Below are 144,179 nucleotides of genomic sequence, written 5' to 3' on the forward strand. Positions count from 1 at the left end.
ACAGTCACAGATGTTTTATATGTGACCCCTTAGTCACATGACACACATCCAGCCAGTAATCTATTGCCACCTAAACTCGTGTTAAGATATCTGAATAAAGTCCATCAATAGTAATCATTCCTACTTAGTTTTCAACGACACAACATACTACATCAGTAGGAAGGTAAACAAGCAAAATGTTCGCTTTTGGGGAACAGAGAATTCCAAATTCACAGAGCAACATTTCCCTAAGGTAAATGCTGTCTATGTACTAACTGAATACACAAGTGGGCGACCTTTGTGCTAAAATACAAACTAAGGTAGACAACGTTAAAGAGCACAAAATATTATTAAAAGCAGACAGCTGTTTCGGATGCTCAAAGGGCAACCTTCATCAGTGCAACGGAAAACAATGAGAGAACAGAGTAAATATCATATTTACCAATATTTACTCTGTTCTCTCATTGTTTTCTGTTGCACTGATGAAGGTTGCCCTTTGAGCATCCGAAACAGCTGTCTGCTTTTAATAATATTTTTGTGCTCTTTAACGTTGTCTACCTTAGTTTGTATGTACTAACTGGTCAATGTGCTGTCAGTGTCCAGAAAGAAAGTTTTCAGTCCTTTTTTTTTTCCAAGAGCAAACAGTCACAAGAGCCACTTTTTTGGTAACATTAACTCTTGGTTGATGCTGTAGTTGCAGGATGACATTAACAACTTTATTCTACAATTGAATGATGCACCACCACATTGGTTAACCTATGTGCGAGATTATCTCCCTCACTGAGCTGCAGACTATATAATGCTTCTAACCCAGAAGTCCTGACCACCCCCGTGGGGTTATAAAAAGGACAAGATCTTCATTCCTCCCCTTTCCGTTTATTTAGTGGAGCTGAAACAGCGTATCATTGCCAATAAGAATGGATTTGATTAAAATAACTCAACATGTGTTTCAGCAGAAATGGATTACCAGCTAGATGTCTGACATGACACTAAGGGGTCACACATAGAACATCTGTGACAGTTCCAAACATAACTTAAAATAATTCCATACAATGCTCTTAGAGATAACATATATTTTACATTGTATATTTCTTAATGAATCACCTTGCATTTTTATTAATACCTTCAATGCTAGCTTCCTGCCAGCCCAGTTTGCTTCTCTCATGATTATCACACATTAGCATGAGACAGGCTGCGAATGTGTAAAATAGTCATATTAAAATCCTCTTTATACTGTTTTATTTTTTTTCTTTGACTTTCAATTATTATGATTTGTTTAAGTTTAAATGAATTCATTATTTCTAATTATATACTTATTAAGACATTACATTAATTTAGTAAAATAAGTTTAAAGAATTAAAGTTCTTAATTAGCAGAGCCTTCTCAGCAGGCATTTTTCTTTTCCCCATGGATGTCCGCTTTATCAAAATTGTTCAATTATATATATACATAATATGAGTATATAGTTTAGAAGCTCAAACGCAATTTAGCATTTTTTATTAGTAACAACAGAAAACTAAATACAATGTTGAGCTGATAATGACTGAATTTGAATTCATAAAATATTCTTAATTATGTCACTAAAAGTCATTACATAAATTATTAAACAAGAATAGTACATAAATCAAGGAAGCATAAAATCAAGAAAATAAATATAAAACCGAAGTTAAGAAATGCATTTTCTATCACAATTTGTTTTGTACAAAGTATGAAGATGAAAATCATCATCAGTATATAAGTATTTTAAATAACAGGTCAACTTTAAATGTTTGCATAGCATCCAATACAATTCAGTTGCACTTCTTTATCACAAAATTAGAAACATTACACAAAAAATCTAGTTAGCATGCTCCCATAGAGTTCAGTTACAAGGCAAGGGAAACAAAATATTTTTGCACATGGATTAATATTTCGAAAGTTTGTTTAAGCCATGTCATCAATTTACCTGTAGGTCTAAATTAGTATATATTCTAGTCTGATTTTATCAAACATTATAGGCAGGGCATTGAATAAAAGATGCCCTTAGTAAAAGTTACAGGTATTTATATTAAATTCATTGTAACAGGGCTGGTAAAAAAAGTGGGACCTGGTGCAGAGGTCTTGTGCAGGGCCTCATTAATATTATACTATATATACATTTGTAAGTTTCAAAGATACATTATATAGAAAATAAACAGTATAATAGAATAGAGACATAATACTTTAAGATAATAAATGTCAATCACAATAACCTGCCTTTGAACCAATTAAGAAGCTTACTAATATAAAATATTGCTAATTTTTCAGAAAGCAAATTTAAATAATTGTGACAACAATTATTTTTATAGTTTATTGCAACAGGCCAAATTTTACAAAAATAACTTCAAAAAATATTAACATAATACATACTGAAGGTTATTCTCTCACTTGGGAATTATTGCTTTGGACAGACATCTCAATGAATTATTGACCCAGTATTCCAGGAATGTCAGGAGGAGGAGGGAAAGACATTCTGACATCAATTCTGTGGGGAAATATTGAAGGCATTTCTTGTTTTTTTATAACTTGTGTAATGACTTTGAAAATTCAATCAAAATATTCTTATATTGTAATTAACCTATTCAAAAGAATTACGAATCTTATTTTTGTTCCATAAGTGTACTTCTTAAAAGGTTGGAACAATAACATAAACAGCAGTTAATTCACGATTCTGTTGATATTTATGTTATAAGCACAAAATATTCACTACTTATGCAAAATACTTTTCTATTCAAATAAAATTAACATTACAATAACTTTTTATTGACTTTTAGGATATCAGATTATCTTAAACAATAAATTTAAAGGAAAAACTATTGGTGTTGTGCACTTCAAAAATATAGTAAGGATGGATAAATAGTATGAAGTTATTAAATTAATCTAATTTTGGTTAAAATAATAGCATGGCTCCGTATGTTTTTTTGGGGACAAGCATCAAAATATTTAATTTTTTAAAAAACTTTTCACACAATTATAGAACTTATCTATTGCCACCATTAGTTAAAGAAAGATACTATTAAGTAGCCATCCTATATAAACTTAATTCTCTTTTCATTTGTAAACATCAAGACATTAAGTAAAAAAAAAAAAAAAATTGGGGTGACTATATTGGTTCAGTAACACCATTGAAGTCCAAATGTGGCCTTTTTGTAGGAAATTTTTATTTTAAAGGTATTTATAGAATTCTTTTGTGATAACTTATGTTAATTTCTGTCACTAAAACTAAACTGCAAATTTATTCTAAAATTTTTACTGTGAATTAAATTTAAACTTAATTTTTGCTAAAACTTAAAATTTAGATCTGCATTATGCTCCCACCTTATGAAAACTGCAAAATGACTTAATGAGAAATACCTTCTTAAAAATGTAATTTTTATTGATTACCTTGATTACAAATACCTCTCATTTTTATTTTTTTCTGATCCTTTAGAAATTCAGGATATTGAAGTTGTATTAATAGTTAAAAATATAGGGAGAAAAAAAACCCTTCAAACATGACAATTGACTTCAATTAATAAACTCTAAAAATCCATTAGAAGTTTTATTATTCTAGTTGTGTGATGTTTACAAATTTTAATAAAAGAGTTAATAGAAAAACACTGCCCATTTTATAAATTTTTTTAAAAAAAAAGTCCTAATTTAATCCAGCTGTAAAACATTTTTTGAATTAACCCACAGAGGAACAAACTTTACTTTGTTTATAAAATTTAAATGCATCTAATAGGTGCCTAGATGCAAGTCTAACTTACTTAACATAAAACCATAGTAATGCACTAAAATGAAATTTATTAATAATTTACACTCCCTACCTTTCATGTATGCTTCTAATTTATATTAGAAATTTGAAAATAGTAGTAAATTTTTTTTTGCATTTGGGTAGCTTACAAAATTTTAATCTTTGTGGTTTCTCATACTAATGTGCAATAAAAATTAAATAACTATAAGGTCAAGAATATTAACCATTATTAGGTATAATTATCAGCTAATTTAAGCAAATATTTCAATTATGTCTGCAGAGATTTAACAAAAATAAAAAATACAAATAAGTAAACCAGTAATAAATATCTATACACAAAACAATACCGGGAATACTTTTCCTACTTCAATTTTTATAATTAATTTAGTCTAACAATTTTAACATTAAAATTAAATAAACGTGATTGAATAGGAAACTTTGTATTATGCAAGTTTCCTTCAGAAAAAAAAAGAGAATGCATAAGTAGAACTTAAAAATTTAAAAGATTACAAAAAATAAATAAAATCATTACAACTCTCAAATATGAAAAAAGGCACAATAGCTATAATTTAAATTATTGCAAATAATTTTTTCATTTTTAATTTTTTAGTCCTATGTTAACTAGTTCTAAGCTCAAAACTGCATTAATATCTTCAAAAATAAACATGTTCTTGACATGCAATTTTTTTGTAATGGGAAATACAAACTAACTCATAAGTTGACACACACTTTTTAAAGAAATTTTCTTATTTAATATAAGAATATTTATAATTAGTTTAAGAAAATCAGTTAAACACATTTTTACATTAACTATAAAGTTGCATCAATTAATTAATCATACTCTGACTAGGGAGTTTATTTCATTACAAGGAGTAGTTAACTATTTAGAATGACGTCCAGTGATATTTTCTGGAAGGCTTCATATAATATGCAGCAATAAATAAATAAAAAAAAATTACTTCACATACACAGTTCAAATAAAATAAAAAACAAACAAATGTATGATGCAATAATTAGGCCCCATTCTCAAAAACTCAGAAGAGGAAAGAGTATGCTACACAATTCTTCAAAGGAAAAGGAATTATTTTTAAAATAAAAGCTTCATTAGCTGAAACTGTCTTTTGAACAACATAATATAGAAAACAGAATAAACATTTGACACATAGAACTTGTTAGTAGATAAACACGAGGTTATTTTGTTAATTAACAGTATACAAATACATTTTTTACTAAGTAAATTTGATATTTTAAAAGAGAACAAATATAAATAAACCATGAATAACTCTTCTACTCTACCACACTTGTGAAAAGAAAGTACATAAATTTTTTTTTGATTATATATATTTAAACAGATCTTCCAAATTCTCATAAAATGTTTGGAACAAATATTAGTACTTAAAGTAATTTTTAGCAGAAGAAAAATAAATATAAAACAAAATAGAAATACAGTAGGATAAAAGACAAATCAAATCTATAGTTACATATTCAACTGAAACTTTAATCAAATGTTTTAAGAAAAATTTAAGAGCTTTTAAAAAATATCAATATTTTGAATACTTTAGCTAAATACATAACAAGTTGTTTAGATTATCTTTCAAAACAATTAAACTCTTAAGTGACAATTCTGAACTCAGTTGGAAAGGAAATTAACTATTTGTTTTCTTAATTTATACGTTATATTTCCCTCATGATATACAAAGAAGAAATACTGCTCCATGGGGAAATTTGTACACATGATACATACAGAATTAAAAGAACATACATTTTCAATCTGTAGAAGATCATTACTCAAAACAAAAATTACATAAGACAATTTTATCGAAATTTTACTAATTACAGCAACAAAAGCTTTCAATGGAAATAAATTTTTTGAGATATTTTTACTGAAATGTAAGAAAACTGAATATTTTCAAGAAAAAGACTTTCTGATAAGACATTTTTAACAAACAATAACACCATAAAGTAATCACATAACATATTATAATAAGTCAAAACAAAAAAATTCATTCTAGTAAATATACAATATGAATTAAACAAAGTTGACACTAATTTTTTATAACTTAGCACATTTTCAACAGAATCAAAGCTTTATGATACTTTCAATTAATTAGAGTTTATAAATGAATTTCTTCCAGATTAAAATGATATATAGTTTGACTTTTACTAAACTCAAAAACTCTTAATAGATGTGTGTAAAACACTTTTTAGTTAGAAAACTACTTTCTTAAAGAAAAGGAAGTTTAATCTCTAGCTTTTCTTCCAGTGAGATGAATATACAATATGATTAAAATTATTTATTTAATGAAGAAAAATTGTATAGTTTAAAATTATTTTTCAAAAGAACAATGAAAGAAAATTCAAAATGCTAAAAGGTAAAAAATTTCTGAAAATATTTAAGGCAACCAGGAGCAATGCATGCTGTAAACTTAAAAGCCTCAATTGAATGTATTTATATAATTATATTATTGTAGCTATTTTTTAATGAAAGAAATTAAAAATGATGGATGAATACGTCAAGACAATTCCAAAGCATGATCTCCCAATAGCTAATGAAGGTTATTGCAATTCAACACATAAATCTTTAAATACAGTCTATGGTTAAGTTTAATAGTTTAAAATGGGAAAAATTTAAGAATGAAAATTACATTTGTTATTTACATTACAAGGCACATTCTAAGTAGTTATAAAAAAAAATATCACACTCCCTATAAAACATAAAATAGAAACACTTACCAATCAATACATAGAAAAAAAAAGGAAATCAACTAATCTCTATTCAAAAAAGCATATGGGGAAAACAATTTTATTTTTCCAAAATTCAAACAACATAATCATAATTGAATACGTAACAGTACTCAATGCATATATAAACTTGAAAAAAAATTACTGACAGTAAAAATGAGTATTTGAATTCATATTGGAAACTACCAAATAAAAATATAAATATATGGCAACAATATCCACTTCAATGCAGAAAATTAAAAAAAAAATCAAAACTTAATTAATCAAAAGAAAACAAATCTTAAGGGCACTACATGTTTATTTTTTCGGCACATTCAACAAACTTCTATAATAAATAAATATAAACTTTGGTACTAGTAATAAACTTTAATCAAAGTCTCAATTCCTGAAAAATATTAACTTTTTAAGTTTTACTTCAAACAAAAGTATTAACACTAAATTATGAAGTATTTTAAGTTGTACCATTGGAAACAGATGAAGTTTCTTTTGAAATAGATTCAGTTTTATTGGTTCCATTGCTTAACCTATTTGATTGCTTATCTCTTGGCTGCTTTGGTAATGGATGTGATCCGCCATTTTTTAGCACTTTTTTATCATCACCATTCACACATGGTTCAGTAGCACTTTGAAGAGAATTATTTTGTGACCTATCTGATGAAGCTTGTGTAGATAATTCTGAAAAGCCTGAGGCTCTGTAGTCCTCAGTGCCATTGTTGTTGTCCCCTACATAACGCTGCTTTTTCTTCTTCCTTCTTCTACGATTGCGCGAACTTTCAAGAGATGATATGCTTTCTAAAAATAAGAAATTGAGTTATAAAGAAATACAAAAATAAAATTATAAAGAAATACAAAAATAAAATAATTATAAAGTTATTATAATTTATATATGAATAATAATTTTATTCAAAGAATAAATATTATTAAGAAGCCCACTCATTAAGAATGGCTTACTATTTAATACAATTTATTGGTAATTTATTAAAACAATTTATATTATGTTAAAGAAACATAATTTATTGGCTCTATCTATTGTTGATAAGTAATACCCTGAAAACATATTTATTAAGCATGTTTACTCTTCCAATGTATTTGCAGTCAATTAATAAATTTGATTCAAGGTTGCTCATATAAGGTATAGTATGGAAATTTTAGAGTGCTCAAAAGTAGGGATGTGCTGCTTGATTATAATAATTTCTTTTATTTTAAAAATATTGATCTAGGATAAAAAATCAGTCTTGTAAGTGGTTAATAATTGTTACTCTAGTGATTCAGAAAATCTGAAAAACGAGGTACCAAGAATCCTATACAATTCCTAGATTCCAGATAGTCGGATCATTACTGTATAAAAAAATGAGCATAAGCAAGTGAAAAAGTAACATGTTAAATATTGCTTATAATTTCTTTATTATTTTGGAAATACACATTTAAAAATAACAGTTCAGAAAAAAGAAAATTTTATATCTATTGCATAATGTATATTTAAAATTTTTTTTTTATTAAAACTGATGCCGCTTTGAGCAGTCTAAACATAATTGCACAAAATTTTCAGGATAATTTTAGAATATCATTTGACAAAATATTAGCTGGTGTAGATATTAATTTCAGAAAATTATTTTATGAAAAGTGTAATTAGAATCATATGGACGAAACACCTTTTCTAACAAACAAAAGTATAATTTATAATCCAATCAAGTGGTTCCAGATAGTTTACGTATCAGCGGCACCCCATGTCTGTGTGTGATTTCTAATTCTATTTCCATGTTTGCTTTGCCCTTTCATTCTTACCACATTATTTTGAAGCATTCTGCATGTATACTAAAATATAATAATAATTTATATTTTAAACTAGAAAAAGTATAAACGTTGAAAATTATGCCCAAAATTATCCCAATATATTTGCTATCATAGTGTGGTTTAGAAATACTGACAATAATAATCTCAGGAATGCAAACAGTGATAAAATCACTCGTACAAGCTGTTTTTGACAGCTTACTGTAGGGGTGCTCAACCTGCGGCCCGCCAACCCTCGATGTGCGGCCTGCGGCCGCAATCTGAACAAAAAATTAAATATTTGTTTTTGAAAAATAATAAAAAAAATTCGGTAATTTAAATTTACACTTTTAAGTTTTTGACGCACCCAATCTCAATCAATGTAGTTTTTCGATGGTTAATGCTACGGATTTAAGCATAGTTTTAAAAATCCCAATATTTTGAATACATCATTATTACGATTTACAAATTTTAATTACCACTTTTGACGCTTTTCATATGTGCCGATTCCAATGACTTTTCGGTAGTTATTGCTACCCATTTTCAAGTAGTTCCTGAAATAGCGATTTTTGAAAGTTATGAAACGCTTTATTTGTGCAAACTTCATGGAAAATCTAAATGACTTTAGATCCTTTCTTCAACAGTTATTGCTGCACATTTCTGCCCGGTTTTTAAAACTTCGATATTTTAGCACGATATTATTACGAATCGCGAGTAAAGAATCGCTCATTTAGATAACCATTTTTTGACATGGCTTTTGTAACGATTTTATCGCAAATCAAATTATTTTTCAATCGTTATTTTAGAAATTATTGCTACACATTTCTAAAAGGTTTTGAAAGTACCGATATTTTTTATACGCTATTGCGACATTTTAATTTCAAATCCCGCATTTAAATGACATAAAATTTTGATGGACTTTATTTACTCCAATTTCATCTGAAATATAAAAGTATTTTGGTTAATGTTTTAGTAGTTATTACGTTTTCCCCGTGATTTAAAAAAATTATCAGGTTGGCCACTCAAAACAGATTTCAAATTTCCCTGATTTTTCCAGGTCTTTCAGGTAAAAATCTTAAAATTTCCTGGCTTGTGTGTTTTTCCTTTTTTCTTATAAAGTGTAGGATGTGTACAAGAAAAGTGTCTGTATTATAAAATATCTTATTCAAAATATCATTTTTTTAAACATATCTTGAAAAAAAAATTATTTTCTTACAAGATATTTTTTCATGTTCTGGTACAACATTAATTTTTAAAAAATTAAGACATGGAGAAAATAATATATTTAGCTTGCAGAATATATTGTTTTTATTGAATAATTTTAATTGTTTTTAATTGAATTTAATGTGTTACTTTCAGTAGTATTTGCTCAAAGTGTACCGACAAAATCTGAATAGCCAATAAAACCTTGGATAAGTATTGTTTAATATATTTTCATTAAGGAAAAGAAAACCGTTTCAGGTGATTATATATCAATAATTTTTAATAATTACAGTGGCTCCCAAAAGTGCTCACTCACTTATAACTTAGATTGAAATAGGTAATAAAAATTCAATAATTAATATGAATATTTCACAATGGGTATTTGATAATAAGATGTATAATCTATTCTTAGCAAAACTGCACGGAATATTTTAAAAACAAAGCAAAAGTTAATTTTTTAATCAAATAGTAACAAAAATGTTACCCCTCGAAAGTCAATGGACATTTAAATGTTTTGGATTTCAGAATTAAAGTTATCGTCAATTGCTTTTTTTATTTAATTATTTTTCATTAAATTTTTCATTTCTTTATTAGCAATTTAGTATCAAACCTATAATAGCATAATTATATTTTAATTTTTGCTTATTAACTCCGTAATATTTTATTTTATCATTTAAAAATGACTTGTAGTCGTAATAAAATAGACCAAATTTGATTATTTGTCTTCATAAGAGGTAAATCAGTAATGAATATGTTAAATTAGTTTACTGTATTTAATTGAACTGTGCAATATGTGATAAAATGCTTAAAAGAAGGACTTCAAATCAGAGATTAAAATTATAAATTTTGTGGAAAAATTCATAAATTTGCAATTGAGTGTTGTAAAAGTTTCTGTAAAAATTTAAAAAAAATGTTCTGCACGAATTTCACCTGACAAAAAAAAAAACTAGTTACACGTATTTTCAACCTTTAAAAGTTATTGTAGATGCTAAAGGAAACTCCACTAAATGTTAATTTAACGAAAAATTAGATTACTAATAGACTGAGTTTTTTCTTTAAAAGTGTATGATGACTTCTGTGGGATAAAGTTTTTGCCCCTTTTTGATGATTGATTCCTTAAAAATAAACTTTTCCTTTGTTTTTAAAATATTTCATATTGTCATTTAAAATATTTCAGATTTGTTAAGATCAGAACATATTTTTTATCATTAAATATACATTCTGAAACATTCATTTTAATTAATGGATAGTCTTATTTCATTGAAAGTCATAAGTGTATCAACACTTTTGTGAATCACTGTAATTACAATTCAATATAAAGCTGTACTGTATACTGCATTATACTGTATTTCATCTTACCAGTGCTTTTTATAAAATTCACTGATCATATTTTCCTTAAACCAATATCTCAAGTCAAATTTTTAAATAATGGTATTTTGAAATAGCATTTTTATTTTAAGAGATTCAGTATAAAAAAATAAATGTGAGAAATGTAAAATCGTCTAATTTTTAGTTTGATACTCTATAGAAGAAAAAAAATAGATAAAATTCCTTAAAATTTATACTTTTTTGATTTTTTTTCTTATTTGAAATTAAAACATTTAAAGAATTCCAATCTAAACACACAGTTTCTTAGTTTAGCATAGTTAATTGTTTTTGTTTGAACAACTGGAATCTTGTACAGTGCAGAACTAAAACACTAAGTTTCGTTTTCCTTCTCCTGACTAAACACATATGAATAAAAAAAAAATATTTTATGTATATTTATATATCATTTAATATGTTTCCTATATATTCCTTAGTCATTGTCAGCTTTTTTAGGTAAAAAGAGGAATAGTTTTGAAATATCATCTCTGGAATGCAAGCAACACTTACTAACTTTCGATATTGTGATAACTATACAATTCGAATTTTGAATAAAAAAACTAATATTTACCAACAAAACCATAAAATTTGATATTAATATATAGATAGTTCTAAAAAAAACTTTTTTCAAAATAAAAATATACTATAAAAGGTTAAAATGAAATAGAAAAAATTAGCATTAATGCAAGAATTGTAACAATTTGTCGACAAAGATTGCTGTTAGTGACGGGGGGAAATGCGTGATTGGTTGGTTTGCTGAGAAAAAATTATTTACAGATTTCTTTGAATAAGAGTTGAAAAGCTTTCAGAAAAAGAGTGCAATATAAAATCTATTATTATTAAATTATAACCAACTAATTTTTAGAGAATTTAATAAAGTTAAAAATACAAAAACATTTTGTCAAAATAGAAAAAAATTACCACTCTCAATTGCGAACAAACTTGAATCATTGTGTGAACACGGACAGAATTTAAAAACCGAATCCTAACCTCATCTTCCACATCCACCATAATCTTTGCCTTTCCTAAATTGCACAGTCTGCATAGAGATCAAAGGTTTCTACATTTGCATGGGAGAATTTTATGTTGTATTCTAGTTTAACAGGGTTATAATGGAGCAAATTTTGACGAAAGCAAAGTAAGTTGATGATATTTTAACTGTTTGGAGATACATTTCCATCTAAAAAATGTGGGTATAATGGATGAAACAATTTAAATTAAGAAAATTATTAGCAAATAATTTAAATTAGTGAATAAAAAATACATAAGAAAAAATTTCCAGCTTTTCTTTAAAATTTCCAGGTTTTTATCCATATTTCCCTGATTTTTCCAGTATAAAAAAAATTCCCTGATAATTCCAGGTTTTCAAGGTGGGTGGCCACCCTGATTATGATATTTTTAATACTATGGTTTGACAGCAAGCGAGTTTTGAATCGCGCATTAAAATAATTATTTTTTACGTGCTCTGTTTGTGCCGATTTTAACATTTGTGTTGTACTGATTTTAACACGCATTTTTCAAGAGGTTTTTCGAACGTGTTTTTTCTTCTTTCTCGTTATTGCTGCATTTTTATTTGTGATTTAGAATATATCTGATATTTTCACACAATATTACAACTCGTGAAATTTGATTCAGTTTTAATTTTTTTCGTAACTTAAAAAGTAATTACGTATCTTAGCCAAATCAACACCTTCCCAGGAAAAAAAAAAACGAGATGTGTTTATATTAAGCGCGGTCCGTTTTGCAAAAAAAAAATTTCAAAACACGGCATAATTCTTTAGTCTCATGAAACACGTGCAAGTTTAACAACACACATCGAACCCATTCTTTTTGTTGTCACATGTAATTTAAAAGTCATACATCGTAATTAGTATTAACGCTATCTGAAAATTGCGCATCGCATTTCGTATTAACATTAACGAGATTTAAAAATAATCCATCGCGTTTCGTATTTACGGGATTTAAAATCACATATCGCGATTCATGTTCTGGCGTTTAAAATATCACCCATTGCTACTTTTCTCGCAATTCATATGCACGCGTTTCAAAAACCATATATCGCGATTCATATTCATGCATTTTAAAAATCAAGTGTTGTAAGTAGTCCTTTCGCAATTTAAAAGCCACACGATTCGTATTCACGCGATTTGAAAAACAAGCATCGAGTTTTTTATTTACACAATTTAAAAATCACACATGGCAATTCGTATTTAAGCAATTAAAAAATAACACATAGCAATTCCTATTCAAGCAATTAAAAAATAACACATCGCTATTTGTATTTCCGCGATTTAAAAACCCAGAAAGGAAGAACACCATTTAGGACAAATTCCAAAACTGATTATGTTATTTGCTCGAAGTTTAATACTACCCACAACAACAGCTTCTGTCGAAAGACTGTTTTCCAGAATGAATTTGGCCTGTTTAAAATTACAGAGTAGTCTTTAAATACAATCTTTACATTTTCATTTAATGGCTCAAAAAATATCACATGATCAAGTAGATAAAATTATCACAATATTCAAAAATTTTGCAAATTACAGGTTTATACTGTAATTTGCAAAATTAAAAATTTTTTTAAACCATTTTCTACCTTCTTGGAGCATTTTATATCATTTATGATTATATGCTGGGAAATGAATTGTATATCATTAAATTTTAACTGTATAAAAAATTTAATCAAGATAAGTTTCAAAAAGTAATGTAAATTTTATTGATTGCGTATTAATTGTAAATAGTAAGTGTCATGTTAAAAATATATTTGTCATAAAAAGTTTTAAACAAGTATCTTAATAGTTTTTTATTATTAAGGAATATAGTTCCTTAAAATTTAATGTCTTCTCTTTCTTTCTTTTTCTTTCCTCTCTCAGCCTCTTATTATTAATTTAAAATAAAAATGTCTGAAAGTTAAAGTACATTCCCTAATAAATGCTAAATCTTATTTTCCACTTAAGGGATTTTGTTTTAGTTTTAATCATTTTTAACCCTATATACTTTCATTAAATCGAAGTATTTAACTTGAATTTATATTAATAACTAGAATATTTATTTATTCGAAATTTAATTCTATGAAAAAAAAATTTACGTTAAAATTTATGTGTAAATGGACTTTTGTATTTTGTAATATGATAAAAAAAATTTCAATTTTTCCAGTGTTTTAATTATTTCAATTTATCTAAATTTTTTCTGATAAATTTATTTTGATTTTCGAATTCTGTTTTCCTTCTTAAGTAATCAGTTTTGCATTTTCTAATTTTAAACGTTTTAAAGTATTGTATTTTCTGCAAAGAGATTACAAGGTTAACCGACAAAAAGAATTTAGTGTTATATAAACAATGATGCTTAGATAACAATCACCACCAACAATTGCTTTCAATATGTCGGTCTAAACACTTTGGCATGCAGCCCTTCATTGGTCAATCTGCTGTGCAGGTGGCCCTTCAATGAAAAAGGTTGTGCACCCCTAGCTTACTGGAATATTAAGCTTATTCTATCAAGAAATAGCCCAATTGCTATTAGTTATAAAATGTTACTTTGTCAATATCTGCATACTTATTAAGAAAAGGTACAGGTACAGGACAAAATAATAGGAACACCTGTGAAAAAATGAAAATATTTTATTAATAGGGAGTTGGGCCACCTTTGGCCTGAATGACAGCTTGCATTCGATGTGGGATTGACAAATAAAGGTCTTGAACAAAATTCATTGGAATTTGCAGCCATTCCTCTTGCATGGCTGTCTCAAGTTCAGAGAGTGTGGGTGGAGGAGGAAACCGAGCACATACTTTTTTCTCCAAAAAACCCCACAAAGGCTCAATGATATTGAGATCAGGGGACTGAGGACACCACGTTAGATGGTCCACTTTAGCATTATACTAATTTAACCATGTTTGAACACAGTAAGACGTGTGAACAGGGACGCTGTCATCTTGGAACACAGGACGTTCTCCCGGAAAGAGAGTATGAAGCATAGGGTGAAGATGATCTGCAAGAATGCTTTGGTAATGGTCCCCTTTGACCACCCCCCTCAAGACAACGAGAGGCCTCAATCTACGGGCAGATATAGCACCCAACACCATCACAGAACCACCTCCATGTTTCACGGTTGGAACCAGGCAGTCAACATGAAATGCTTCTGCCGGCGTTCGCCACACGAACACACGTTCGGTGGTCTGGAATAGTGTAAAAGAGGATTCATCAGACCAGATAACTTGTTCCCATTGCAGTTGTGTCCATTTTAGGTGGTCTCGGCACCACTGTAGTCTCGTCAAAGCATTCTGCACTGAAACTAACGGTTTTGGAATAGTTACTCTGCCATGAATGTTAGCAGCATGCAACTCCCGTTGAATAGTTTCCATGGATACAGGGTTCTGAAGGTGGGTATTCATCTCGGATATTATCACCGGCAGTGTAGTCTTGCGTTTTCGAGCGACTATCCTCTTCAACACCCGTCTATCACGGTCTGACAACTTCGACTTCCTGCCGCTGTTGTGCCTCGCCGAAGACACCTTACCCAACTTTGTGTATGCCGACAGAGTCCTTGATACAGTGGTCCTTGAAACACCTACAAGGTTCGCTGTTCTGGACACGGACGCTCCAATTATCATGCCTCTTTTAAGGTCAGAGAGGTCGGACATAATCTCGTTTTGCTAGAAACAGATTTTTCCCATACAAATCTCACACTGCCAAATGCTAGACAGATACCTTGCCTTTCATCACCACTAGGTGGCACATTCTTGCGACACGTGCCCGTCGCTTATTGGACGGTCGAGAACGACTCCATTCTTTCACAGGTGTTCCTATTATTTTGTCCTATACCTGTACATGTATATTTATCAAGGCATGAAAATGCAGTAATATACAAAATAGTAATTTCTGGCACTTCAGTATTTAGAATTTCCAATGCATTCCAGATAGTTGAGCTTTTATTATATTTTTGGTTATGGAGTATAAAACTATTTGAAAACAATTATAGGGTTCCCACTCTTTTAGCAAAGCAAAAACTAAGGACTTTTAAGCACCTTTTTTTGAAAAAATTAAGGACCTTAAAAATAGTAAGATTGCTTATCATCGAATATACATATGCAGTCAGTGACAATGTCAATTATTTACCTTTTTTAAAAAAGATATTTAAAAAGTTATAAAAAATTATATATTTATATTCAATAAAAAATTATAAAAAACAATTTTATTACAATGCAAGTACCAATATAATTGTATTAATTAACAGGGTTCGCCAAAGTAGGAACAGGCAACTTTTGCCTACCCAGGTAGGGTCTTTTGTAAAAATATTTTCAGATTGTTAAGAGTTAACGACATGTCTGAAACTAATCGCATTCCATTTTCAATGATTTCATTAAAATTAAATTGTAAAATTAAAGTGCAGAAATTAAGATTCACTTTTTTTTTCATATTTGGAAAAAACATTGAAAAAATTATTAGAACAAGTTTTTATATTTTACTGTATCACAATTTCAATCGTGAGTAATTTTGCTTAATATTCAGTTATGCCAAAAAAATTCTTTCTTTTCTATTAATAGAATGTTACATGGGTAAATATTAAAAGATTTAATACTAAAAAGTTCAATTAGAGTTACGCATGAAAGTAGTTTTCATTAAGTCCTATTTCAAATAAATACAGGCCCTACTAATATCTAAGCACCTTAAATCATTCCATTAGGCTTTTAATTTCATTGCAATCAATATTTTATAAACAAATTTTATAAAATAAAAATACTATTATGCTTGAGAAGATTTGTAATTTTTAAACCAATATGCTTTTTATATTAGTTTTCGGTGGAATCTATAAATAAAAGGGTCAAAATGTTTTTCAAAGTTATCAACACATTCCTATGGCCAGAAAATTGGTAAGGTTTCTTAATTAATAAATACTGATAAACTATTTATTTTTTCATTATTTACAGACATTTATTTGTAATATTTCTTTAGCATCCTCTATCATTCTTAATATTATTCTCTACTATTATTATGATTTGATATTTTATTTTTATTCTAAATTGACAGTTTAAAACTGAAAGTGGTATTCCTTTATTATTAAGTAATCCGGTAATATCACCTTATCAGGTAATGTTTGTAAAAACAAGATTGAAAAGTTTGTAAAAACAAGATTGAAAAGTTTGGAAAAACATATTGAAAACAGTATGTAACTTAACAATTTTAAAATTATTACTAAACAGCAAATTACTTTTATTATGAGCTTTACATAAAATTATTTTCAGCCAAAACTGTTAATAAGAAATTAAGAATTAACTTTACATAATATTACAAAACAATCTAGCAAGAAACATGGACTAATTTTAAAGCAACCAAAAATTGGAAGAATTTTTTAAAAAAGGATATTAAGTTGCAATGTTAATTGAACAATATGATTAAAAAAAACTAAATTTAAATCTAATAGACATAAATAACTAAAAGTTTGGGATCCTTTAATTGAGCAGATTTAAATTTTTGTGTAAAAATCTGCTTAGTTTTCATTGTGGATTCTAGTTCAAACATTTTTTCTGATACTTCTTATCTTAGGGCTTTATGCTGTTCTTATAAGCACATGCGCTACCAGTAAAACCGAATTTCTTGAATTCTGTTGATTTTAAAGGTTAATGTGGGTCTTCTACTTAGAACTAACTGTCCCCCCCCACAAAAAATGGCAAGATTCCATGTGCAGTATCCCCCTTGTCTACACACTATTATTTTATTTTGGAATGCTTCACTCTCCTCATAGAGTATCATTCTAAGCAAAAGGAATAAGATATTAATGAAAAGACATGTTTTCATGCCTCTAGCTCCCTCACACACATTCTTTCTAGTCTCTCTAAAATATTCTACTCTTGAAGCATGGTCAAATTCTAGATGACAAAAGAACGACTTTATGTTATAAATATTTGTAAGACCAAAAAATTGTTCCTGTCAACTATAATGATGTTGAAAAATCAAGTACTTTTAAAAACCTTGTACCAAAATTAAGTACAATAGAGAAGCATTTATCCGGTATCCAGATAACCGGGGGAAATATTGTTCGGTTTACCCGCCATTTTAAACTAAAACGATTATGAAAAAAAAGCTGAAATTGGACTCATCCTTCGAAGTTGAGTAGTGGAAAATGCGAGGAAGGGGAGAATTCTTTTCCCCGTTTACCCAGAGAAATGTCATTTCTTCCGTGACCTTGAAGATCTTTAGATTGAGAGGAGGCAGGGAAGGGACAAATGCTTTATTTTCTCCTTTAGGCCGTCAATTGAACTCAAAGGAGTGGCATGCTGATTTCGTTTTCTCTTTTATTTAGGAGGGGGTGGGGAAAATGCATTGCACATGCATTTCAGAGAACAGATGATGAAAGAGAAAAATATATTTATCCATTTGACATCGCTTAATAAAAATAAAATATTTTCCTTTTGAATAAATTCTGATTCTTTGGAAGTGCGGTATCATTTGCAAATTTTTCTTGATGTGGAATCACACCTGCTTTAATTAAAAATCAGGCTTTTATAAAAAATAAAATAAAAGGAGAATTGTTTATTAATTTAAACATTCGATTATTTTATGAAGTAGATTGCAGTTTTGTTTTTCTGATTCCACTATGTTTGATTTTTTCTTTTTCTTTTCACGATAAATTTCGCACTCAATAAATTTTTTTTATTCATAAATTTAATCATTAGTTTTTTTTTTTTTTAAGTAGGTTGATCTTGCCTTGTTCTGGGTTTTAATATTTATGCTAGTGCCTTTTAAAACTATTGTTTCGGTTTGATAATTTTCAAGCGTTGTTTTTATTTAGATTAATAGCTCTTATTAATCGTTCCCCCCCTACAATTACGTATGAAATATATTGCGTTATTTAACCATTGGTTTTATTTATATTAGTTAATTTATGAATTGTAATTATTTTCAAAAAATAAGTGAGAATTTATTATTTTTTAAACTTGTTTTTCTTGTCTAAACTTGCAATTTTTTTTATTCTTTTAAAGGTTATTTTTTTAAGATATTTTATTTTTTTTTAAATTTAGGAGTGCTTTTCTTTTTCTTCATACTTTAAAAATTGATAAACTTTTTCCTTATAATTCGGTTTTGATAAAACATCGATTAATGACACTTTTTCGTCAATCCAGAAAACCGGGAAATTCAGACATCCGGGATAGCGATGATCCCGGATAATTGGTTCTCTACTGTACTTTTAATGGCCCTTATTTTCCAAAATAAAAATTAAGCACTTTTTAAGAACTTTTAAGGACTTTGATACAATGAATCACGGTAAATTAAGATTTGAAAATTGTAGGGTAGGGAAATAATTAAGTTCATCTTTTTTTAAATCCATCATTTATCTTAATCTAACTACTTACTCTTTATGTTCGTATTTTTTTACTTGGAATATTAGGAAAAATATTTTAGAAGAAAAAGTGAATCTGTTTCTTACTAAATCTACATTGCTTATTACAAAAAGCAACTGAAGTAACAAAAATGATACCTTGATCCAAACTAGCAATGCTTGAAACTTCATGGCTATCAAGAACAGATTCGTCTTCATCAGTCACGCGTCGTCTGTCATTTCGAATTCTCTGACGAGGAGGCAAATCTGAATTTCGATCAATGCGTTCTTGGAATTGTCGATGACCTATAATTGTAAGGAATATGTATCAAAATTGTGCTTATTGTATATTCTGATTGGAATGACAGTTACTTCTGACATTATACTTAAAAAAAAAGGATTGATTAAAAATGAGGACAATAAGATTGAAAAAAAAAAACCTTTCATAAGAAAACCATGATTCTTATAAAAATTCTGAAAAAACACTGTTGAACTCTTTTAATGATGTCTACATAAGATATTGATAAGTAAAAGCTTTTTTTTTTGCAGAGCTAAATTAATAACAAAAAATCATTAAAGTGAATGGAACAATAACTGATAAATTTTTTACAAAAACACCCATTAAAATACCTTAAAAGAAATTTGGTAAAAATTTATTGCTAACAAAAGCTAATTAATTAAAATACTTGTTTACACTAATCTATTCCGACATTTACAATTAAGGGAAAAAAGTACCACAAAATGGCATTTTATTAGATAAAATTTAGAACACTGACAATCTGAATTTTAAAAACATATCTAACAAGTTGTGATGGCTGATTGAATAGAGATGACAAGCTGACTTCTGAAATAATCTGTCATCATTTAATGGATAAATTTCAGAATAATTGATTTGAGTAGTTTCAAACAATCAAAAATTTAAAGTTAATGGAATAGGAAATTGAACATAAAGGTAAACGGCTTACAAAAAAAATTCACTTTAAGGTTTATTTGCTAAAATTGTTTGTTATGCGGTCTGGAAAATATGTTTTTGAAGTCCACACAAAATAAATTGCAGAACTAAGTGCACTTTAAAAAGGAGTAATGAATGGAACAGTTCTCCCCATTACAATTAAGTTTAAACACATCAATGTGTCAAAAATTTCTACCTTCACATTACAGAACATATTCTTACTTTTTAAAAACACTTATTCAAATTTTAATATATATATCTTTACTGAGAACAATGAAAAAATATTAGTTTGAATAAAAAAAGAAAAGAATAGGAATGAAACATTGATGATTTAATTATTTGGATTTAATGAAAAACATTGAAATTTTATCACTCTGAAAGGTAACTGAATCAAAAAACCGCCAAATTCTACACGCTTTTACAAAATTTTGAATTTTATATGTAATTCTAGCCATAAACTAGACAAATGAAAAGCCATTTTTGAATTATCCTACTGAACAAGGTTTTACAGAGAATATTTAAGAATGTAATTGAATGATACATTAAATACACAGGCGATAAGCCAGATAAACTAATGTAGTGCTTTGAACCTTGATTATTGGGATATCTGTTATCTGCACCACTCCATCGACGATTAGGACCCCCTCCACGACCCCTACCTCGTGGAAGGTTATTTTTATTTGGACCACCATCTCTATCAACATAAGATCGGTCATAAGCACCTCTCCTAGGAATTGGGTAATTAGGAACAGAACCAACTTGACTTCTTAATTGTTGATCAATTTCCAGTTTATCCTGACGCAATTTTTCCACTTCCTGAAAAAAAAATTACTATTGGAACATTTAAACTAGCATCAAGTAATAAAAAATTACTGCTATGTAATTAAAAGACAGACTCTGCACTGAAATATGAAAAAAAAAATTATCAGCCAATATACTTAATACAGGTTTCATAATTTTTTTTTTTTGCTTACTTTAACACTACAATTTGCTATATCTTTTTAAGTTTTACACATTATAATTTCAGTAAATCACAAATCGTGTATAAATTTCTATCATAAACAAATCTTTTTCATTTAAAAAAAGGTATGTTTTGGTCTGAAATTTACCAGGAAAAAAAAAACTTTTAGTCAAGTCTCACTTTTACAGCATTTTAAAATTTATTCTTAAGAGTTACTTGAAATGTCTTTTTATTTGTTTTTGAGGTTATAAAAATATGGTCCAGCGTCTAACCCACATAACTCAGATTTTGTTTCAGGACAATATTTTACAGAAAATAATGACATTTTAAATACATACCTATTAGACAATTTTTAACCCCCTGCGCATTAAGTCTGACTTGTACCGAGTATAGTTGTAAGCTTTCCTGTATCAAAAAAAACAGTTTTCCCATGTCATTCAATGGCAGAGTAGTGTGTAACAGAAAAATTTCTGTAAAATTTTATCCAGGGGTTCACGGCTTGGAGATCTTAGAAGGGGAAATGAACATTTAAAAAAATAGCGTAATCCATAACTTTGTAACTTTCATTTTCTGCGGCATATTTCTTTAGCTTTAAAAGAAAAAGCAAACTTATTCCAATAAGACTAAGATTTGTAGTGTATCAAAACTACGCACTACAGGAGTAGAAGAGACCAATGAAAAAATATAGGATTTTTCAGGACAGAATATGAGACCAAAAATCGAAGCTAAACAGAAATCACAGAACACATATGAATAACTTAATAAATTAATACTTTTTTATGGCTGAAAGTCAGTTTAGGTGACTAAAAGTAGCTAAACATTCCTTTTTGATAGAAAGAATAAAAAAAAAGTGTCAAGGATCTCATTTCAATGCATACCATAAAGGAAATGATTGTTAAATTTTATTTAAAACTAAAAATAAATTTTATTTACCACAATGCTTAGTTTGATCGTTAAAATTTATTATGCAAGTTCCTTTAATAAAAGTTTTGTTTCATGATTGCCAGCATTCATAAGACTTAACCATGGCCCAAAATTTAAACCTCTGGTTAACTTAACTTCAAGAACAACCTGAGCTGAAGAGAAGGTTTCTTTAAAATCTTTCAATTTCTCTTCAGATCTCTGATTTTCCCCCGCATTAAATTGCTGTGAGGTTTATAGGCATTTTTCAGTTAGCTGGACATAAGTAAATTCAACTACATTTTATTTATTTTTTTGTGAATGTCTAATTTAAATATTAAAAAAAAATTGCTGAATTTACTAGTGCTGTCTAACCGACCGAAAGTATACACTGAGTGGACAAATTATTATGACCACCTCAGAGTTTTACGCAAATAAGCTATTGCGTCACAGCGCTGCCGCTAGGATAACTTTAACACGGGAATGCTGGACAAGCGAGTCATCAGTTATACTGTGTTGCTTGCTCAGAAATGGGAAAGAAAAGTGATTTAACTGAATTTCAACGTGGAACGATTGTGGGTGCGAGATGTGTCGGAACGAGTATCAGCAAAACGGCTGCACTTGTGAAGTGTTCTAGAGCAGCAGTTGTTAACGTGTACAAAAAATGGACAATCAAGCAAAAAACCGGGTCTCAACGTCAGACTTCTGGTCGTCATAGGGTACTGAATGCTTGATCAGAGAGAAGACTGGCCAGAGTTGTGCAGTGCAACAGGAGAGCAACAGTGTGACAAATTGCAAGTGATCTTAATCAAGGAGCAACTGTGAACGTCTCTGAACAAACTGTTTGACGCACATTGCGGCGTATAGGGTATGAAAGCAGACGACCTGTTCGTAAGCCTCTACTGCCTGCTTTAAATACGCGCAGACGTCTCCAATGTGCAAAGAGGGTCATGTGGTCCGATGAATCACGATTTCAAATGCATCATGCAGATGGCAGGATGAGAATATGGAGAAAACAGCACGAAAGCACGGACCCCAACTGCATTGCCACGACACTTCAAGCTGGTGGTGGCAACGCTATGGTATGGGTCCTTTAATTCCTGTACCACAACGCCTTAATGCCCAAGGGTATTTAAGTATCATAGCAGATCAAGTACATCTGTTTGTGTCAATGGTGCACTCTGGCGGGGATGGATACTTCCAGCAGGGCAACGCTCCCTGTCATAAAGCTGGCATTGCCCTCAGATGGTTCGAAGAGCATGATGGAGAATTTAACTTGCTTCGTTGACCAGCACAATCCCCAGATCTCAATCCAAGTGAGAATTTGTGGGATGAAATTGAATGGGTGCTCAGACAGATGGATCCAGTACCATCAAATTTGCAGCAATTTGCAAGTGCAGTTCAGCGAGCATGGTCTGGCATACCTTCTACCACTAACCAACATCTCATATAATCCATGCCCAGACGAATTAAGACAGTAATACGCGCAAAAGGTGGCCCAACAGCGTACTGAAAGGGTGGTCTAAATAATTTGGCCACTCAGTGTATACATATATATTTTATAATATTGGATTTTTTTTTTATATCATCCCTTCTTTATATCTTCTGTGTTAAAACTAGATTTAAATCAGCTGATTTTTAAAAAAATTAATTTTTTTATATTCTATAATTAGATTTTAATTTCTTTTTTTACTGATTTTCAGTTCTAAAATACATTGTAAATATTTTGCGATCAATAAGCTTCATGTAGTAAAATTACTCTTGTAAATACTTGAAGTGTAATTAATCTCAGTACTATTGAAATGACATTTTAAATTTTTTTTGGATCTTTCATAATAATGCAAATAAATGGAAAAATAATAAATTTTTATACTTATGAAGTTAGCATTGAATATAGGTTTATCAAAATAAATAAAAAACATGATAGCAATGAAAATTCTATCACTTTAACTTTAACATTGCAATTTTAGTTCTGAACGTTAACGAATTTATGATAATATGGCACAGAAAAAAGAACTATAAAAATTCTGATTTTTTCTTTTAATGCATATTTATTTTTTTAAATAAATAAAGAGATTTTGTAAAGTTATTGCTCAAATGGCAGTTGTGATTAACAATTATTATAGAATAACTTAATTGACAATTTTTTTCATTATTTCAAAATTTAACGAAAAAAGGATTTATAAAATTTTCCTTTTAACCTGCTTTTTTGGTATAATTTATAATAACCTGTTTTTTGTTAATAAATAATATATATTTCTATTACAGTTACATTAAATATAATACAAGCAAATGCATGACACCCCTGTAATTTTCATCAATTGCATTTTTTTTTTTCTAAATCAAATCTTTCATAATTCTTACACTCACTAATGTGCTAAAACTTATTCTTGATCTTTCTTCTTCTCCCCAATTCTACAGCCCTTGGCTTTCTCTTCTCTTGTATACTGAGAAGTCTTGTTCTACAGAAACTTGACCATGAAAACATGTGAGGGCTGCCATTACAAGTTAAAAAAGAACATATGTCTAACAATTTCACTTCCTTTAAAATCAAAACTACTGTTCCAATATTTTTTCAATAGCAACATTTTCAGTTTCTCCAAGGACATCAACATTTGCACATGTATATTACTTTCAAATATGATCTGGATTAGCATATTGCTTTATTTTTTGACTGTTGACATTATAGCTTTATTTATTTATTTTTTTTTACTTATTGGTCAATCACAAAATTGCTCTGGATTATGTGTAGTAAATGGAAAGCATTAATTTTAAAAAAAAAGTAAATATATAGGAAATATAGGACATCAATCCCTGTGTACTATCAAAAAATTAGTGATTCATATTTTTAGAAAATTGCATATTTTTAGAATGTTAGTAAAATTTAGGAGTTTTTATTTTAAAAGAAAGTTATGCAAAATCAAAAGCGTCGAAGGAATTTTTTTTTTTTTTAACAAGACAGAAATTAGTGACTCAGACAGAAGAATAGCACCCATGCCTCCATATTAGATCAGCAACAAACTTTCAGTTTGTTACAGTTACAATAGCATAACACACAAAGTTGAATCTCAAACAACTTCAACAGCCACATATCATTAAAAAAAAGTTTATAACATACAATAAAATTACAATACATTATTTTATTTACAATAGAATATGAGCTATTATAAAATTCTCACAGCAGTGTTTAAATTTTATATCAGGCATATTTAGAATTCAGCAAGTGATTCATTATTTAAAAGTAGTGAAATAGTAATTTCGAAGAAAGGTCAATTTCTTCAAAATTGTTTGCAAGTTTTTATTAATAGTTTCTTCATAATGATATTTTTTATTACTCTTTTATTCAACTTCTATTCTTTGACATAATAAAAATTGCATTAATATCACTGCTTTTAAGAAAACACTAAACTTCTCCTGATATTTAATTAAAATCATGAAATCTATTTCATTACAGATAGAACTCCAAAAAAGGAAAGAAAATATCTACTTTTCTTCAGTATCCTATGCATGAAAAACACCTCTTGTGCTTGACCTTGGGAACAAATGCCTGCCACTGATAATGATGAAAAGGTGAAAAATGAAAAAAAAATAGAAAATGATTTTGATTGAAAGGAAGTGTTTTAATAAGCAAATTTGATTCAGCAACAATTTGTCTTTCTGAGAAAAAGGGAAAATAAAGGGAATTATACTTTTCACACGAACTCCTTTTCATTTGAAACTTGTTTAAAAAATGAAAAAATCATACTACTTTTTGACATCAAATATGTAACATGAAAATATGACATAGACATGCGAAAACATACTAGCTTTTCCTACTTCTTTCCTACCGAAAGAGATTTTAAAAAATTTCCTAATGATTATTTTAAACTCTCACATTCGTTAAAATGGTACATTTTAAATGTGGAGAAAAAAAAGAAAAGACGAAAAAAAAAGGAAAAAAAACAGGAATATCAGAAAAAGAAGACAAAAGATCAAGACAAAAAGCTAAATAACAGGTCAAAAGGCTAAATAACAGGACAAAATATTTTTAACCAGGGATATAAGGACTACTACGAACTCGGCCTAACTCTGCATTTTCAAACAGACTTTATTAGGAGAGAAATAACATAATGATTAAAGAGCAATACAGATATCCTTAATGATGCAAGGTAACATCATTATTAAGGGTAAATTAATTAAATATTCTTTAAGAATAATTTTCCTTTCTAAATGATTATCTCAAAATAACCATTGTTGGTACAACTGCAAATATATTAAAAAGTAATATACAAAAAGAATAATATACAAATTTATTTACCTGTTTAGCATATGTTAAACAGGTATATAAGGCTTTACTTTTCAACTTATGATTTTATATGAAGGTTACTAATCAGGGTACCTGTTAAAAAAATTCAGATGTTTTTTAAAGTTATACGCACACAATAATCTTTTAATAACAGTGGACTTCCTCGGCAACACAACAGCCCAGAGTGGGCCCTGGCCTTCTCCAAAAGTCCTTTCTAGGCGTTAATTTGTTCAGCAACGGTCTTCAAATTGTTGGTTTTCAGAATATCTGTCTCTTACAAGATAGTCAATCCATCTAAGGCGAGGTCTGCTTATTTTTCCAGTTGCTATAGGTTTAGCTGGAAATAGTTTTTAGCAGTTTCGATCTTCCTGCATTTTAACCAGATGTTCAATCCATTTTATACTTCAGTATTACAAGTATTTCATAAAATCAGGCTCTTTAAAGACTTTACATAATTCTGAATTTGTTAACCCTTACCATAGGCTGTCAATCTGAGTTCTACCACAAATACCCCTTCGGATTTTTCTGTTCGGTGCTAGTTTCTCCTCATCTCTCAAAGTTAGTGCCCATGTCTCACATACATACAATAAAATAGATCCTACAAGTGAATAACAAGGGTCTGTCCTAGTTTTTTATTATCATGTCCTATATTTGTTGATTGTTTTCGATTTTTGTAAAATGCTATTTCCTTTGAGGAAAATGCAAAAATAACATTATTGGCAGAACAATTTACAGGTTTTTATTTTAATTTTAATTCAACTCCTTATTTGGGCAGGAACAATTTTTTCTCTACAGTTTTTATCTTGAATACACACTTCATTTAAATTGTCATTTTGATGAAGAGGAACAAAATTATTAACTAGCTGAATTTGATTATCTTCGGGGCAATTCACTATCATATCAGATGCAAAAACTTGAATTGAATTATTTACAGATAAATTATTGTCAAATTAAAAATTTTACCCCAGCCCTTGGCATTGATGGGTTTTATTATTTTCTGAAAGTTTAATTTCTTTTTTTTCTTTTTTTTATAATACTCAACATTTTGATAATTTCCTCCAGTAGAAGGTTATTCATGTCTTATTTTATCTATAACATAAAGTTTAAAAATCCACTTTTTAAATACATGCAAGATCGAAAATTATTTTCGCGACTGATATTTATCAGACAAACCATCGTATGAAAATATCAAGATCCTAAAGAGAACTGCTCCAGCACTTTCCAGGGACCTTCAAAAAGAAGAAAGGAAGAGAGAATTCATTCAACAATCATATTCAGACGTCAGCGAGTTTTTGACGTCTCAATATGTAACTGTTTTTTAATTGCACTGCCTTCCTTCTTCATACCACTGATCACGTAAGCGGTTTTTTCTGCTTGCCGAAAAGAGGAACTCATGGACTTTCAAAGCAATTTTGTAAAAAAGACTTTCGCGAAATGCTCAAAAATGGTATATATTTACCCCTTAAACAGACTCCTGAATAATCAACAGTTAACTTTGAAATAAAAGAAAAATGATTAGAACATTTAAAGAAATTAGTTTTTTTTTCTCAATTAAAATGAAAAAAAAAAGGTTAAATTTGCATTACAACCATCACAATGTTGGTTGAGAAGAAACCTATCATCCTGTTCAGAGTTGCTAAACAACTTACTTTTAAATGGGCTAAATGATATTCCAAAAGAACTTTAGCATTGCTGATAGCTTCAACAGTTCCAACAAAAACAAAGGGAACCTGTAATATTAATTTATGCAGAGTTAAAAAAAAGGATGATGATATCAAATTTCTTAAATGAAAAAAAAAAAAAATAAATAAAGCATTGAAGAAAATTAAAATATTTATAAAATAAAATTTTTTTTGCATTATCTGGAAAAATAAACTAAATAATAAAAATAAAAGTATGTGTAAATAATGAACAAATAGAATGCAATACAACTAAAATGACCTATAAAATAAGTAACAATGTTATTAATACAATGAACAAATAAATTAAAAGAGTTCTGGAGATATTATGAGCTACAGTAATAAAATCCATATAGCTACTGGAAATTCTATTTTAAAAAGAAAAAGGCAGTTATGAAGAAAATTTGGAAGAGCATTAATTCACTGTAATATCTTTAAGCAATGTGATGAAAGAAAAAAAAAAAAAAAAAAAACTAGAACGTACAATAGATGATGAAATTTAAAAATAAATCAGAATATCTTCATCAGAATCAAATTTTTACAGTAAAATATTTTATGCAATTAATGTACCCAGATTGCAGATTGTCATTATAAACTTAAAAACAGTCATAGCAGTCACAGGTGTGACCGTTTTGAATTGTCTCAAGCAGGTCATAATGTTACTGTGGTGTAACTCTGTCTTGTGATATAATGTAAAAGTTTCCACGACTATTTGTGACTTTGGCCAACTGGTAGTCACAAATATACTTCACTGGGACTCGAAATTCCGCACTTAATTCGATCTAATTTTTTTAAAGAAAGTTTTATAGATAAGACAAAAAAAAAATTTAGCTGAATTCTCTTTTAATTTGGAATTTTATTCTATAGAAGTAACTTTTATTTTATCTTTTAAAAATAGAAAAAGCTTGAAAAAAATAATGAATCTGTGTCAAACAAAACATCTGTTTCTAAAGCAGTTAAAAATAAAGTGAAAAGTAAAAACACCTGCATTTCCAAAGAACAAAATAAAGCAATGCAAGTTGGAAGAAACTGATCAATCAATCTTGACAGCTGTGTTTGTGCTCTACTGATTTGTTCCCACATTTTCCTCTCCTGTTTGACCATAAATTGGCCACACCACGGGATACAAAGTGAATTCTATCCCCTTTGCATTTTTTTTAATTCGATTTATTTATATTTTATTTTGCGGCTTTTTTATTAGTTTTTAACTGTTAATTTGTTTTTATTTTTTTGGTTAATACAGTGGAAAGTCGGCGTATCCGGAATCGGCGGGACTTCCCAAAGTCCGGATATTAGATTTTTCCGTATAATAGACCCCCAAGGTAAACAAAGCTTAAAATGATCTGAATCTAAGAAGCAAAAAAAATAAATAAATAAATAAACATTATTTTTCGGGCAATAAATAATGTTTTAGTATTAGAATGATATATAATCAATCAAAAACAAAATATTAGATGAAAAAAAATTATTGCTATTATAAAAATAAAGATAGAAAACGAAAAAAATTGACAGTTATGAAAATATTAATTGCTATCTCCACCATTTCGAACTAGAATGATTCCAGCAAATAAGGAGAAATTCCCGTCATTTATTAAGGTGGGTAGGTGGAGAAGAAAATTCATTTCCTCCTTATTTGACATTCAAGTTGAGGGCGGGGCAGTGACAAATTCTTATTTTTTCTTCCATCATTGGCTATCAATCAAGCATAAAGGTGCTGCATGCTGATAGGGTTCTCCTTATTTTTTTCTAATGTGACTAAAGGGGATCCCCCCACTTTAACGCTTGCTGTGTTTACCCCTTTTTCACAGTATTTCCCTAACACTCTAATAAAAAAGGTCCAGGAAATGCCTCTTTTACTAGCCAGCTGCATAGGAAAGAAGGGGGGAGAGAACTCTGTTGTGCTCCTTTGAAAATAAATCTCCCACACTTTCCTGCATTCCACAGGAGGAGCATCACTAACTTGGTAGATCTTCTGTTCCCCTTTCTGTTGATTTATGGGTTCAATGCATAAATCACTAGAAGCTAAGAAAGGAAAAAACCTGTCAAAAGACATCTTTTTTTTTTTTAAAGAGAGGGGAAGGCGAAGAAATGTTTGTTTATTTTTATTGTTAAAAAGTGTCCGGGAAATCGACTCTTCCGGAAAAGGGACGTTACACTGTAGTTAGCTTGTTTTTTGTAGTTATTCATTGTCAGTTTCCTAGTAATAATTGTTACTTTTTTTGTAGTTCCTTGGTAGCTTTTTTTTATGTGAGGTGAGCGTATATTGTTAAAACAAAATGTTATCTAAACGAGAACTATGATCTTTCTCCGAAAAAGAAACGATTATTTCTTCTTGAATTATTTCTCCTCTGGATTATTTTTTTCTCAATTATATTATATAGCTTATTAATTTAATTAATAAAATTTCCCAAGATGGTCCAGTTTTAAATTCACTCCATCATAATCTACGATCGTAACTTAACTAAATTTATTGGATTTTCTGAAATTAACAATTAAGTTATAGTAATATATGGGTGCCATATTGGAATTTCGTCGGTCCCGTGAGTGCAGGATTTGGGGTTCTATTACTTCCTTATCTGCTCGCTCCAATTACAATTGCTAAGTGGATTTCTAGCTTGCGATTTTTCTTTAAGCTGGGGGTGGATACAAGATGCATACCTTTTAAATTGGTCTCCTTATGCAATGTTTTTTCAAAAATTATTATTTAGTTTATTTTTTAGCAGGCTGCTGCCGAAAGTTTGCTAAGAATTGGCGATTGTTCTGCAGCAGATCGAGATACGGGCGAATATTTCGTCGACTTTATTATTATTTTTTTAATAGTCTTTCTCTCAGAAAATTTTTTCATCTTAAATAATTTTCCTTGATAAATTTTTTTGCTACTAAAAATTATTTCGTCATAAGTGCCGCATGCAAGTAAAAAACAACTGTTTTCGATAGTGCCTAGGCGCTTTCGCAAAAAAATACGGCATATATTGTATTCAGATACTTTTAGATTTGATAAATTATACGGTTTTCAAATGCAAATAATTTGAGTAAAATTATAAATTTAATTTTTACAATTTAGAAAAATGAGAATAGAGATAGTCAATAAGATAAAATTAATAAAGAAACATCTAGTGGATATTTCCTAGAAAAAAGCAAACGATTCTAAAACAAGACAAAGGCCAGTTCTTTCAGCAGTAGCATTTTTTCGTTGGTCAGTTTGGTGATGATAGGCTGAGTGCAGTTGTTAATTCTATCTCATAATTGAACATAGCCATTAGAAAAATAAATTTTACGATATAAAAATTCTTTAACTTTTGTTGAGTGCTTTTTATATGTTGAACGCTTCGGCTCTATGCTTTCTACCAGCCTTTAAATATTTTTAGTTACAGTTTAGTTTATTGCATAAAGTTTGAATATTTGGCGACGCCAAAGCTATAAAAATGGTGGAGAGGTTTTGTGCTGATTTTGATAATTAAAAATGATTATTCAACTTAATCAATTTCATTTTATTCTGAATTAATAGTTAATGTTTGACGACACAAGAAAGTTGTTAAGATGTACAAAAGAATTGAGTCCTTATTTAGTTTTCCTGAAGAGATTGAGATTGACGATTCGATTTTTAATTAACTTTTGATTTTTATTAAGTTGAAATTATTTATGTTTTTCTCTTTTAAATACTTTTTGAGGGTTTATTTTTGATTGTTATATCAATGCTATTTTATTGTGATCACATTTTTTTAGTTTTTCCTTCATTTGTATAATAATGCGTCCTTATGTACAATTTTAGCAAGCACTGTTATACATACATATGGTTTTTATTTTCTAATTTATATTGTTTGAGATTGTAAAATAATTCATTTATTTGCACATTTATTCAATATGCAAATAAATGAATTATTTTACTAACTTTTATAATAAATTTATTAATTTTTAAAAAGTTAATAAATTAAAATATTTAAAGTTTTTATGACTCAAAATCTTGATTTTTAAAAAGCAGTTACTATTTATGTCTTTCCAAAATTATTATAATGGTTCAATTTACGATATCAATAACATTTATATTAATTTTAAAATATTTAATTTTTATCATAAATATTAGGTGTTATAAATTCTTTCTTCTGAGATTGACTTATTCAATAAAGTCTACCATTTGAACAAACATGTAGTTCACTAAAACATGCAAATGATGGCATGAAAGTTAATAACAAAATTAAAAACAGTGCTGCTTATATCAATGTTTGATATTTACTGCGTTAAATGGCTTTCATTATCTTGATAAGTAAACTCTGGTGACGAAGCTTATTAGTTGGGAATGAAATTTAAATTATAGGGGAAACCGAGGTTAGTTGATCTAAAACCATTATACACACGGTTTGATTTTGTTTTTTCAAGACAAATATTGGACATGAAATATTATTTAAATCTTCAGCAAATGCATTATTTTCTTTAACATTTTAAGTTAAAAATAGATTTTTTTTTTTAAAAATAATAAATTAAAATAAGTCTTGTATTATAAAAAAATGAAAAATAATCATTCTTACAACACAAAATTATTTATTGAATGTTATTTTAAATAAATGAACTTATTATATATATATATATATATATATATATATATATATACACACACACACAGTGAAACCTCACATTACGGACACCTCTTACTAAGGACATTTTTTTAAACATTCTATGAATAAATCAATGTGTACCTTCTCCTGGAACCGGACAGTCATTTATGCCCTGAAACATTAGTTTTTATCTCATCAAACCATCTTTATCAATTTTCTAAATTATTATTATTTTTTTTACAAAACTATTTCTGCTTTAAATTCCTACAAAAGAAATTGTACAACTTTCCACTACTTTTGAAGTATCGAATTTCTTTGCTAGGTGCATCCTCTGTCACATTCCTTTATAATTGCAAAGAAAGGTGAGAAAATGATACCGTTCATGTGAATTGAAATTTTAAATAGAATTGAGTGGCTATTTAAAATTTCAATTAAACTGATTCAATTAAAAATGAAAACTTTTGACACTAGGAGAAATATGGAAATATTTTCAATAAATATAATTTTTTCCTGATAGAATTTGAAAATAGTGGGGAAAAAAACATTGCGTAGTTAGCCAAAGACAATGTAAACATAATGATGTATATGGTCTTTAATTCCAATAATAAATTTAAAAAATCAATTATACTTTTCTATAAAAATTACATACAAAATATTTTAATTCACAAATAAAATAAAGCTGCTCAAATTATTATTTTTAAAATTATTACAGATAACCATCCACCAACTAAAACTCATACGTTAGTGAATGTCACTAACAGTGCGAATAGTTTTTATGAAATCATTCAAAGCTTTTTTTGATAAAATACTTTAATACTTAAAGCCTGGATATTCTTGCAATTATAAAATATAAATATTTCATTAAAAAAACATTTTTATTTTAAAATGTAAACACATTCATCGAATTTAAGACAAAATTATTATTTTTTTGATGTAGTCTCTTTACAGAAAATATTGAAGTTATAGAAAATTCTATTTGCATGAATTGCAAAGGAAAAATTTATATTTTTCAGGAGTTTAGGAGAAAGAATAAAAATTAGGAATCTAAAATTTAAAAAGTTCATGCTGCAGTTCATATTTTTCTTTGGCTATGGAACCCTAAATGACAGAGCTCCTCCTTTTAGTGGAATAATGGCATTATATATAAAAAAGACTAATTATTTTGAAAATATTTTATGTGAAGAACAAAATATTATATATTCTAATTATGTTCTTGTGCATGCATGTTTTGAAAATGAGTTGAAATGTTTTGATAAAATAAGTTGATTTTAGGTTTTTAAAATAGAGCTTGATGAGAAAAAACTTATAAACCATCATAAGGGCATATCTTTTTAATAATTTATTCAAAGAAAAATTAGTTATTTAAAAGCTATTTTCAAAATTGCTTTTTTCATTCGCATTTTACACAGTTTCATATTAACAACCGAAAAATATTAAACAAATTATAGATAATTAATTGGATATAAATATAATTATTAATGGTTAAAAAATCCAAACTCTAGGCACCCCTGTAATCTTTTCACTGAACACTTTTTGGGAACCACCGTGCTAAAATACAGCTGATATCCAATAGTTTTTATTACTTTTATGAAATAGTTCAAATAAATTTACTATAATTGAAATCAGACGACACATTTAAGTAATTGCTATGCATACATTAATTTAGGTACTACTATACATTCTTGTTTGAGTAAAATAGCAACTATTTTAGTATGATTCAGAAATAAGATTGCTAAAATTTTAATTAAAAAAAAAACATTTATTTTTCAAAACTCACTTCTTCTCTAGGAGTTTGATTATCATTGTCTCCTTCTATTTTTACACGAACAACACCAGATTTATCCACCATTTCTTGTATGATTCTACCATTTTTCCCAATGACTTTACCTTAAAAAAATAATAAAAAGCTTTATGCTAATACACACTAAATATAATTTTTTCCAAGCATACACAGGGTTCATGCTCTACTTTTAAAAAAAAATTCAAGTACTTTTCAAGGACTTTTTAAGACTAATCATAAAATTTTCAAGGACTTTAATTCAAGTAAAAGATAGACTAAAATTTAACATTTTAAACTAAAATGATATGAAAAAAATAATTAGTACTGAAAAATAAAACTTCCATCCCTCTCTCTTTACTTAGAAAAGTAACCATAGTATAAAAAAAAAAGCAAAGGTGCTCTTAATTTTACATAGGGCCTAGATATAAAGAAGTTAGATATACAACCTCTGAATAAGTAGATTCGAACAAGTCATGAAGAAAAAGAAACATTTTAAATGATCTGCACAATAAAAAACAAAGTACACTTAAACTTATTTATAATAACAATTCTACAGTAAAGAAAAATAGAAAACACACTATTTAAAGTTATTAAAAGATATTTATTTGTAAAAAACTCATGTCTCATATGATATGTAAAGAACATTAACAAATACACCAAATAATTGTTGAATATCTGTGATAAAATATGAAAAAAAGAATCAAATAAAGTCCCTGAAAATCAAATTTTAATCAAACAAAATGTTAAAGTCGTAATATTAATATAAACACATATCATAAAGAAAGAAAAGGTTATTTCCAAGATCATCTATATCATGCCAACAAGAACAAGTCAAGGATTCAGAATAAAACATTTTAAAAAAAAAATTGTTTAGCAGAATTAAATTACCCTAAGAAAAGATAAATTAGTAATAATTTTCAGCTGAATTATCACAAATGTGAAATAAATAAGTACTAGATTTAAATATATACAAGACTCCCAAGCTATATGCAAATCATTAATGAAACTTGAAAAAAATAATAAAATACATAAAAACTGGATAAAAGAAATGATGAAAATTAAAGGCTTTGCTAACTTCTATTAGAAGCAAAAAAATAAAAATAAACGATAATCATTGCATCAACATTGCATGAATGACATTGCATCAACATTTGAAATACATATTTTACCAAATAAAGCCTTTGAAAATCAAATTTTAATAAAAACAAAATGTTAAAGTTGTAATGATATTAACATAAAGATGTAACCAACTTTAAAAACACATATCATATAGAAAGAAAAGATTATTTTGAAGATCATCTATATCAGGTTAACAAGAACAAGTCAAGGATATTAGTAAATTTTAAGCTGAATTAACACAAATGTGAAGTAAATATATACAAGACTCCTAAGCTATATGTACTAAATACACAGTAAAAGTTTCCAAATCATAAATGAAACTTGAAAAAAATAATAAAATACATAAAAACTGGATAAAAGAGGTGATGAAAATTAAAGGCTTTGTTAACTTCTAATAGAAGCAAAAAATAAATAAATAAACGATAATTAAAATTCAGTTTTAAGAACATTGCATCGACCTTTGAAATACATATTTTACCAAATAAAGCCTTTGAAAATCAAATTTTAATAAAACAAAATGTTTCAGTTGTAATGATATTTACATAAAGATGTAACCAGCTTTAAAAACACATAAAGAAAGAAAAGGCTATTTTCAAGATCATCTATATCATGTTAACAAGAACAAGTCAAGGATATTAGTAAATTTTAAGCTGAATTAACACAAATGTGAAGTAAATATATACAAGACTCCTAAGCTATATGTACCAAATCCACAGTAAAAGTTTCCAAATCATAAATGAAACTTGAAAAAAATAATAAAATACATAAAAACTGGATAAAAGAGGTGATGAAAATTAAAGGCTTCGTCAACTTCTATTTGAAGCAAAAAATAAAGGATAATTGAAATTCCATTATAAAAAAATTTCATCAATTTTTGAAATACATAATTTGAGTGACATAGAAATAATAATAAATTCATTAACAAGTGTTTATGAAAATATTTTAAAATTACACTTAAATTATTGAAGATATGACAATATACTAATTATTTATGAAAACTTTTTTAAAAAAAATTTCCTCTTGGTTTCGGTCAATTCACTGATTCTTTCATCGATGGTTTCAATTTCGGATTGCTTTTCTTTTACTGTCCTTCGGAAGCTATTCGCCTTTTCTTACCAACAATATGTTTTCAGTTGTCTCAGCTTTTTCTAGCAAGCTGTCAGCTGATTTGCTGAGTTCAGTCACAGTCTTGTCCAGACAAATTTTTTTTGACTGCAGTTCTTGGAGCTCTTGATCGTTGTTGGGTCTTTTTTTCCTTTCAAGCTCTCTCTCTCTCTCTCTTTTGCTTTAAGGTCAAGGTGATGACGGTATTTCTGTCTAGCACCTCTAACATCAATCTTCATATCCTTAGTGATATCAATCCCCTTTGCCCCCCCCTACAGGATAATAATGCATCTTTCACAAGCCTCTTAGCTAAGTATGTCTCTTCTTTCAAATTATCAACTTCAACCTGCCGGTTGGTTGAAAATCCTCTCTCTACAGTAGAAGTAAAAGTTTCTTCATAACACTTTGGAATACTCATGGACACACATGTGTTTCTTCAGAAACTCATCCAGTCGTTGAGTTGTTTGACAGAATTTAAAAAATTCAAAAATTCCAAAAGAATAGAATCACATTCTGCATTATTGACTTTTCTACACCTAGTCAATTCTTTCAGAATGATAGCCATTTTCTCAAATATGATTTATCACTGCTGTGATACATCCTCCTGGGGTCTAGGGATGCAAGGCATCGAACTAACTGATTAGATAGGGGTGACTTTTCTGCTATTTTTTTCACAATGGCAATAATGCACTTTTGGCAGTCATGCTGAAGGTCCAGCCCAGCTTTATCAGTTATCTGCTTCTGTGCGAGCAGTTTCTTCAGTATATTTCCTGCAACAAATCCAATTGAAACTTTGCTGATGCTACCTTTATGATTATTAAAATCAAAATTAGCAAAGTCGCAGTACTCTTTCATTTCACTGACAGATTCATTCTTTAAGACTTTGAAAGTATCCAATAGCATCGGCCAATCCTTCTGATATAATGTTAAAAAGGGCTGAAGAATTCTAATAACCGACAGAAAAAAATGAAGTTTTACAGGAAGAAGTATGTCCTTGCATGAAGCAATTACAAGCAAATAAGATTTGCTGCTGGGTTTGTTAAACTTCCCCTTTTCAACAGAAGAAATGCATAGTTTTAAATCATCCAAAATGTCTAAAGCTCTTTGTGCAGCTGGGCCATTCTCTAGCCATCTATGGCCACAAAATTTAAGAGGCATCAATTTACTTTGTGAGGCTTCTAAAAAGTCTTCTTTCCTTGCTGGAGCATCTTTAAATAGCCAATGAAGGCTTCTCAAAAAATCGTCCAAATGCCATTGCGTCTCAATAAATCCTCTTTCAAAGACGTTATTCACAACATGAAGACTACAACTACCTACATTTGGTATTTGGCACCCGAATTGATTTTTTAAGATCGTTTGAAGTAAATCAAAGATCTTCCAATTTACATAAGGCCCATCCATAGAAACCCCCATTAAATTGGAAAAATCCAATTTGCTGATGGTGGTGAGAAGATGAGACACCGTGACATTAGCTGTAGAATGGCCTAAAAAACTTGAATCAACGTACTTAGTGACAAAATTTTCATCATCCCAAAATCTGACCAAAACAACCAACTGCTTGGATTGCAGAGACTTATTTAAGCTCTCATCGAACATTACACAATAGTCACCTGAGAGTTTACAGCTCTCAAAAACTTGTGACTTAAAATATGGTGCTAAGCCAAAACACAAATAATACGCAGCTTTATTGGCCCCACAAGAAAAAGATCTGGCTATCACACTGTCGCTAAACATGTCTTTAAATATATTGGCAATTGTTTGACACGAATTAAAAGAATAATTATTTTCAACGCACTTTAGCACCCATCTTATCTCAGCATGTGTACTATCAGTAGAGCCAAAATTCAAAAACAGCACTAGAAGAAGGCACTGCTTCTTGAGATATGCTACTTGTAGAGGAACTGGGCACTGGTTGCTCAATATTCAGTACCTGCTTGTGCTCAACAAAATTTTTAAGGCTTGATGCCTTGAAATTCTTCAAAAGATCTTTGTGCCTTTTACCTGTAAATAATAATAAAAAAAAAATTTACTAAGCAAGAAAAGGAAGTTTTATTTACCATAATATAAATACTTATATTTAAACTTGAAGGCTAAGCAAAAAAATTTTTTGAAGCTAAAAGTGGCAGGTCACTAACAGAAAGTAATATTAACCTGTCGATCACCAACAATGGTTTATAAATTAAGTTATTTATTATAAGTGCTATAATATAAAAACTAAAATAATCCAAAAATAGCATGCACATTGTAGAAATTTACGAAAACTATATAACCAATGGCATGATTTTGGCAATATTAATGAAGTTACATTGTGCACAGGCCACCTTTACTTCTGAGACAATTTGGCATCCATCGTTCTAAAGCCGTGACCACAATTTTCCATCAACCAGTGAGTTATCACTCTTATACAACAAACATAATTTAAATTTAATTATAAAATTTTAAAATTAACAATTTAATTAAACTAGAAACATTTTCTTTTAACAAAATTCTTCATAATATCCAAGATGACGATTCAGTACATGTATGTAAGAAAAATTCAACATTTCGTTTCAATTATGTATCTTGTTTGAATGTTTAGTTTATATAAGTATATAAACACATTTTAAATAAATGTTGGTAAATTAAAAAAAAAAATACATAGTTAAATTTTGTTTTAATCTTTATTTTGACAAAAGTAGGTAACATTTAAAAAAAAAAAAAACTAGTAATTAAATTTTTTTTTTTTAAAACTTTTCATTTAAGTTAGCAAAAAAAAAAAAATTATGTTGATAATAAAAAGGGCTACTTCCATTTTTATAATAGTTAAATAATCAAATGATTATGAAATTTTTTGGACCTATTTTTGTTTTATTTACAATTATTGTAAGGTAAAAAGTTTCCCGAAACACACACTTAATTTTAATAATAAAAAAACTCAAATCAATCAAAACACTCAAATAAAAAAACTCAACATAATATTCATTTCTAAACAAAACTTTTACGACAATAAAATCAAAATTAAACAAAATTTTAAGTCAAAATTTTTATTGATTTTGTTTATGCACAAGTTTTTGATACTTAATATGTGCATAAATTAACAACAATCAAATATTAACACACATTGAAAAGCGCTTAAAACAATCACTTTTCATTTATTTTATTTTATTATTTATATTATATTCATTTATATTATTTATTTTATCATTATATTTTAGAAGGAATAATGCAGTAAATTTAAAGTAATGCAATAATAATTTTGATTCAAATTACTCCAAAAATTAGTTTTGACAACAAAAAAAGCTTTTAACAATGAGTTTAATTTACTAATGTAACAAAATATAATAAAACGAAAAATAATTACCTTCATTGTGGGATCGCAGGGCTGATTCTCCCATTTTTGAGATATCAAATTCCTTTGAGCATAATCGGCAAGATGCTTCATACTTTCCATCGCCTTGCTTCAGCCAGTCACTATATTCTGGCTTATTTAACCATAAAATGTTAAAAACACATTTACCCATTACTTTATTTTAACTAATAAACAATAGCCTGAATGTACTACCGAGGAAAAATACGAACAAACCAACGTGTTAACACAGCGATATCAATTAACACAGTAAAAATATATCGATATATAACTTATCCTCCTTGAGTTACCAGTCAAACCAGTCTTTATTAACGATCGCGTTGGCAAGAGGGAAATCGGGACGTCAACAACTGATAAGAGCGGAGAGCATTACGTCATCATCGTCTGAAAGGCGGGAGAGTCATTCTTTTGTCCTTACGCATATGTGTGAGAAGTTTAACACAGAAATGCTGGAAATAGGGCGATTTTTGTGAGTTTCTGATAATTTTCAAGGCCATTTCTAATATTTCAAGGACTTAGCATTATTTTCAAGTGCTCTGTGGGGGCCCTTGAAAATCAAAATTAAATTCAAGTACTTTTTAAGGCTTTTTCAAGGCCGCCGAAACCTTGCATACACTAAATAAGCAATAAGTGATAAAATAATTAAATTATGTATACTAATAAACAACTACATTTCAATACTATTTCAAAAATTATTATTTTCAGGATACCCCTTCCCAGTTCCAGGGATGAGAGTAGTCAGAAAGTATAAAAGAGGAAATCCAAAAAACAAAAAAAAGAAGAAAAAAAAAAGGGGGGAATATATATATATATATATAAACAAAAATTTGACAAAAAAGTGCGATTTTTAAATTTGTAAACCATGTGAATATAAATCCCGATATGAGACTTTTAAATCACGTAAATATGAAACTCTACATCGAATTTAAAAAATGCGAAAATACAAATCATGATTTTTTAATTTTTTGATCACGATGCATAATTTTTAAATCGCGCGATATTACAACAACAAAAACGAATCATGATATTGGATTTTAAGCTCACGTGAATACAAATTGCTTTAATAGGGCTTTAAAAGCTCGTAAATACAAATCGCGATATTGATTTTTTAAATCTCGTAAGTAAGAATCGCACTGTACAATATTTAAATCGCCTGAATAAGAATCGCAACGTTCAACTTTTAAATCAGGTAAATACGAAAATCAAGATTTGATAATAAAATCGAGATTTTAAAAATGCATAAATACGAAACACGATATTGGATTTTTAAATGTTGTAAATAAGAATTATAATATACTATATTTAAATAGCGTAAATAAGAATCGCAATGTGCAACTTTTAAATCAGGTAAATACGAAAATCGATGATTGATATTAAAATCGCGTGAATAAAAATCGAGATCTGAATTACGAAAATACGAGCTATCCAGCCGACGGATAAAAAATACGTAAAATCTTATTTTCTGTGCGTGAAATCGGAGAAAATAGCTAAAATAAGTAAAAATGCGGAAGGGTTAGCAGCTAGGGCGTAGATTGAATTTTTTGTTTATCTTTGAAAATCGTAAATAAATATAATTATTTTACTTTAATGACTGAATTTTAAAAAAAAAAACGGGATATTTATTTAAAAAAAACGAAACTTTTAGAGAATCGGAGTTTTTGATAAAAAGGCTGAAATTCAAGAGACAAAAAAATCTCATCCCTGTATAAAGGTCAACCAGTTTTATCCCAAGGAATTGATTTTTAGAGAAACTTCAGAGGGAGGAAAAGGGACTTCAACAATTTCCTTTTGCGGAAAATTAAATTCCTCATAAAACATTTTAACTTGGGCAAAAAAAAATTTCAGCGGAAATTAGCGGGAAAAATGGAAAAATCTGAAAAAAAGCGGAAATCCGCGGAAGAATCTCATCCCTGCAGTTCTACACAAAACTTTGAAGTAATGACATGATAATCATAACAGTAAATTTACATACATGCATTAAAATCTAACCCATTGCTAGGGCTCACACCAGCAATATACATACAATGGTCTGATAGGAACAATTAGGGATTCATTTAGTTTCCAAAAACTTGATATGGTAGCCAAACATGAGAAAAATAATCGAATTTTACAATTACATTATTAAATGGTTGAATTACTTAGTTACACGGGAGTTCACAGTTAAATTTTAATACCATTAAAACAACCATTTTGAAGCATTTCTTCTTGAAACTTAAGAAACTTGGTACCTGGCATCATAGGAAGACTTTTGAATGCATGGAATTTAATGCAAAAAACTTTTTTTTTGTTTAACGATTTTGTAAATTCCAAAAATATTTCAAGACTATAAATTTGTTGCCCAAGCGTATGATTTCGTCCTGTTTAGAACATTTGGCAACAACTATCGTCATACTGGTGTTAACCTTACCCATTGCAAAAAATTCAAAAATAATTTTGTTTCTTGTATTCATAAGATTGTTAAACACCAGTTTGTTCTTCCTAAAAACAACAGCTTTTCAAAAGACAATGAACTAGAGTTTAAATTCATGCGAACATGAGAGACTTTAAATATGAATATTTTTACAGAACACATAAAATAGAGAGAATAATTGCAAAATAAAATACAGAGAGTAAGATAACATACCAACAAGACCTCTAGGCACTTCAACTAACTCTTCAGAGTACTCTAATATACTTCTAGCTTTACATACAGCTTCTTCCGTCTAAAAAACAAATTTATAATAAGTTTGACTTTGTAATATACATTCAACCAAAAAATATTCACAGTAAAATATGTGAGTGTCTTAGGAAAATCATTTAAGAACTAGACAGATTTAGTTTTAATTTGATTGTTAAGATTGCTCTAAAGCCTAGGTTTCCAATGTAAGCATTGAAAACTCCTAAAGGGGCATTAGGAGAATTTGTACACCCGGCAGGAGAACATAATTTAAAATAGAGTGCACTTAAAAACAATTTTTTCGTTTGTTTTAAGACTAATACATATTTAACTCTGTATACATTAAAATTTCATAAAGAAATTAATTTAATAATTTATCGAGAAAAGAACCATGGTTTTATGGAATTATAGTAAAAGCAATACTTTGCTTGAATCTCACTAAAAAGTTCATTAATTTTTTTTGTATGCTTTTCAAAATTCAATATATTTACATCATGAATTTTTAACCAATAACTTTTGTATTTTTCCTTTCATCCTGAACATAAAGTTACAATAGTTTGGAATTTTAAAAATTAAATAGTAGAAAGTTATTCTACATTCTACTTAGAAGTTCACTGCAGATAATTATTTGTCTTTGTTAAGTGTAGAACACTTTTTTTAAATTTATAAAGCAATGAGTCTTGTCCTGAGATAAGCACTACATAAAAGGTTTTTAAAATATTTTTTTAAAGATGTCTTTCAACCCCTTCCTTCTCACTCCCGTGAAAATGACAGGGTGAGATCTCCTCTCCTGTGATATTTCCGGGCTGGAGTGTTCAGTAGTAACGAGCCAATAAGAATAAAACTAATTCATTTCTTTTGCCTGGAAAACATTTTATTTCTCATTTTACACACCAGATGGCAGTACCAGGATATTTTTAAGGTTATTGTAGATAGTTAGTTTATTTTAAACTAGATGTCAGCACTAATCAAATATATGTATTTGTGATATGTTATTTGTAATCTTAGCAAAGTTACTTAGTTAGGCTCTTTGTGAATACACGCTTGAGGATAATCTCAATCGTTTGATTGAAAGGCATTTTATTAGACAGATACCCCCAACTGATAAGAAACGGCAACCATCAAGAGAATGCAAAGTGTGTTGCTCCAGAAGAGATGAAAACAAAAAGAGATGTAGGAAGGAAACTCGGTACTACTGTCCAGATAGTGACGTTGGCCTCTGTATCTCATGCTTTGAAATTTATTACACAAGAAAAATTTACTAATCTTTAATAATATTATATGTAAGTTCGATAAAATTCTTTTTTAATGTTTAAAACACATATTTCTTGAATATTCCCTGCTTGCTGGAAAACCAACAAAAAGTCATAGCAACCCTGAATGTTGGCCTTTCCTAAAAATTTAATTTTTTTAAAACTTCAGGTTAAAACCAAATAAAAAATGAATATATATATATATTGCTCATACACTTATTTTAAATAATTTTCAGGGATAAAAAAATACACTTTTATGACCATTTTCTTGAAAATTAACCGATCATTAAGGGGCCAAAGAAGCTATGATTGATCAAAAGATTTAAATGCAAAAGCCCACTGCCTATATCTCCATGTCTTATGGACATCGGAATTCAGTGCATTTCTTTGAAAAATGTTATTTGTAGATAAACTACCTAACAATAATGGAAAACACTTTTAGTTTGTAATACTTTTTTGAATTCCTCAAGAAATATTAAGAGAACCAGTTTGTAATTTTAGAAGTGGCTAGTTCATGAAATTTTTCATACTTTGCAATAAAGTTTAAAGTTTTTAGGGGTTTCAAAGACTGACAATAAATTACAAAAGAAAACAAGTCTTTTTGAACACCCTATGCCAGAAAATTAAGCAATAAGCTTTTAACTTGTATCAATTATTTTTGTGTTACTGCATAAAATTTCGTAAACCTGGAGGAAATATTTATGGAGAATTGAACATTTTTATAACACAAATTTTTTTGCCATAACTTTAAAAATATTCAGTAAAATGAAACAAATTTTTTGAAGCAATTTAAAATTAATTACAGAACTATTGTTGTAAAATTTGAAAAAAAAAAAGTGCAAGATATGAGTATTTAAAATAGTTCTTATATACTAGGCATAATTTTGTTGTAACTTTCTCATAATTTTGTAGTAAATCGTATTATAAAAAAGTCTGAATTGAATATCTCAAAATTCTTAAAAGTTTCAAGCAATTTTCTAAGTAGTTTCAGTACTTTTTAAAAGAAAGTTCAAAATGATAAGGGGTTTTCTGCAGATATAATTTTGTTCTTGCTGCCTGACATAAGGTAGTGTAATTTGCAATACTACATAACAGAATTTGTGGAAAACCCATGATTATTTTGAGCTTTCATTTAAAAAGTAGAAAAACTATTTACAAAATTGCTTGAAACTTTATACGTTCTACAGATATTTCAACCAGATTTTTCCCATTAATTGCCAAATACGATTCACAACAAAATTATGAAAAGATTTTAAAATTTTTCCGTGCACGCACAGTACAAAAGAACGTTAAATAATCATATCTTGCAAATTTTATAAAAAATAGAATAATAATTTTGTAATTACATTTTAAATGTTAGAGTAAAAAAACAAATTTTTTTAACAGAAAGAAAAATGAGTTAACTCATTACGATTACTTATAACAGCAATAATAGTTTTTTAACTATGAACTGATCTGTTATAAAAGGTAATTGACAAATGAAATGAAAAATGCTAATATCTTTTAAGCAGATAGGTATGCTTACAGAAATATCTGAGGCACACTGGGTACTGGTTATCGAATGAATTTAATCTTATCATTTTTGAAATTATAAAAAAATTACTTCTCTAATAAAATAAATTTCTGTGGAAGTATTGTTAAAAAATTTTTGTGTGCATAAAATCTGAGAGGTCTGTGCATTAACAAGTTAATTTTTTTTTCTGACTGAAGACAATATATTTGCTTTGATTAATGCAAAAACCAGACAAGAATGTAAAATTCCTCTCCTGCCTAGTAAAAGGTGGGAGAGGAGAATATAATCTATTAATAAAAATCTATTTGGTTTTAAAATTTCAATTGACTCTTGCTGAGAATTTTTAAATTTGATAAAAATACCTAGATTGAATGATACCTGTATCAAAAACAAACTCAAAACGTATCGATCAAAAAATTATATAATGATCAGCTGTCAAGGGAAATTGAAAACTTTACTATATTTATTAATGTGTTACCACAATTTATTCTTTAGCTTTACACATAAAGATGCTAATGATTTTACCAAAAAGGAAATCCTGTACTTTCTATTTCTACCCTATATTTTCTATTTCTCTCAAATAACTGGTAATAAAACAAAATTTTTTTTTTCCATAACTTAAAATTTAACACATTTGTTATTTTAATTCTTTCTCTTTATTATGACATATATGTTAGAAGAAGAAAAAAAAGCATCTACACTATGGAGAAAAAAAAATACTTACATCTCCATAAATTTTGAATGTACAAGTAGATTCTTCTAAATCAATTCCAGTTATACCTTCCAATTTTCTAGCATGTTGAATATTTGATCCGTGCGCTCCAATGGCGAGACCCATTAAATCTTCACGTACTTGAAATTCTTGAACATGCCCAGAAGTAGAATTAAGCTTTGTACTCTTAAAAAAAAAAAAAAAAAACTGGAATTATTAACTTTCAAAAAAATTTTATTTCACGTTACGCAAAAATAATTTTTATGTATGCACATTACTTTTCTGCCACATAATTACACTTATGCTTAAAGTTTTATATACTTTGCTATTATAAATACAGCAGCTACCATTAATAGAATCTCTGGGTTATGAAAGCCTTTTTTTAATACAAAATTCACCTCAAAACTGCTTATCTTTCATTAATACTTAATTTTGCAATTTTCTTAATTCTTGAATATTGTGACAATCAATTTTAATTATATTAATCTCATAATTGCAAAAAATATAAACACCATATGCATATCCTGAATTTGCTTCAAATGAGAAGAATGCCGAAAAAATAATTAAAATCTGATGCTTCCAACAAGTTGAAACTATGCAACTTCTTAAGGAAAAAAGAACTTACAATAAAGAAAATCTAATATTAATTAAAAAATAAATAATGTCAGTCCACATAAAAATAAAATAAAATGAAGGCAGAAAAGAGGAATAAGAAGGAAGTCTTTATCTCATCAAACTGTGACAAAGTGAATGCACAATTGATATTGTCAATTTTTCAAAACATGTTACTTTAAAAGAAACAAGTAAAAGAGTAGTAAATTTTTAAGCAAAGCCAAACTATGCTTTATAGCAGTGTTTCCTAAACTTATGACTCTTGCGCACCCTTTCTAAATTTTTCGTAAGGCTGTGTACCAATAATAAAAATATTAATGAATTTTTTACTGTAAAAAAATTGCACAAAAGTTAAAAATCAGAATTGGCTGTTGACACCACTAATTATTAACTGTTAACTCTGCAAAAAATAGCCAATAGAAAAGTACGTAATCGTAAATTTTCATGGCTAGCTTTGTTTTCAAATAAAATGTTTTGATATTTTCGTTTGTTGCAAGGTATCTCGCATAAGAACGCGTACTCGTGGGGGTACGTGTACCACACTTTGGGAAACATTGCTTTATAGGAACAGAAATTTATTAGCAAATTCAGATTTTCCATTCTTCTTCTTAGGCACTATAGCCGGTTACTGGCAAAGGTCGTCTCAGTCAGTTAACCACTATTTGATGCTATATTTCTCCACCTGTTAGTCCATTAACCACTACTTTACTCTATCTTACCATCTTGTTCTAGGTCTTCTTTCTTTTCCCCTCTGGTGCTTGGAAGGTTACTTTTTTAACAGGATTTTCATTGATATATCAGAATACATGTCCCAGCCACCTTATTTGAATAATCTTGATCATTTTTACTATGTTAGGTTCTTTGTATTTTGAATGTAATTCAGGGCTGTAACAAATTTTCCACATCCTGTTTTCTCTTACAACACCAAACATTTTTCTCAAGATTTTTTTCTTGAAAGCATTCGCTACTATATAAAAGTATTGGTCTCACTAGAGTCTTACACAACTGTGTTATTGTTTCACAACTTGTGCATTTAGATTTAAACTGGTTTCTCAATCCATGATAACATCTGTAAGCCAAGTTGATTCTATTTATGATTTCAATTTTCATGTCATTATTATTTACTATTGAGCCTAAATATTCAAATTGAGCTACTGGTTGAAACTCATATTCATTAATTTTCAGTGGTTTTTGTGACTCTGTTTGTCACTGCCATAATTAAGTTTTTTTTTATAGTTGACTGACAACTCCATGTTTTTTGCAGCTGCCTCGAGTGCACAGAAAGTCTTTGTGTTCTGCGTTTGTATACCAGAGTCTCTAATTGCCTTCTCTAGTGCTACTTCTAATTCTTTCTATTACCATAAATTATTTAACTGCTTCCAATGCTATCGAAAACATTTCTAGTGAAATCATCAAATAAAGTAAAGTAGTATTTAGCAGAAAAATAATTTGAGAAAGCATAACGAGAAATGGTCTCACTTATCTACTGTAAACATAAAATAATTTTAGTGTTTATCATAATGAAAAATTTAAGTTGTTAAATAAAGAGGTCTTTAAGAAAAAGGAAAACTCTATTACTCAACCTGAATAATTACGTTCTAGACCAGGCAAAACCATTAAATTTACCTCCAACTGCCGTGCTGCTTCTTCTGTTCGACTTAATAGTAACACTTTTTGTCGTAAATTACGAAAATGCATTTCACTTAGCATATTGGCTCTTGTTTTAGCAGTTTCCGATTTAGCCTAGGAAAAAAAATCTGAATAAGAAAAAGTAATATGCCTCTATTATTTAAGTGTAATAAGTAGATACTCATATACAATTGTGTAAAAATGCAGCAAAAATGTTTGCAGATATTTATAATTAAAGAAAACATTTGTATCAGTAAATAGGATCCCACTCACTCCATTAAAACTTAGAATGATTTATAAAGAAGTACAATTAAAAATGTGATGAAAATTAAATAAACAATGTATTTTAAACATGAAGTTTTACTTTGAAATTAAAGGGGGAATCAGCTGCCAGATTTATAGAATTATCAATCATGAAATCATATACGTTTAATTTTAGTAATTAAACTTTCAAACAGAAAGTTTCATTAAGCCATGCCTTCATGTAAGGGATCGATGGCAACAATAATTATTGGAAAGTAATGTTCTTATCTTTGAGATTTTTTTTAAATTACAACTTAACAATAGAACTTCCCCCAAATATTTTGTCAGCACTAAGTAGTCTATACAACAAAAATATTAATGTAATACAGGCAATATGCATATAAGATGTAAATAATATATATACCAATCAATAAATAAATTTTTTTTTTGGTTCTTGACACACAGGGTCTCTGATATAATGGTTTTATCCATAGTTAAAACCATCAAAAATTGACAGATGTCAAAAAGTAGTTTACCCTGCAACAAACCATTAAATATTTTTCAATTAATATGAGTGGTGGTAATTCAAGTTAAACAAATGAACTACACAATATTTGTATCATTCCAATTCAAATGGTTTCTTACAAACAAGTTTTAAATTATTTTTTTTATTTTGAACAATAGAAAAACCTATTGGTAAATAGTGTATTTTACAGTTTTTCACACTATATCTCAATAACATAAATAACATTAACTGACTTACTAACTGAAATATTTGAAGATTCAATGCAACTATGCAAAAGCTTTTTTCTTTTTTAAAGGTTACAACTCTAATTTCATTATTTAAAACTAATTCAATACTAAAAATCTATGAGAGTAACAGAAATGAGTAAAGAAAAAAAAGATAAACATTTACAATTATCTGTAAGCAATTTTTTGTAGAGTCCCAGCGACATATAGCAGCACCAATAGCCTTTTTAAATTCCTTGTGAGCAGATTCCATTTTTGAACTAGATAAATAGATGTAAATTAATATAAAACTAAAATATCTATTAATGTGTAATAAAAAATAGTTATAAAACTTACTATTCTCTAAGATCTTCAGGAACCTCAAGTTCAAAAATCTTAAAAGTGCTTTTAGTAATTGGTGGACTGAAAAACAATAAGAATTTGAAGTCTAGAGTGCACAGTGTACACAAATTAAATAGCACTCACTTAAAATACTAAAAATAATAATTTATCAATTTCTTTCCTTTTTTTTTAAAATCTGAATTTACATTAAAAAAATATAGGTGTAGTGAATAGTCAATATTTCTTTTTCACTCAGAATTTGAATGGTGTTGCTAATGAAAATAAAGTTTTGCTGTCTCTAATGTGTGCTGCAACAAAAGGATTCAAGACTACTATATGTAGAGTGGTTAAAAAACTGAATAAAGAAAGGAAATTTTTAGTTTTATTTTATCAAAGTTTTTAAATTTTTGTAAAAATGTATTTAAAAAAAAAAAAAAAAAAAAAAGAATAAAAAGAGAGAAACATGATTTGCCTGGTTTGCACAGATCTGCTCATGGTAAAAATATAAACTAACAAGGAAGTGTTAGTAAATTCACTAATATACAAATAACTCAATGATTTTATATAGAATTTAATTACTTTAGTTGGGTATCCATTTCTTTTAAATCTAATTTTGAAAGAGTTTATTTGTTTTTTGGATAAATAAACAGTACTACAAATTCCTTTAATTCTATTCATTTCATTAAAAATGGTATTTAAATAGAAGTTTTTAGAAATTTTAGAATTCCAAGTAATTAGTTTATGTATATTAAACTTGAAGTCATTACTTTTATTGTATAAATCAACAAAGCATATATTTTCTTTTTTTAATACCCAAATCCAAAAAATTAAAATTAATATTATCATCATGATTACGAAACAAAATTAATTCCTCGGGGTAAATAATATTTAACAAAATTGTAGAATCTTGCTTCGCAATAATGATGATAATATTAACTTTAATCTTTTGGCTATAGATATATAATTTTATTACGGCAAATAATATATTTTAGTTCACCTTCCTGCGCTTATTAAAAATCAATTCTCTGCAAAGTTATGCATATTTCAAATGATTCTGCTTTAAATATTATTTCAAACTGAAAAGCAAAGAATGACCCAATAAGAGGTTAGAAGGCAGAGTTTGTCTTGCACGCACATGCAATAGTAGCTCAGATATTTTACAGTTTTTAGATATACTTATTAACTTTTATCTGGTGTCATAATATGTTAATCTTAAAAAACCCTTTTCTTATAGTTGAATACCCTTGGTAATTTCAAACAAAAAGTAAAATTTTGAATTTTCTTTTTTAAAACCTTTCTGTAATTGGATAAGTTTAAAAATAATTTATACAGGTCAAAATCTATATTAATTGAAAAAAAATAATAATAATAAAATTGATAAATTAAACTGTAATAGGCTTGATGTATATGAACTTCTCCAACCAGTTTTCTGCAATTTCCAACATTTCTTTGGCACATGCTCTAGCATTGATTATATATATTTGTTGCTTTGTTTCAAATATAAAAATTATATTTCTCTTTTGGGTCATTCCCTGGCAAATCATATAGGATTTTACAAAAATGGCACCCAGCATCTCAGATTTTGGTGAAAATTTGTACACTTATAGATTTTTTTGTGCTGATTTCAAAAATATTAACTATATTTAAATCGGTTAAGGGGTTTAAAAGTTATAAGTATTTATATTTTTGCCAAAATGGCACATTTGCCGCCATTTTGATTCATACATCAAAGGCTATTAATGATTGTAACTCACTTTATATTTGTCATAGAGCAATAATTTTTTATTTTATTTTGTTCAGAATAAAGAAATCTGCCATTTAAACACTTTTTTTGCAAATAAGTATCGTACTTATTTAGTAAGTAGGTCTGTTTTGCAGTTTTTTGATCAACGGAGTTGAGAAACTTCAGGAGATGATTTCTGGCAACTCGCCCCCTTCAATTTCAAAAAAATTTTATTCAAAGATAGTTAGTTGAAAGTGCAAATTAACATCTGATTTAAAAATTTTGATGGGCGGTTCACTCACTTTTTTTAAAAAAAAAAATTTCTTATGAATTATTATGCATTAAAAGTACTAGTAGTTTGACACTTTATAGTCCTTAATTGTAACTAGAGTATAATAAAATGATCCAAAAAAAATGTGAATGGTAGAAAAATATGTAAAATAAAGTAATCTTTTATTAAATTATTTCTTACTTCTTTCTTACCTTCCTTCTTACTTCTTTAAAAAAAAGTGTTTAAAAGACAGATTACTTTATTCTAAACAAAATAAAAAAAAATTATTGCTCTATGACTAATATAAGGTGAGTTACAATCATTAATAGCCTTTGATGTATGAATCAAAATGGCGGCAAATGCGCCATTTTGGCAAAAATATAAATGCTTATAACCTTTGAACCCTTAAACCGATGAAAATATAATTGATATTTTTGAAATCCGCACAAAAAATTCTATAAGTGTACAAATTTTCATCAAAATCTGAGATGGTGGGTGCCATGGCTGGATGAACTGACATGGAATGACCCTTTTCGTAATTTCTTTTTTTATTTAAGGATTTTGTATGAGAACACTAGATTTATTGATTTCAGTTCATTGCTAATTTGTTCTTTCTACTTCCAACAATTAATTTAAATTTTGTTTGCTTTATACTGTAAACTTTCACTATCAAATGATTCTTTTATTTTAAATTTCCATTTAGTTAGTAACCAAAATCATATGTATTAGTGAGTTAAAATCCATATTGGGAAAAGCAAAATTAAATTTAAATCGAAGATGAATGCTTCATGTTGATAAGCAGTAAATAGTTATTTAATGCTTAAGTATCAGATTGTTCAATTACAAACACATTCTGATGCGTGAATGAGTTCGGCAAAACACAGTTGATGGTAGTTAATTTACGTCGCACTAGAGCTGCACAATGCTATTGGCGATGGTCTGGGAAACATCCCTGAGGATGATCCGAAGACAAGCCATCACAATTTTGAGCTCTGCAGAGGGAATGACACCCCCGCTTCGGTTAATTAGGGTAGACAATATTTTAAGTAACAAAAACATATGTTGTCTCATTAAACATAACTTTCGTTGATGGATTCGAATATCCAACCCAATGAGGGTTGCGGATCCCAAGTTTTGACATCTTTCAGTTAATTTTACTCTATGCACATTTCACATTTGTGTTGGTTTGCCTTTAATAATCCCATACTTATCTAATCTATGTGACAATATTAATATTCTTTCAACATTTTTTTCATGAAAAATTTCTTATTTTCAAAGATTAATAAAAATTAAAGACAGAAAGCTATATTTAGTATAATTTATATTAATGTTAAAGTATTTAAACCTTTCAACTCCAAAGATCTTATTCAAGCATTCTTGGCAAATTTTGCCTTTTTTTCCACGCTAGTGTGTTTTATTAAAAAGCTGAAATAATTTACAAAAAAAAGAAAAAATCTGTCAAGTGAAACTTGTCAGAGGACCACAAAGGTTTAACTTATATTCTAGAATTTGATGATAAAAATATGAACACTTCTCATATATTTTTCAAAAATACAATAAGATATAAAAACAATTTACTTGGTATTTTTTGTCCTAAGCCGGTCACTAGGAACGATTTCTGTACAACTTGTTTCCCAACCAACATATTCAACAACATGAAAGCCCCCTTTACTCATTTTAACAATAGCTTTCCACCAGCCACAAGCCTGCTCATTTGAGCGAGACAGTACCTGTAAATATGAAAAATTATGTGTAATGAACTATTCACAAAATTTATAGTCTAAGGTTAAATCATGTAGCTATTATACATGAAAAAATTTTGTTCACTAATGCAACAAGCTCTTAATTTTTGTTTTTTATGTAGCATTTAAAACCAGGCAATTTAGAAGTCTTGGTAAGTTTCAGAACAAAAATCCTCTGGCAAGGCAGCAGGCACTGCATAATTATTACACCATCTGCAGATCCCAGAATTAAAAAAAAAAAAAAAAAAAAGTGATTTAAATAAACTGCTACCAAGAGATCTTTTTTTATTTATAATTGCTGAAAAAAACAGAGATCAAGTGAAAAAGATCTCTGTTCTATCATCATTAATGAACAAAAAGAGAACATATTACCTTGTTTAAATTTGACAAATTAAATTGTGTGCAGTACTTCGACCATGCAGTTGTAGAAACTTAAATTTATTGTAAAAGTTTTGATTATTGGTTCTGGCCCAATTTTATTCATAAAAATAAATTTATAAGGGATGAAATTATATTTTAGGAGCGATTGTGAGCCCAACTCAAAAATCCTGAAAATGTATTTAGTAAAATCATTAATGATGCATTTCAAAAAATTTATGTTATAAATTTAAATCATTGATATTTTCACAACATGAAATTCTAAATAAATTATATACAGCATAATTTAAATTAATAATTATGCATAAGATTACTGTTATCTCTAATCACATTTACCATTTTTCAAAAAAATTATTTATAAATGAAAGAGAAGAGAAGTATAAATTCTAGTTCAAATATTTTTAAATATAATATACAAGAATTTTTATACACAAATGCAATTGATAATTTTTTGAAACATCTGAACCATGAATTTCTCTAAATTTCCAGATTGCGGTTTGCAAAAAATCCAGAAATCTGGATTTTTTTCTGGAGCACAATCTCTGATATTTGAAAAAGGGGAAAATTTATTTTTTCTTTAAAAATTGTTAAATTTTTTTACCTTAATTTTAAAATACTCTTCTTACAGTTTTGAATCTGAGGTAAACTGATAATCTAATTTCATATTTAGCAGCTTTAACAATGAATTTATATCATTCTCCTTTATAAGTAAGTATTATTGTGTAAGTTTCAAAGTAAATTTAAAAAAAGTATACATTTCTTATTCATCTTACATTTAGTGAATGAAGTTTAATGTTATTAGTAAGGACGAAACGAAAAAACCAGTATCTCAGCGTTTACTAGAGCAGACTGAATCATCTACTGCTTCAAAGAAGTTACCATTTTAAAAAGAATTATGTGATGTTTTTTATCAGCAAATATTCCTTTAGACAAACTAAACAATGCTAAATTTCGCCAGTTTTTAGAAAAACACACAGGACATGTTGTGCCTGATGAATCCACATTGTGTAAAAACTACATTGAAACTTTGGACAAAATTAGAGCCCTTGTGAAAGATAAAAAAATATTTGTGTCAATTGATGAAACAAATGACGTTGAGGCTTGTTTCATTGCAAATGTTATAATTGGGACATTTGAATCCAATTGTCCCTGCCAAATATTTTTATTTAATGTAGATGAACTAGAAAAAGTGAATCACTTCTATTTGTCAATAATTTGACAAATCCCTAAATCTATTATGGCCCAATGGTCTACAACACAATGATGTTCTTCTGTTTTTATCTGATGCTGCACCATATACGGTCAAAGCTGGAAAGTCAATTAAGGGATTTTGATATGATTGTCAATTAAGATTTTATCCAAAACTAGTTCATGTTACTTGTCTTGCACAAGCACTTCATCGTGTTGCCGAAGAGATCCGTGTAAATTACACTGATGTAGACAGTCTGGTGTCAAATGTGAAAAAGATTTTTCTGAAAGCCCCATATCGTCAAGAATGTTTCAAAACATTTGCTCCTAGTCTAGCTTTGCCCCCTAAACCAGCAATCACACGATAGAGTACCTGGTTGGATGCATACTTATACTACAGTGAAAATTTTAAGATAGTGAAGTCCATTGTCAGTAGTTTTGATTCAGAAGATGCTGCATCAATTAAGATAGCACAAAACATGTTGGCCTCTGATAAAATCGAAGGAAACTTAGCATTTATCAAGTCTAACTTTGCTATTGTGTCCTCGACAATTACAAGCTTGGAGAAACAAGAATTGGAAATTTGCGATGCAATAAAATATATTGAGGTAGTGAGTCAAGTGTTGCAAAAAGAAAGGGAAAAGATAGGACAAAGTGTAGCAGCTAAATTGAACGAAGTTTTGAAGAACACTGGCTTCCAAACAATGAAGAAAATCTATAGGATATTAACAGGTGAAGCAACATCTTTTCAAATTGAAGAATTGTCAGTGAGACCATCTTTTTCAAGTATGCACCAATAACATCAGTAGACGTTGAAAGAAGCTTCTCCAGATATAAAAATTTACTTTCAGACAAGAGACGCTCGTTTATATTTCAAAATATCCAAAAAACATTTAATAATCCAATGTAATTCTGATATTTAGTAATATTATGAGATGGAAGTTGTTATATTCATTAAAGTTTCAATACAAAATGAAAATGTTTTGGAGTCAATATATTTTCCTGTTTTTTGTTGTTATTTTAGGATATAAAACATATTTTTTAAACTTTAATGAACGTAGAACAAGTATTGCATTGCTTTATATTTTTTTAAATGACTCATAGTAATTTTAAACAGTAAAACATTGTTTAATATTTTTACTTAATTTAAGTCATGTCATAAAGCATTTTTAGCACTTTTTAAGGGCATTAGTTGAGATTTTTTAAGTCATCAAAATCCGGGCTCTAGTTATTAGTTTAACATATTTTAATTCCAACCTTTACTTTAAGATTTTTAAGAATATTTTGATTGGTTAAATTATCAGATTTAAAGTTATTAGTAATAATAAAAAAAATTCTCTTTCAGCTATCAGGAATTTCAGGATTACATTAGAATAATAATTTTCCTTTTAATTACTGTAATTATGATATTTTGATTTAAAATATTTTAAAGACATTCGGATGATATTGAAGCCCGCATAAATAGGCCTATGAGGTGAAATTTAGGATTTTATGTTCCTGAAGTATATGGATGGCAGCACCTTTTTAAAATTTTTACTCATTGAATGTTTTTCTGTTTTATTTTATCAAGATTTACAAAAAAGGTTTCAGCACAGGAATTATTTCAAAAGTTTTTATAATGATTTGGCAATTTATATTTTATTTTGATGCGGCTATTCTAACTGTAACTTTATTTGTTTTTCTAATTTGTGGGCGTCTCTTTATTATGTCTTAGTTTGTGTACTTTTAGTCATTATTTAGACTTACTTCGTGATTATTTGTCATTTATTTTTCTTTGCATTTACATTTAAATTTTTCTAATTGCTTTTTCTTAATTGATTTTACATTATGGGGCTTCGGGGCACTGTCAGTCTTTGGTTTCACTACTGATAACAGAAAGGCTCCTGTGTGTTAGCAGGCAGTGTGTCCCCTGATGAAGTGCTGTCCTGCTAATACAGATCTTAGAATCTTTATAATTTTTGTTGTTTTCTGCTAAAATTGTTTTTCTGACTTCATAAATTAAAATAAAACAACTTTGGATTTAGCTGCTTTAAGTGTTTTCTATTTTGATTTATTATTTTAAATGTTACTTTTTTTGTCTTTTTCTGAATTTGTAAATTAATTTCATTCTTTGATTAGATCTTTCTGAAATATGTAAGTAATAGAACAGCTCAAATATGAATAATTGGGATTTCCTACCTCAACTTCTTGCCCTTCAGCATATTCCTTCTTTTCATCATCTTTTACAGAAGGAGGGAGTCTCACACGTCTGAATGGAAACTTTGTTTGAGGTTGCCAACTGAAAACATTTAATTTTTATTACTTGCACGAAGCATATACAAATTTTTAAAACTATACAGAATAAAATTTTTACCTTACCTCACTAGATAGGAAGTTAATATCATAAATACTTAAAACCATGATATAAATAATAATCCACAAGTCATTTATTACTCTTAAGTATAAAATAGATATAATTTTCTATTCACAAGCTTAGTTTATATATATATAAAAATTATACTGCACACTATTCTTATTTTGAAGATTTATAAAGGTACATGGGCCAGTAATAGTATTGAATAAAACAAAATCTTAACATTCTGGCATGGATAAAATATATTAAAATATTAATGCCCAAAATATCTTTATTTTAAAATGTTATTAAATGTTTCTAGATTTTGGTAAGTTTGTGCTTCAGGATATAGCATGAAGGAAAATTTAGCAATGTAGTACTACTGGATCAAATATATTAATTATTATTAGTATTTTGAATTTTAATCTATTATTACAGCATGCAGTATGAATTCAGAAATTCAGAGTGCATGGGGGTAAGAGTGGAAGAGAGCCTCTGAAAATGCTGGATTTTGGATGTTACTTTTGAACCAATAGAGATGAAGTGACAGGCTCAAAAAGAACTGAGTGTCATGGAAAATTTATTTTCTTTCAAATCAATTAAATTGTATTTCCATTCATTCAGAACAGAAACAAGCAAGTTTTCAAAAATTTTAAATGTATCAATTTGGCATTTAAAAAAAAGTTTTATTATGGAAACCCAAGTATCACGTAGTATTGGATTAACTTTGAAAGATTTAAAAAAAGTTTAAACTCACAGAAGATTTTAGAACTTTCTTCTGAGAATATAGAACTTATTTCATTAAGGAGCAAGTTAGATTTTAAGGAAAGTTCAACTATATGCCTCATACGTAAGGAGTATCTCTTGCATCTGTATGAAATATATATATATATATAAAAACTGTGAATTTAATTCTCCTTCCAATAAGACCAAGAAAGTCTCCCTTCATGTCATAAGTGTATACCAGGCTAAAACATATAGAGCTAAATTGCAAATTTCAGCAATCCCTGGCCAGAAATTGTGTTCGTAAAGCAGAAATTGTGTTTGTATTGTTCATTCTCAAATTTTTTCCTTTCCTTTTTCTCACATTTTTTATATCACTTTATTATACTCTAGTTACAATTACAATTAAGGACTATAAATCATTGAACTACCAGTACTTTTAATTCATAAGAAAAATATTTTTTTTTTAAAAAGTGAGTGAACTGCCCATCAAAATTCTTATATCAGATGTTAGTTTGCACTTTCAACTATCTTTGAATAAAATATTTTTGAAATTGAAGGGGGCGAGTTGCCAGAAATCAGCCCCTGAAGTTACTCAACTCCGTTGATCAAAAAACTGCAAAACAGACCCATTTAATAAAGTAATATACTTATTTGCAAAAAAATGTGTTTAAATGACAGATTATTTTATTCAGAACAAAATAAAAAAAAAATTATTGCTCTATAACCAATATAAGGTGAGTTACAATCATTAATAGTCTTTGATGTATGAAACAAAATGGCGGCAAAAGTGCCGTTTTAGCAAAAATATAAGTGATTATAACTTTTAAACCCCTAAACCGATTTAAATATAATGGATATTTTTGAAATCAGCACAAAAAATTCTATAAGTGTTCAAATTTTAATCAAAATCTGAGATGGTGGGTGCCATGGCTGGATGAACTGACATCGAATGACCCATAGGGGAGAAACATTCTTCCCATTTCCTTAACCGCCAGTGGGTTAAATAATGAATGATGTTAAAAAGTTTCCACAATGGTGACAAATCTTTCATGTTCATGTATGTTATGATCTTAACAATTGTTTTTCAGGCGGTATTTGGTAAGAATCTTCGATAATAGTCGGTATACTAGTATTACGACATGTACATTTGACATGCTTGATTCCCACTCAGTTATCGTTACAGATTTCCATACGATTTTTAAAATAAATTTCTTCTCAAATACGATATTACAATACAGGAGTTTTTGCACATGTCCAATAATAAATTAGAATGGTTATTCAAAATTATTTATCGTAACATTTCATTTTGATTCATTAATCTTAGTTAATAATTGTGACTTAAAACTAAAAAGCTCATTTCACAGTATAAATGATTTTGGGGACTAATTCTTCTTTCTTGTAAAAAAAAAAAAAAACACAGCTAAATTGCCAAAAACGGTAGGCACAGTTAATTTTTTCATCCATTATTAATCACTAAAAAATTATCATAGATAAGTACTATCTTTGTTGAAATCAAAAGATTTTATTTTAAATAAACAATTATAAACCTCAGGTTTTCTTTTTTTTGAAAAAACCTTTAATGATAATAATATTAAATTGATTTTTAATCATGAACAAAAATGATTCTATATCCAAATACTTTGCTAGGTAATTAGGGGTCTGTCTAGGTTTTTCTGAAAGGTACCTATTTTGTGAAAATTTAGACATAAATTGAGAAAAATTAAAAATTATATTAAAAACTCAACACCAAAACATGGTAAAAATATAGATTTATCATTTTTTAAGGGATACAAAAATAAAATTTTGAGAAAAAATATTTTGTGAAACTACCGTTTTTCTTACAGTTGAATTTGTGAAACTACAGTTTTACCTAAAATTAAATTTGCGACGGTACCGCTAAACGGTAGCAAATTCGGCCTGGACAGACCCCTGGTAATCAAGCCAAAAAAAAAATCACTTATTCTAGTTTAGAATATACTAGGTAGAGTCAAAAGTTTCTCTCCATATTTCTTGAACCTTATAAATTTAAAGAGAGCTACATAAATTATATAAGTTGCAGCTCAAAAAAGCAGCTATATTAATCAAAACTATAAAACAGAATAACAATATAAAACAGAAAAAACTCAAAATTTAATTAAAAAAATACAAACCAATTTGTCTGAAAGATATAAAATCGCACAATTTTTCTACACTTCCTTGTTTTATATTTGCAATTAACTATTTAAATTAAATCAGACACAGATAAATTTTATTATAATTATTTTTTTCTTTCACAAATTCCTTTCGTGTATCCACCCACAATTAAATTAAAAATCACTCTTCAAAATATAATGAGTAAAATCTAAAAATCCTTCTTAAGATCATCATTTAAAGAAGTTGTAATTTATTTACTTACTCATTTTCAAATGCTACAGAGACACCATCTTCATGAAGATCAACCATGAAAGCCTAGACAAATTTAAAAAGATTAAATAGTAATATCGTGAAACATAAAAAAATACTTTCAAATTTTAAATTGAAGAAATCCTAATAAATTAAGACCTTCAGACATTTGGTCAAGCCTTGCACACTTATCGCTTTCAGAATATAGTTCAGAATGCAATTATTTCATTAAAAAAAAAAATTCTTCTATTTTTCATATTTTACAGAATATTCAACTAGTACAGAATAATTCAACAGCCAAATAGCAACAATTTTTGGTATAAAAATCATTAATAAATACTATTAATGATATTATCTATAGATAAATAAGTATAAATAGTTTTATTGAAAGTTTAGTCATTGAAGTTATTGAAAAATAATCACAACTTAGCTATGTAATTGATATGAGGTAAAGGAAAACAATACTAAAATAAAAATACATAAGATAATAAAGATAATTAGATATTAAGATAATTTGAAATATTTAAGATAAATAAAAAACTGAAAAATCGCTATTTAAAAAGTTATGGTGAAATTAAAAAAAAGAAAAAGGGAAATAGAACAAAATATCACCTTAATTCTTAAAACAAAACTTCAATGCTAAAAACAATATTTTATGGAATAAAATTATCCATAAAACAATGAGAGATATTATCTATAAAAAAAAAGCAGTCCTATCATAAATATGCCCATAAAAAAGATTATATACAAAAGCACAACACACACAAAAAAAACTATTTTATTTTGAAAGAAAATGTTTAAAGTTAAATATCTCAGTTTTCGTAATACCATATTTTTAAAAAAAAGTTTACATTAGTAATTAAGTACAATATAAATCCTCCCAAATACATTGTCATAATAAAAAGGTTTATAGAAATAAGTGTTTTTTAAAAAAGAAAAAACTACATAGAAACCAAAACAAAAATTGTTCTTAATTTTTAAACAAAAAAAAAAAATATTAAAATCATTATATGTCCCAATTTCACTTTATCGTATCTTTTGAAAAAAGTGACCATAAAAGAATAACATTTTCAGGGTTCATACGAAAAAATAAGGAATTTTTTTCCTGACTTTTCCAGGTAGAATGCATAAAATTACAGGTGCTTAAAAAAAAAAATTCACAAAATTTATATTTAATTAGAATGTAAATTAGAACTTTAACAGAACTATAAACGTGACTGAAATGGATAATAAGTCAAAGGGAATTTACTAGGCATTGCCCAGTAGGCATAAAAAAAAATATCTGGGTCGAATACTGAATAACGACCAAATATTTGTTACATCCCTAATAATAACTTATAAAAATTTAGAGATTTTTAAAATAATATGAAAGTAGAGAAAATGCATAAAAATTTCCTCTTCCTAAAATAAACAAAAAAATGTTCTATAAAACTAATTTTTAAATAAATATTGAATCAGAAAGAATAGGGAAGAATAGGGAACCGATTATCCGGAACAATCGGGACCATCGCTATTCCGGATAACTGATTTTTCCGGTTTTCTGAATGGCTACAAAAAGCCGTTTTCTTATTGTTAAACTAAACTGAAAAAAAAAAAAAAAATATTTGGAAATAATTTTAAAAAGAAAAAACGATGAAGTAATACACTAATGATTATTTTCAAAATGATGGTAAGGTAAACATCTTTCAAAAAAGAAAGAAAAATCTTATGAGGAAAAAAAAAAAAAATTTTAAAAATGGCGGGAAAATTTATTGAATTTTGTTCCGGTTTTTTGGTTTTCCGATTTCCGGGTAACGGGTTCTGTACTGTATATTTAAATTTAAGAAATTTAGATAATAGAATAACAAATTTCATTAAATTTTAAGTATTTTTTACTATTTGTTTATTATCATAACGATTCTTGTATTTCCTCATTAATTTGCAATTTTAAGCGGCAAATTACTATATACCTAGTCAAAAGCTAAAAAAAAATATTTTTAATTAATTATTGTATACTACAGTATTTCCATAGCTTGACAAAATGCTTTTCCTAGTGGTAGCAATAACAGCAATATTTTAATAAGTTAAAAGTAAAAGAAATTTGTCCTCCACTAGCACTGAGACATTATTGCGTACACATTAAATACTTTAAATTTATTTATGATATTTAAATATTATCTTAGTATAAATCTACAAAATAGATTTAAACACCTTATAAACATGTATTACGATGGTAATTAATGTAATGTCGTATTTTATACAAATATTATGTGAAGTCAATTCTTGGTAGATCCAAGGCGCGACTAGGTTTTATTTTTTGGGACCCATTTTCGTAAAAACTGGAAATTATTTTGGCGAAAATTTCTTAATGAAAAACATTTAGTTTTCACTATCACTATGTTTTATGATTTATATCAAAACTATTTCAAAATAAGTAGACACACTAACTTGTTAAATAGTTTCTTTCCACCAAGTATTTCATTATGTACCCTTGATCCCCACGGACATTCATCAAAATGTTCACCTAATTCCTTAATGACCTTAGCCACTGATGCTTGACTTCAACTATCTACTGGGAATGGTGTCTTTACGCAGACAGTCCAATGTGAGACAAATTTTAGTTAATAACTAGCATTACTTATAATTTTTCAATTAAATTCACCTTATTAACTTAAAAACTAGTAGAAGCATGCAAATGGACTAGTGATATGTGTTTGAATCAATAATATTTTGTAACCAGCCCTTTGGACTAGTGACTTATTTTTTAAAACTTTTACAACTGAATAAATAATCAGCAATTTACGTTTACCGACCCTATGCTAGTTTTAATCAGTTTTTGCCATTGTCCAGCCAAAAAACCTTTATGCCCTACCCTGCTTCTGTGTAAAAACAATTAATCTTTTCCTCCTTCACAGTAAACATTTATAATAGAGTAATAATTAAAAGCATGACATGTTAGGTTTACCTTCTTCGTAATAAATTAATTTGCATGAAAAATCAAAGCTTCCACAACATATCTTAAGATCAAATACAAATCCAATGTATCTAAATACAAGTCCATGATTCAACTTTTAATAATTTATATTGTTTGCAAGATACTTATTTAAAAAATTCGAATTGTTACGTCTAACATAGTTAAACTTTGATAAGTATTCTAAGAAACATTTTATCATAAAAAGCCATATAAGCGCACTTCTCCTTTACAATACATATATTTATGAAAGTATCAGAAAAAAGATGGCACAATCTTACCTCACCTTCATAATAACTTTAGGGCTTAAAATAGGAAAGGACACTAAACTAATAAGGGGTTAAAGGTCCCAAAATAAATTTTTAGAAGTAATAAATGGCCAATTTAGTTTGCTTAAATAAAACTCCATGATTATAGTTTCTAAAGAGCTCTATCTTTTCTCTCTACCAATTACTTTAATAAAATTCTATATCTTTGTAAAATAATGAAAAATTCTATATGAGAATTTAAAGTAGCAATTGAGTGTAAAAAGAATTACTTAAACGGCGTAAAAGAAATCTAACAAGTTGTTAGTGCCCTCTCCGAAATAATTAAATCTGCAGCTGATAAAACAATTCTTTTTTGCTGAAAACCGGCAGAATATTATATGATTTAGAATAACTTATCACCAGACGCTAAATAATTATACTTACCTTTAAAAACTGCCAGTCAAAATTATTATATTGATTAAAATTTTAATGAAATATGAGGTAAATTAAATTTATAAACAAAATACTAAATAAATACATGAAGCTATTTAAAAATGAATGGAATTTAAATCAATCAGAACATGCGGAGTTTCGGTTCTTGTTTACATATAAATGTCATAAAATAGGGAAGCTGCTGGCTAAAAAAGAACTATAAACATACTAAGTCAGCAAACAATACAATTATGATGTTCTGATTTCTTATACATCATATTTACCTTATAATAAGCACCATTCTCACCACAAACTTCAATAGCCAGATCCTCCATTTTGTCTATTCCAATGCTTGTTTGCTTCTTTGAGGTATCAAAAATCAGGACTGAACTTTTTGAGTAACATACGGTTAAAGTTAAAAATCAATATGGAATATGAAGCTTATTTAGAAGGCATTATCTTCAAAAACCTGCATTCTCGCTGCCTGGGACTCGCGCACGCGTATCCGCTAACTGTTGGGTGAGAGCAGAGTGGGGGACTACTTTGATCAGATGCGGTCTTCGTTAAACTGTTTTAGCAAAAAATGCTCGACTTCGCGTGCATATTGTCAGGTTACCAAAGCTAGAGAGTCATCAGCTGTGCAGACGATCAAAATTAGGAGGAAGAATTCACATTAAATATGATTGCCCTAGACGGTCGTGCGGATGCTCAGAAACGACATCTAGAACTGCTCACGCATTCACGAATTGCATTAATTTGCAATCGCTTACGTATATGCAGTGAGAATGTTCCATGACATATATCTTCGGTTCATACTCGGGGATATTTTCCAGACCTTAGCCAATAGTCCATTGTGAAACTTCAGTGAGACGGTAGGTAGGTACGTCGCACTAAAACGACGGCTATTTGCGACGGTCTCGGAAACATTTGAAACATGGTCTGAAGACATGTCATCTCCATTTTCGTGATAGTGCGCTCTAAGGGAGGTCCTATAGGGTCTGACATGGATGCAAAAAAAAAAAGAAAAAAAAAAAAAGAAAAAGAAACAGCTCTTGTAAATTCAAAAATGCAAACGAAAGCTTCATTGGACAGTTCGCGGATTCGCTAAATATATTTCGAGGATATTTCACTAAATTGGTTCCCATTTGCATCTCTGAATTCACATACGCGAATTTTTGGCGTCCATTGTGAAAGATCCCAAAATAAAATACTGCAGTCGTTCAATCAATCATTCGTGCTCGTGCCTAGGGCAATCGAATGCAATGTAAATAACCTGTCATACTAACCCTATAATTCGGCAATCGTCTGAAAATGATTGGCAAGATAATTTTATCGCCAAGAATTTGGTTGTTTACTCTTCTGGAATTTTAGCAGGCAAGTGAGAAATAGAAAGGGGCCCATTCATACCTTCGGTCCCTACGCAGACTGATCCAAATGGCCACCCACCCGCACACTGACCGCAACCAGTGATGCTTGCCTACGGCCTTCGGTGATCTGCTGTGAACCGTGTCTTAACAATCAATCCACTGCGGGACGAAGCGACTCTTAAGACACTTACGATTCGCATTTACGAGTCGCATTTACGATTGATCGCATATATTAAAATCATATACAGTAAGAATGATCCATAAGATGAAGAAAGGAAATCGCTTGTCTACGTTGTTACCAAAGCATGTATAATACGTGGATCTGCCAACCTGAGGATAGTCGTAAGCCATCCCCTCTGAAATTTTAGTCAGAAGCGAATAATGTCTTTCACCCTTTCTGAAAGTTAGACACCTTTTAAAGTAAATGCAAACAAAGCTTGCAAGTATTGAAAGTATATTGTTTATTTTCCCCCTTGCAAAGAGGAAAGTAAAGAATAAATGTTTTATTCTGACTAATATGCAATGCAAAACGAATTAGGGCGATTCCATGAAAAGGGGAAAAGCATCGTATAATTCAAATAAGAATAATATTATTATTTTGGATTTTTTCTGAATTAGAAAGGCTTGAAGTTTGATAATTTATAAATTTTTTTTTTTGAGAATCCAGTTTTTTAGTGTTGGTAGCCCATTGAACATTGGCATGTGCTTGTTCTGATTTGGGTGAAGAACATGGTCACATTCTGAAAATCAGTAAGTTAACATTATCTTCCTTTCAAAATGTTCCAAAGAATAAATATTGTTTATTACACTTAGTAGAAATATTGTGCAGTGTTAAAATAACTTTTTGTTGTTAAATTCACTTAATTATATAAATTTCAACTAAACATTAATGCATGTAACGTAAGTTACCAAAAACTAGGAAAAGTTTTTATGTGTAAAAAAAACATGTGATACAAAAGTAAGAATATTATTTTTTCTTTCTTACAGGCTAGCACTAAATAAATAGCAATAGTTTTATTTTTAAATATTATTTATTTATTGTTTTGTGCACTATTCAATATATGTAACGTAAGTTACTGACTTGCATGTAATGTAAGTTGCCAATGTGAAATGAGTTCATTTCTTTTGAAAATTGGCATATAAACTAAACAAGATGTATCCAGTTACAATAACAAAGTTTAAATAAATAAACACTGCCTTAGGATATTAATTTTATTGAAAATCTTTGCATTAAGTCATTTTATTGGGTGTCGGCATTCATATGTTTTCAAAGTTGGACGAAATCTCTCTACAAGCTAATGGTGACAAGAAGAAAATACAAGCACGTTATCTTCTTCATTCAGTTCGAGAAATGTACCAAATGTTTATGGAAAAAAAATCCAGAATGCAAAATTGGAAAACTAAGTCCTTTGAGCTCCGTCCAAAGCATATCTTGCTTAGTAACAAACCTCCTAGAAATTTTTGTCTTTGTAAATATCACGAAAACTTCGGATAAGCTACTGAAGCCTTCAGAAAATTCCATAATGTTCCGTCTTACGCAATTCTTCAGAAAATTATTTTTATGTTCAGAAAAAAACAGATGAGTGCTGGTCTGGAGAATGTGTGCCGGTGGATATCAAAAATGTTCACATCTGGTCAGATAGGCCAAGGAGTCAGTTCAAGAATCGATATATAACTCCGGTCTTACCTGTTTTTGAGATTCATCATGGAAAAATATTGATGTGGAATTATTTTGCCACGTCACACGGCAAGAGTCCTGTTGATGGGACAGGTGGATCTATTAAAGGAAGTGTAAGAAATGTCGTATTGAAAAGAAAACATATTGTCATCAATGCCTCTGAGTTTGGGGCAGCAACACAAGAGCATTGAACAAAAATAAATATGGTAGAAATCACACCAGAAGATATTAAGAAGCGTCAGAAAAAGTTAACCTGTCTAGTCTATTCTCAAAAGCTCCACAGATTAAAAACATTAAGCAGATCCACCATTTAAAAGTTCAAGAAGGTATACCATCAGAAGGGTTTCTTAAGTGAAAGATGTTGAAAAACAAAATGATGAATCCAAAATAAAAGCTGGAGATTAGTATATGGTTAGATACGAGGAAATGTTATATTCTGGTGTGGTAATGTCTGTTGAAGAGCAAGAATTTAAAGTCAATGTAATGGCTGCAGTGGGATGACCAAGAAGAAGAGATGAAATATTCTACCAGAAAGAAAGCATGGTGAAAAGAATTGAACCCCTATACTAGTTAATAACATAGGACATTATAAGTGTGCATAGTAATGTCTGAATCAAGTGTGTAAATCAAAAGTTTTTTGAGTTTACTTCATGTACACTTTTTCTCCCTTGCACTATACTGTTTAAATATGTTAATTTGCATTTGTACATTATTGGAGTAAAAGTTTGATGCAAAGGGAATTTCGTAACGTAAGTTACTGTAACGTAAGTTACCCATTTAAAAAATTATATTTAATTTAACTTTTGAAATAAAATCTTAAATCTAGGCAAAATAAATATTTAAGCATGTCAGTAAAATGATACATATAATCTTAATCAATTAACATTTGTATAAGAACAGAATTTTGCCTTCAAGCATATTGCAAATTTATGCCATTCCTTTTTCAGTAACGTAAGTTACCACACTAGCTTTAGGGTTTTACACTGCTTAAATTGAAAAATATTAATTATTCTAATTAGGTTCCTTTTGGTTTTGATTGTAATTTTAAGAAATCACTTTATTTTAGATTGTGCATTAGTATTATTTGTTTGCTTCTAAGTTCTCAGTGCAATAAAGTTAATAAGTGCAATAAGTGCTCCGTGAATGTAACGTATGTTACCATGGAATAGCCCATTATATTACATTTTATTATTATAAGATTTTTTCTTGATGTAATTCATATTTTAAAAAATATACTTAAGTAACTAAAAGAATCAAAGAGATAAATTTTTTTACTCTATCATTTTTTCACTGCAGTTTAACTCTATTAAAAGTATATTCCCTGGGAATTTATTAAGAGAAAAAGAAGAGAGATCATTCATCCTCCACACTTAGCATATTTTTGCTTGTAAGACAAAATTAGTTCTGCATAATCGTTACTAGGACTGGGCTATAAATCGATATATCGCGACATATCGATTTAACGCCTATATCGGCAAATCAATACAGCAACTTTCATTCCAAGCGATGCATCAGAAATCTGATTTATGCCGTCGAGTGAAGAAGACGATATAACGATATAGCGATACACGCAAGGACTTTCTCTTACGTTCCGATGCCAACTCGCGCTGTGGAAGACGATATTGTTTCGTTATGTTGAGACGGCCTTGACTGATGAGCGGTAGAATCAGAATCACTTTTGAGACCTTATATCGTTATATCACATGTTCGTTTTCGCAACTTCGCGATTTGAAATCGTTTCTTGTAGATTATTTTCAATGGGATTAACTTCGTGATCGCCGTCGTAACCTTGTTCTGAACGCAATCTATTATTGAAAAGAATTTATAAAGAAAAGTTTCTTCATTAATTAGGTAAGTTTTTTATTTATTTTCTGACAAAACTTTTCTTATATTTTTAAATGTGAAAATTATCGGAAATCTAATTTAAGGCACCCATAAGGAATTAAATTACAAGGTAAATAAATTTGTTAGGTTATTTTTTTACTTTCTTTTAATTTATTAAAAACCTTTCGGATAAAACTTCTAATAATTTAATGGGCTTCTATTACTGATTTTAAATTTATAAATCTTGAGTTGTTTTTATTTTTAGAAATAAAGTTAAAACAAAACTTATTTTTTGGACATAAGTCAATAAACTTTATTTGTTCAAAAGAATTTGAAAAGCTTGCGAATGTTATTCATTTCTTTTTTTTTTTATCAATTACTACTTCGTTTTATTAGAGAGTAAAATCATTATTTTTCTTTAATTTTCGTTTTATATTATTAGTTAATTAGCTAAATATATTACCGAATATCACAATTCTTTTGTTTTTATTTTTAAGAATTTAATTAAGAAACTTTGCCTTACTTTGTTTTTCGTTCGCTCATTATTTAATTTAATTTAATTATTTATATGAAATAATAATAAAAATAGTGTTTAAGAAGCATTTTTTTTCTAAAATTTATTTAGCTCTTTGTTTTAAGCATACAAATAATTTTTTAACGAACTTATTTTTTAAATTTTGTTCCTATGCTGTTAGGTAAATATATTGATAAATTTCACTTTTATTTATTTTTTTATTTTTAAACTAAGAAATCTTTTGTTATTTGCGTGATCATTTTTAGAAAATATAACAAAACTTGTGTTTACTTCTTCATTAAGAATTTGAACATTACGATCGAACTTAATAATTCTGTAATTATTTACGCATAATAGTACAAGCAAATATTGATTTGTTAAAAAAAGTTTCTTTTTTTAAAAAAAAATTTTTTTTTTAACACTTTGTTTTAAGTGTATAATGAATTTCGTAACAAACGTTTTTTTTAATTTTTTAAATTTTCTTTCAATAATTTCAGCTAGATATCTTTATAAAATTCCCTTTTTATGTTTAAACTGAGAAATCTTTCAGAGAACGAAAATTTTAAGAAATTATTACAATTCTTATGTTTACTTTTTAGTTTAAAATTCGAACATTTTTAATTTTAAACTTCGGCTTTTAGTCAATCTAACTTTTATTTTAATTAAAATATATTTTGAAATTTTAAAATCAGCTTTTGTTTAATAACAATATTTTTTTTCATTAAGGATGTTTTAGGGGTTAACTTAAATTAAGACTGCTTATACCTTATAAACGATAAAGAAGTGCAAATATTTCATTCTGTATCTACACACATTTTTTCAATAAATATTTTAAGTAAGATTTGTACATCTTAGTCAATTTATTTAATATCTTTCTTTAGCAAAACATATATATTTTCAAATTTATAAATTGATTTAAATCAATATGCGTATGAAGTCTTGATAGAAATCTGACTTTCTGTGCCTTAAAGTAAATGAAATTCAAAAATACTATATCGCGATATATCGCTATATCGCGATGCATAACTGACGATATATCACGATATATAATTTCTAATATCGCCCAGTCCTAATCGTTACCCGTTAATCTTCATTGCTTTAGGGAAACTGCTTTTGTCATTTTACTCCACTTTTTACAACACACATTCGTTTATCATGATCTCTATATCAAAAGTTATTCAGGGTGTTAACTTATTTATTTTGTGTAGTGTACACCATGAGTTAATTCAGAAAATATTTTTTATAAATTATTGTTTTAAAATTTAAAAATATGATTTTCTTTTAAATTTCATTGCTCAGAAACTGTTTGAAGGATTTCATTTAAATTTCGTATTTCAGTAATTGAAACTACACTATTTAAGACGATACAAAATTTTTGCACCATACAATTCAATTTTTTTCGACTTTTAATAAGTAATAAGCAGTTACATAAGGTTCTATCTTAGGTTAACAATATCTTCTTAGGTTAAGCAATTTTCGTTAATTATTTGCAAAATTTTTCTATTCCTTTAAAATTTTTCCGAGAATGGTGGTATACGCAGAAAGGGAAATTATACTTAAGATACTTACTTAAATTTTCTACAGCTCCCCTGACTAAAGTATAGGGACCAGTTATCCCCCCCTCCTCATATTTTGATAGTCAAAATCCAAATCCATAGAAAGAAAGTATGTTTATTCAGTGAACTCAACAATATCTGCATAACAATTACTTTTTTTTCTTATTCGTTTTTTTCTAAAAGTCAGCATGATTTTTTACCCGATTCAGAAATTGAAAAAACGTTTTTTCAATTTAATAATTTTTTTACGCCAGTTGAGATAAAAATAAAAGAACTGTAGCTTTCTTTTTAGATGTACCGTCATTCGGGGCTACTTTGTGCAGTATTTCGCAGCTTTTGAACTTTGACATGTAAAAAAACTATGTTAATTCATACTTTAGTAAGATTTATCGATATTATATTCATAACTGGACTCAGACGAGTGAATTTGATCAATATTGGCATTATTTGTATGTAATATTTACGAATAATAAGTCAAAACATACCTTGCACAAAGTAGCCCCCAAATGGGGCTACTTTGTGCAGCGATAGGAATTCAGTTTAATAATCATGTTTTTAGTAAAATATTGATATAAAATTATTAAAAAAGATAATTGTTGACATTTTTAAAGACAAAAACATCAAGATATGTAAAGATATTAGTTTGAAAATAATTTTCAGCGTTAAAAAACCATTTTTTTTTGAAGAATTTTTTCTTAAAAAGAATGTTTATTTCAAAACATTTGAGTTTAAACAAAAGGAAACCATATACATTTTTAAACATTGAAATGGTTGAAATTTTAAAAATAATAATTATTACATTTTCATTAGCATTTATAATATTGTTAAATTTGAACATAACATCCTTGAATGAACATGACAGAACTTGTTCTTCAGTTTTTGTCGAAATCACCTGGTGTCCTATAAAATATATTTTTATGTGTTAAATCGTTTGATTAATTCATTAGAAAAATCTTTGTAGAAGAAAAATAATAGTTTACCAGGAAGTTTCACGTGTTTCTTGTGAATTTTATTAGAGATAGTATTTCTGTGGATTTTGTACTTCCGAGAAGCTTCTGCAATCGACATACCACCAGCAACTGCTTGCAAACATTGTTGCAGCTTTTCTAAAGTGTAATCACGGTAGTTTCTCGTTCCAGGTATTTTTTTATAACATCTGACCATTTTTCTGTCGAAAAGAAAAACGAATGAAACTTTGCACAAAGTAGCCCCAAAGTGCATTTTTTTTCATTTTGCGTTTATTTGTTATTAATTTTCAAATTTTTTTAACGCTAACATGATATAATTGTTTATTAATGTATAAATAAAAAATTTTGCACTTACGACAATTGTTTTATCAACGTCTTTGCATTTCACAGCTAAAGTTTCCACGCACACTTTTCGACATCCGACGTCTTCGGAAAGTTGTTGACATTTTATAAACAAAACACACTCTGAGATTGTTTTAAAATTCAAAAAAATGTTTGTAGTAATAGAAGAGACTTCTATCTTCAAATTCCACACATTTTTAGCGTGAAATAAACATAATACTGAATAGCAGCACTTGAAAAATCCAAAATTCGAATTTGCACAAAGTAGCCCCGAATGACGGTATACAATAGGGATATTGCAATACATCTTAAAACTTATCTAATCGATCTCAGTGTTAGAAAATTAATGAAATACTTTGTAAAAAGCTTCCAATAAAATGAGATGTCTTCCAAAATTCAGCTATAGGTCCATTTATATTTTTAATTTTTATTAATGATTTATGTGAGTTAAAAATTATATAGTAAAATTGTTAGTTCTGATGATAACACAACGCTTTTATGTTCTTGTGATTCAGTAGACAAGTTTATTTAATTATAAATTCAGATCTAAAAAACAATTCTCGATTGGTTTTCTGACAATATATAATTAAAACTTCAACATCGATAAAACTAAATGTATGATATTTGATCTAAAACAACATTTTATTGAGAATTTGATCATAATATATCAAGAGAAATTAAATTAAAGCTTTTGCAAACTCATTGAAAAAGTCAATATGATGAAGTATCATGGACTTTATTTTGAACCAAACTTTAAATGGAAATCTTACGTTAACCATGTGTCAATTAAGTTAATAATTAAGTTCAAATTTTTAATTTCATATTTTTAATTTATAATTTTTAACTTTTAAAATATTAAGTTAGTAAATTTTTTTTTACAGTCCTCTTTATTACTCGTGAGTTAATTCCCAAATAAATTGTGGTCTGACGATTTTGGGAGGCAACTATTACACAAAAATTAAAAATATAGATGCACTTGAAAAATTAAGAAGGAAAGTGTACTAAGCTTCAAAAATTAAAAGTAATGAAATATATAAAAATTTTATTGGGTATCTATAATATAATAAATATTAATAATTATTTAAACATTCTACCAATTCGTTCCCTATTTTCCATAAAATCTGTCTATATTTAGAAATGAACCCAAACGAGAGTAAAAAACGTGAAAATATTCCCCCCCCCATGCAGATGTAACGAAATATACCAAATAAAATTTAAGAACTGCAGTTATTTAGCTCCAATTCATCAAAAATATTCCCACCAATTTGCAAAATGCTTCAAACAAAACCTCATTCAAATGGAAATTAAAAGGATTTTAATTTACTGTTAACGATATTGAGAACTTCTTTTAAATTTATTTTTCACACTGTATGTTTCAAAAAATATATTGACTATAAATTTTTACTTATATTAAATTACACTCTGATTGCCATTTGTACGTTCTACTTACTTTGCTTTCGTTGTGCATTCGGTTTTTCAGTTTTTCTGCGTTTGTCTTTTTATTTCTTCATGTGAATTTATTATTAATAACTTTTATGGATATCATTATGGACCATGTGAACCCAGGTAACCGAAATATTTTTTGTATGTTTATTTCTTTGCTTGTATGTAATAAATAAAATAAAATAAAAAATTGCTTTTCCGTATCTAACTTTTTAACTGAATTACTGGTTAGCTCTAGTTAATTAGCAATTTGAGATCAAATTAACCCATAAGATTAATTTTTAGTACCTGAAAATCTGATCAATAGAACAAAAGTTACTTGTATTTCTACACTGCTTAAAAAAATTAGGGGAGCAGGCAAAAAATTTCTGAAAACGTTGCGCTATAGCCATGCATGGGCATAAAATGAAGAATACAGGTTTAACAAAACGCAATACATGAAAAAAAAAAACAAAAGACAATTGCAGGAGAACTTTAATTATTTGGAATAGTATAAAGAACATGAAATGATGTTTCAAGGCAACAAATTGATAACATGTAAATGACAAAAAAACTGATTGTACAGGAATGACACAAATTGTTTAATATGGTGCGTCCTTCCCCTTAACTGCTAAGATAGCTGCTGCAGTTTTGCATGGATACGATGAGGTTATCGATGAGACTTTGGGGAATACTACTCCACTCCCGACAAAGTGTGATTTCAAAATCTTGGACAATAACAATGGGCCTTGTTACTGCAGCAACGCATCGTCCGAGTGCGTGCTAAGCAGGCAGGATTGCATTAAGATCAGGCGAGTATGCTGGCCACTCGATACACTGTGCTGTTTCAGCTTCAAGAAAGTTTTCCAGGAGATGAGCTGTACGAGATCTGACATTATCCTGCATTAAAAAAAAAAATGAAATCACCGATGGTTTGCAGAGTAAGATATGACATGGGGTCTCAGGATCTCGTCTGCATATCTTTGAGACCTCAAATTGCCCGAAACTATTATATATATATATATATATATATATATATATATATATATATATATATATATATATATATATATATATATATATATATATATATATATATATATATATATATATATATATATATATAGCTTTTTTAAAAATTATAATTACATATTCTAAATTATAATTTTTTAAAAAATACTTAAAAAAAGAATTTATTTAAATAAAATTATTAAAAAGCCGGAAAACAAAAAAGTGAAAAGATACAATCTCGCCATCAGCTCACACTATTATATCCGTAAAAAAGAGTGCTTTCTAATATTGTATTACTATAGCCAAAGCAAAATATATCAATACAGTAGAGTGAGGGACACTCAAAAAATTAATACGAAAATTTACACATTTATACATTAAGTAAAAAAATAAAAAATAAAACAAATCAAGGAAAAAGCAGAAAATAGGATGTAAGAAAAGTACGGAGCAAAAAACAAAACGTAATTTTTAAAGCGTATAGCGATTATGTCGCATTCTTACTGCAGTATTGAAGCACGGTCGATTTGTTCGTTGCCTTGGATTGGCCCGAAAATCGATGTGCGCATGGTAACAATATTTTAGTGGATAACTTAAAGTTTATAATTTATAATGTTGATATTTAATTATACAATTTTAATGATTTTTTAAATGAAGAAGAAACATGATTTGCCCGGTTTTCACAGATTTTTAGCCATGGATTTACCCAAATTGGATTTACGCATGGTAAAAATATAAAATTAGTTACCAAAGAAGTTTTTTGTAAATTTATTAATAACAATAAAAATTAATTCATTAATTTTATATAGAACTTAATTACATTAGTTTGGGCTTCATTGTTTTTTTTAATCAAATTTTGAAAGAGTTTGTCTATTTGTTTTTTAGATAAATAAACATTACTACGTATTCTTTTAATTCTATTCATTTGTTTAGAAATGGCTTTTAAATAAGTGTTTTTTTGAACCATTAAAACTTATGAATTTTCTTAATTTGTTCGGTCTTCTCTCTTTTCTTTTTTCCTTTTTGTCTTTATTGTGCTTTATGTATATATATATATATATATATATATATATATATATATATATATATATATATATATATATATATATATATATATATATATATATATTATAACAATTTTCGGATATAATCGTGTGGGCTGATGAAAAGATTATATCTTTTTTTTTCTTTTTTTTTCCCGCTTTTTTAAAAAAAATTTCATCCTTTTTTTTTTTTTTAAACTGTTGTTTGTTATTTTCTTACTTATTATTTCCCCCCCCCCCTTTTTCATATGTCTATAATTTTTCTTTGTTTTATATTCATTTTGAACTTATATATATAACAAATATTTAAATATATATATATATATATATATATATATATATATATATATATATATATATATATATATATATATATATATATATATATATATATATATATATATATATATATATATAGATAAAGAAAAAAATTTTTTTTTACTGTTGAACTTTTTAATTTTTGTTGTTTTTTAAATTTAATCTCCATTATTTTTTTCGAAACAGTTTTCTGATTTCAACTTCTTTTTTGTTGAGTGTAGATCTTGGCCAGGGCTCTTCAATTATTTTAGTTTCGCAAACAAGTAAAAAAACATTTTCAAGAGGAACAAATAGGAAATCGTGACAAGTAAATACAATTAGTAATGATTAAGTAACGATAAAAAGACCATGAAATTAAGTAAAAATTGAGGTAATTAAAGGAATGCTTGATTGAAATATCAGTTCATAGATGGCGCCTACATATCTTTTTATTAAAGAGTTTGCTGAAGTAATAAAGGGAGTTTTTAAATGAAATATAAGTACATAGATGGGACAAAAGTAACTTTTTCAGAAATATATAGTTTTTTTTATTTATTTTTATATATATTTTTTATAAAATCTTACAATAAAAAAGGTAACTAATAGTATCAATTAAAAAACTCAAATATTTTCGGAACTGCGTAATTTTCTGATTTACGATACCTTATGTTTAACAAATATTTAATACAATAAATATTTAAGCCGTAATTTATGTATATTGACTTAAATATTCATTGAAATAATTAATTTTTGACACTGTTTCCTCAATGCCTGAACTAAATTGTCGTAATCTAATCATTCTCATATAGTGTTTATGTGTTATAAATTTTTGATGCATTTCGAAATTTTTTTTTTGTCAAGCTGTTTATGTTTTTAAGTAATAATTACCTAAATGTTGAAGTTTATTGAGAAACAAAGAAATATTTTTTAAACGTGTTAGCAAAATGCATTCAACTGCCATAACTCACTTTTTTAGAAGTATTACGAAAATAAAATAATTTTTTTACTACCAAGTCAACTTTTTACTACCAAACAGGTTTATCTTAGATATAAAAAAAACTATTTACAGTATACTTTTCTAAAGTACGTCAGATTAATAGATCGGATTTGTTTAGAGAATCGTTTGCTCCAAATATATTTTGTTCTTTTTATTTTTAAAAATGGGTGTCGACAGGCGTCCAATTTTTGAGGGAGATGAAATTAAAATACACAGTTACTCTAGTGTTAAATTTCACCCATAACAGAAAACAATTCCTCAATTTGCCAAATATCTGCCAAAATATCTCTTTCGGGATTTTACCTTTCATGATAATTCAGGAAAATTTTCTTTATGTGTCTGAAATATTGAGGCAGATTCGAATATTGAGGAGCCTGAAATATTGATTTCTAATTATTGAGAGGCACTTATGCTCCCTCCAACGACACCCATGTTTCTAAGTATTATTTTTGAACACCTTAGATATTAGGATACTTTTTAAGATTTATAAAGTATCCTATGACTTATAAAGAAAGAAATGATTTTTTTCAATTTTGATACATTATTCGATCGTTGAAAATATTGTTGAGATTAAAATCATGTTCAAAGAAATGCCTCATCAGGTGTATAAATATTATTTTAATTGAAAAAAAGGTAAAACATTATTTTCTATTTTTAAATTGCTGATTTTTTTTTAAATGCAAATTATATCTATATGTAGCCACAAAAAAAGCATTATGCATCTCTATTTAAGCTAGAAACTGTTTAACTAAAGTAAATGTTTAACTAAAGTAAATGTTTAATAAAAGCTTAATAATACATATTTCAAGAGAAAAAAATCAAATTCTTAAAAAAACTACTTTTAATTTAGATTAAAATTTTTTATGGAACTAAATTTTACCCTAGATTATTTGAGATTATTGACTAGAAAATATATATGTATAAACTAAAAAATGTTTCTGAAACACGGTGAGGAATTAGAAAAACGAAGCAACTTTTTTTCTAATTACTATTTTTCAAGATTGGAATTTTCATGGAAAAGAGAAAAGAAAATTGAAATAAATTCATTTCATTTCTATCCCCAAATAGGGAGGAGTAAAATATCCGTGTCTACCAAATAGTTCTAACAGTTACATATAACATATATATTGCTGTAAGAAAGTATGAATGTTATAATGAAGAAGTGTAGAAGAAAATAAATGTCTGTGTCTACCAAATTTTTCTAAGAGTTATATACACTGCTTAACAATTGCTGAGGTAAAACTGATTTATGCAAAGTAACGTTCCCAATAGCACACCAATAACCATTAAATCAACCTTTTAGGGCGTGGTAGAGCTGGGCCCGTTACCTGTATAAAGGGCAGTGCATATAAGCTCTTCATTCATTCGAAAATTCACGCTGTTTGGTGTTTAACCAATATAGCGTTGTAGGTTGTTGAACTTATTTCTTGAACTTCATTCGAGGTGGTGTTACAATAATTAAGTGCAAAACATCTGCAAGACACAATTTGAGTGCTCACGATAGTGGACGAGCAGTTGGACAATTGGAAGCAGGTTAAAGTGTCCCCTCTGTGGCCACAGCAGTGGGAGTGTTGAAAAGCGTCATCTCAAAAAAAGGCCGCAGATGCTAGAAATGCTGTGCGAAGGCATGCCAGTGGTCGTGGTGGGAAAACCACACCTCAAAGGGATCGATATGTATCCCTAGTGGACCAAAGCATAGGGAGTAGACACAAACAGGGAAATATTGTCCCAATAGTTTGGCCAGGAGAGCAAAGTTTTGTCCTCTTAATGTTGATTTTAATTTTTCCGTATTTCAACATATCTCGAGAACTTTTAAAGCGAGTGCCTTAAAGAAAATTTCATGCAAAAGGCAACTTTTAGCAAATATTTATTATTTTTAATTACTTTATTCAATAATTGTGGAAAAGATTTCGCTTTCTAAGGTAAAAATTTTTTACCATTATTTTAAAGAGTGTGCGGTTAAATGGAAAAAAAATTTTTTTTGCTAAAAAGAATTTTGAAAACCCGCTTTTTTAAAATTCTATTTCTCATTCGACTAATTTTGCACAAATTTTCTATTTTGCCATTTAAAATTGCATTCCTTAAAATGATGATAAAAATTGTAGACTTCTTTAATCAATAAAATAGTAAAAAATAATAAATATTTATTAAAAGTTATATTTTGCATGGAAATATCTTTGGATAAACGAATTTTTTTAAAAAGCTCTCGAGATATGGTGAAATATGTAAAAAGCGAAATTAATATTAAGGGTTCAAAACTTTGGACTTTCCTCTTGACTAAACTATAGGGACAATATTTCCCAGATTGCTAATACCCTCATATTTTGAGAGTCAGAAATCCAAATCCATTGAAGAAAGGGTACGTTTATTCAGAGAAAGTATGTTTTTTTATCTGACTTCGTAACTTAAAATGTCGTCTGCACTAATAAATTAGCATATTTGAGGTCATCCCCTCGAACCATTAAAATTGAGTCATATAAAGTCAAAATTCGATCATTAGATCAAAAGTTATTCATTGTGGTCCGCTTATTTTTTTTGTTGCACACTGTATATTCTACATTTTTAGCTTTAATATCCACTGATTGAGCGATTAAACAACCTACAAGAGATTTCATCTTATTATTACTTATTTAAAATTGTCTAAGAAAAAAAAAATTCTGCACTTAGTCTTCACCCATTATTAACTTGCTGATTGGGAGAAAAAATGATCACATTTTAATTGTTGATCACGCCCCCTTTTCTAAGGATTCTACACTAACATGAGGAGTTATGACCGTCGCGTTACTTTCTCACTAGTAGATACATTTGATGGATGGTTTCTTGCATGCGAATGCAAAGTACTGTCTTTGCAGTATTGATGCCTTTTTCTGTTTTGCTCTGAGAATAGCTACAAAGCTGCCCATTATTGGTCAGCTCATTCACCTTTGGTTATGCTGCTCATTGATGAAGTATCAAAAGGTGCTTTTAAAGTCAAACAAGTTGGTGTAACAAATTAAAAATTTAAAACGTGTAGTTTGCGCGTACTTTTATGGTCAACTGTCTCCGACTCTCAGCTCTTACCTTTATCGATGATTTCTGCTATTTAACTCAAAATATTTTGTATGCAGCTTACAACGTTTGTATTCGTTTCCTTACGTGAAGCATAAACATTTACAATTTTTAGAGTAATAACAAATAAACATTTAATTTTGCGTTTATTTCTTAAAACAGTATTGATATAAAATGCGAAAATGATAGATTTATATGAAACCATTTTTATTGATTGAAACTTTTGAATGGTAAAAAGGATAATTAGCTTAGGTTTCATTGAGTGTTTATAATCTTTTTGATATAAAGCTCAGTAGTTATAAATTTTTGCACTTATTTTCAGCTGCAAAAGTTAATTCTACTTGTTCAGTCAATATTTTTATCTTTTATTGTTATGAAATTTTGCTTGACATATGACAATAAACCAAAGTGAGCTTTTGTTTTATTCGTTCACTTTTAATTACGAAAGACAGGCAATATATTTTTGCGGATAATAAATATTTATGAAGACAATGGCAAGCTCACATATTTGGACAAGATAAAAGAAAGGAATTCAATCTTCCTCAATAAATAAATTATTCTTTCATTTAACTGAACTTAATTAATTCTTAATTGCAGAGCTATCTTCTAGAGTGGTTCTCGATAGTCTCGAAGTGGGGAAAAACTTTTTTAAGAAGATACTCGACGTTCTTCGATAAAAAAATTACAAAACAGAGCTTGAGATTATTTGCGTCTTCAATATTTATTTATGAAATTCTCTACTAGATACGTTGTATACAATAAACAAGAAAAATGACAATAAAAAAAAATTCTTGGAAAAGTAGTATCGGCATGCTGTTAAGAGCTTTTAACTTAGAAACACTGAAGTTCCCCGTAGAGATTCACAATAATTGAGCCTTCCGGCAATCTCTGTCATCCAGTCTTAACTATTACTTCTTTTTTAGAAAAAGGCACTACAAGGCTGATCATTTTTTACTAATTCCCCATCTAGGGAAAAGTAAAGGTAATGATTGTAGGGATATTTGTTGGAAGGTAGATTGTTCAAGCTGGATTCAATTGAATGTCATAAGTAGCTTTTAGCAAAGGAACGGTTAGAAGCATTATGCGAGAGAGAAAAAAATCAATGCACTTACATAGAAACTAATTATTCGAATTGTTTTATTTGCAAAAGGTGGTACTGAACATTTTTTATTTATCATATAACAAATTACGTTGAAAAAAAATTAATTTTCAAATAATTTGCTGAAATACTTATTTTTGAAATGTAAAATTTCATACGTTTCTTCGTAGTCTATTGCGATTTGGCAACTTGCTGGTTGCATTTCTATTTTATTTAGAAATGGTGTTAAAGTTAGATTTTGAATTTTGGTCATAATAAAATTTTTTACTAATGTTTCAGTACCCTAGAAAAGGTCTTGATATGCTTTACTTGTTAATTAATGTTTTAAAGTTTTGAGGCGAGCACACTCTTTAAAGCAGTGTTTCCTAACCTTTCTGGTATAATGGACCCCTTTTAAAATTTTTTAAGAAGTCACGGACCACCCCTTTGGAAAAAAATAATTTCAAAAACCATCCGTTATTAGAAAACATTTAATTTTATTATTTTAATAGTATACAAAATTTTTATAGTTAAAATTTTTAATGTGAAGGTTTCTGCTGCTTTTCTTCAATTAACAAATTGAATTGGGGGATAGTTTTCGACAAAGCAAAGCGCATATCATGTTCAACATTCAATCGATTTCGATGTTTTGTTTTTATTGTCACGAGTGTGGAAAATCCCGCTTCGCAAAGATACACCGCAGCAAACGGAATTATAGCTGCCATAGATCGCTTTACAAGCGATCTATGGCAGCTTCCGGTAGCAATCCATCGGTAGGCTTCCAAACGTTTTAAAAATAAAGAGTAGTTAGCGGACCCTGCTTTAAAGGAAACGATTCTTCAAACGGAGTCTTTTCGAAACAGTTTTCTTTCTAATTTCAATTTTTTTTTGTTGAGTTAAGCAAGCATAGTGCTTGGAGATATAGAGCCTTTGTGTTTCAGAAACAATGGATTTCGACTTCAAGGATTTAAATCGGTTTGTAAGTTGTGTGTTCATAAAGTCTAATGACGTAGAAGTATCTCTCAGAGGGAAGGAGATCTAGAAGGATTTTTTCCACATTTGCAAATTTCCGAATGTAATATTTGTCTTCTATTTCAAACTATAACTTTTGAAAGTTTATTAAAGGATAATGGTATTTCTCTATTTTTCATTTTTCTGAATTGTTTTTTTTAAACCAAGGACAATTCAGGCTTCTAATTTTTGAGGAGGAGGATATTACTTAAAACAGCTACAATAACTTCAAAAATCATACATGTAAAAAAAAAAGTTTTTCTCTCAGACAAACACCAGCAAAATGATTTATTTTTAAATTTTTTTTTTAGCTTGTCTTCAATTTAGATGAATTTGTATCAATGATGATTAATGAATATTTCAATTTCCCTGAAACATTAGGGAACGTCTTTGAGGTTCCTAGCTTTTGAGGAAGACGTAAATCCAATGTCTCCTACAAAACGACACCCATGTACCTTTCTCCTGGCCGTAGGCAGATTCCTTTTATTTATACATTTACAAATCCAATGATCCTGAGGTATAAAATATACCAAGAGGTGGTAAGTTTCATTTTCAGCACCTCTAAAAGTTCCTATCTAATTTGAACTCTAAAATTTAAAAAAAAATGACATAAAGTTGAGAGATATGGAAATTTTGATTGAGTTTTAAAGTTCTTTTTTTATTTTCAATCAATTTGCATAGCGATTTAGGGATTTTACTAACTTATTTATTTATTTCTATCTTTTTTTGCGTTAGACATATTTTGTTTTATAGACTGTTAAGCCGATCTATATTACGTTGCACTATTCACTTACGTACTTTTTACTGTAAAATCCATTTTCATTGTAAAAGTTTTCTTAAGAAGTCTGATATACCATAATTTTTACAGTAATATTTACTAGAAAATCACTGAATCAATGTGATTAAAAATAAATATTACTGTAAAAAGTTCGGTATAAAATTTTACGGTAAAAATGGACTTAACGGTAAAATGGATTTTACTGCACTCAGAGTGCCGTCCGTGATCTTATTACTGTTATTTTATTAGGAATTTTTTACCGTGTTGGTATATTTTTTAACTTTTACATATTACAGGAAAAATTGTCTCGAATTCTCTTCTCCTGCCAGTATATATTCTTCAATTTGGTACGAGTTCCTCGATGATTAGCAACTTGGTGATATTTCAGACTTTATTTAAAAGTTTACTTAATTTGCAAACAACATATGTAAAAAAAAAAAAAAACTGAAATCGCGAATGAGATAAGTGGTATCTGAAATTTAAGTTTTATCATGTTATATTTTTGTATACTAATTTTTGAATTTTTCAAAAATTATTTCTTTTAAAAAAATGAAATTTAAATAAAATTTTAAATTTTAAAAATTAAAAAATTTTTTATAAAATTTTTTCAAAAGAAATTTAATTTTTCAAAATTTGTTAAAGAATTAAATTTGAAAAAAAAATAAGTATAAAAATTTAAATGCTTTTTTTTTAAAAATTGACTTTGAAATAATAATTCATTTTAAAAATTTAACTCGAAAAAATTCTGATTTTCATGAGAAACGAGGAAAAAAATTTTTTTCTTTTCCAAGAAGTATCAATTTTTGAAAAATTTCTTTTAAAAAGTTATTATTTTGAAATTGCTTTTGAAGTGGCTTCAAATTTTTCCAGAAATATTTCCCCATGAAATTAAAAAATAAAGAAAATGTCAAGCCAGTCCCCAACACGAACTTACTTTTTCCAGCACATTTAAATATTTTACTATCTCGCAAGCACTATATGATTTTTGGAGAGAATCCACCTATATTGAATTATACTTTAACTAGAGATCTTAGCGTCACCTATGAATTAGATTTTGTATTTTTGGGAAAAATTAAATTTAAAAATATTCATAAGGATTTCTAGTCATATATAGTGATTTCAGACAAGTATGGCACTCATTCTTTTATATGAAACCTGAACCCAACGGTGAAAAATATACAAAAATCATTAATATCCCATCCTATCATATCTCTTTACCGACGCTCTACTTTGTTTGATGTGGACAGCATTAAATTTTTTCAAATATTTTCTGTAACTTTTTTTAGGTATATATGGGTATTTTCAAAAGATTTCGAACACGTTGTTTCGTATGAGGTCAGTTTAAAACGATTCCCTCGATGCGAAAAATGTTGAAAAATTCCCAGAGGTTCTAGATCGACAAACAAACAAACTCCATTAGAAAACTTAATTTAGTTCACACGGTATTCCACTAGATCAAATACGACTTGCAACCTAGAAATAGAAGTCGAGATAGATTTTTCAAAACACAAATTTTAATGAAAGTGTTGAGCTTGAATAGCATATTATGTTTCTGCACCGTGTGAAATTTTCATTAATCTGAACAGCAAAAATGGTGGCGACTACAATGTTCACCAAAGTGTGTTTCACAACACTAAAACCAAGGATAGTTCCTGGTGTAGTGAATCATCTAGAATGTTCTTTTACACTACTTAGTGTAAAGTAGCAGCCATCATGTTTGTTATTCAGTAACATTAAAATTTATAATAACAGCAAGATATGATAAACATAAGATCATTAAAGTTAGTTTTACGATACAATCTAAAGCAAGAATCCTAAATGTAGGATAAATATATTTATTACTTCTTAGAATAAAATTAGTTTGTTAATCAAAAATACACGCACAGTAGGCTATTAATAATAAATTTGAGCAAAACCGAAGTTAAATGTTATTAAATTATCTTACATAATTGATTGATTTATGTAATTCATAAGAGCATAAATATCTTTATTATACAATTAAAAACATGCATGCATTTTTTAATAGTTTATATGAGTAATTTGACAAATCAATCAAACGAGAAAATTGAAATTTCTTGGTAAATAATCAACCCTAATCAATATTTTTTATCAACCAGTAAAGAAGATTGAAACGTCAATAGGCTATGCTAGTTTGTCAATTAAATCTGACAAGAAGTACACAAAAAGAGGCCAATTTGGCCACTATATTGCCCCTATCTTGAAATTCCACAGTTATTACCCTTTAAACTTTTAATAATGGTCCCAAATTATTTGTTATATGCTTTAATTTCAAGCAAAATTCAGTTAAGTAGCACTAGTTTATTCGCCAAATTTATTCGCAAAATATGCACTAATTTATTCGCCAAATTTACGGATGTCCGAAAATCACTATCTCCTTCCCCAACGAGCCATCTAGTTATTGGAGTTAAGATTTAACTACACTTTTTAAAGTGTGTAAGAATGCTGGATTCGGTATTAACTTGAAATAAAGTAATAATTCACACAATTTTTAGAGTTTTTCAGTAACCAATTCGGGTAGGTATTACAAAACAGTTTTTGAAGTGTAGGTACAGATATTATTGATCAAAGTTGAAGCGACTGAAGCTTTTTAAGACTGTTTCCCTTAAAAAACTGACGTTATTTAATTTATTCTGAAAACTCTAAAATTTATTTTATGTTAATACCTTGTTTTATGATATGAATTAAAATTTTTATTCCAAAATAAATGAGGAAACAAGAAAAGGAAAACATAAAGCATTAATGAAATTACGATCAATATATTCCGTAGACAAAACAGTGTATTGAGGGGTTTATAAATTAGGGTTAAAATACAAAAAACGATAAATTTTTAAAAGTGAAAAATAATGCCTTATCTGTAAGGGAGTCGTAACGATTATTACCCTATAATTAAGAATAAATACTTCAATCGCTGAACTAAATTGCCTCGCTTTAAACTACCCTTATTTGCGCAAACACATTTAACTCCTTACGTCGAGTCATTCTTTTATTATCACATCCCAATAACGATTACAACCATTAAATAATATTTAAATTGCTTTGAACTCTCAAAATCTAACCGTGAAGTAAGCTCACTTTAATGAATTATTTGATTCTAAAAGTTTAAAAAGTATTTATGAAAATGGGTGGATAACTTTTAGAGGAAAGTGATAAAATATTTTAATGGTATACTTTCTGTCATATATTTATTATGCATTTTTTTTTAGAAATGAGATGAAAAATCGTTAAATCAGAACTTTTCTATAAAATGTCTGAAATTTTGTAAGCGTTATTATATTATAAAGATAATTCATTTAAGTTATAATGAAATGTAAAAAGAATTGATACTGAAAAATGTTGTTAGAGAATTTGATCTTTTTTTCTTCTCATCTTTGTGGATATTTCAATTTAATTAAATCCTTGTAAGTTTGAAAACATTAGTTGATATCTTATTTGAAAACGTTTATACAATAAGATGAATTTATTTAAGAGGTTGAAAATTCAAATTTTTGTTGTAGTAGACAAGAAACGTATTTAGCATGTTAAAGGAACTGAAGCCAAACGCTTTAAATTTTGATCTTATTCTTTCATTTCCGTTTTTTGGAAATGTTTAACTTAATAAAATCGGTGTTAGTGACATCGTTTTTGATAATGTTTATAAAATGGGATGAATTTATATGTGTGTTTTTATAATTAGTTAAAATTACTAACTTATGTTGCATAGGTCCTCAACGTGGGCGCTATTGCCCCCCACTAAGAGTTGAACACTTCTAAGGGAGCGTTAAGACTATCTAGAGAATGTGTATAAAAACTTACATGAAGAAGAATTTTGTTTAAATATCGAGTACACTTTAAAATTAATAATTTTATTTCGCATCGGAAGACCAATATATATTTAGATAAATTCATATTAGCCTCTTAAAACACTGCGTAAATTACTAGATATTAAAGTATTAATTAATTTAGCAATTTGTTTCTTTAAATATTACCAACCAATTTTAGAGTGAAAATAATACTTAGCTTGCTTTTCTATACTGAGAAAAAAATTAAGGCCAAAACTACCAGAATATGGTAAAATTTACCGTGTTTTTGGCTCAATGAGAACACCAAAAAGTCCGTTAATTTTTACCGGAGTGCTTTGGCAATGATTTTAGTAAAGCAATCAATGAAATACGGTTTTAAAATGTGTGATGAAATTCGGTAAATGTGGTAAAATTTGATGATTTTATCACGACATCTTAGAACATGGTATAAAAGTCATTTATTCGGTTAAATTTACTTTTTAGTTTTGTATTTTTTTCTAAATGTATGATCATAAGACCTATAGTTTTAAAAACTAGAATTTCCGGCAAACCGTTACCATACGAATGGAAAAATTACCGAATGAATGGTTTAAATATCATATTTTCGATCCGATCATTAGATCAAAAGTTATTCGCGGTGAAAAGCTTTGAAAAACTCATTTAAGGAAGATTATTGTTTTCCATTTTGATTCAGAAGTTTTTCAGGGTGCTAAAATTGACTAATTTGCTTCAAAAAAGGAAGGACCGCTAGTGTAATAACATTCTCTTGAAAATCTTGTATTGCGTGACTCCGAACTTCTAAATATTTTTTCGATACACTGTCAGGTGTGAATTTCAAGTGATTGTTCGATTGTCATAAAAGTTTCCAGTTTAATATTCATCGTTGACTTATAAGAATTGAATTATATTAATTTAAAATAATTTATTTTTTGTTAATAACTAAAAGCGATAAATACGTAATTAATTTCTTGAAAATTCGCATTTAGTGGTGTATGCGGAATTTTACATAAATTAATATAATTTATTTTTAAAATATCTTTTGTTAAAAAAGAATTACTTAACATATTAGTGAAAAAAAACATTTTCTTTAAAAATAAACAAACGATTAGCCCGATTTTATGGTTTTTATAAATTAGTATACCATAATCTATTTTTGAAACTAAGAAATAGAAATGAAAGTCGCAGTTCAAATAATAAGTGGCCTTTTTTAAATACCAAACAAGTCCCGTGACACAATAGGGGGGGAAGAACTTAAGAGAAAAAAGTTCGCATTTTTATCCGGTCCAATACCTTTAAATAATTGGGGAAAGGTAATTACTATAATAATAATTTCTCCCTGTTATCTTTTTATGCTTTTCAATTCAAATTTTTTTTCAAACGTTTCCTGATTTACATATATTTGTTTATTTCATCTAAAAAAGCTTTTACGTTTCAAGTTCTCAAAACCAGAAAGCAAAAAATGCTTACATCGAAAAAATATTCAATCCAGTATCAAATATCTTTTAATGTTTGATTTTTTAGTGCAAAAAACAAACAATAGAAATAATTGCTTTAGAAGTTGAATAATGTAAAAAAGTTGATACTTGAAATACAAAAAAAGTAAGACGATACGTAAATAAGAGAAATAAAATAATTTGCCAAATAATTATTGAATTTTTGACACGAGTTGGTTCGTTGCTTTTTACATTATCATATCTAAGGATGCAATAACGGCAAAAAGTGTAAGAAAAAGTTAAAGGGCTTAAAAAAGCAAACAAAGTTTATTTAAGAAAAAAGACTTAACGGTTATTAAAAAATGGAATAGCATTCTCATTTGTGAAAAGATTTTAATTATTTCAAGTGACAATAACTTACATCAAATAAAGGTATTTTTATACGAAATTCAATTGTACGAATCCAATCTTAAAAAATTCCTATATGTAGTTCGTAAAAAAAGAAAGAAAAAAAACTTTAACTACACAAACATAATTGTTTTAAAATAATTGTTATTTGAATTATTATCAAATTAATGCGTTTTTACAAATCACTAAATAATAATAAATAAACACTTTTAACATTAATATAAATAATTATTCAGAAAAAGGTTATGCAAACATTTCATATATTTTTTTTCTACTTTGTTTTCAATATTCTTTCGACTAAATGCATGATAAATTAAATATCCGCTTTATGAACGTTTTTCCCACTAGGCCATCATCTCTATGGTTAATATTCTAATCTTTCAGCCTTCTCAATATCCAAAAAAATCCTTTTTAAAGAGTGAGGGGTCGCTTCAGTGTGCCCCAAAGCCATTTAACAACCACAGTCACCTGGTTTAATCCTACTCTGTAAAAAAAGTAGTTTCTACCATTTTTTATGCTCAAATAAATTAAAACTTTTTACAGTGCGCGTAGCCTCATTTTTTATTCACCTTTTCACTGTTACAGTTTTTTATTTATTTATTTCGTTTTTGTGAGTTTGTTCAATGATAACACATATTTTTGTGTGGATTAAAATCAATTTAATAGATTTCTGAAGATATTCCATGATCTGTGTTTTGTGATACTCTGATAAGGCTATTTTTTATGCATGATTGAAAAAAAATGAAAAATTGAAATAACGTCGTTGGGCGTTTTTCTGCAAAAAAATACTTTTCAATATTTAATTGTTATTATTTTAGTACTTATAAGCAGTCGATCGGACTGTGTAGGAGTCAGACGGAAAGGTTCGGGGTTCGAATCTTGGGCAAGGCATGGATGCTCTTTCATTCTCTGTTCTATCTGTCCTTACTGCAACGATGGCCCACCTAATAAGGTTCCCCTGAAAGAGTGGCAAACAAATCTGCCCTGTAAAATGCCCGAATTGACGAAATGTTAACGCAGGTGGATATTAGAAATAAAAATAATATTTATAATTCATTTTTTTATCATACATTAGCAAGAATAATTATGTATTGTTTGCATTAATGTAAACCTTAATTCAGAAAAAGGTTACACAAATATTTCCTATAATTTGTTTTCCTACATGGTTTTCAGCATTGTTTGACTAAATACATGATAAATTAAGTGTCCGTTTTATGAACATGATTCCTATTAGATCATCATCTCTAAGGTTTATCTTTTAATCTTTTAGCCTTCTTAATCTTAATAACCAAAAACAAAACATTTTCGATGCGTGAGAAGTCGTTTAACTGTGCCATTGCACCATTTACCATTCACTATTATTGGTGTACAGGCAAGCTAAAATTTTTTACAGTGCATGTAATCACATGTACTATTTTTAGTACATGACTGAAAAAAAAATGAAAAATTAAAATAATGTCGCTAGGCGTTTTTCAAAATTTTCTTGTCTCCTAAGAATTAAGGTGGGGTAGATATCACCAGCCAATCGATTTAAAATATAAATCTATCGATAATCGATTTTATATACAAATTGATTTTATGGTTAGAAAGTGTATGGAAATGTTTTTTCATGTAGTTTTTACCATAAAAATTACTTTATCTCTCTCTCTTTTTAATATTAAGAATGTTTTTGTTTAAAAGAGAGAATAAGGAAAAATAACATTTTTGCAAACTGCTGCACAGTGTTTTTGAGCAAATATTTACCGACCTTCTAATTTAAAACCTACTTTCGATGAAATGGGAAATGGTTTAAAGTTTTACGTACTATTCTGGGTATAACTTACTAAACAAATTGCCATTTTATTTGATTGACAACATAAAAAAGGCAAAAAATCTGTTGAAAAACAAAATTCTTTGCCTCAGATTACACAGTTTTTAATATTTTAAAAATGATTCTGAATGTATAGCTGTTCTTGCAAATTTTGGTGATCCTTTTCAATTTCAAACCTTATATAACTATACATTATAAATTATACATTAAATTATATAGGAGAAAGGACTGAAGACATTTTTTACAAATTTATCAAAAAATCCTCTTAAATATAATTTTTAACTCATTAAATATTTTTTAATAATAAATTGCACATTTTCCACCATTCTGGTTTATATCTACGATTATAAAACTGTTTATTTTTTCCATAATAATTCTTTGCAATTTTTGTTAAAATTTTTTTTCAATAATAATTTTCTTCCACAAGCTATGAGGTTAGCGTTAGCAAACTTGATAATTTGTTAAGTATTCATTTCTTACAACTCAGAAAGATTAATCTAAGAAAATCATAATCAATTTCAATCTAAGTCTTATTGGAGAATAATTGACATATATTAATTAAAGTACTGATTTATAATAGAACTTTTCATTATTTTAAGAAAGACAATTAGAACGCAAATCAATACATTTGAAAACCATTATTCAATTTGGTTTATTTGATAAATATTTCGAAATTGTTTCTATTTTAGCAAAAAAGAAAAAAAAACTGAATTGTCAACTTTAAATTTGTATTGGGATGCTGTCCTGGCAGTTCTACCAGTTACTGGCTATGGAAGTTTGGTAACTATTTCTTCTCTTGAAATTTGATAAATGTATTTTTTTCTGGAAGAAAGGAAGATTCGTGATTAGAAGAACTATATTCAAAACATTACTTCTTCTTTTTATTCTTCTTTCTTATATATAAAAAAAAACCTCTACTAGTACCATCTTGAAAACTCTTATTTAGCCAGCGTTGTCAAGAAGTTTCAATTTTTTTTATATCGATTTAATATCATTACGATTTGAAAAAGAAAGAAAACTAAAGATGCTAACTAGTAAATGAAAAACTCTGCTTAAATCATGTCCTCACGAGCCCCACTACCATGTGTCAACAGTAGCCCCACGTAGGCATAAGTTTGCTAATGCTAAAAGCTGATTAATTGAAATTATACAGATCAAAAAAGTTCATATTAAAATAGGTATAAAACAGTATAATTTATGATATATTAACACCTTCAGTTGAAATCTTGAAAATAAAAAAAATTAATAAAAGAGTAACGATAAAATTTGAAAGTCACTTTTGCACTTTAAAAACAAATTCTGCATTTACAAATTTCTACTAAGGTATTCACAGTGTAATTATGCAAACGCAAATGAAAATTTCAATCAGTGTCGCCAATTACCAATATCTCACAGAAGAAATTTGACCCATAAATGAAAACGTTATTCAAAATGAGTATTTTAGCCCTATGTCTACACTAGTCCCCCTCTCCCCCATTATTAAATTATATATTACTTAGGAATTATACATTTATATTAATTATGCATTTATATTAATTTACAAATTTCTACTAAGGTATTCACAGTGTAATTATGCAAACGCACATGAAAATTTCAATCAGTGTCGCCAATTACCAATATCTCACAGAAGAAATTTGACCCATAAATGAAAACGTTATTCAAAATGAGTATTTTAGCCCTATGTCTACACTAGTCCCCCTCTCCCCCATTATTAAATTATATATTACTTAGGAATTATACATTTATATTAATTATGCATTTATATTAATTTACAAATTTCTACTAAGGTATTCACAGTGTAATTATGCAAACGCACATGAAAATTTCAATCAGTGTCGCCAATTACCAATATCGCACAGAAGAAATTTGACCCATAAATGAAAACGTTATTCAAAATGAGTATTTTAGCCCTATGTCTACACTAGTCCCCCTCTCCCCTATTATTAAATTATATACTACTTATGAATTATACATTTATATTAATTATGCATTTATATTAATTTATGTAACTGTACTGTAAGAAGTTGCAGTACTTACTAGAAAATATCTACGATTCATAAACTTTACAATTTAAGATTCTCTGTAAGTAATGTAGTCTACATCACTTAAGAAGAAGCTGTATTGGTAGTTCTGAAGGTAACGAATTTTCTGATAGTACACCAGCTTTTATAGTTTTTCGTTTTTATTTTAATTAAAGTACACATTTATATACCTTGGATACTTATAAATATTTACGCACGCTAAATACTTATACAACTTATGTACTATAGTACATAATAAATTTTTATTTTCAGGAATTTGAGTTTTCATTACCAAAGGAAATAAACAAAATTTCTCAACTTGAATTCTTTTTTTTTCTTCCAAAAATTTTGCTTTGTTGTCGAGTACAATTAGCAATTTTTTCCCCTAATGAATTGTGCTTAAAACTGCAATGTTATTGCTCTGATTATTTAAGAATTTTAAAGTGATCAGTGTTTGTCACTAAGCTCTTTATTTATCTCATGCTAAATTTAAATAATGCTTTACATTCTCAAAACTTAAGGGGTACAAGAATGGGTTACTTTATTTTTAATTGTTCAGATGATAGTAAGTCTGCAGAGCCCGTGCAGTTCTTGCTCAAAACAAGTGTTTTTCACTAAATTCTTCCTTCTTTTTTTCATTGCATTGATGATGCTGAATTGAAAAGTTGCTTTACATTTTAAAAATCTTTGCGCACAATACCATTTCTAGGGTCACGAATTTGACTTATAATATGTTTCCGTGTATTGATTGATCGACTATTTGTGATTTTTGATTAATAATTTTCTGCATCCCATCATACATTTGAAACTGATTTCAGATTAAACAATGAGTATTTTATTTTTAGAAAATCTCTAATTACACAGTGCAGTCACATTAATGTGACCACCTGTGAAAAGCCAGAATAACCACCTTTGGCAGAGCGGACCGCTTCGAAACGTGCAGGAAGAGAGTCAATTAGGTTTCTGAAAAAGTTCACTGGGATGTTGAGCCATGCCGACTCCAGTGCCGTGGCCAGCTGCGCTAGATTACGCCGTTGAGGATCCATGGCCCAAACAACCTGATCGAGGTGGTCCCACAGATTCTCGATTGGGTTTAAATCCGGTGAGTTTGCTGGCCAGGGGAGTACGGTAAGTTCATCCTGGTGCTCTTCGAACCACGCACATGCACTGCGAGCTGCATGACACCTCGCATTGTCCTAGTGGTAGATGCCATCATTCTGAGGAAAAATCATTTGCATGTAGGGGTGGACATGGTCCGCAGGGACAGATACGTACTTGTATTGATCCATTGTGCCTTCCACAATGATGAGTGCACCCAGTGCATTCCCAAAACCATAGCGCTCCCTCTTCCAGCCTGCAGTCTTCCGGCAATTGTTGCAGGGTGTTTGCTTTCAGACGTTTTACGCCTTACACGCCAACGTCCATCTGTCCCATGGAGCATAAAATGTGATTCATCGGAAAAAGCCACCTGTTGCCACTCTGTGGACGTCTAGTTGCGGTACTGGCGTGCAAATTCCAGCCTTCGTCACCGATGAACAGCAGTCAGCATAGGTGCATTAATCAGGTGTCTGCTGCGGAGGCCCATGCGCAGCAACGTTCACTGAACAGTTGTTGAGGATACACTCTTGGTAGCCCCTTGGTTCATCTGGACGGTCAGTTGCTCAACAGTTGCACGTCTATTCGTCTGAACGCATTTCCGTAGCCTTCGTTCGCCCCTGCCATCTTTGGCCCGCGGTGCACCACATGTGCCACGCCGCTTGTTTTGTATAGTGCCATTTTGCCATGCACGGTATACTTTTATCACGGCGGCACGCGAACAGTTCACAAAATCAGTCGTTTCCGAAATGCTTCCACCCTTGGCCCGAAAGTCAATAATCATGCCCTTTTGGAAGTCGGATAAATCGCTACATTTCTGCATTGCGCCAACGACTGAAAGGCTTTTCGATGCCCTAGGACATCCAATATATACACTACGCTGTAATGTGCTGCCACCTGCACTCTGTGATTGGTTATTTCACGTTGACGTCGAAAGTAGGTGGTGGTCACATTAATGTGACTGGACTGTGTATTTACAGATTATTTTAAGAAAATTTTATTTGGTCCAATACAGTCAAAATAAGGCGTCAGTTAAAGAGGACATTTTGCAAATTTTTTTATGATTTTTTGAATCGCTGCATTCATTTGAAACTGATTTCAGATAAAACTATGAGTGTCATATTTTCAGAAAATGTCCTAATATCCTAAATAGAAAATATCCTTCAGAAAATGTCCTAATCCCGAAAATTTTATTTCGTCCTAAATATCCAAAGTAAAACGTCAGTTAGAGAGGACAATAAGAATTTTTTGCATCGCTGCATACATTTGAAATTGGTTTCAGATAAAACAATGAGCTGTTTATCTGATACACTCAATATTTTATCTGAAATTTCAGAATTCTGTTTTTTTCGTAAAATTTCATGTAAATTTCGTGACTCTGATTTTTGTGAGATAAAGTTCATGGAAGTATAACATGAGTCTATGACTTATGAGTCTATGACATGGAGGTATACATGACTCTTTACTAGTTATCTTTCATATTTTTTATCAGACTCAGTTCATAGCCCTGTTCTAGAAAACCAATCTAATTTCAAGTACAGCGTGAATTATATGTATAATAAAAAATACTTTTCTTCTTGAACTTAAATTAATTTTTTTAAATATTTTAACAACCTTTTTGTTACCTTTTACTTTTTTTTTAAAATTTGATTTTCACGGAAAATTATATTCCTCTTTAGCATGTTTTCCCCCTAACTTTTAACCTATGTTTTACCTGCATCACGTGTTTCCTATAACCATATAGTTAGCTCACAACAAAATAGAAAACGGTTGAATGGTTAAAAAATAGTTTTAAATTTCTATAAAATTTTAACTCTTCAATATTTTCTTTCGGAACAACAACATTATTTTTTCAACGTTATTTTTTTCGGAAAATTTAAACTTCAAATGAAATTGATAGCATTCGAACAATTTTAAAATTAGATATTAACAAAACCAAACATGGTAGAAAAATTCGAGCTTAAAATTTTGTGTTATGATTCTATAAAAGAACAGCTCACTATCTTTACTATAAATTGAGCAATTTGGAGGCTGCTTTACATTCACTTTTGTTGTTTTGGTCAAATTTAAATTTATTATAATGCTCTGTAAGCATTGCACGTACAGGAGCAATTTAGCATAGTATGACACCCATTCGTTTAAATAAAACCAGTTTTAAACAAATTTCGAAGGCAAAAAAATAGTATAAATTAACAAAGTATTCACTAGATGACTTCATTTTATGAATTCTAAAACATATTTCAAGGCTGATCGTCACAAAAAACTCAGTATATACTGAAGTTTTTATATCTACTTTAAAAATTGCAAGGTATGAATTCACGTTGTAACTTTTTTTTTGTCCAGCTAGTTGAAAGAAATCGTTTTATCTTTAAAGATATCGATTTTAAGTTTGGAAGTAGAAATGAATAAATAAAATGTTGACCAGATTGCTATATTTCAGTTTTCTGCATATTTTGCTAAAATCATTACTATGTTTTATGGAAACGTACCGAAGTATATTTATAAAAAATGTAAAACGTGATACACTTTCTTTGCCCAAAGATACTATTTCATATGCATTAATATCCAAGCAGATTAAATTATAAATATTTAATGAATAGACTGAGATTAAACACTGTAGTTTAAACAAATGGTAATTGCCACTATGTCATCGAAAAAAGGTCTGTTATAAACTTTATGAGCTTTTGAAATGTGTTGCGATGCTTTTATAGGTTCTTAACATAAAGGAAATTTCGAAAGCTCTCCACTTAATTACAAAATTAATTCCACTAAAAATTATGTTATTTCAAACACATTCAAAAGCTTTATTTAGCTTGCGACAGCCTACTTATTAGCATAATTTAATTTAACTAACATATCTATTCAAAATTTACTCATAAAAGAAACCGGAAATTAAATATTAGTATAAACGTTTGATTGACATTTCTAAATTATTTTTTTAGAATAAATAGAGTACTCGTTAAACGGAAAATTCTTCTCCTTCTTCAAAGTTTCCTTTTCTTTACAGAATCACCTTGAAAGATCAAACACTATAACCTCATTTCAGTTTTTTTTGGGGGGGGGATTTTTACAATAATAAACTTTAATCAGTAGGGTACATCACTGAAAATGAGTTTTAATGACTTTCCTATCTACAGCATTTTTATTTTCTTGACAAAATGCTTTTGGAAACATGCTTGTCTCTTGCGTGACAAGTAGAAGTTGGGGATTTAAAAAAAACTTCAGCATCAAGTTATTGCTTAGGAAATAATGTTTAAATTAAAATGTAAGCAAGTGGAAAATATTCATTGTTGTTGACAGTTTTTGCGCCGGTTAAATATATTGATTTTCTGAAAACAAAAATGATTAAGGAGTTTTAATATCTATTTATGCGACTTAGAGACAAATATTTTGAGATTTTTGGAACATGAAGAATCGCGTGGATTTTTTATTTTTATTTTGTCATCCTTATTTAAATGGAAAGCACAACGTTATTTAAATGGAAAAATTGAAAGAGTTAAAGGGAATATTTAATCAGTGATTAAATTTTGTTTTTGTTTTTTAAAGAGTAAAAAATTCAAAAAAAATATACTTTATTTTAGAAAAAATTAAAAAAAAAATTATTTTGAAATTAAAAAATATATTTTGGTTCAAAATTAAAAAAAAATTATTTCAAAATTTAAAAAAAATTGCATAAATTCAAAAAAACTTATCTCAAGTTCAAATTTAAAATTTTTTTTTGCAAGTTTACCAGAAAGTGATAAATAAACACAAGATGTTCTGTAGTGATCATGACAATGATTATGATTTGAGAACAATTATGATATTAGAATAATTTTCAAAATTGTATCTAAAAAAATGTACACAATAAGGATCGTAAATTGTTATTTAAGTGTGGGAGAAGCAAAAAGGCTATTGAAATCTGTCAAATTGCTGGTAAGAAAGTACGATAAAAAAAAAAAACTGAATTTAAACTTCTTTTGTATATTTTCAGCTACGTTTTTCTTGACGCTATTCATTATTAAAAATGTGAAGTTATATATGGTTTTCTGAAAAATCATAATCCCCTATAATTTTTTTTATTAATTTAGAGAAAACTTCCTAGCATAAAATGATTGCAATAATGCTTAAAAATGTATGATTTGCATACATCACATCCTACTGCTGCTCATTCGCCTTTGCTAAAAACTGCTACTTTAGCAAATTAAAGAAGTTTACTTCCTGAATTCGCGAGATACGCTCTAATAAATTAGCTTCCTTGCATAACATAAAAATCTTGCTGTGTTAGCCTGACAAATCCTTGACATTTTAGTAACGAATAAGGAAAATAGAAAAATAAACTTCTTATCAAAGGCGTTTTATCAACGAGTAATTTTTAAATAGATGCTTATCTGGTATATCTCAAATACATTCTCAAAAATTACAAAGGATAAAAACCTAGCTGCGGTCATCATAATGCATACTTCGCATTTTAATAGATTTTTAATAACGAATAGGAAAACTAAACCTATAAATCTTCGATCAAAAGTGTTTCGATGAACAAGAAATTTTGAAATAAATGCTTAGTTTGTATGTCTTTATTACATTCTCAAAACTTACAAAGGAAGAACCTTGCTGCAGTCATCGTGACACATATTTTATATTTTGATAGATTTTAATAACGAATGAGAGATATAAATTTTTGATCAACAGGAAATTTTGTAGTAAATGCTTAGTTTGTATGCCTTTAATACATTCTCAAAACTTACAAAGGAAAAACCTTATTGCTGTCATCGTGACACATATTTTACATTTTGATAGATTTTAATAACGAATGAGAAAAATAAATTTTCGATCAAAAGTGTTTCGATGAGCAAGAAATTTTGAAGTAAATGCTTAGTTTATATGTCTTTAATACATTCTCAAAACTTACAAAGGAAGAACCTTGCTGCGGTCATCGTGACACATATTTTATCGTTTGATAGATTTTAATAACGAATGAGAGAACTAAATTTTTGATCAACAGAAAGTTTTGTAGTAAATGCTTAGTTTGTATGCCTTTAATACATTCTCAAAACTTACAAGGGAAAAACCTTATTGCTGTCATCGTGACACATATTTTACATTTTGATAGATTTTAATAACGAATAAGAAAAATAAATTTTCGATCAAAAGTGTTTTGATCAAAGGTAAATTTTGTAGTAGATGCTTAGTTGCCATGAATTTAATACATTCTCCAAACTTAGAAAGGAAAAACCTTACTGCGGTCATTATGACACATATGTTACATTTCAATAGATTTTAATAACGAATAAGAAAAATAAATCTTCTATCAAAAGTGTGTAGATCAACCGGAAGTTTTGTAGTAGATGCTTAGCTGGTATAACTCAAATACATTCTCAAAACTTACAAAGGAAAAAGGAAAAACTTGCCTCCCTGTTTATCATGGCTCATTCCTTACATTTTAACATATTTTAAAATTGAATAAGTAAAATAAATCCTAATTTAAAAGTGCTTATATCAACGTGAAATTTTGCTGGTACGTCTGCATTACTGGTACGTCTCTCATACACTCTTAATGTCAAAGTTAAGAGACAATGAAAATATTAGATTCTTCCATAATGAGTTTCTGTGACCAATGTAGCATTTGTTGCTTCTAATTTAATGCTTTTCATATTTTCCACCTCGACTATTTTATGATCACCAGAAATGTAAGGATAGTATTAGGCGGAATTATCTGTCATTTGCTTAATGGCCATAACATTAAGTAGAAAATCTATTACCCTTTCTTAATTACAATGTGAAGAGGTTTGTAAGATCAAAGAAACATTACTCATTTGGATTTTAAAAGACGAGTTCCTCTCAAGTTATATCCGGACACATTATGATGCACTTTAAATTTAGGATTTAATTAATTCCGTTAAATAGATTTAAATTATAGCTAATTTAGCATTGTATGCTGTATTTAATAATTAGTAAATTTACTTTAAGTCGGCAGAATTAACTACTAATAGTTTTTCATTAAAAATAGAAGCGAAAATTATATAAATATTATGTTTACATAGAAGATAAAAAAGGCATTGAATTTGTTGAGATCGGTAAATGACCGTTGATAATATTTATTGTTAAATTAGTTTTAATATTTGTCATAAAATGCAATAGACTATGATAGCTAGGACATCCATTCCGATCTGATAATACAACCACAGTAAAAAAGCTCACTTTTACTAATCTCATGGGAAACAGAAAACAAGAAAGATCACCAATTAGGTGGCTTGACTCGATGGAGAAGGACTTACATATAATAAATAAGGGAACGTAGAAGAGCCTTGCTGCGGATAGGACCAGATGGCAAAGACTACTTAGGACGGCTTTGGCCTGTAATAGGCTGTAGTGCCTTGAAAGAAGAAGATGCATGAACGTTTCGGAAAATATATTCTTTCGAAGATAAATATATATTCGTTAAGAATATTAAGAATATACATAATATATATTCTTTTCGATTTTCCTTTCGTTGCCCAATTTGACTATATATTTTTTGAAAACGCAAGAGGAAACGTTTTCATATTTCTGCATCTTTGAGTCAGCTAAAATGTTTTTATGAGCATTGCCTTGACTAATTTGAAATATTCATTTTCGTAAAACCTTTTTTTAAAAAATGGCCATTCTAATGAACCTGTATTTCGTTATTAGAAATACATATAATGATCGGTATTACAAAGAGTGTTCCGTAATGATGTCTCTTAATCTTTATAAATGGTCATAAAAGTAGAAGTGTTTGAAATCTGATCACGAGAAAACTTTTGAACTGAACTAAATTGGCCAAATGTACATAAGAACTCAATTTATAAAAGAAAAAAAATAGCTCAGTTCCCACTACCAGGGGTTACAACATCCCTTTTAGGCCATTTTTGGAACGAAATAGGGTTAAACGTGCAGAAAATTAACATTCTACATGCATTTTGATATTGGCATCACATTTAAATTCATAATTGCATTTTGCATTTGTATTTTAAAAAACACTTTATCAGTCACGTCTTCCGTCAGAAATAGCATGTTTAAGATGTAATTCATGCAGATTTTCAAGATGCTATTCATGCAGATTTTCAAGATGTTTTTCCCTTTTGTCTTACTTCAGTTAAGGGTTGCGAGAAATCAAACTATGTTCTTCTTTTGAAAATCAGATTTCTTTGGTCTAAATAGTATCCATTGCAAATTTGGTTCTGTAGTTATAGCGCTGTTTTAAAATAGGACCACTTAATTTAAAACCAAAATTTATAACCTTTATGTTTGGCTTAAATTCATGACCTTTACTTCAATTATGTTCACCCTTTTTTTAAAATCCTATCAAATTTAAAGACCGAAAAGCCTATCAATAATATTTCTTATATTTTTTGGTCTAAAAGTCATCAAAATTGCGAAAAAAACAGCAATGTTTTTTTTATATTTTTTGCGAAAATATCAATTCTGGAAGAAGGCTTGATTGCTTTTGTATTTTAGACCTTATACAACGATAATTCATTAATTTCATGAAAGAGTTTTAGTTAATTCCGCCCGAAATGTTCTGAAATATGAACTAAATTTCTTAGATGCATAATTTTTTTTTATTATTTACAAAAAAATAATAATAAAACAATTGAATTATTTTTTAAATGAAAACAATGAAATCGGTATTTATATTAAATTTGTTTTTGAAACAATTCAACAATTAAAATGGGATAGAAAAAAAGGAGATGCTTTTGATTAGAATTTCGAAAATAAATTCAAACTCAAGCATTAAACTATTATTAAGTATCAACGAATTAACTAAAAAGTTAATTCTTTGATTTTAAGCTTATAGTCGCAGATATTATATAGGTTTTTATTGTTATATTGTTTATATATTACATATATTATCTAACAATAGTAATCGATAATTAGAAAAACAGGAAATTGTTCAAATGAATTTTTTGACTACTGCAGGTACTTTATGAATAATTTATTAGACTTTCGATAGATTCATAGGAACTAAAATAAAATTTTATAATCTATATTCAAGATATTAAGAAAGGACTATATTAAAGGCTAAAAAAGAATTATCTTACAAATGCTTAAAACAACTCCAAATCCGTGAAAGGAAATACTATTAAAAGTAAACGAACCACTCAATACTTTTGAACCACGCACAGCCGATTTTACTCGGAAAACACTGAGATATTTCAAAATTTAATTAAAAGAAGCCATTAAAAATGGAGGCAATTATACTTCCATTTTGTTTTTCATTAGTTGCTAGACTTATTTTAATATTCATTGCTTAAAGTATTTATTTGAATATTTTAAAGCAAAACATATTTTGCAATCTAGAAACTCACTTGAATTATGTTTGTGCATTATAAAATATTATACAACTATTGATATATTTGACGTTGCGTTGATGGTCTAGACCAGCAGTTTTCAAATGTTGTTCCAAGAGTTTAAGCTCTTTAAACCAGTAATGAGTTTTGAAAAGCGTCATTATATTTATATCCAAACAATAAGCCATTATTTATTTGAAATCTAATGTACTTTTATGAAATTATTTAAGTAAAATTACAATCAAAAATGAATTAGCGAAGTTTTTCTAAAAAATCTTTTTCTAGTAACAAGATATTGAATAAATTAGAAAACGAATAATTTATAAGAAATTTCACGTTATTTCTTATCGAACAATATAAAATTATTAAATCTTTGAATAAAGAATTATTTCCCTCTGACATCCATTCTCAAAGCATAAAATAGTTATTTTTCGAAAACTATATTTCAGCGAGCGTTCCTTATTCGTTCTTAGCATATGCACACACCAAAAATAATTCAGAACTAGTTTAGATAACACTCCAGGCCTTCGAATTTAACTGTTTGATATAAAACTTATAATTTTAAGTTTGTTATTGATAAAATGATGATTAAATAAATTTTATGCTCTCTCGTGCCACAGGTCCTGGGTTTGATCCTCAAACCGGACAGGGTTAAATCAGCCTGTCATCCCTTCAGTGGGTCTATAAAATGAGTCCCAAGCATGCTTAGGGACTACGCACTGGGGGTTCCGCTTTCGGTTGACCACCTACCTGAAACATCTGCTCATGTACCCCAGAGACCAAGGTCGAGAAAACTGCGATGGGTATAGTAGGTCTTGCCCATCTATGAGCTATCGTGCCACTGAGTTTTAAAAAATTTTATTCTTCATATTGAATAATTAAATATAATTAAAATAACGTAAAGTTTCTTTTTTTGGTTCGTATATTCGCAGCTAATAATTTTATTTATTGACTTGGGGTTCGACAAAAAGATGTTCGATCATTTACAGTTCCGTAGCCGTAAAAAATTGGGGATCACTGGTCTAGACTGATTCAAAATAGAGCACTTGAGATTTAATTTAAATATCTAAAAAGTTATGACAAATAAAAAAAGCTGAAATTAAGAAAAATTCAATCACACTATCTATCCTCTGAATTAGGAACTTTATACAGAACACAGTTAAAGTAAATGAAGTTAATGAGCAAATGAAAATTAATATTAACTTTATATGGCAGTTACTGAGTAATGATGGCATTAATTTTAATTGTGTTCATATTTGTATATGTTTGAACAATAAAAATTGTGTAAATGTGTAATCTATACGTTTGTTAGTTATAAACTAAATTTAGTTTAAAACTAAATTTAGAGTTTGTAAATTTTAATTTTCTTGTTGTGTTTTTAATAATGTTTATAATACACTGCAAAGTTTATGGTACTTAGTTGCCACTATTTTTGGTGATGAGATAAACTAAACTTTTTTACAATGTGTGTAGTCACATTTTTTATTTACTTTTTCACTGCTATAGTTGTATTTATTTATTTATTCATTTTTTTGTTTATTTACTGACAACACATATATTTATGCGCAATAGAATCAATTATGGATTCATTGCAAAAGTGAATCGTATAAAAAACAAGAGCATTTTTGTAATAATCCCTTCACAAAATTGTTATTTTGTTAATTTATGTAATTTTTTTTCACTATAATTACAATTCTTTACTTAAAAATGATTTCAACACCAAAGCTGGGAGCAACAACATTTTTAAAAATTACGGTAAAATGTATCAGCATCCTGGGTGCATCATTCGCATAATTAATTTTACCGGAAAATCCATTTTTACCGTAAAATTTTATATTATTATTTTACTGTAATAATTATTTAACTTTCATTATCTAGTGATTTTACAATAAATATTATATACTATAAAAATTATGGTATCATCAGATGCTTTCTTCTTTCCAACTTTTTACGGTTATTTGATTCGCAATTTTTTACAGTGTATTTTCTCTTTAAAAAAGAGTCAAAAACTACCTATATTAAACAAACAGAAATTACTAGGGGAAAAAAGGACACATACACAGTCTATATCAAATTAACAAACTTTTAACACAAATATTTTCCAGTTCATTACATTGTTTCTTTTGCTAAATATTTAGTAACCTACTTATATCTAATGCTAGTCATTATGGCTATTCTCTGAATGTAATTAAAATAATTACTATTATTCAGATTTGTTCAGCGTTTTTTCTTATTCTGACACACTGGAATGTTAATTTGATGAGCATAAATGAATTTCATTATGAATGCTTTGCAACTATTTTTGTTGTTGTAGGATAATACCTGTTTCTGAATATTGAATTAAATGCTAATTTAAATAAATCAAGTGACTGTTACTGGATATGTTATTAGACTTCTTTACTGCATTTACTTAACTAAATTTAACTGTCCTTACGTGTAAAATTGTTGTTTTAAGAGAATAAATAATTTTAATGATAATTGATGATGAATTTTCATCTGCTGAAGTTTTAAGTAATGTTCTTGCTTAAACGATTTATTTTTCGAAAATGCTTAAAAAAAAGTGCATTTGAACATTCTTTACATTTTTTTCCTTTTATTAAATAGATTGGTAAGTTTTTAACACTTTCAATAAGTCAACATGGCTAGTAGATGCATAGCGATCCAAATTTACTCTTGAACCCTTAAACTTTTGAACCTAACTCAGAGGACAAAATTAGTAAGTCACTCCCTGATATTGAACCGTACTGGCTCAGGTAATAGAGTGTTAGTTTCCTAGTGAGATGACTCAGGTTCGAATCCCAGCGTTGGTTGGTTGATACGAGCTCTGCTCCCGGCTCTTACCGACCACAATGTTAACATAAAATATCCTCAGGGGCAGACGTTTAGAATCCCATTGCCATCGGGGGAAACGTTGGGTGGTTTGTTTTTGGTTTTCTTCTCTATGTAACGGAAATGAGGGTTAGTTTCATTTGAAAATCCTCCACGAAGACTAGTGTGTCCCAATACTTGATCTAAGAGTTCCCTTGTCTTCTGGGTTGGGTAAAAATTACAAGGTTACGGAGTTGAACATTGATGGTCGTAAACTTAGAATTGGATCGGCTGCTCAACGTAGATAATAAAATAAAATATAAAGTGACAGGATTATTGAGTGAAATTGCATGAGAATATTTTTGAATTGATATATTATGAGAATATTTTTGGTTTGCTCAGCTGAAATTGAATGTTAACAAATGAATGAGAATTTGATAATCTTTCATTGTAAATCATAGTAGATATGCAATGAAAGAATACGATTCTTCAAGAACAATCTGAGTTAATTATGAATTATGAAACAAATCTGAGTTATTTATAAAGCATGAAATATCCGCTTCAAATGAAAAAATATTAATAAATCATTATATTATAAATATATTAATATATTATTATAGTATATTGTTAAAATATATTATTATATTATTATAGTATATTGTTGAAATATATTATTATATTATTATAGTATATTGTTAAAATGTATTATTATAATATATTATTATATTATTTTATGATATCATTTCATTATATATTATATTATATTATTATATATTAATATTTTACTATATATTATTGCAGATTATTATGTTATTATATAGTTTGTAAATATAATATTATTTTCAAAAACTATTTTTATTTTGAGTAATTATACGACATTTTCGTAAAATTCATATTTTTTTCAGTAATTTATATATTTTGAATTATTTTTTTAAATTCTTAAATAAAGTAAAATATGAAAGAAGTTTAACAACGTAAATAAAGCACAAATAATGGTACATATGTTGTATTTACGTTGTTCAGCTTTCTTCAAATATAGCACAAAGTATGTCCCATCTTCATTTGGATATACTTGGATCGATTTAATAGAAATACTGATTAAAAAATGTTTATTTTTATACCAGCATGTCTTTGAGAATCAGCGTTTGTTCAAATATGGATAAATTGTATCAAGATTTCTATTTTAATTAACGGTTTTCTTCCATAATCTGAAGAAATTTCAGATTTAAAATTTAACACTAAGTAAATTTTAAAATAATTAAATAAATAAAAATAAAATGAGACTTTTACTGTCTAAGTCAGAGTTTAAGAACTTTTATTTATTCGGAGATAGATACTATACTATATGCACGCTATTCATCCTTCTATATTTGAAATGTTTTAATTAAGTTAAGATGTGAAGCGATAGCTGTCAATAACCATCTTCGATACCTACTTAAGAAACATACCTCAAAACAAACATTTTTGTATTTTTAGAATATTGTAAGTTTCAGATAAAAGTAGTTACGTTATAATTAGAAATTGATTTTCGATTTATGGTCATCATTTCGTAAAAGTATTTAATGAATTCCGGTTGAAATTTGTGAAAGGATTTCTCGTTTAAAGATTTTAAGGTTAAATGTGAATAGATTTTATTTAATTGAAAAATTTCTAAGATTTACCAGTTTAAATGATTTCTTGTATAGAACAGCAGTTGAACCTTTGTTACCTAGTTTAAAAGTTTATTATTGCAAACAGATAACCATTTCTCTCTTTTACTTTAATTTAAGTACTTTTTCAATTTAAGTATCTTACTTTAATTTCATTTTATAAAAGTTTGAAGTAATGACTCAAAAACTTCGTAATGTGCTTGTCTTTAGAATTGAAAACTACATTAAAAAATTTTAGTTTCTAAAATTTTTAACGAAAGTTTTCATATTTGAAAAATATATATTAATCTGTTGCAGTTGTTAAACATCGGTTTCGTTTCTTTAATTTTTTAACCATTTGCAAATTCGTCAATAGTGTCTTCCAGGAAACAAGAAATTTAAAGCATTTTACACGCTTTGATAGTATGATAGACAAGAAAATCTATGCCCGAGTAAAAATGTTAGATACATTGAAATTTTTTTTTACATATTAATATGTGACTGTGCCTATTATTAATTAGTCGACAACATGATATTTAAAACATTACATACATATAAACACTTATAATTTAAATATAAATCAAATGTTTTAGGTATTATTAACAAGGAAGTAGTGGGTGATATTAACAAGGAAGTATTAAGCATGAATAAGCATTGATGAAATGAATGCAAAGAATTCTTGATAACAAAAACGTAATTCTTGCTAACAGAATTAAGCAGTATTAGCAAGTGCATGCTCTTTAATATTTTGCTTTAAAACGATGTTATACACTGTTAAAAATTTTACAAAAAAATGGTTAAATAACAATTTACTTAATTTTTATTTTACTGTATTCAAACAAAACAGTCAAATAACTATAAATAAGATTGTATTCAAACTGTTCACTGTGAGATAAACAGTTTATTATCTGATTTCACCTAATACGGTTAAACAACCAGAATTTCATCGCACCAACTAGACCCACCTAATAAAGCCACTTAGGTCCTTGCAGATGGGTACATATTATTGCCAAGGAGGTTACTCTGTCTATTCCATGACAAATAGAAACGGGGGTTCGAGTCCCTGCTTTGACAACAAATATTTTCTACACTTTCTTCAACACATGAAGCGTTTTCAGTGTCCTGCACTCTCCTTATTTGTGACCCAGGAATACAATATTCCTTTTCGGGCATAGATGTAAGCACCATAAAGCTGCTTAGCACACAGAAAAAGAAATTAGCACTCCCCATGTCTTACTTTAGGTGAGACAACCAGATAAACTATTAAATTACATTCCATGGTTCATTGGAAAAAAATCAATTACAACCTAACTGCTATGTCTATTACGAAAAGCCCACTTCCAATGCCAAGTTAATTTTTTTTTGCATTGTTTTGAAATCATGCCAGCTGTGAATGGTTAAAAAACGGTACAGTTCATGGTTTCCAGGTAAACCATGTATTCTATGTAAATCATGTATTCATGATTTTTTAGCCGTATTAGCTCTAAACTGTTTTATAACCGTAAAGGTAAAATTTGCTCTTTGCCGTAAACTTTACATTTAATTGGATGGACAGACCGCTACCGGTTATTTTAGAATGAAAATTCTAACTGCATTAACTTTTATAATAATTATTTTCATATGCACAACGATGAGGGGTAAACTTTTTTCAATTAAACATTAGCATGAATAGGAAAATGAAAAAGAATAGGATACCTTAATGAAATCTAATTTATATTATAAAATTCAATAATAGTAACGACTAAGACAAATTGAATTTTTTCCTCTTTTTTCGGTCCCGTTTAATCATCCCACTCTGCATCTCGGCAAATTTTGTCAAAATCTTAAGGACTCTAAATATTAGCATGGCAGTTAGGCATGTAAGAAAAAATGCGGAAAAACATATATGGCCAATCGGAATTCTCACATGCTCAGGGGATGTCTTGCAACATAATTTTCGAGCCCTGGTATCTTCATTATCATTGTCTGGTGCACTGAAACAATTGTTTCTAATAATATAGCATGCACTGAAAAAAATTTAGGATAAAATTACAGTAAAAAGTACTGGCTCCCTTACTGCAGTATCCGTAAAATCCATTTTCCCCTAAAAATTCATATTTATCGTAAGATTTTGTACCGTAATTTTATCAGTTATATTTATTTTAAAACATTGTTCTATTTTTACTGTAAAACCTTATACCGTAATATTCGCAGTAATATTTTTGAAGTACAGTGATTCAGGGATTTTTCAGAAAACATTACTATAAAATTACGGTACATCGGATATTTTGTTCCGTAAAATTTTAAGGTAAAAATGGATTTCATGGTAAAAAGTACTGGCACCGTGAGGGCGATATTTTTTACCGTATGTTGATACGGAATATTTTACAATGTATTAGTAGTTTGCAGGCAAAATATGTAGCTATCTACCTTTCTACTTAGCAAAGTTATGTAAAAGTTGCCTTGAAACATCAGTTTTAATCTATGTTTTGTAGGAAATAAAAATACTTTTTTTTTTTAAACTTAACAGAGTAAAAACTTAAAATGAAATTATTTTACAACGCATTTACTATTACTATTTTTACGCATACTTCAAGTTTTAATTTTATTATACAGACTATACCGTTAATAGTTTGCAGAGATGACAATTGTTTGTATTGATTTAGAGTAGAATTTTGTATTGTTATGATTACTGCATCTCCAGTGCAGTCACTACATTGCGAAAAAATTCGGATCAAAGTACGGCAAAAGTAATGACCAAAATTAATAGAATATGGTCAAATTTATAGTGTTTTTGGCCTTAAGGAAACTCTGAAAAACCATGGTAATTTTTACCGAAGCGGTTTGATCAGGGTTATGAATAAAATATTAATTTATACTATTTGTTAAAATTTTGTAATTTTATCATGATAAATGATTTTTCAGTTACGTATTTTTACAGAAAATGTGTTTATAAGAACTACAAGCAAAAGCAGAATTTATTGTAAATCGTTACCATATGAACGGATACCGTTTCCATATGAATGGTTTTAACACCTTATAATTTGGTTTTATTATCAGAATTATGTTTTTTTTTCTTTACCAGAAATGCATTCATCACATTGAACGGTTATTTAACCAGAATTTTTTTTCTCCATGTGGTATCATTGGTGCATCACCTGTACAATTCATTTATACCATAAAAATTAATACCGTAATTGTTACAGTTATATTATTTTAATTTCTGTGATTTTAAAAGTGACAGTGCTTCTGACCGTTCCCCTGCCTTTCAGTGCTTTTTTTACAGTGTACAACTACACATCCTTTGTAGCTTCCTAATTACTGCATTTAATAATAATTTCAATGAGTATTGTTGTTGTAGTTGTTGTTGATTTACGTCGCACTAGAGCTGCACAATGGGATATTGGCGACGGTCTGGGAAACATCTCTGAGGATGATCCGAAGACATGCCATCACAATTTTGATCCTCTGCAGAGGGGATGGCACCCCCGCTTTGGTAGCCCAACGACCTGCACGCGAAGTCGAGCACTTTACGGTAACACAGTTTAACGAGGACCAATACCGCACACCCTCGGTCCCTACGCAGACTGATCCAAGTGGGTCACCCACTCACACACTGACCGCAGCTAGTGATGCTTGACTTCGGTGATCTGATGAGAATCGTGTCTTAACGATCAGTCCACTGCGGGACCAATGAGTATTGACTTATATATATACGTTTTTAAATTTATGAATAAAAATAAAAAAACCTTTCTTATAAGATACAAAATTCGTTTGCTCATTTTCAACTTTATTGAAAATGTTCATGTGGTTATTTATGCTAGGTGCTTTTCACGAACTATTATTAATTCATCAGTCATTATTATCGAAAACTATTATCATTGATTACTTTTAGAAATGTTATTACGTTTTATGAACTAATTAGTTTTGATCCTTCTCTAGCATTTCATTTAATCTCGATATAAAAGAGGTTTAAAACAACACAGTTTTCGATGCAAGTATTTGTTCACGGTTATGCAAGTTAAGTGTCTTATTATAAATTCTAAACAGGTATTTGTGTAGAAAATGTTGTGGTGTAATTAGTTGTTTCTGGACCGAGTACATTCCCATTTGAAAGCAGAGCTTAAGTTTTAAAACTTCAGTTCAAGTATTTTACATTGATTCAAAACTATTCCTGGAGATAAAACATTTATCATTAAAATGTTTGGAGGATACTACACTATTGGAATATTTATTCTAAAATTATGGTAAACTAACCTGCATTAGTCTGCCATAACCAAATTATTAACCATGTTACTAACCATCAACCATAAAGCTTACGCTAAATAAAATTTTGTACATTTAAGGTTTTGAATCCGTTTACAACAGGTATGGTTAAAAAAACCATGAATACAAAAATATACGTTTTTTTATCTATTTACAAGGAGCATAGTTTCAAAACCATAAAAAAGAAAGTTAACTGGACATTAGATATAGTTTAGCAGCTTTATAGTTTAACTCTTATCTATGTATTAATGAAAGTATCGTATTCTAACAGCCCAGGGTCACAAATTGGAGTGCCGAAAGAAGTGGAAGAAATATTATGTTGTCAGTGTTGGGACTTGAACATCTGTTTTGTCGGTCATGAGATTGACAGATTAGCCCTCTGGGCTATAATATGTGCTCATCTGCAAGGAACTAAGCGGTTTTATTAGGTGGGCCTAGTTGGTGCTATGAAATTCTGGTTGTTTAACCGTAATAGGTGAAAGCAGTTAACAGACGGTTGTCCACATAGTTAACAGCTTGAATACCAACATATATATGGTTATTTGAGGGTTTTGTTTGAATGTGGTTAAATAACAATTAAATAAATTATTATTTAACCATATTTTACGTAAAATTTCTAACAGTGTAGTGGTACTATAAATTTCCTGCTGTTTAATCAAGAAGAAATTTTGTTTAATTGAATTCTTGAGTTTTATAATTATCTGTGTGTTTTAAATACATGTATCTGCATGTTTTTAATGACCACATTTAGATTATGTTTTAGAACTCTCGTCAAAACTAAATTTAAAAAATGTTCACATGAAATGCAACATAGTGATAAGTAATATATTTTATTTCATAACTGCCGTTGAACTGCCGACCCAATTTTTCGGGTTTACGACTTCTAATGTTCAACTCCATAGCCTTGCAAGTTTGAACCCAATCCAGAAAACAAGGGAACTCTTGGATCAAATATTCTGAGAAATTTAATTTCATAGAGGACTTTTTGATGTAACTAGCCAGCATTTGCGTTACACGGTGAGGAAAACCCCGAAAACCTCCCACGGTTAGCCGAATTGCATGAGGAACTAGCTAATGATTCGTCTACCAACGAACGCTCTATCCCCTGAGCCATCACTGCTCTGATTAGTAATATAGGAAAAAACGAAAATCGAAAACCGGAAAAACTGTTTAATTGTAGCAGGAAACAAAGGGTTCATGTTTGATAAGGCACTGTTATGCCTCTATTCTCATTGTTATGGTACTCATTGTTACGCCATTATAGGCATTATATGCTTCCTAGATTTTAAATTTCTTTTATTTCCTAAATTAAATCATTCCTAATCCTTTTTTAAATAAATAAATCAATTAATTAATTTTAATTCAATTTTTTTTAATTCAATTTTTTCCCATTCTCAATAAATGTAACAACTAACTTTTTATTTCAATGCAAGTGTATAATTAATTATTATTCATTGTCACGACAACTGAGCATCAATATCTCTTTAACCTTTCTTCAACAACATTAAACATTCGCAAATACGTTATAGATTAAATTAAATTTCCTTAATTTTTTTTAATAACTTATTGGTCTTAAATCCTCACCCAAATTATTTAAATATTAACATGAGATATCGTGAGGTTGGCTCAGTTGATTTTTCTTTTAACCGTGCTCTCTTCCAATAATATGCCTATGATGGATCTCTCCTGTACAACAAAGTGTTGATTAAATACCCTTTTTAATTTGGCTTTTGATTATGCAGGTCGGGGGGATTTATCTCCCATGACCTTATTTACGTTATGATCTTATTACACATGCTCTTATTTATGTTATATATATATATATATATATATATATATATATATATATATATATATATATATATATATATATATATATATATATATATATATATATATATATATATATATATATATATATATATATATATATATATATATATATATATATATATATATATATATTATATTTGATTTATGCAATGAATATATTTCTATTTTTAAATTATATTCTAATTACTAATAATCTAATTCTAAGTCCTACCACGGAATAAAGTAAACAGATTTTATCAGGTAATCATTACTGTTTACATGCTCTAAAACGAATCTGTAATTGCCATGTTACATCAATGCATTAACGTTAAATAACAACTCAGATTAGAAATTCGAATATTGACGATGAATACGAAGTAAATATTGCCTATCGGTATAACTATTAAGGCCTATTCTAGCAGACACAATCTTGAAGCATAATATATCTGTAATGTAAACTATAATCCTTATGTACCTTGTGAGGCACAAAATAACTTCATGAACTAATTAAATGCAAATACAGTTTGACTATACGGAGTTATCTCAGCAATTTGAATTTCACTGCAGAGAATAATGTAATTTCTCAGTAATTCATGCTGACTGCTGCGATTATCAATTCTGGAATATTCTTCTAAATTAGAAATAAGTGGAAAAATCCTTTCCCGCAAAGGCATTCTCATTAAAGTGATAAACATCAAAATAATGCTGACTGGATGCAGATAATTATTATGCTCATACGATAACTTTAATGGTATTTTAAAAATATTTTGATATTTCCCTTTAACATACTTTTTTATTTTAAAACCAAACAATCATACTTAAATTTTAGATAATTTTAATTTTGTAATTATTATGTATAAAGAGTACAATAACAAGGGATTAATAATTATTTTAACTACTTCTGTTAAATGATAAATTTTAAAATAATATCTTCAACTACTATTCCAGAAATATGTATATGATATCATTTAGTCATTTAGTTTGACTAGCTTGTCATTTTAATTATTATTTTGTTACATTTTAAGAAAATGTTTATTATGTTCATATTTTCCCATCGAAATCATTATATTGTATATGTGAATGAAACATGCAAATAATTAATATGTTTCAACTATAATCTTAATTATATTTTAAAAATATTATGATACTTCTTTTTAGCAATATTACTTATTATAAAATCAAACAATCATACTTAAATTTTAAATAATTTTAATTTTATAATTATAATGTATAAAAATTTAGCTTGCTAACTTGTGTGCTAATCATTTTTATTATTATTTTGTTAGATTTTTTTTAAGTCCATTTTATCATCTAATTACTATCCTGTATGTGCGAATGAGGCATTTTTTCATTTGCGAAATTAACTTCTTTTTAAAGATACAAACCTAAAAACATAATTTTTCAGTGTAAATTTACGTATAAACAAATTTTTAATCTTAAATTTGAATGCATTTTAGAGAATATAAAGAGAAGGCATTTTATTTCAATCTTTATTGATTTCTTTTTCTAATTTCGAGCGGGCAAAGTTAAAAGAATTAACTAAATCTACCGCTTCATAAAATTGACATTGTAAAAGCAGCAACTTTTTGGTGTAACTCTTGTAAGTTTATATTTAAAAAAGCATGCTCAAATTAACCAGTTGTGCTAGCAAATATATTTTTAATTAAATAAGTTTTTTAAAGAAACTATTTTGCACTGCACTTTTTTTTTTATAGAATTGCCTTTCTAATAAAATTACATCAATAAAATTGTATCAATAAAGTTACATTTTTAATAACATTTACTAGTAAATTTAAGTTTTTAATAAAGTTATATTTTTAGTGAAATAATATTATTAATAATTTTGATATTTAATACAGTGTAATTTTTAATATATTTTTAATTATGTAGCTATATTGCTCTGAAGCGGAATAATTTGGTTGACATTGTCTATGGCAATGTTTGATTAGGAATTTGATCTTGATTTAGAGTAGTTTGATTTTGAATTCCAAATTCCAGGTTCTTTAATTATTTTTAATTTTTTCAGGCTTACATAAGTTTAAAAACTTAATTTTTTTTAAATAGAAACATTGCAGTGTGGTTTATACCTAAGAGAAATGTACTTTCTCACATAAGGCTAATTTAACAAAATGATTGCAATAAACTAACATAATTAAAAAAAATGGCTATAAGTTTGAAATCAATGGTTGTGTAATACTGAACTTAGTTAACTAATTTTCTACTATAATATGTCAGTACTACTGCATTTTAGTAAAAGACAAACTCATAAAATCATTTTGTGCACTAAAAGTAGTGTTAGTTTTAAAAATATAACTCGTTTGTCGGCAATAGATAAAGTCTTCAGCAGTCTGGGGAGCTAGCTACTTCGCCACAATATACGCAAGAGGCAAAGTAATCCCGAAAAAAAAAATGTTTTACGCTGTCTACTGTTAAAAATAAACACATATTTAACTAAACAAACAGAGAAAAACTTTATATGACAGATTGTAGTTTAAAGTTTTCAGAGTAAAAAAATCATTTTCTTTTACAGTATTTACAATATCTCTAGTGCAACGGAATATAAATTCCCAAAAGCATAAAATCTCTTTTAATTAATACCTTTCCTATTTTCCTTAATGATTTGATTGAGTAACGGAAAAATAATCTTTTTCCATCTTTTGGGCCAAAGTAACCCTACGGTACTTTATATAATTCACAAATTAAAAGCGTATTAAAAGAATTTCACACTGTCATTACTTTAATCTCAAAATAATGGAAAAAAATGAGAGTTTAACAGCAAAACTTACTTTCTATGCTGTTATGTGTTAATAAGCTTTTAATAAAAAATTTCTTCAGTCAACTTATAAATAAGATGTTCTTTATCGAGTTTATTATTCTTTTGGGAATCTTACAGTAGCCGTTCATTCTTATTTTACACGTTTCGCCTTTCCTCTCATTAATTCGTATTATTGATTCCTTATTTTCAGGTTTGCTTTTGGCTCCAACTGTTTGGCGATCCCGAAGAACACATTAATCGTTATTCCGTGAGCTACTTGAGACTTTCTTTTTAACTCTAGAAGCCCTTGGGTTAAAAAGAAAGCAGTTTTCTTCCATTATTAAGTACCACAATAAATGCGTTGCTCAGAATCAAGTTCCAAAAAATATTACAGGTATTGGGGCGGAAAAGAAAATTATGTTCCCAATCCAATGTAGAATATTAAGAAAAACGTGTTAGACTTCTAGTCTTGAAAATAAATGGCATTCTTTATATCCGTGGAACCACTGGAATGACGATTAGATGGATGGAGTTCTAAACAATCCTAGTAATCGAGAAGTTTTGCACATAACGTTGGATTTATGCTCTTTTATGCATTGAGATAGGTAAATGCTACTTTTGATTACTTTATCTACATAAATCATTTAGTGAGTATACAAACATAATTTCCGGTGTGTTTTAATAGACAGAGTATTATTTCGTAATGACTGCCCTTAATAATAATGTCCATTTTTATAGATGACAACAAGCATCCATTTTAGACAGGTTTAAACAAGGAATATCTTGAAACCGACGATTTTCAGAGAATAGAGACCCCAGATCTCCAGACTTTAATCTGACCGAGCATGTTTGGGATGCTCTTTGTAAAGCTTGTGAAGCTCTCCACCTCCTTTTGGGGATGAAAATTGTCTCAATTGAGGAGTGATGTCTATTAAAATAAAATCTTTGTCAACCTTGTATATAGCATGAGAGTTCGTTGTGGGATTTGGATAGTACAACTGGGGGGGGGGGGTCATAGCCCATATTCAACCCTTTATTAGTGCAGTTTTGCTACATCACTTTTCCTGCTGTAATGTCCATTAACTCGAGCTTTCAGATTACTTTTTTGTTACTAAAATTTTCATAATTTCCTGACGCATTTTCATATAAAATGTCTCTTGATTTCCTTAACTTGATTAATCGAACTCATTTGGGGCACTATTTCGCGACTGAACAATAAAACTGCCTTTGTTCTTTTTCTTTTGAGCATGAGTAAAATAGGTAACCCTAGATAGCTAAACTGAAATCAGTGTTACTCTGCAATTTATCATTCGGATCCTAGACAGCGAATTATATGCGTGCATTTTTTTTATCTTTCCAATTAGTTGTATTATGCCAAATAAATCAGAAACAGATGAGGAAAATATATTTCAATTTATTTAAAATGCTGTAAAATGTTTGCAATATTTGAAGATATTAACGTTTTACGGTAATATCCAAACTTTGCAAAATTGGCAGAAATATGGAGTTTATTTAACGATTGTTTAGTTATCCAGGTTTCAGTAAGGTAAAAAAGAAAATTAATCCTAGAATCTGACAACTTAATCACAAGGAAGATAAGATAAAAAGTAATTTTTTGTTGCTGTTGATGAAACTGCAAGGACTGCAGAAAGCAACAATTGCAAATACTTTTAAATTTATCAAAATGGTTTTGATGATAGTTATGCTACCTTCATCAATAGAGATTCGATAAAATTTAAATAAAATTTTGGTTTTTCCTCCCAAAAATATTTATTTGAGGCTCCTAATGTGCATACATTTTTGATTCCATTTTTTTCAAGGGTCTAAAAGTACATATACTGAGGGATGTGATGTTAAAATTTTATTCACACATGTATTTATCTCTCAAATATTTGTAACACGAGATTTTAGTTGTATATCGGGACATTTCAGAACCAAGAGGACATTAGCAAAGAATATTCGAAGAGCAAATTTTTATTTAGTAAACTGCATCATTTGCTTAAAGAATAATAAATTTAATTTAAATAATATTTTTTCTGTACCAAATTATGTTCGGAAAATAAAGATACAGTTTGTGAAGACGGAGAATTTTTTTATTGATATTTCACTTATGCTGATATATTTATCGACCAATCAGACTTTTTTTAATGATTGCAAGACATTTTGAAACTGAATCTGGTTCAACTAAGACCTGTTTCCACTTGATAAGTTAGAGTTACTTTTTATAACGACATACGAGTGACAATTTGTAATTAGCTGAGAACCAAAACTTAGCAAAAAGTAATAAAATACAAATTTAATCCTTGATATCTAGCAGCATTTCAAAATTATAGGCATGTATTCTTTATTTCAATCTTTAGAATTGATTTTAACTGTTTAAAACATTGATTATAAGCAACAAATAATCATAAATAATCACGAAAACCATATATTTTGTGATTAGCATTTGAGAAATATGATAGCTGTACATGGCTATTCTATATTCAGTTACTCCTTACTTAGCAGTTACTACTAAGGAAACAGGATTTCTTGGAGTTGTTCTAATTTGGACGTAATTTGTCCTCATGAGAGGAAAATATGTTTATGAATAATTGTCTTCTAATGTGTTCTGTGAATAAAAAAAGCTGGAGACAGAGGGCATGTTTATCTGGCAGGATTCTGAATTGATGTGTTCTATTAAATCCTCCTGTTCAAATTAAACCCAATGCTAATGGCAAAATGATTGTACAATGTATCATAACTCAATAGATAAACTTAAATAACTAGCCAGATAAAATTAAAATTGATTGCCAAATGATAGTACAATATAAACTCAATCGATTCACCTGAATAAATATCCATGTAAGAAAAGGAATATAGGCAGTAATTTACAAATTACAAAGGAAAAAGAAACTTAGACTATGGAACACAGTCAAATTTTGCCAAATTTCAAGTAAAATCCCGTCGGTCGTATGTTCGATACCGTCAGTCGTATGGTCTTGCACTTATGACTTTTGAAATGACGTCAGATAGTCTGGTGACTATGGCAGGCTAAATCAGAATATTTTATGCATGTTTTCAATGTTTAATATTATAAATATGTGACCCACCAGTCACCTTTGATTCCTCCAGATAATTTGCAGTTAAATAGAAACAAAAATATTTCATGTTTGCCACCTTTGTAACATTCATAATTTATCATTTACAATCCGCGCATTTCGTGCGGTTAAAAATATGGATTTAAGTAACAAATTTTAGATTAATTAAAAATGACAGTACGTATCAATATAATTACCTATAGCCTTGACGTAAGCGTTAACATAAGAGTAACAACGGACAGAGTCGTGAAATATGAAGGAAAATATTCTAATGACTTTTTCGTCATATTTTTTAAAAAAATAAAGCGTTTTATTTTAAATTATAAATATTTGTTTAATTTAATTTCACGTAGGGGTATTACAGTTAACAACTCTTCTCTGCACTGAGAGAAAAAGAATAGTCAAAACTACTATAATATGGTTAAATTTACCATGTTTTTGGCTCTATGGGAACACCAAAAAGCTAAGCAAGTAGTACCGATGCATTTTGGTTAAGAATTTTATAAAATTAACAATTAAATATGATTTAATAATATATAATGAAATTTAGTATATGCAGTAAAATTTTGGTAATTTTATCATGATATCTTAGAGCATGCCATAAGAACTATTTATTCGATTAAATTTAATTTTCAGTTTTTTTTTCTTACTAAATGTGTGGTAGGAGGAACTATAATTTTGAAAACTAGAATTACCTTTAAGCCGTAACCATATGAACGGAAAAATCACCAGATGAATGGTTTAAATACCGTATTTCTTGGTTTTTAATACCAGAATTATTATTATGTATTGATTTATTTTTTTAGCCGAAAATGTCATTACCGTGCATACAGAATGGTTATTTTATAGAATTTTTTCTCCCTGTAAAAGTATTCGCCCATTCAGAATAAATCATTGGACCATAATTAAAAAAATACACTTCGGAAATTCTAGTTTCTGATTATATAGAATTTTAATTACATTTTTTTTCCTTTTAAAGTCTTTGTATCAAGTAAAAGCAATTAGAAAATTTTAACTAGCAATGATTAGTGTTTTTTGCAGCTTAAGTTATTAAATGTATTTATTCACTAAATACCTTTATTCAAGCAAAATTATGCAACCAACCCACGCAATTAGATATAAGTATGCCTTTCAGACACCCACGCTTACAACTTCTGTAAAATTTTAATCTTAAGGTAAAAGCATGTTGGTGTTAAGCAAATAATTTATAGCTCGACATAGGTCGTTAAATACAAACTTACTAAGTTTGGTTATGAAAGGACTGAAGAAATTTTCCATAAACAAAGTAATTGAGCGCTAAACACCTTAGGCGCATAAAATATTTGGAGGCAAGAAACAAGTTGAGTTGAATATAGTGGATACAGTAAAAGGCAAGACACTAATCCTTGTAATTAGCTGAAAGTTCAAAAGTATTTCGATTTTTTTTATTAAAATATATATTATGACATTCCTCTTTGTCTTTCCTCTTGCATTAATTTTTTCAAGATATTTTAGAGTGATCTGTTTATCAAAATCAATTGACATATTTTTCATTAATTAATTTATAAAAAATAATAATTTTTATTGCTTTTTATAAATTAATAAAATATACTGATATATATATTTTATTAATTTTAATCTCTTTTATCTGCTTTTTTAAAACGTTAGTGTGAGAGTTAAGAGCGAAACGTAATTGATTACAGTAATTTAACTTGGCAAACCATCTTTCATAATCATAGCGAGTTACAGAAATTTTTGCTTTAATAACACCTTATTGGAATCTAAGTCAGTCAACCTCGCTAATATTTTATATATATATATATATATATATATATATATATATATATATATATATATATATATATATATATATATATATATATGTACAACCATTTTCCTAGTTCTTTTCTTCAATTTCATTTTAGAAATATTTTAAACCACTTAGAACATTAATTTTTTATTATTTAATTGCTCTGTTTTTAGAATTAGCTCTTATTTATTTTTAAGGTAGGAACTAACTATGATAAGCTATTCCTAAAGCCACTGCATGGAGTAGTTTGGATGCATGACCTTTTATACTGGATAAGTTAAATTTTCTAAGTAAACTTCTGAGAAAATTGTAGCCTTTTTAAATAAGTTTAATTATTTAATTTGAATTGTCCAGTATAAAAAAAAGTTTATTTTTATTTTTTATTTTTTACTACTATTTTATTGGTAAGAATGGAATGGGCTCTGGTTTATGAACAGCCACCCCCGATGAATGCAGGTAATACGAGTAGACTTGAAAATTAATAAAGGATGTATGAATGGAGGATAAAGTCTATAACGGCTTTTTATCCATTTATGCAGACTCTGATTTAGAAACAGTGCCCTATGAAAAATGGGATGCCAATTAAATGGTTTATTCCTAATTTAAGACTGTAATTTAAACTACAACGATTACCTATTTTGAATGTTTTTTTTTATTTATTTTAAAATGCATAAATTTTTTTAATTAGTTTTAAAAATTTTTCATTTTTTTTTATTTATTTAATTTTCTATTATTAATGAAATTTTCTTCCTATTAAAAGTTTTGCTAAATAAATTTTCCAAATAATTTTTAATAACTAGATCTTTTATATAGATGGCAGCTTCATATTTTTTCTACCAAATATATTTTTAAAATTATTTTGTATGATCTAAGCTATAAGCACTGTACAATTTAATCTTTTCTTCTTCGCGAAATTTTGTTAACTGTTAAATTAGTATATCTATTTTTAAAACGTTTTTTACCTTTGCTCCAGGCCGGTAAGTTTGTTTTCTGCTTTCTTTTATTTCAAACTCATTTTCAACTACATTTTTATTTTTTAGCGATATAGACACATTATATAGAGTAATTTTTATCTTAGGATAATTATTTTTTATTCAGAAATTCAGAAATATCGCATTTATCGTAAAGGATGTGTCCTGATGAAGACCTTTACGTTCCCCCATTAGGTATATATTATGTTCTTTTTTTTGTATATATATATATATATATATATATATATATATATTCAAAATGAAGAATAAAACAAAGAAAAATTATAGACACATGAAAAAAAAGGGGGGGATCATAAGTAAAAAAAAATCAAACAACAGTTTATATATAAAAAAAAAAGAAAAAAAAAGAAATTTTATTTCAAAAACCGGAAAAAAAACCCGAAAAAAAAGATATAATCTTTTCTTCAGCCCACACGATTATATCCGCAAAACAGAGTGCTTTCTGATATTGTATCAATAAAGCCAAAGCAAAATATATTAATACAATAGTGTGAGGAGCACTCAAAAAATTTTTTTATAAAAATAACAATAAATTAAATAGATCACAAAAAGTAAAAATAAGTAAAAATAACATGTAAAATCAGAAAATAAAATGAAATAAGAAGAAAAAACATTAAAAAGGGGCTATAAAGCGAGCAGCAAAATCAGATCAACTTACATGGACGAAAATTTTTACTTTTTGTGATCTATTTTATTTATTGTTATTTTTATAAAAAAATTTTTTGAGTGCTCCTCACACTATTGTAGTAATATCAGAAAGCACTCTGTTTTGCGGATATAATCGAGTGGGCTGAAGAAAAGATTGTATCTTTTTTCTCCGGTTTTTTAAATAAAATTTCATTTTTTTTTATATATATATAAACTGTTGTTTGTTATTTTTTTACTTATTATTCCCCCCCCCCTTTTTATTCATATGTCTATAATTTTTCTTTGTTTTATTCTTCATTTTGAACTTATCTAATGAGTTCTGTTTACTTGCAGCTTAGGCGCAATAAATGAAACTTATTGTTTTTCTTAACTTTCTTCGTGTTTTCTTGTATTTATTTATGTATTATATATATATATATATATATATATATATATATATATATATATATATATATATATATATATATATATATATATATATATATATATATATATATATATATATATATATATATATATATATATATATATATATATATATATATATATATATATATATATATATATATATATATATATATATATAAATAGACAGTAGCAGTTCTATCCATCTATGTTATCGTAAAGTTTGTCTTTTAAGAAAGAAAATTTTTTACCTCTTACAGTTTTTTATCCATTTACAACCAGCATAGATTAAAAATAGTGAAAATGAAATTTAATTGGGTATTGGAGGTAGGATTTTCGTTAGGTAATGGGCATTGTAGTTAGGTTGTGGCTGACTTGTTTTATCAAATGAACAGTGTAATATGTTTTTTTTCCGAATGGCAGGCACTGAATTTTATTCGTTTCGCCTTAGAAGAGGCCAGAGGTGTTACTCATTTCCCGTTACCCAGTGGGCACCCGTGAACTAAAGTCACGGAGGCGAGTAACATTGACCACGGCACACTGCCACAAACACGTTCATAGGGTGGGTCACATTCATACATCAAACACAACAGAGGACAACACAAGAGAGAGAAACATCCATGCCCAAAGCGGGATTCGAACCAGTGGCCATTGACTTCGCAGTCAGGCGCGCTAACCGCTCGGCCACTTGGATGGTTTAATTAGTTTGTCTGGTTATTTCACCCATCGTAAGCTGTAGGAATTGGTAGACTTTTTTTGAGTTAAGCAGCGTTATATTGCTGCCATCTAAGCTTGAATTAGAATATTCTAATAGTCCAGGGTCACAAATTGGAGAGCGCACACTGGAAACTCCTCATGTTTTGAAGGGAATGGAGGAAATGTGGTGTCAACGCGTCGAACTCCCGTTTTGTCGATCAGATTTATAGACTCCCGGCTATTATATTTACAGATTCAAGAAACTATGTGGCTTTATTAGGTGGGCCTACTTGGGGAGATAAAATTCTGGTTGTTCAACCGTATCAAGTGAAAGCAGTTACTGAATGGTTTTTCGCACTGTTTACAGTTTGAATACCATTTTATTTATGGTTATTTGACCTTTTTTTTTGAAAATTATGCAACAGTGTATATATATTTACATTTTTGAGTGTACATCGCACACAAATACAAGTAAGTAGAATAAAAGGGCAATTGAAGTGAAGGTGTTTGTAGCCTGATAGAAAAGAGGTCACTGGAATTTGATTTTTAAAGAAATTTTTTTTTTATTTGTTAAAACGGCTCAGTAAGGCTATTTTGAGGGTAAAATAGGCGTTGCAACTGCAGAAATGTTCCATTTTATATGAATTTCGATCGAGGCGAAGCATTTGCATTCACCAATGCATTCTTCACTGGGAAAATATATTGTTGAACCACTTAATTTATGGCAATTGCACTGGGCAATTTTATAGATTTGTACAAGCTAATGCAATGATTACTTTCCATACTTCTCATGCCTAAAAATAGATCTTATAATTATGATATGTTAAGTAAATATTGGAAAATAAAAAAAAGTGCTATCGGTAAAATGAAGGAAAATGATCGCATTTATTGGGAAAAGTTTTCTATGAAAAAGTTTTCTATGAAAGAGCAAGTAGCAGTTTTATTTTTCAATAAAGTATAACTTTAATACAAGTCAGCAAAATGATTAAAAATATTATGAGTCAGTGTAACTGGTCAGTAGAAGCATACTTACACAATTGTTTTAATTTCTTATGATGGATGCTTCGAGATTTTTTATATGTGTACATCGATCTGGAAGGAATAAGTTAGATTATTAACTGATTCAGATTTGATTACTCCTGATATGTTTTTACTAAATCAGAGACAGCTGAATTTTTTGTACTGCTCACAAAAGGGTAGCCAGACTGAGGTTTCTGAAGTTGGGTCATCAGCTGGATCATTCAAAGCAACTAGCAATCAGTACATTATATGTTCGTAAAATTTGTATGCATCAGTAGCAATTGTTTTGTATAAATCACAAATATTATCACTAACATTTGAAACACTATTAACGTTTCAATGATAAATATAATAAGCAAATTTAGAGGAAACAAATTTCGCAGTTTGCTTGAACAGGAAATTCGACAAGAGAATAAATTTATCGAATTTTACCATTCATCATTTGAGAAGCTTGAGGTTTAATCTCAAATCTCGACATATGGGTTTCTTATATTCTTACGGAAGGAAATTTACATCGTGGTGTCTGACATCTGTGATTTCCTTCTAAAACCTTAAAAAAATTATACATTTTTGAAAACTATCATCAAATGGATTATCAACAATAATGTTTTGCTGTCGACAAAATTTTTAGACTGTAAAATATATACTTCGAATTCGGAGGCAAGAATTATCCTGCTTCAGTTTTTTCCCAGCAAATAGCATAACTTTTATGAGAGTGGAATCATGCTACTGCCAGCCGAATGGCAAAAGATTTTGGATCAGAACGGACAATACATGATTCAATAAAATTTCCTTTAATACACATATATATATATACATACTCATATTTACACTTCATGATTAGTTAATCCTACATATTTCATACTGATTTATTTGAATTAGTATAATTAGCAATAAACGCAAACGAAATAAGAAGCGCAATTGCACTTTCTACAAACTCACATAAACTTTTTCAGCAGATTTGAGGTATTTATATTCAAAAATACTTAAGAAACGTGCAATTTTGATATAGTATTCCTAATAGTAAGTGGAGACAAGTTTAAGCTTAGACTCGGAAATTTTATTTATTTGCATATTGGATAGATTTAAGTATATTTTATTATAACGAAATAATGAGTAAATAAAAACTGTTATAAATTTCTCTTATCGCTTTTTTTTAATAAAATATCCATCTAAATTTTTCTAAATATTTTGCAAAGTCGAATGAAAACCGAAGTATTTGATTCATTTTTATGCAGAAAACCGTTTTACTTTTCCAAATTAAGAATCAATAATTTTCTAGCTTTTCACACCATTAGTTCATAAATTCGACGTTCCCAAATTACTTTTTGGATATTTGAATATCTATAAAATGATTTTAAGGATTTAAATGAAAAAGACGATAGTTTCATATTTTAGTATAACGGACTACCCAATATTAGTTTTCCCTTAAAATATTTTCCCAAAATAACAAATTTAACTTAAATGATAAATATTTGTCTCGAATTTATTAAAGCTTTTAAATGATATTCATACATAACATACAATTAATTTCGTATTTTGACAATTGAAGTAAGAATTTATGTAAAAGATTAATTGATATTTTTTTCTTGCTATAATAAAGCTTCTAATTTATATATTGATTTTCTGATGACGGGTGTACTGAACTTTTTATTTTATAATTTTAATACTCAGAACAATTGGAGGATAATTATAGGTGAATTAAGTAGTGTAAGGGGATTTTGATAGGTAAAATGGCGCAAGAAAAGGAACACCTTTAATAACTTTTGCACTAATGATTGCATTTTTACGATCTAGTCCATCTTATTGGTTAATGAGGGAGACCTGAAATATGCTAATTAATTAATGCTAATTAATTCATGCTAATTAATTAATTAACTAAAAACAGACACAAAAATGTACTTTCTCTGAATGAACAAACCTTATCTTGAAGGATTCAGATTTTTGATCTTTAAAATATGGGGGTAGAGAGAATTTTATTTTGTAACCATCTTTGAAAAGTCAATTCAATTTTGTGTACACGGCTACTGATGTTCAACTCGTAGATTTGCAATTTTGAACCCAACTCCTGGATTTATGTATAGGGAGAAAGTTGCCTTCGTGTAGGACTTTTCTTGATGAAACTAACCCGCATTTGCGTTACATGGAGAGGAAAACCACGAAAACCTTCCACGGTTAACCTGACGTCAAGGGGACTCTAATCCATGATTCGTCTACTACTGAGGATATTTTACGACAGCACTGTGGTCGGTGCGAGCTGAGTGTGGAATCCGTTTTGACCAGCTGTCGCTGGGAATTGAACCCGGGTCACCTCATTGAGAAGCAAGTTCTCCATCCCCTGAGTCACTACGGCTCAAGGTATATGGTATTTGGGAAATATTATCGCAATAGTGTGGTCAGGTGAGAAGTTAAACGATAGAACCTCTTATTGTTAATTTAACTTTTTGCGTATTTCGCCATATCTCCAGAACTTTTTCAGCGAATCGAAAAATTTTTGCACGCAATCATTTTACCCCAAAGATAATTGCATGCAAAAAATAATTTTTAATAATTAATTGTCAGTTTTAATTATTTTTTAAATAGTAGTCGAAAAAACGTTTAATTGGAAGGAATATAAATTTTTATATTATTTTAAAGGACGTAATTTTAAATTGCGAAACATAAAATTTGAGCAAAAATTGGCCGAATAGTTTCTGATTATTAATTTTTTTTTAAAAAAAAAGTAAATATAAAATTCGATTTCTAGAGAACCATTTAACTTCTTTCGCTTAAGTTATGTATTTTGCTATTCAAAAGTGCATTCTTTAAAATTATGTAATAATTTATATACCTTACCATTTAAAAATATTTCAACTCCTATTGAATAAAAAAATAAAAGTTAATAATTAAACATTTAGACTTATTTTTTGCACGTATTTATTTTTGGATAAATGAATTTTATAATTGTGTGCACAAAGTTTTCGGTTTCAAAAAAATTTCTCCAGATATAGCGAAATACGCAATAAAGATCAGGTCCTTAACCCTTAAGAATGATGAACCTTTAAGACAACAAATTCGAAACTGTAATATTTCAACTATTATTAATACAGGGTGACGAAAATTTGAGGTATATGAAATAAAAAATTTAACTTTCAATAATAATAAGTTAAAAGTAATAACAGATGGTTTTTGTTTCTGACATGTTCGATATGCTTGCCATCAATGGGCAGAATAATAGCTAACTTCTGCGAAACTAGCAACAGCAGCGGTTCACAATTTTTTCGACTACGAAACTCTGAACCATCAATTTTTCTTTTGGCGGAACCTCAACTTTAAAAATAAAATTTAAGATAATTGTGCATGTTATAACCTATGAAAAACTATATTTAAAATATTTAATTAGAGGAATTAAGATTTTTCATAGTTTTAACATTAATTATCTTAAATTAGGTTTTATGTCCAACTGCTGAATTTGCAGTCCTTGTGCAACATTTATTCTAATTATGAATTTGTTTCTGGTGTATAAACCTAAGAAGAAAATTATTAAAGTAAACCAAATTATTGTTTACTTCGAAGTAAAAAAATAAAGGAATTGCTACAAAAGCTGAAAACGGTTATTATGAAAAACATATGTCTTTGTTAATGAATTTAGTTATTTTGATTTTAAAAGCGCGATGGGAAATACCAATGAAATATTTCATACATGCTTGGCTTTCTTTCGTAATTTGTTCAATATATTGTTATAAGAAATTTTATATTTTGCTTTAAAAAATGCTATTTGTATTTCATTGGTATTTTACTTAAAATAATTTCATAAAGACAACCGGATGATTAGATAAATAATGAATTATTGGTTGGATCTAAATATAATCAGATGTTTCATAAATATTTTCTGGTTTTAAAAAGTGTTAACTCGCGTAACTCCTTTAACTCTTCTATGGAACACTAGAGTTCCGCGGCACACCATTTGGGAACCGTTGAGCTAGAGGGTCGATACATCGAAGTTTTTAACAACTTCCTATATGGCAGTTTTGACTTTTATGATAGTTTTGGGCTTATTTGCATGAATTGTGTCTTTAATAATGTCCCAAAACTTGTTTTACTTTAAATTTTTCAGGCTTACGTAGAACATGACCAATCCATTTCCATCTGTGTTTTTTTATTTCCAAATCAATCGGCTTTTGGTCCAAATTACAAATTTTATGGAATCACCTGATACGCAAGATTCTTCTTAAACGGTTGTTAATGAATATTAGAAGATTTTTCATGTTATTTTTATTGCAGTGCCATGTTTCAGATTTATATAGTAAGACAGATTAATATTGAAAATGGTAATTTTTGATGAGTTAGTTATGATTTTGTTTTTCTAGAATTTATTGAGAAAAGCATAAAGGCTTTGTTTAATTTATTTAGTATATCTTCATCAGTTTCTCCTTTGGTGTAAACGATATTTGCCCTTTGTTGTCTCCTTAAATTTAAGAAGCTGCTTACCTCCTATAGTTTATTATTTTCTAAGAATATGTCATTTAATTTTTTAGGATTAATACTTGGTGCACGACGATTGTAAGCGAATTGAAAACAATAGGAAAATGGATGGAGAGAGGCAAAATATCTAGTCACAAATAGAGTGAGATGGAAAGCTATGATAGAAGCCCTATGCTCCAATTCGGAGTAAAAAGGAATATATATATGTCCCAAAAAGTGGATCTCAATGGTTGAGATCCGGAGAATAGGGTGACCGCCATGATCGATATATACTCAGAAACACTGTATTACAGCATTCTTACAGAGAAATGAAAAACAACAAGTGAGAATGCTCATGAAAAATTGTAACATTCCTTCCATTTAACTGCTAAGTTTCAATTGAATTTAGTTAATACATGCTTCAAAATTTGTCAAGGTTTCTTTTGCATATTGGTTAATAACTGTCCTTTTGTATAAATGATAGTTTTTTTAATTCTAAGTTTTATAAATTGTAAATTTCGAGGAACATAAAAAATATTCTATTAGTTGTAATTGAAAGAAATATTCAATAGTTACACAATAATGTTTTTCCCACTGAAATGAATCAACTTTAATTGAAAAATAAGAAAGTATGAAGCTTATTCCACAGTTAAAGTTTGATAAAAAATAGGAAAATTGATAAAATCATAAATAAAGAAGTCAAAACTAATTCAGTTCACAAAAAACAAAACTGCAGAGGAGAGTTGACTAAATCGTACCACCTCTTATTTCTGAAGAAGTATTGTATAGATACGCTCTAGTGCATAAGTTTTTTCACAAGGAGATTCATGCAGAAGAATCAAGTCACGCTTTACTTGCGTTAGGTTTTATTTAAATTAATCACTTTGAAGTTTTGAATGTATTTTTCGAACATCCTGTGTAAGGATATAGCAAAACTACAATAATGTAAAAATTATTTCATACATCATATAATTAAGAAACATTACAGTTATGTTCTATTTGCCTATTTGCTATCTAACTATTGTTTGAGGCTAGGAAAAATACTTTGTTTGAAACATTACAAAGTTGACCTAAATTTACTTCGTGTACATTCCTAAATCGTACCGGGATGATTTAGGCGCAACGTATCAATTTCAACTACTGAGCAAGTTTAGTTTCAAGCTATTTAAATTATACTTCACCCAAACTATCGAAAAGGGGCAAGTGAACTATTTCTGAAATAACTTACACCTATTTCCAAATATCACATTTTGTGAGTTACGCTTATAATAGGACAGCAATAAGAATAATGTTTGAAAGGATTTAACTAATCTGGTGCGTCATTCTTTAATTAAACTGACTTTTTGACAGCAGAAAACCTCAATTTTAACGGGAATCAATTGAAAAGACACTATTTCATTAAATTTTACTAGGCTTAATTTGCTTATGATGAGATTTATTTTCCATCACAAGGAAAGAAAAAGTGATGAAAAACATCTAAGTGAGCCTTCTGGTTAGTCAAGTAGTGATCTAGTAATTATTGGATAGTAATGTGTTAAAGCTTCTACCAAACTACTTCTATAATATAAAAAATAAAAATTGGTTAATGATCCTAAAAAAGTTTAAATAGCAGCACGCATAAAAGTCTCTCTTGCGCTCGTAATATTATGCTTCCTTAACAATTTACAGATCACATTTTCTGGTAAACAATTGTTTTGAATTATACATGGCTTACTAATTCACTTAATAATAAGTACTTATTATTTTTGAGTGTGGTATGATTTAGTGAGACGATGGATATAAATCAGGTAACCGGTTTTCTAAATAATACCACTTGCAGATATTGAGAAAACAATTGATTTTTAGTACTTATTGCGCAAATATTAGTACCAAAAAAGGAAGAAGAGTAGCTGAATGAAAATATTTTATAAGTAAAATATTTTGAATACATTTGTCAATGATCTGTGGACAGAGCCGGATTATACCTTTCGTAGGCCCTAGCATAGCCGTTTTTGGGCCCTCCCCTCCTTCCCCCACTCCTCCCCTCTTTTCAAAATATATGCTAAAATTTCCTTGCATATTTTTTTTAAACATTTTTATTAATATGGATTTTAATTTACGAATTTGTTTATTGAACTTTATCTGCAATACCGACATACTGCCGATATTGCAGTTGATATCGATAATAACATTATGATTAGTTCGATCGATAACTATGTAAACACTTCGCGTCAACAATACAACAACAAACCAGCAAAGAAAACAGTGAAATTGATAGTGAGATTAATTACAAGAAATATTTATACAGTAGAGAACCAATTATCTGGGATGCTCGGGACCATCGCTATCCCGGATGTCTGAATTTCCCAGTTTTCTGGATCGACCAAAAAGTGTCATTAATCGATGTTTTATCGAACCCGAATTACAAGGAAATTACACAAAAATTTGTCAGAATCTGAGATTAAACTAAAAGCGCAGAATTTGGTGAAAATTTACTCATCCGATTTAGAGAAAAACTTTGTAGATGAATTTTTACTATTTTCAAATTTATATGAACGTAAATCTGCACAAGAAATGTTGAAGACTCAAATTAAAGATAAACTTGTGAATACTTTTCCTAACGTTCACATTGCATTAAGAATATATTTGTCGATTCTTGGATCAAATGCAGAAGGAGAAAGATCTTTCTCCAGATTAAAATTGATGAAAAATTATTTGCCTTCAACAATGAATCAAGATCGTTTGGCATCCCTCGCACTTATGTCTATTGAATACGACATTTTGCGTAGTTTGGAATTCGACAGCATAATACAAGGTTTCGTTGAATCCAAAAAAGTAATATATTAGATCATAAGATTCTGCAAAATAATTTATTACCGAAAAATATTATATTTTTATTTGTATCTTCATAATTTTGTGCAAAATACACTTGTTATTTTTGTCAACAAATTTTTTTCTCTCAAGTTTTTCGTAGGCCCCTGAATTTTGTAGGCCCTAGGCACGTGCCTAGTGTGCCTATACACCCTTGTGCAAATTAATTGAAACAAACTTTTTTTTTCGTGTTTTTTAAAGAAGATGTTTTGGGGTTGTTTCGGTTGCAATGGGGTTGGTTGGACCTTTGCAGCTTATTGACGGTATGATGCGTTCTGAGCAGTACATTACTATTCTGGCTAAAAAAGTTGTTCCAGAGTTGAAGAAACGATACCCTGATGGTACAGGGATTTTTCAGGAGGATTTAGCTCCTTGCCGTACGTCCAAAATTGTCAAGAAATTCAAGTCTGAGAATCAAATTGAGACATTGGAATGGCCAGGGAACTCTCCGGATATCAACCCAATTGAGAATCTCTGGGCCATATGCAAGAATCGCCTATTAAATATGGACTGTACAACTATGGAGAAGCTAATCACGGCGTTAATTCTTGTGTGGTACAAGGACACAAATATTATAAATGAGTGTAAAAAATTAGTGGAATCCATGCCAAATCGTGTCCAAATGTTAATAAAGTGTCGTGGAGATCATATTATGTACTAAAAATTTTTGAGTTTGCATAAATTTAAATAAAAAAGCATTTTCTCTTAGTTTTCTGAATTTATTGAGTTTGTTTCAATTGATTTGCACAAGGGTGTAGGTTAATCCAGCCCTGTCTGTGGATGATAAAAAATTTGTGACCAATTCTCCTCTATATTGTGAAAAAATTTCTTTAAAACCAATTCGTTATGTTTCATATATATATACAAATAACAATAAAGACAAAATTGATAAAATAGAAATAAAAAATTAATAAGCTTTATTTAAACTATTTTGACTTATTTTATGATTTCTATGCACTTGCATTTTATGCAGAGTGAAAAAAAAAGAAGTTATTTTTTTTAAATTTTCTTCGTTTCTCTTTCTTTTCTTTCTGTTCTTTTAGTTCTTATTGTTCTATATTTTAATTAACCCTCATTATATTATTTTTCAGGTTTTCCGTATATATATTTATATATATATATATATATATATATATATATATATATATATATATATATATATATATATATATATATATATATATATATATATATAACGATATATAAAAGTAATGAAATTAATGGAAAATGGAATTAATAATGAAAAAAAGAATTAAATTTTTTTCTTTATTTTTTTAAAAAAAAACTGGAAATAAAAGATATAATCTTTTCATCAGCCCACACGATTATATCCGCAAAAAAGAGAGCACTCTTTTTTGCGGATATAATCGTGTGGGCTGATGAAAAGATTATATCTTTTATTTTCCGTTTTTTTAAAAAAAAAAAATTTCACTATTTTTTTTTTTTTTTTAAATCAGTTGTTTCTTATTTTTTTCATTATTATTTCCCCCCCTTTTGCATATGTCTATAATTTTTCTTTGTTTTATCTTCATTTTGAACTTATCTAATGAGTTCTGCTTACTTGCAGCTTATGCGCAATAAATGAAACTTATTGTTTTTCTTAACTTTCTTCGTGTTTTCTCTTGTATTTATTTATTTCGTTGTATATATATATATATATATATATATATTTATATATATATATATATATATATATATATATATATATATATATATATATATATATATATATATATATATATATATATATATATATATATATATATATATATATATATATATATATATATATATATATATATATATATATATATATATATATATATATATATATATATATATATATATATATATATATATATATATATATATATATATATATATATATATATATATATATGAGTGATTCTTTTTAAACATGACAATTCGGACATAAAAATTTCTTCAAATTTAAAATCTTCAAAATAATCTAAATATTTTTTGTATACTTCCTGAGTTATTAAAATCTTACAACCAGCAGTGTTGTTTATTGACATTTTCTCGACAAAAAATAAAATAAGATAGAAATTGATCAAATCTTGAATGCCAGGAAAATGACATATTAGCTTAGAAGTTTAAAAAATAGTCATTTTAAGTTAATAGTAAGTAACTCAATTTAAGCCTTTATGTCAGATGGACCATAAATTGCTTAAATTCTTTTTATTCACTGTAGGAAGAATCAAAAAATTTTTTGCTGCTGATATGTACAGAATAAAATTGTTTGTAATAATCAATCATTAAATAAACAAATAGCTTTGATTACATCCAAGCATATTACAATCATACATAAACTTGGTATAAGGTTAAAATTTGCTTTCTCTCCTTACTGTATTAGCAGTTAAAAAAAATTTCTGATGACACTTCAATGTCCTGGGATTCATAAGCCAGGAAAACGACAGCCAGGATAATGACAAATTCGCCATTTTATAGCACATAACTTTACTTTAACTTAATATTTTGGCCAAAGAAGTTTATATTCAGCAGAAAACAACAAGATTTCTTAAAATAACTCAGATAAATCTATCTAGTTTATGTTATTAATGATTTCAAGAAGCCAGGAAAATGACAACACAAAAACCTACTCATACTGAAAAAATTTTTGAAATTGATTCTGAACCAGAAAATTGGTTCTTTATTCATGCAACAAGACGTGTTCATATAGGAGGGTATCTAATCAATCTATTAACGTAAGATATTGATTGCTGGCTCTATCTATTTTGGTTATAAACTACTAAATAAAAGTAGCTAGGAAAATGACAGATTTTCTTGGGACAAACAAATTATTGACAGAAAAAATTATTTTAAACGAAGTTTTTGTAAATAATACCCCCTGCGTATATTTTAGAAATGCTTATGCTGGTTGAGATAAAAAAAATAGATATTCAAAAATTTATGGGAAGTTTTGAAGCTAATAATTACTGGAAGCATTGTTTGGGACATGACAGAAACATGAAATTTTGAAGTTCAATTAAATTTTTTAACTATACAAAACAGTCAATACTAGTGCAAAGTCATTTTAAAATGCTAACAGCAATGCTATTTATTAATTTTTTAAAAAAAAGCCCTTTTAGTAATATAGTATTAGATCTTGAAGCAAGGGACACTGAATTGTCATATTTCGTGAGAATAACCCATATACATATATACATTAAAACAATCGAAGTTTGAAAAAAATTCTTTTTTGATAAAGCCATTAGCTCCTTTTATTATTTATTTCAAATAAGGCATAAAATTTTTTTCTGTAGTATTCTAATGCTATTAAAATTATTAAGCTAAGATAACTATTCGAAAAAACTTTAACATTAGAAATAAATAGAATAAAGAAAATATTTATATTAATTATGTGCCTAGTTTAGTTAAAGAGATGAACATTTTCGTTCCACAATAAACAGTCCAGATTAATGAGCCTGTTTAACATCAACTAATCGATCAACCACACAAAATATTTCAAAAAGAAAAACTTTTTTTTTGTAAACTGACTCCTATCTTCATATTTTATTTAACAAAATCATAATTGGAAGTTATAACGTGCTAAACTGTTATTAATTAATAGTTAAGCTGTGCTGATGAGGTAATCAATTATTTTCTATTTCGAAGTAAATTTTTTTACATCTTTTTTTTTCACCTCCGGAACTTTATTAGTCATTGATAAGGAAAATTACGCGTTGTAAAAATTTTAAAGAATGCTTTTTTTCCTTCAACATTTTATAGATTCTTTTCATTAATGGATGAGTTTTCTTGCTTATCAACACAAAGAAAATGCGATGTATTACTTATTTTACAGTACTGAAGAAAAATCAATCGTGAAAATGAATAATTAATTTTGAAACTCTTTCTCTCTCTCTATGTATATATATATATATATATATATATATATATATATATATATATATATATATATATATATATATATATATATATATATATATATATATATATATATATATATATATATATATATATATATATATTATAGTGTATAAGTGTTTTTAAAGCGTATAAGAAATTAATAGAGCTAACATGATTATTATTTAGTTATTTAGTCTAGTTTTAATTATCAAATAAATTACACTGCAAAAATTTGTTTGGTAATGTAAAAAGGGAACATTAAAGTTTGTTAAAATTTTTTATCACACCTAAATAGTTCATCCTTTAATGGAAAATATGATTCATGCCTTTTATGATCACATCGCCGTGGCACTAAAATTAAATGAGGGAGCATAATTTTTTTTATAAGATCCCTTTTTTTGCATTAATTAATAAAACTGCTTGTATACCGTAATGTTCCTACATTTTATAGAGCAAAAAAATTTGATTATTTTTCTATATAATCTCCACTTCGGTGAATGCAATTTCGTAGACGCTGTGAGAGTTTTCCTATGCCCATGTCCTATCAGCTCCTCACCATGTCCTTGCGCTTATCCTCATATTTCACTTTGTCACCTATTGCTGGCAAGTATTTTTCCTAGCTAGGGGATGGGTAGTTATTCTTATATTAGAATAATGTAGAAAATTACATATTTTCATATATTATTTCCAAATTGGACACATTACTTTTGCGTGAATATTTTTTATGAGCTTGCATCAAAGTCTAATGAAAATTTAAACTATTTCAATGCAGGTAGACGTTTAAGAAAACTTTATTAAAACTATTATTTTACAACGAAATATTAAATCTATAAATTAGGTACTGGTAAAATGATAATATCTATAAGAGATATATATTGAAAGCTTGCCAAGTTATACAATAATGTATTATGTATAAAGTATTATTTATAAATATTAAGAGGAGAGGGTCTTGCTGGTCTACAAAATAAATAAAGCATGAAGTATTTTTTTAAGAGCATGTAAAAAACAGACTGCAAAATAATAGTTTTTTTTATTTTTTTATTTCGCATTCAGCAGTTCTTTCCATTACAACCTAATTTTAGCGATTTCTTTCACTTCTACCTCAGAAAATTGCTGCTATTTTATTTCACTCAAAATTCCTCAGAGCCATGTCCATTTAAGACTTTCTCTATTTCTATTACCTTAGGGAGCTTGCTTAGCTGTACATTTTGAGACCCTTTGCTTTTCTTACGATATGTTCAATATATCCCCATGTATTTCTTGTATATTTAGAATGAATTTTTGCGCGTCATGTAATTCTATCTAATTCAGACTAACTTATTTCGTGTTAATATTTTTATTTAAAAAATTTATAAAGGTGTTAAGGAATAAACGTATACTCGGTGTTCTATAAAGACCACCCTTACTATGTATTTTTAGAGCCCTTTTCTAAAATGAAAAAAAATGCATGCACACTGAGACTCAAAAATTAATTTATGAGCAAGGAAAAACAAAAATATATCCAATATATCCCCATGCATTTCTCGTATACTTAGAATGAATATTTTGCGTGTCATGTAATTTTATCTAATTCAGACTAACTTATTTCATATTAGCATTATTATTTAAAATATTTCTGAAAGTGCTAATGAATAAACTTATACTCGGTGTTCTATAAAGACCATCCTTGCAATGTATTTTTAGAACCCTTATCAAAAATGAAAATAGAAATGTATGAACACTGAGGGTCATAAACTAATATATAAGGAAGGAAAAACAAAAACGCCATGAGAAACAGACAAATCAAAGTACATGAATGGGATATAATAAACTACGAGACAGGTTTGATTGCGAAAGAAAACAGAGAGAAGTTGAAGGATAATTACTAGAAACATACTTAAGCTTCACCTTCCAATTAAACTTGTTTTGATGTCCTTCAATTTTCTCGACTGTAGTTTTTTTTAATTTCAATGTTGTTTTTGTTTTTTCCTGGTATAAGGACAAATTTGCAATCCCTAGTGAGCATGTTCTTGATAAGAGTCTAAAAATACATATTAAGGGCGGTCTTTACAGCGAATTCTGCATGCAGGGATATAAGAAAGGTTATAGGAAAGATACCAATAAGAAAGCATATAAGAAATACACCAAAGGTTTTCCTGGTATTCCGTAACATTCAAAGCACGAGTTTTCAGGAGTGTATACTATTTTTTAGAATATTTTTAACAAGTTATTAGCTTTAAAATGTTTCTACTATTAAGGAGTTCACATCACGTTTTTTGACTACAGATTACATGTTATGATTTTTCTTCATAATGCACTAACAAAGAAAGTGTGGACAAAACTACCAGAATATGGTAAAATTTACCGTGTTTTTGGCTTTATGGAACACCATAAAGCTTAGTAATTTTTACCGAAGTGCTTTGAATTTCAAAGATTGCAATGATTTTGAGGAAATTTGCAGTAAAATATATCGCTGAATATGTGATAAAATTTGATGTATGGGGGAAAATACGGTGATTTTATCATGATACCCTAGAGCATGGCATAACCCTCTATTTCGTTATATTTAATTTTCAGTTTCTTATTTTTTACTAAATGTGGGGTAATAAGAACTATAATTCTGGAAACCAAAATTTCTGGTGAATCGTTACTAAATGAACAGAAATTATTACCATTTGAAAGCTTTATATACCTTATAATTGGTTTTATTATTCAAAATTATGCTTTTTTATTAGAAATGTCATGCAGTACAGTAATTTTATCAGAATTTTTTTCTCAGCGTAATGATTAAACAATTTCAGTTTTTAATCTATCTACTTCATAAATATTTTATGCTTCTGCAAAAACTCCTCGTTACCATTCGTTAACATTGCTTATTGACGTGTCTCTTATGTTGAGCTTTTTTTTAAAAACTGTAAATTTCAAAGCAAATTTACATTTCTTCTTGAACTATAGATCCAATGAACTTTATTTTTTATATAAACCTTATTATGTTTTTTTATAATTAGATATGTTATTACCATACAGAACATCAATTTTACCATAATTTTTTTCTTCGTGCAAAGATCAAACAACTTCAGTTTTTACTCTATCATATATAGAATTATTTTATGCTTTTGCAAAAACTCTTTGCACCATTCGTTAACATCGCTCATAGTAATTTTTATTAAATGCTGTGAACTTCAAAGTAAATTTAACATTTTCCCTTAAACTATAGACACAATAAAACTTAATTTTGGTTAATATAACCTTTATAATATTTACATTATATTAAAATTTCTAACCTGAATATTTATTCGAAAAAAAATTATGATTTTAAATGTGATGCTTTTTTTTGGTATTTCTTCAAAAAGTTTCGCGTGCTCCCAAACCTATATTTTCCAAGAATATTTTAATATTTTTCTTTAAAAATTGTTACATTAATTCAAAGAGTATACTTATAAGTTGAAAAATATTTCATTGAGAGCAATGTTAATATTTAGAAAATGTTCCTTAATAAGGAAAGTTTTTAAAATTATAGGCATAGGGACATTGCTACATAAAGTGACCCCTTTAATATGCATCATTTAAGTACTTTTATCCCTGCAGAAAGAATTAAAAAAAAAGCCGATTTCAATTGCTGACAATTATTTTAGTAGGGTGCAATTATTGTAAATATGCCAAGTAAATCAATAACTCCGAGAAAAAATAATTCCAAAACATGTGTCAAATCAGCATAAACGCAAATGTTTGTGTTGCAAATAAGCAGTTCTTTACACAAACTTTTTAAAATTAATTTTTTTAACATAATTTTATTTCTAGTTTCAATATTTTTTTGGAACAATTACATTATTAATAGCGAAAAATAATTATCATATTATTATATTTTTCTTCAAAAGATAATAAATTCTTCCTTTTTCATGTTACAACTTTTTCTGCACTTTCGAGCTTTTATAACAAATTAAAAATGTTAAGTTCATTAAAATTTCATCATTTGCATAAACAAGCATTCTTCTTGCATGAATAAATAATGAAAAAGTAAGTTTATTATTCCGCTATGCGGGTGAAACGGCTGAAATCTTGATGAAAATGATTTAATCCTCTTAACCGAAAAATAAATATTAATAAAATTTCTTTTTAATCGATAGAAAGTTATTTATATTTTTTATATTCAGTGTCAAATTTCTCGCAAAACTTTTCATTAAGGAAAATTTTAATACATAGGATATTATTTTAGTGCTGAGACATAATATTTAATAATATCGACAATAATATTTTTGTCATAACATTTCATAATTAACGAAACATTAGCTGATATTAATAATCGTACGTTATTTTCCAAACTCGTGTAGTTATGTATAATTTCCACGTAGTCTGAATTTTGAAGTATTCTGATAAAATTACAGTACTGTATGGTACTGACATTTCTGCTGAGAAAAAAAAAACTATAATTATTTCTGTAAAAGCTTAAATATATAGTATTTAAACCATTAATTTAGTAGTTTTTCCGTTGATATGGCATCAGTTTACTGGAAATTCTGGTTTTCAAAATTATAGATTTCATTACCACATATTCAGCAAAAAAAGAATAAATGGCATCTAAAAAACCCGAAAAAAAACAAGCAAACTGAAAAGTAAATTTAACCGAATAAGTGGTTTCTATACCATGCTCTAAGGTATCATGTTAAACTTATCAAATTTTACTACTTTTTTAAGTTTTTTCACATATTATAAAAGCATATTTAATGTTAATTTTACTAAAATCATTACAAAGGCTCTTAGATGAAGACTACCGAGCTGTTTGATTTTTCCTCAAAGTCAGAAATTATATTTTATCATCTTTTTTATCATGTAACATATTTTTGCTACATAATAAATTTGTTTTTGTTTCATTTTCTGCTTTTTATGTTGTTAAAATTTTTTCCTTCCTTTGCGTTTTTAGAGATTCTAAAATACTCAAAAAGAAGTTATAACAAGTTTCATTTGCTGACATATAAAAATATTTTGCTTCTTTTATTGCTTCTTTGTTGTTAAAATATAAAATTTTGAAAACCTTAATTTTGATGAATGGAATGAAAGTACAACACGTAGAATTGTTTCTAAGGCATTTCAAACGCATAATCAACGAGGAGATAACACTATTTTAATAGTATGAGTGAACTTAATCTTTTGTTAATTAAAACGGTATAATATTAAATATGTAACCTTCTGAGCAATATTTGAAAGGAAACAATATTTCTGAGCAATACTGAAATTTTATTCAAATGCAAAAGTTGTTTTAAATAGAAGTCAGAAAACTGATGAAAAATGACTCAGCAATCGACTGCTGAAAAATTATTTTTTCCTCTCTTTTCATTGGATACCTACAAGTGATGTCATTGTAGGTAATTCTTGGCATTTGTCGATATAGAAGCCAATCAGGTTCAGCACTCACGCGTGACGTCACTTACAGATATCAAATTAAGTCTGATTAAAGTCAGGCTTAATAATTTCACGTCTTCTTGAGATGCGAGTACCCAATTATGATTATTTTCTTATTTTTTTAATAAAGCGTCATAGAATGTCCCATTTAATGAGGAAAACTAGTTCTTAACAGTTCAAAATTTTTAAATCTAGTTTCAAAATATTTCTTAGCTGAGCTACTTAGACCTTTAAACTTCATTATCATAAATCTCTCATCTTAAATCTAATGTAATATTATAATAAAGCTTACCTTTTTAAATATTTGCAGCCAATAGAGTTCTTGCAGAACAAAAAGAAGAAATCGGTGTCTTATTTGGAGTAGAAATTAACATATTTCAATTAATAATTTTAAGGTTTTATTTGTTAACCAATCTATAACTCAATGCAAATTTTAAAACAGACAAAAAAACTTTACGCATATTCTTTCTTAGCTTAGAAATATACACTGTAAAAAATATTCGTTTATTTTAACACCAAATATGCGAGCAACTACTTTGCGCTAATGTGGTGGTCCATTATATCGGTCCTTTTTCACAACTTGGTGCAAAGTAGTAGGAACCACTTTTTTTCTTGTATTCAGAAGAACTGAAATTTTTTATAAAAGTAAGAAAAGATGTACAGTGTGGCAAAAGAAAGACCACCCTGAATAACTTTTGACTTAATGATAGGATCGTCACGTTCTAGCGCTAAATCTTATAGTTCAAGGAGGTGACCTCCAATATGTTAATTAATAAGTGCTGACGATATTTTAAGCTATGAAATTAGACAGAAAAACGTACTTACTCTAAATAAACTTACCTTTTTTTCAATGGATTTGGATTTATGATCCCCGAAATCTAAGGGGTACCTGCAATCTGGAAAGTATAGTCCCAATAGTTTGGTCAAGAGAGTGCTCCTAAGTTTGGACCCCTTAATGTTGATTTTACTTTTTGCGTATTTCGCCATATCTCGAGAACTTTTTAAGTGAATTGAAAAATTTTTGCACATGATTATACAGTTTGTTTATCCAAAGGTAGTTCAGGGCAAAAAATACTTTTTTGTAAATATTTAGAATTTCTTATTATTTTATTTAATAAAAGTAAAAATAATTTTGATTTTTAAGATATAGAATTTTAAAGTATAGTAAGGTGTAGAATTTCAAATTATGGTATGTCATTTTAAAGCATGTAAATTTACATAGCAAAATACAAAATATGAGTGAATTCGGTTGAGTAGTTCCTGAGAAGTCACATTTTAAATATACTATTTCCTTAAAATTCGATTTCCCAGAAACTTTTCAACCGATTTCGCTGATATTTTGTATTTTGCCATGTTAAATTACATATTTTAAAATGACGTGAAAAATTCTATACCTTACAATTCAAAGTTTTTTCGACTATTATTGAATATAGTAATAAGTATTTACTAAAACTTATTTTTTACATGGAATTATTTTTGGACAAACAAACATAAAATCTTTTTGCAAAAATTTTTCAATTCACTTGAAAAGTTCTCGTGATATGGCGAGATATACAAAAAGTAAAATTAACTTTGGATCGCTCTCCTGACTAAACTATGGGGACAATATTTCTCAAATTGCTGCTATCCTCTATATTTTGCGGATCAGAAATCCAAATCTATTGAAAAAAATATATGTTTATTGAGAGAAAGTATGTTTTTGTGCCTGATTTCATACCTTAAAATATCGTCTCGCGCTAATTAATTAGCATATTTCAGGTTACCCACTCGAACCATTAAGAACAAGTGAAGATCCGATCATTAGATCAAAAGTTATTCAGCGTGGTTGGGTTTTTTGGGCACAAGTTACACATAAGAGTCTATAAAATTATTTTTACGATACCATATGAATTAAGAATCATTAATTCAGAATACTCGTAGCAGAGGGAAAATATTATGAAGTATTCGAACTAGGCTTAACAGAACGAAATCGGACAGGAATTATACATAATAAAGTACATTTTACAGAGATTTAGAATTATAATATAATTATTACATAATTAAAAACATACATACATAGCGATCTTTTGTTTTGGTTGATGTACAGCAGCGGCGATGACTTCGCACTAATTCACGTCAGCTTGTATTCAAATGTAAATAATATACATATTATATTCGAAGTTCAAAGATGCAAGCGATATTCGAATAATTCTTGTTTGGTGTGAATGGGCAAGTGATTGGGTATAAGCTTATTCCATAATAAATGTTTAGATTTAGATTTCACCTTTTAAATTGTATATGATAGCTCGATTTCCTGTTAACCTGAACTAAAGTGTTTCCTCATTCATTTTGTGGGTAGGTCAAAAGTATATTCCGACAGATATCATATTAAATTTTTTACAGTGTATATGTATTTTAATTTTACTTACGAATGCATATTTATGCACAAATGAAGGTAACTACATTTTCTGTTATAAATAAACTAAAATAATTTATTTGCCTTCAACCTGAATTTATTCTAATTCGTAAGTATTACCATAATTGCTCTGAATGTACAGAAATATGGTGCTTCAAATGTTTAACAATATTAGCTTTATGAATATCCTACAGATAACTCTAGGTGTGTATTTCATACTTTATAACTAATTAAAATTAACATCTTTCACTTTAAAATTAATAAATTTTATTACATTTAAATGTACTGCCATGTATTTATGCATTCCTCATAGCGCAAACGTATATCACCTTGGTAATTTGGGTATGCACAGTTTGACCTATGGTTTGCACTTGAAGACCATGTATCAAAAAATATATACTTTTTTAGAAATAAATTAATTTTATGAAGCAGAAGCGAGTGTTCATGTATGATTCCAAATATTTTTTAAAGTAAAGTTAGAAATCTCGTTGACAATTTTGATTAATGACGTCATGGCGAATCTTTAAGTTAAAATTTTATTGTAATTCTTAAATAAGAGCAATGAGTATTTGAAACTGTAAGTTAATCAATATTTATAATAAATTCGCAAATACTAATTGCGCGGAGAAAGATATTTAAATGTATCCAAATTAACTGAGAATTAATGTTTCAAGAAAAAGATGTTTAGGATTGTGCTAAGCAGGTGTGAGCATAATGTGTAACTAAATGTGTATTGAGTATTCTCAAAAGTAGGTTCTTAGTGGTATTCAGTTTGGGTGTCACGATATGCAAGTATATTAATAGAATATTAAACTCTGTCTAAAATGGATTCGCAGTGGCCTCCATAATGGGTCTAGAGATTCCCGAATTGGGTACATAGTGATAATCAAAACAGACATGAGCCATGATACAGGTTAGAATAAATCCCAATTGGGTAACCTCATACCTAACAATCCTTTAATCCAAATTTTTTTAACCCAATTTAGGACTTATATTTTTTCCAAAAAAGGTCCGCAGTGATATTCAAAACAGGCTTGGGTCATGCCCCAATTTAATATGAATCCAAATTAGTAACCTCATACTTAGGAATCTTTCAGCCCAAATTAGGTTTTTTTATGACCCAATTTAGATTTCATTCTTTTCTGCATATGCCATGCTCCAAGATTAGGTATCATGATAAAAATTACTAAATTTAAGCACTTAAAAAAATTATTACGCATTTTAAAGTTATATTTCACTGCTAATTTTACCAAAATCACTAAAAAAGCTTTTCGTCAAAAATTACTGAGAGTTTTGGCGTTTCTATAGCGTTAGAAATATGATAAATTTGACCATATTCTGGTAGTTTTGATCATACTTTTCTTCCAAGTGAAGTCAGTTTTTTTTAAAAAAAATATTTAATTTATAAGTAAATCAGATCACTAGTTGAAAATTTCAGTATCCAGCCAAAAATATTATGATGGATAGTTTTTATATTCTTAGATGTATAATATTATCTGTTATTAACTTTTAACTGTTAGGTAATATTGTAAAATCGTAACCTATTTTAAGTTATATGATAATTTTTTTTAAAACTTTATATACAGAGTTTATTTAATAAATTCTTTCCAATGCTGCCAAATAAAAAATAAAAATTAAAAAAAAATTGCTGATTGATTAAACTTAATGTAGAAAAACTACATAAAGAATAATT

At 28.2% G+C, this 144,179-nt stretch overlaps 2 protein-coding genes across 2 annotated transcripts; both read right to left on the reverse strand.

Annotated features, from left to right (window-relative positions):
- Window positions 1–6,522: 6,522 nt before the first annotated feature.
- On the reverse strand, window positions 6,523–64,303 carry LOC107450999 (RNA-binding protein FXR1). Its single transcript, XM_043041103.3, has 14 exons — window positions 64,152–64,303; window positions 60,251–60,303; window positions 56,976–57,075; window positions 53,068–53,219; window positions 49,511–49,576; window positions 49,341–49,434; window positions 48,179–48,295; window positions 45,953–46,126; window positions 42,430–42,508; window positions 34,235–34,344; window positions 27,875–27,955; window positions 20,670–20,895; window positions 19,287–19,433; window positions 6,523–7,267 (listed from the first exon to the last, which is right to left on the reverse strand). Exons 1-14 carry the CDS (start codon window positions 64,200–64,202, stop codon window positions 6,927–6,929), a joined length of 1,791 nt encoding a protein of 596 aa, XP_042897037.3. The 5' UTR covers window positions 64,203–64,303; the 3' UTR covers window positions 6,523–6,926.
- Window positions 36,625–40,086, reverse strand: LOC147801256 (uncharacterized). Its single transcript, XM_087154997.1, has 2 exons — window positions 39,801–40,086; window positions 36,625–38,461 (listed from the first exon to the last, which is right to left on the reverse strand). Exons 1-2 carry the CDS (start codon window positions 39,958–39,960, stop codon window positions 38,289–38,291), a joined length of 333 nt encoding a protein of 110 aa, XP_087011123.1. The 5' UTR covers window positions 39,961–40,086; the 3' UTR covers window positions 36,625–38,288.
- Window positions 64,304–144,179: the final 79,876 nt, after the last annotated feature.

Source organism: Parasteatoda tepidariorum, chromosome 11 (assembly GCF_982258835.1).
Source record: "Parasteatoda tepidariorum strain Cologne lab strain chromosome 11, Ptep-v5.0, whole genome shotgun sequence".
In the NCBI taxonomy this organism is placed as follows: Eukaryota; Metazoa; Arthropoda; class Arachnida; order Araneae; family Theridiidae; genus Parasteatoda; species Parasteatoda tepidariorum.

Bases quoted from the DNA above. Each gene is read 5' to 3' on its own strand.
- LOC147801256 (XM_087154997.1), bottom strand. From the start codon at position 39,960: ATGGGTAAATGTGTTTTTAACATTTTATGGTTAAATAAGCCAGAATAT. The intron at 38,462-39,800 runs GTAATTATTTTT...TATTATTTACAG, and splicing joins CCTGCGATCCCACAATGAAG to GTAAAAGGCACAAAGATCTT.
- LOC107450999 (XM_043041103.3), bottom strand. From the start codon at position 64,202: ATGGAGGATCTGGCTATTGAAGTTTGTGGTGAGAATGGTGCTTATTAT. The intron at 60,304-64,151 runs GTAAATATGATG...AAATTTGTCTAG, and splicing joins AGAATGGTGCTTATTATAAG to GCTTTCATGGTTGATCTTCA. The intron at 57,076-60,250 runs GTAAGTAAATAA...AAATGTTTTCAG, and splicing joins TCTGTAGCATTTGAAAATGA to TTGGCAACCTCAAACAAAGT.